We start from the raw sequence: 144179 nt of genomic DNA on the forward strand, positions 1-144179 counted from the left end.
GAAAGACAACTCAACATAAGATTTTTGGTGTCCCTGATGTAGAGAAGGAAATAAATGGAATAGAAATAATGAAGATATAACACAAGAATTTTCCCGGAAATGAAGGAAGAGTCAAATCTGCAGATTGAAAGACCACATTGATTTCATGAAAAACTGACACACAATCTTCAACACCAAGATACGTCCTATTCACTTATTAAACTTTAAGAATTCTCACACAACCTGAAAATGATATGAAATGTGAAATTGATATAACACAAGCATCAAAAATAGCTAAATAGTTCCCGACACTTGGGAAGTCCTTCTAAATAAAAAATCCAGGCATAAAAAAACAGTTCACCTCTAAGGAGGAAAAGTTGAGCTGACCTCAGACTTCTGAGAGCAGTGTTTAACACCAGAAAATAGTGGCTCAATATTTACAATGTTTTGAGGAAAAAAAATTGTTCCCAAAATTATAACCACCAAGAAGTCACTTCACATAAAGGCCAAAACTCATAATTTCTCCAACCTGAAAGAATTTAAGAAGACAGCACCCAAGAACTCCACTTCGGGTGGGGGGTGACTATTTTAATACAATTTTATATATAAATATTAATCAAAATAAAAATTCAGGAAAGGAGAAACAGCTGGAAAAGTATTGATGGTAAGCACTGAAACGGTTAGATACTGAACAGACTATAAACAATTGTAGAAATTATGATTACACAAAAATTTTGACATTGTAAACTTTGATACGCTTTTGATAAATTTTGACAATTTAACAATACACTTAACAAAATTAGGGAGTGGTAAGGAGAGAGAGGACACATGAGAAATACTAATTATTTTCTTATTATTTAATTTTTTTCTTATTTCTTATTTTTCTTATTTTTCATAGCATTTACCCAATCAAAATTGTCTAATTTAAATCAGTTCCCCCAAAATATTTAGGCAATAATTATAATAACCACTTAATGTTTTTCATATTTTCATAATCTATTTTCTTAAATGTGGAAGGATTTTTTTTTTAATTTTTTTATTTTTTAATATATGAAATTTACTGTCAAATTGGTTTCCATACAACACCCAGTGCTCATCCCAAAAGGTGCCCTCCTCAATACCCATCACCCACCCTGCCCTCCCTCCCACCCTGCCCTCCCTCCCACCCCCCATCAACCCTCAGTTTGTTCTCAGTTTTTAACAGTCTCTTATGCTTTGGCTCTCTCCCACTCTAACCTCTTTTTTTTTTTTTTTTTTCTTCCCCTCCCCCATGGGTTTCTGTTATGTTTCTCAGGATCCACATAAGAGTGAAACCATATGGTATCTGTCTTTCTCTGTATGGCTTATTTCACTTAGCATCACACTCTCCAGTTCCATCCACGTTGCTACAAAAGGCCATATTTCATTTTTTCTCATTGCCACGTAGTATAAATGTGGAAGGATTTTATCAAAACAACATCTTTTGTGCAAATGATACATTTAACTGAAGTTTACCAATATCTTCACCAGTTTCACCTCCATCTCTTCTTCTGTTAAATCCAAGGAATATCTAATTAAAACACTTTTGCTTAAAACACAAAATATATGGGCATGCCTGGGTGGCTCAGTCAGTTAAGCATCCAACTCTTGATTTTGGCTCAAGTTATAATCTCGTGGTTCATGAGATCAAGTCCCACATTGGGCTCTGCACTGACTGTGAGGAGCCTGCTTGGGATTCATTCCCTCTCTCTCTCTTTCTCTCTCTCTTCCTCTCTCCATCTCCCCTGCTCACACGGGCTCTCTCAAAATAAATAAATAAACTTAAAAAATAGAATATATGGAATGATCCCATTTTTATAAAAGTTCTTGTGCTAACATTTCTACCTACTCTTCTGTCCATAAAGATTCTTACAGATATGTCTGGAATAATGCTCACTGAAGGATGGATATTTATAGGTGGTGGGTTTTCTTTTACTTTGTTCTTTTGACTTTATTTTCTTAAATATTTATGAGTAACTTGTTTTCACAAAACAAAACAAAAAAATTATTTAACAAAGAAAAATCAGAAGAAAGTACACCAAGCTGTAATTATTTACATTCAGAGAGACTGTGGATATTTTTTAACTCTATACTTTGCTATAGTTTCCAAAGTTGCTCATCTTCCAGATCACAGTATAGTCATCGTCACTTCCTCCTGGTTATTCACTGACCCCCGTGCCTGGATGGGACCCACTGCCACTCCTTCTCATGGGTCTGTGCTCTATGCCTATTGTAACATTATCCCACTTTGATGATACTGTACTAATAAAATTATCTTTCTTCCCTGCTAACACTAACCATTTGAGAGCAGAAGCCACGTCTTCACTTTTTTACTGTTAATGTGTCACACATAGCCACTCCAATAAATATTACATAAATTCACATGCTGAAGTTGTATCACAGAGCAAATACCACAGCCTCACACAGCAACAGCTTTTTTATATTCTAAATTGACTCCTTTGCTTTTGCCAAACTTATCAAGCTGTAAGGTACGTGGACATTTTAATGAGGAAATCACTATTTTAAAAACTTTCTCTTCTTTAGAGCAGTGTTAGGTTCACACCAAAATTGAAAGGAAGGCACAGAGCTAGTCCATATGTTGTTTGCATAGACTTTCCCATGATTACTCTCTCCCACCAGACTGGAACATTTGTTAGAACTGACGACTCTACACTGACACATCATAATCACCCAAAGTCCATAGTTTACATTAGGGTTCACTCTTGGTGTTGTTATAGATGCCGTGGATTTGGACAAATGTATCAAATGACCTATATCCATCATTACAGTATCATACAGAGTATTTTCACTGCCCTAAAAATTCTCTGTGCTCTGCCTACTCATTCCTCTTCCCACCTTCCACCCCAACCTTGACAATCACTGATCTTTTTACCGTCTCCACAATTTTGCCTTTTCTAGAATATCATACAGTATGCAGCTTTCAGATTGGCTTCTTTCACTTACTAATATATATTTAAAAGTTCCTCTATGTCTTTTCAAGCCTTGATAGGACATTTATTTTTAGCATTGGATAATAGCCCATTGTCTAGATATACTACAGTTTATACTACAGTTGCTTCCAGGTTTTGGCAATTATAAATAAAGCTGCTATAAACATCCATGTGCAGGTTTTTGTGTGGACATATGCTTTCAACTCTTTGGGATAAATACTAAGGAGCATGATTTCAGGATCATATGGTAAGAGCATGTTTAGTTCCATAAGAAACTGCCAAACTGTCTTCCAAAGTGGCTGTGCCATGTTGCATCTCCACCAGCATAAAATGAGAATTCCTGTTGCATCACATTCTCACCAGCACTGGGTGTTATCAGTATTCTGAACTTTGGGCATGCTAAGAGGTGTGTAGTGGCATCTCTGTTGTTTTAATTTGTATTTCCCTGATGATAGAAGATCTGGAGCATCTTTTTTTAAATTGAGGTATAATTGATATATATATATATATATGCACATATACATGTATACATATATATACATATACATACATACATACATGTATACATGTATGTATGTATGTATATGTATATATATGTATGTATGTGTATATATGTATGTATATATATGTATATATATCTATAATTAGGTTAGTTTCAGGTATACAGCATACTGATTTGATATTTGTATGTAATACAAAATTATCACCACAATAATTCTAGTTAACATCCATCACTGTACATTGTTACAAAAATTTTTTTTCTTAGGGTACCTGAATGGCTAAGTCAGTTAAACATCCAATTCTTTATCTCAACTCAGGTCTTGATCTCAGGTTGTGAGTTTGAGCCCCATGTGGGCATGGAGACTAGTTAAAACAAACAAAAAAAAATTTTCTTGTGATGAGATCTTTTATGGAACACCTTTTTGAATGTTATTTGCCATCATCTTTGGTGATATGTATGTTCAGGTTTTATGCCCATTTTTAAAATTGTTTATTTTTTTATTAAAGAGTTTTAAGAGCTCTTTGTATATTTTGCACAACAGTTCTTTATCAGATGTGTCTTTGGCAAATATTTTCTCCCAGTTTGTCACTTGTCCTTGTCTTTCTCAGAGCAGAAGTTTTCATTTTAATGAAGTACAGCTTATCAATTATTTCTTTTATGGATCGTGCCTCTGGTGCTGTATCTAAAAAGTCATTGCATACCCAAGGTCATCTAAATTTTCTCCTATGTTGTCTTCTAGGAATTGTATAGTTTTGCAGAGGAAATAATTTTTTTTAAATTTTTGAGTATAAAAGACACACAATGCTCCATTAGTTTCAGTGTACAACATAATGATTCAACTTCTCTATACATTATGCTGTGGTCACTACAAGCATAGCCACCATATGTCACTATACACCATTATAATATCCCTGACTATATTCCCTATGCTGTGCCTTTTAATTCCATGACGTATTTATTCCATGCCTGGAAGTCTGTATCTCCCACTCCCCTTCACCCATTTTGCCCATCCCTCTACCCACCTCCTTCCTAGAAACCATCACTTTATTCTCTGTATTTATAGGTCTTATTTTGCTTTTTGTTTATTTCATTTTTTTTCAGACTCCATATATGAGTGAAATCATATTATCATATGATTTGTCAGTCTGACTTATTTCACTTTAGACCCATCCACATTGTCACAAATGGCATAATCTCATTTTTAAGGCTGTGTAATATATATATATATATATATATATATGTGTGTGTGTGTGTGTGTGTGTACATATATATATATGTGTGTGTGTGTGTGTGTGTGTGTGTATACCACATCTTCCTTGTCCATTTGTCTATTGATGGACATTTAAGTTGCTTCAGGCAACAATTTTCAAATTGAAAATGTAGCCCCTGATTTCCCATTTTTCCGATTGGACAAGACAGTTACACATTAACCATATAAGTCTTCCTAAAGCTGAAAGCCTTATGATTGGAGCAAATGAGGATTGATGATGATATTCCTTCAAAATTTTTCTCTTTGTTACCTGATAAACACATCATTTTCCTTTTGAGTTTCTTAACTAATTAGCCAGGAACAGCACCCTACGTCCATTCCTATTATTGTCTTTCTGAACTTTAAAAATATCCACATTCTCTATTTTCATTTCCTATTCCTTGTACTATCCTTATGACACATAGTCTAGTCTCCAATCCTACTCCTTTGAAACAGCTCTTTGCAAAATCATGAATGAAAAGTGGCAAATTCTCATCTCTTAGCTTATGTCTCCTTTCTGCAGCATTGGACATGTCCTCTTTCTGGAAATCTTGCTTCCTTTGGCCTCCTTAAGACCCCACTCTCCAATTTTTCTTTCCCTATTCTTAATAATTAGCACACTCTGATCTTGACAGGGAACTTAAGACTTCCTCTTCACTCAACCCTTGGGAATGGAATCTTGGATATAAGTCAATAACAAAATGGACTTCCTTGAGATATCACCTTACACCTGTCAGAATGGTTAGAATCAAAAAGACAAGAAATAACAATATTGGTGAAGATGTGGAGAAAAAGAAACATACTCATACACTGTTGGTGGAGATATAAATTGGTGCAGCTACTGTGGAAAACAGTAAGGAGTTTCCTCAAACAATTAAAAATAAAAATAATCATATGATCCAGTAATTCTACTGTTGAGTATTTACTGCACCAAGGTGAAAACACTAATTTGTAGGGTGCCTGAGTGCCTCAGTCAGCTGAGTGTCCAACTTCGGCTCAGGTTATAATCTCATGGTTCATGGGTCCAAGCCCTGCATCAGGCTCTATGCTGACAGCTGAGAGCCTGGAGCCTTCTTCAGATTCTGTGTCTCCCTCCCTCTCTGCCCCTCCCCTGCTTGTGCTCTGTCTCTCTATCATAAATAAATAAACATTTTAAAAAACACTAATTTGAAAAGATATGTGCATCCCTATGTTTATTACAGCATTATTTATAATAGCCAAGATATGGAAGCAACCCAAGTGTCCATCCATAGATGAATGAATAAAGAAGATATCACACACACACACACACACACACACACACACATACACACACACACACACACACACACACACACAGTGTGTGTGTACACAATGGAACACTACTCAGCCATAAAAAAGAATGAGATCTTGCCATTTGCAACAATATGGATGGACCTAGAGGTTACTATGCTACGTGAAATAAATCATAGAAAGACAAATATCAGGTGATTTCACTTATATGTGGAATCTAAAAGACAAAGCAAACAAAAACAACTTTTCAATACAGAGAACAAACTGGTCATTACTAGAGAGGAGGTGGATGGGGGAATGGGTGAAATAGATAAAGGGGATTAAAAGGTACAAACTTTCAGTTATAAAATGAATAGGTCACATGGTGACTACACTTATCATAGTGAGCACTGAGTAATATATGGAATTATTGAATCAATATATTGTACACCTGAAACTAATATAACATTACATGTTAATTATATTTCAAGTACATACATACGTATATACATACCAAAACAAATGGACTCCTTCCTTTGAGGGAGTCCTGAGAGTACACTGAGTTCCTGAGAGTAGCCCCTGGAACTTTTTAGTAGGGGGATTAAATAAACTACACATGGAAGCAGTAGGGGATAAATCAAACCATACCCACTGCTCAGCCACTAAGATCCCTTTTTTTCCTTCCTTTCTCTCTTGGCTCCTTAGAAACCTAGCAATCTTCAGGGTAGGGCTGGAGGGAGAAGAGACTAGATCAGCTCTGCTCCAGCCTTTTGGAAAGCAGCCATTAATTCTTCCCTTTATTGTAATACTTTTGTCTCCTCCTTTGGGAATTGGAGAGGTAAGGCCCCAAGGATCAAGAGCAGGATGGAGGCTTAGAGGAAAGAGGCCAAGAAAAAGCTGCCTTGTCTGTGTTTGTTCAAAATCTCAAGTTAAAGTTAGTGATGCCCTCAGGACTTATGTACTACCTGGGGAAGCTCACAAAAGTTCTGCCTCAGAATGAAGACAGTGCATTCACATGTCGCATTTTCTGTACATCCTCTGTTCAGAGTCCACTATAACCAAAGCTAGTTTACCCAGGAATTGGGTACTCAGGCTTCTCAGCTAAAACCCTGTGAGTAACATTTCTTGATCTCCTTTGTGGGCTCCTCTTCCTCCACTCTCTTCTCAGTTGTTGATATTCCCCAGATACCCAGGGCCCTCCTTTGTTAGCCCATGTGTTCTCTGGGGATGATCCATCCCTAATATTGTTTCACCTATCACTGTATCAGAACAACTCCCACTTCTCTACTACCACATCTGATCTCTCTCCCTAGGGCCATACATCTCCTGATGTATCCAAACCCAACAAGACCACACTCATCATCTCTCCTACCAAGACTTTGTAGTGTTTTCTTAGTCTGGTGATGATGCCATCAGCTCCTGGAGGCACTCAACTCAGAAAACCTGGGATGATCCTTGGCTCCTTCATTTCTCTGACCCCCAAGTACAATCATTTATTTCTTTCAGTTCTTCTTTCTACATTTTTCATAACCTTATTTTGTCTAGCCCCAAATGGCCTCTGCCTTAGTTCAGCCTGTTATCATTTCTCATCTAGAATATTCTGAAAATTTTCTGACTCCCTACATGTTGAGTTGTTTCCCTCAAATCTATTCATCACACTGCTACCAGAGTGATCATCATGAAACACAGGTTTGACTATGCTGATTCCCTGCCCAAAATTGCCAGAGTGTCACCATAGGCTGAAGTTATGCTCAGAATGCTTTAATGTGTCACAAAAGTCCATTTGTAATCCAACTGTGCCCTCCTTTCGCCTTATTTATCAATACTTCACACCTTCTTTTATGTTGTGGTCATTGCAATTCTCATAGCTACCAAGGATGTTGTGTTCTTTTATGACTCTGTCCTTTCAATGTGATCTCCCCTTTAAAAATAATCTCCTTTGGGGGCAACTGGATGGTTCAGTCGGCTGAGAGTCCAACTTCAGCTCAGGTCATGATCTCACAGTTTGTGGGTTCGAGCGCCGCATCTGTTCAGAGCCTGGAGCCTGCTTCAGATTCTGTGTCTCCCTCTCTCTCTGCCTCTCTCTCTCTCTCTCTCTCTCTCAAAAATAAATAGACATTAAAAATTTTTTTAAATAAAATAAAATAATCTCCCTTCTATCACACCTTGCCCACATGGCTAATTCTTACTCCTTTAAAACTCTGCTCAGCTGTTGCCCCTTCTGTGAAGCCCAACTTGACTTCCCCTGGCCAGTTTTGAGGATCTTCCTCTTGGCTCCCAGAGGTCTTTGAACACACTTCTTTCATGACACAAATCACAGTAGCTTTCTCTCTAGCAGGTGACTGTCTTCACTATACTGTGGGCTTCTTAAAGGCAAGGATAATATCTCTTCACCCATTTATCTCTGAATCTAGCACAATGTCTACATAAGGCATTTACTATATATTCATTGAATAATTGGATAAATATACAGTTCATCTCACCTTGACATATCTTTATGGGGTAGGAACAGAAATATAACATGCACACACTTATCAGAGGCTGTTGGGTACTTTGAGGAAATACAAGGAATTAAAGGGAATGTTGAAAACCAACTGTGGGTCAAGTACTTCACGTATGAGGTAGATAGTATATCCCAATTTTACAGACATGTTAACTAAGCACAGAGAGTCCAAGTTACTTGTCCAAGATGGCAGCCAGTAACAGGGCAGGCAAAGATTGAAAACCTCCTGTCTATAAGACATAAAGTCAGAGCTCTCATGCCACATGGCCCATCAGAAGAACCCCAGTAATACCGCCTTGCTTTCAGGATTCGCCACTGTAATACTAAGAAGACTGAAGAACTGGGTACAACTCATTGGCTGACAATGAGACCTTGAGTCAGTCAATTGTCTTTTTCAGGTCTCAAGTTTCTCATCTATAAAATGAAGGTAATAACCCGTCTCTCCTCCCTCACAAAGCTGAGAGAGCTGAGATGAAGTTAAAGTGAGGTCATATGGCCTTGTTTGAAAGACACCAAGGGAGTGAGCATTACCTCGATGGTTGCCATAAAGTCATAATGAATGAATTCCTCAAAAATATGAGAACAAGCCCAAAGGAAAAGGCTATGTCCTAACCAATGCCTCTCTACAGGGAGCATTGCAGTGCTGTGTGGAAGGAAGCCCTTGAGTGTGGACAAGGCTGGTGGGGATGGCTTCCTCCATGAGGTAAGTCACCCCCGTTCTGAAGGAGGGGAGTCCCAAGTTTTGAAAGACAGAAGGGAAAAGGAAGGGAGAGACTATGGCACAGCTAAGGCAAACCTCAGCTCCAGGAACATGGTAATGTAAAAGGGAGTTGAGTAGAACAAATCTGTCTTCCTGGAGTGGGAAATCTGAAATAACTGGAGACAAAGAGTAATCTGCGTGGAACCGCACAGCCTCTCGCTGCTTCCGATGCCATTTCACACCCTTTGCGCATCTGTCCCAACCTTGGGAAGGAGACTGGGCAGGAGCCATTATTCCCACTGACAATAGGGGACTGGAGGATGTGGGGAATGAGTGTCCAAGCTTAGCTGGTCAGGTCACAATGCTAGCAATGGGCTGCGGCTGGGATTTGAACCCAGGTTTTTTGTTTGTTTGTTTGATTTCTGTTTGCATCCCAAGGTCATTGTCAAGCTGAGGAGGAATTGGTTCCTTCATTCAGTAAAAACTTCTTTTTTTTAATTTTTTTTAAAATTTTTTTTAACGTTTTTTATTTATTTTTGGGACAGAGAGAGACAGAGCATGAACGGGGGAGGGGCAGAGACAGAGGGAGACACAGAATCAGAAACAGGCTCCAGGCTCCGAGCCATCAGCCCAGAGCCTGACGCGGGGCTCGAACTCACAGACCGCGAGATCGTGAGATCGTGACCTGGCTGAAGTCGGTCGCTTAACCGACTGCGCCACCCAGGTGCCCCATCATTCAGTGAAAACTTCTTAAACACCTAAAATATACCAGGCATCAGAAATAGCTCAGAAATAACAGTAACTCCGAAAGTCCCCCGTAGGGAATTCTGATAGCAAGTGAGAGCCACGTAGGAAATACCTGATGCTGTGGCAGGAGGTTGGGGTTTGGAAAAGAAATAATAATGACAGTAAACATTTACCATATTGCCAAGCAGGGCTACATGACCACTTGACATGAGATTATTGCATGTGTCATATGATTAAATCCTGTCAGTGACCTCATGAGGCACGTACAATGATTATCTCCTCTTTCCATATGAGGACACAGAGGCCCAACAAAGTGCAGGAACAACAAAAACCGCAGGCCCGGTGTGGGGCATAGCTGGGCTCCTGACCCCGCCGTCTAACCCAGGGCTTGCATTAGCTCCACACCTCCGCTGTCGACAGGGGACAGGCTGTGGTGGCCAGAGAACAGAGAGCAAGGGCTGGAGGTGTGAGGCTGAGCTCTCGCTCACTCTCCCCTACACACTCAGCTCCTCCCAATCAGGCAGCCAGAGCATCCTGTCTGCCCCCCACCCCCACATCTCAGCAACCATGACCTCCAGCAGGCTGAGGGGATGCCTGCCTCCGGAAGCCCCAACATCCTGCGTTCTGCTGAACCCACAACGTGTCAGGCCACTCGTCCCAGCTGCAGCACACAGACTGGCCTGACAGGCTGGGGCTGAATTACAGCCCCTCGGCTAGAAATAGCCCTCTGAGAAGTGCGTGGTGGCTACGTGTCCACAGGGAGGGAAGGAGGCAGGGCAGGGGAGCCAAGGAGTCCCAGGATCCTGAGATAACACAGGTCCGGATGTGCAAAGTCCCAAACACGGTGGGCTGGCCTGGGTCACAGGCTCAAAAGAGGTGAGTGGGAACCAGGATGTCTGCTCCCCGACGTGGGCTGCGTGACAAGCCCCAGGCATCCTGCGAGGGTGGGCTGGGTTCCGCCGGGCAGCCTTTGAGCACCAATCAAATCAGGCAGACTCTGTGTGTCTATGTGTGTGTGTGTGTGCATGTGGGTGCATGCAACAAATGTGCACACATGCACACACAGACACACACATGCACAGCTCCTCTGCAGTCCAAAGTTTCTATTGTCCCTTCCCTGGACAGAATCCTCGCTTTAGAAGCATCACTGTCTTCTCTCTGGTTTTGATCAAAGGTACAAAGTGGGATGACAGAAGACAGCTACCTGGCAAAGCCCTGCAGGCAGAGTAACCAGGGGCTCTAGACATTGTCCCTTCTTCCCTCATCTAGAAAAGAACAACTGTCTTCTGGTTGAATCCCTTTATTCAACGAGGAACAGAAATGAGGTCCCTAAAAGTTAAGATGAGCTTGCCAGAGGCACACTTCCCTGACGCCTGCCTCCAAGGTCCGCTCTTCCCACCACATGACATGAGTCAGTAAGTATAACACCAGGGCTGGAGACAAAATAGTTGTGCAAGGAATGATTCCAAAGCCTTCACTGTTAACACTAAGAAGAATTAATGTCCCTGAGCTGGAGGAAAGTGAAACTATGGGAAACCACACTCTCCTACCACTGGGCCAGCACCAGCACTATGGAAGGAAGCGTGGATCCGTTTGCAAATGGCTCATCCAGTGACCAAATGCAATTTCCTCTATTTCCACAGCATCTCCCCCTCTGAGGGCACACACAGCCACCACACCTTTCTCCACAGCTCCCTGTGTGGCCAGTGGCATGGACAGGGCATGAAATACCTGTGCAAAGGAGATGAAAAGAATCACCAGCTACTCATAAGGCAGCCTTGGAATCTAGATGGCCTAATCCCCTTCCAATGAATTTATTCCAATGAATAAATGTAGATGTGCTGTGGTGGAAGAGAGTCTTGCTGAGAGAGTCAGAAGCCTGATCTTAACCCTGAGCTCAGGCACTAATGCAGCCATGTGACCTTGGGCAAGTCATCTCCAGGCCTCAGTTTTCCTCATTGTAGAAAAAGGCTACAGTGAGGATCTCCAAGGCTCCCAACATCCATTATGAAGTCCTATGTTTCTATGACTCACATAAAGAGGAAAGTGGGGGAAACTAGTAGGGGAGGGAGGGGAAGAAAATGATGTGGAGAAAGAATAGATTGAGAATTCACAAAACTCTTAGGCTCAGAAAACTCCAGGTGAGCTTCTGATTCAGAAAGACATGAAGAGGAAACATGTGGGGGTGCCTAGGTGGGGAGACCTCATGGGGGAGGGCTCACGGGGAGAGCTCAGTCACTCGGGCAAGAACTTCACTCCATGACATCTGGCCAGCCAAAGAGAGACCTGCTTTCCTACTGACTTGTAGCAATAGACAAAGTAGATGTTTCTAAAAGGGACAAGTCAGATACCCATTATGAAAGTAGTTTTGAAAAGGTTTAAAGTTCTATTTAAACATGAAGCAAAAAAAGAAAAAGAAAAAAGATTTTCTTGGAGGGTAAGGAGTGATAAAGAGAAAGAGAGTCGAGAAGGCCCCTGGAACTGTGAATATATGCAGGATTTGGCAAGGGGGGAGTACAAATGGACAGATTTTATGCCGAGAATCCTTATTTCAAAAGCTGTGTCTCCCACACTTCCCAGCTCCTCTGTCTGACCTAAGTCTTTGGCTTTGCCCGGAGTGGAACAAACATAACCCTGTGCTTATCACTCAAAGTGAACCTTTTTTGAAATCATTTCACACAGTCTGGGCCTCTCCCAACCCAGAACACATGATGTCTTATCTCCCTCAGTGGAGGTGGAGGCCAGGAGAGGGTTTCCAGTAAGAAGAAGGGCGGTAGCGGAAAGGAGGAGGGGTGAGGAGTGGGGAGGGAAGGAAAAGGGTCTGGAAGCTGCAGCTACTGCCCCTCTGTTCCCTGGTCTCAAACTGTTCTCCGACCTCCCGGTCACTGGGGCTCCCCGGGGAAGGCACTTTCACCTCCTCTGACCTGCCGCCTAAGCTTCTTGTTCGGGCACCAGTGGCGAGGTGGCACAGCATGGATTCGGGTCATCTTACAGAAGGCATCTGTATTTCTTTCTGGATGGAGCGTATAATGATTCTATTTATATATTGAGATTTACATTTGAGTACATCTGTTGCGCTGAGACTGCTGTAATAGTGACCCATGCTATAAATTATAAAATATATATCATCATATTATGATATTAAATATTAGATTAAAGCATTTGCCTCCCCTGAGTTTATACCTAATCTGCCACCGACAGAGAATTTAAACCCCTCCCATCCCCATCCGCAGGTAGATGGTCAAGTGTAGCAGGTGACACAGCAGACAATTTGGGGAGGGCTAGGGACTGGAAGACAAGACCCTGTCCTTCCTCCCAGAGAAACCCCCAGACATCCCACATCCCACCTCCCCAGTTTACAGCTAGAGAAACTTAGGTGCAGAGAGAGGAAGTGATGTCCCTAAGGTCATACAGATTTAAAAAGAAATGAGTTCTAGTTCTGATAGGGAAGCTTGCTCCATGTGACAGGGATGGCTGAGAGATTTGCTTGTGTCTTATTTAAATAAATTAAAGTTAACTAACTAGCTGGGCACAGTGAAATACTTGTTGTTTTAGCAAATTTCGTGGATCTGATCCTGGAATGAATTTTTAGTGCATTTCACCGATCTGATCCTGGAATGACTCGTTCCAGGTAGTGACTAAATTTTATCACCTGTGGAGACACCATTGCTGGCCATTTTGAAATTTTTTAACGTTTATTTATTTATTTTGAGGGACAGGGAGAGCAGAGCAAGAGAATCCCAAGCAGGCCCTGTGCTGTCAACACAGAGCCTGAGGCCGGGCTCCATCTCATGAACTATGAGATCATGACCTGAACTGAAATCAGGAGTCAGAGGTTTAACAAACTGAGCCACACAGGCACCCTGGTCATTTTTTAAAATATACTTTATTTTTTAGAGCAGCTATAGGTTAACAAAAAAACTAAGCAAAAAGTACAGGGTTCCCCTATACTTTCTTCTCCTCTCCGCCATCTTGCACACAATTTTCCCTATCATCCACATCTGTCATTAGGGTGCTACATCTGTTACAGTTGATGAACCAATACTGACACATGATTATAAACCCAAGTCTGTAGTTTACATTAGGGTTCCTGCTCTTTATGTTGCACATTCTACCGGTCTTGGCAAATGGTCATATCCTATGTCCACCATTACGGCATCATACAGAGGATTTTCACTACCCTAAAGATCCCCTGTGTTCCAGTTCTTTGTTTTATGTGCCCTCCCAGTGCCCAGCTCCCCTGACCGTGTAGTGGCTCACACAGGGCACCACGTGACTCCTACCCACACAACAGCACAGAGGCCCCGTTGTATGTGGTCAGCTCTGGGCCCTTGCAGCCTACGGAGCCCCACTCACCATGAAAAGCCTTGGCTCCTGAGGGATGCTCCTGGCTGTAATGGTCCTGAGGCTTTCTTGCTTCTTCTCATCCTCAGTGTATCTTCTGTCAGCTGTCACTGAGCTCTGTCTTTCAATTCTTCTCTCTTTAGAATTCTGATACTCAGTATGGTTGTCGTATACTCTTGAAAAGCTTCAAACTTCTAAGTAAACAAGTACCCATATATGCTTAATGGGAGCATATTTTTAATTAGATATATGCTTATGTTTTCATTCAATACTCTCAAGCATTTGCTATTCTTATGAAAGATTTTCATACTGGGGCACCCGTGTGAGTCAGTCGGTTGAGCGTCCAACTTTCGCTCGGGACGTGATCTCACGGTTCATGAGTTCAAGCCCCACATCAGACTCTCTGCTGTTAGTGCAGAGCCCACTTCAGGTCCTCTGTCTCCCTCTCTGTGCCCATCCCCCACTCTTGCTCTCTTTCTCAAAAATAAATAAAAACATTTAAAAACTACTTTAGGTGTAATAAGTTCAAAATAGGTGGTGAAATTTAATGTCATGCATTTGAAAATCGAGGCTTATTTTCAAAAAGATCAAGTAAATAGCACTCAGGTGCCTATACTTCTCATCAACAGTCACTACCGAGCCATCAATGTCAATATTTATAAATTTACAAGGTCACTGGAAGCTTGGGGGTTTCTTTGGCAAGAGTGGCAGGAGAGGAGGCCATTGCCAGCTGAAACTTCTAGAAAAGCACGTCAACATTTTCTATGGTTTTGAACTCCTTTCCAGGCCTTGATGTTTCACTCTTGAGCTCTAGGCACCCTTGGAAAAGGGCCTGCCCTGAAGACACATCCTTCCAGGGGCCTTTGTTCTAGAAATGCTACCATGACAAAAGTAAGCTGGAAATTTTGTCTTGGGGAGGAGAAACTGAAACAAGTCATCTGGAAGGGAAGAAGGGAAGGGGAGGAGATTGGCCCCATGTGGCAAACCAGTTCTGGACTCTCCTGCGGTGACCAGCTGGTCCACCTCACAGGACTGTCGTGACTATCAGATGAGACATTAGATGTGAATGTGCAGGTTGCAGGTTGTCAAGTGCTGGAAAAATACGAACTATATTCTGCTCAGTGCGTTGTAAGCTCCTTGAAGATCAGGACTGTAATTTTTCCATTCTTAGGCTCCCCTAAAGATTTTCTACATAGCACTAGCCATAAAATTGGCTTTCAAACATTTATGTGTTGACTGAATGGATACATTAGAACAAGAGAGAATCTGCACCCTCTAGATGCAAAGACTTATGCAAGGCTCTTTCCTCACCCTCTCAGGCTCCTAAGGAAGCTTCTAAGGAAGAACAAGATGCGGGAATGGTACTTTTATGAAGACTTTTATGTGGCTCCTCCACACACAACTTTGAGAAGAAACAACCATTTGTCCAGGATGACTTGGATATCCATCTGTCCGAACCCACGGAGTGAACAAGAAGAAAATGGTGAAACCATTCCCGCAATGATGGAGACGAAGTCATGAAGAGGCAGGAATGGTGAGGGAGCAGCAGCCTATGGTCCTACCATCTATAGATGGAGTCTTTAGACAGAGTATCAAAAAAAAAAAAAAAAAAAAAGGGAAAACACTGAGTCACCCTGAGATTACTCCTCAGCTCCTGCTCTTCCTTCACCTTGATTCCTCCAACATTTTTTCTTCATAGCCTAGTAAACAGGATAATGTTTTCTGAAAATTTTTGCCGAGTCTTCGCATTGAGAGAGATATGACCTTGGCAAGATACTCCTCTTTAGTGCCTTCTCAGAGGGCTCTGAGAAAAAGAAGTCAGAAGATATGGGAATAGAATGAACTTGTGGGAGTAGAGTCCCCAATTCATATTTAAGCCTTTTCTTTTAAAGTTTAGTTATTTATTTTGAGAAGGGAGTCGGGGAGGGGCAGAGAGAGAGGGAGAAAGAGAATCCCAAGCAGGCTTCACCTTGTCAGTGCACAGCCCAATGCAGGGCAGGGTTTATGATCCCATAAACCTTAGATCCCACAAAATCTTAACCAGAGCCAAAATCAAAAGTCGGACACTTAACCGACTGAGCCACCCAGGCACCCCTGTACTTAGAGCCTAGATCCTATGATTGTGAATGCAGGGACTGGGACAAAAGGCCCCCACAAAGTCCCCAGGGCAAGTTCTACTGAAGGCAGAGCAGGGGCTTCTAGAGTGAGCCAGAGAAGAGCAGGTGTGTCCCTACCTGCTTCTTTCCAGGCAGCTACCTGGGAACCAAGGACAGTGATACTCAAAACCACAAAGTGCTGGCCTCCTCCCTGATCTCCCTGCTCCCATCTGGTATCAGTGTTTCACATTTGGCTCCCAAGGTCACAGTAGCTCCCAGATTCTCTGACCTGAGCTGTGACAGCTGAGTCCCCCTTAGGTGGAAAGAACAGGAACCAACTTACTCTGGACTCACATCTCACCCTCTGAAACTTCTAAGGAGATGTCACACATATCAGGCTCAGGAAAAAGACTGCTCAGGGTCACAGTGTGCTAATGTGGTGTTCGTTACTAAAATTTCCTAGAGAGACCCATTTACATCTTAAACTGCGCAGTTAGGCTGGAAATCCTGAAAGGAAATAAAAACTGAGCAAGCCACTGAAGGGGGGCTTGGTCTCTGTGCACTAATTCCAGTGTATGGCTGGGACTCAAAGCAATGCTTTGGATGTATCAAGTATATCCAGATTTAGTACAGATTTCTGCCATTATTGGACTCAAACTTGGCTTCCCAAATGTTGATTCCTGAATCCTACTACATATCTTTGAGTTCTGGAACCTGCTTGCCATTTGGAGAGAACTTTGGTCCCTCCTCTCAACTCCTGCCACCATCCACTGAACACCTGAAGAGTTGTGCATGACTGGGTTTGCATGTGTATACTTGCTACAGCTTTCAAGACCTTTGATTCCACAAAGCAAGGCCACAGAAAATTATCAATGAATTCATTACAACAATAGGGCAAATCATTATTCCTATAAGAAGTTTCCTTTCATTGAACAGAAACTGTGATTGCTCTGCACTGAATCTGCTTGCATTCTCCTGAATCCTGAGTGTAATTTCCCCATGTTCTCCTAAAATAGACCTTGTCTTTTTCAATATGCATCCCCCCTCCCAGCCCAGCATCCCCTATATAGGTGCACGCAAAGGGACCCTCATTTGAAGCATAACTAATTGATCAACTGTTTGTGGATTGTGATCCACCTTGTCACAAACCTAACCTTTAAGATCATCCCAGTAGCCTCATGTTGCCAAGAAGTTCCCAACTAGCTTGATTGCTACTGAGCAGACCTTTCAGCTCCACAGAGAGGAGTCACCAACTGATACCAAACTGGGTACCTCTGAAGCCCCTAGTAAATATGTTTGGTGCATGGGTGTATGGGTGCATGGATGCATGCATGGATCCATGCATGGATGGTTCATGCACTTGGTCAGACCCACCAAGACAACATACCTGGGCAGTCTGTCTTTAATACATTTTTCTGAGAAGTTTTATAAGGCCAGAATATTAGAAGCTCAGAGTTTGAAAGAGTCTCTGAGTTCATCTATTCCAATCCTCTGTCTGATATAGGAATCTTCTTGACAACCTCTTATTTCTTGAAAAGTCCTTCAGTATCATTAACATCAAGGAGGGTGGCAGGATCTCCCAGGTAGCTTTGGGGAAAAGTTCAATAGTTGGGCTTCACATTCAGTATGTCTAAGGTTAGTGTTGGGGTAGTTATGGTGATTCTAATGGGCAGGCAGTTTTGAAACACACTGGTAGGGAATTCAGCCAGAAGCTGCCATGTGTGCACACAAATGAATAAATCCTCTCCTCCACTCTCAATGTTTCCATATCTCAATGGAAAGGATTATTCTAAGATTCTTGTACCCCCCTTTGCTTTTGCCAAGTGGAGAATGCTTCTTATTCCTGTACCCCACACCCCATTCCCATCAGAAATAAACTTATCATCCTCGGCTGTCTTCTACCTTCAGATCCAGTTGCTAGGCATTCAAGGCTTCTTCTTGGAGGGAAGTATGGAAATGGATTAAGTTGCCCCATCAATTCTCTTTCCTAATAAGACGAATTGAATCAGCCAGGGAGGTGCCCCCTCTGATCACTGCAGGAACAGAGTGAATAACCACGTACTCTTCCTGAGACACCTGCAATTGTCTTCCCACCGTGCTCTGGCAGATGTTGGCAAGTGCCCCTTCCCTGTCATCCTATCAGGCCCCCTCAAGTCTCATTTCCCTCAAAGCCCTCCTTGGCCACAGCATCCACCCACTGTGCTCTCACCCTTTTCTGAAAGTCATTAGCATTTCCTTCACATCCTGGTAATTTAGCTCTTCTCCCACAGTGCTTTGTATTGAGCAAGGTTTTCCTCTACTCAGTTATACTGTAAGCTCTTCGAGGATGTTTGTTCTGTTTTTTATTCCTGGAACTCCTTCCTTTCTTCTCTCTTGCACAGAGAAGATTCCCAGTATCTGCTGATTGTTTCACAGGTACTTCCCTTCTCTACATCTTGCAACCAAGAAAGGAAATATGGGGTTATCAATTAGCAAGTGTTCCTGAATGATCTGTATTTCAATTCTGAAACTTTACTATTCCTTCAATTCGCTAAGATGTGGTACTCTAGTTATGAATCATTCTGTTGCCGTTATTAAAGAAAGCTGTCTTATATGGCCTAGATCATCTACCTAACTTGGGGAGATAGCACGCCGTATCCTGGAGACACATCCTGGGTAAAGGCCTGTATTTACTAGAGAAATTGCTATTTGCACTTTCTTACCCAGTCCTGGTTCTTGTCACCTTTGCTCTAACATGTTGTGTGGGTTTGTACATCTAGCAAAGTCCTTAGGAGGTCTGGGTCTGGGGTCAGACTTCCCAGATTCAAATCCAACCCCTTCCACACACTGGCTGTACATCTTTGGGCACGTTACTCAAACCACATGCATGAGTTTCCTCATGTGTGTAAAAGGAGGTAACAGCATCTCCTCAAAGAGTTATGAAGACGGAATGAGTTGTTACAAGTAAAGCCCTTAGTAAGCTCTCAAGAAGTGTTGGTCATTGCTGGAGAAGCAGTCTAGGGAAACACATGGCCTTATCCTAGCTCTCCCATTTATCTGCTTTGTGACTTTGATTTTTAATTTTTTTAAATGTTTGTTTATTTCTGAGAAAAATAGAGAAGGAGAGAGACAGAGCACAAGCAGGGGAGGGGCAGAGAGGGAGAGAGAGAGGGAGACACAGAATCTGAAGCAGGCTCCAGGCTCTGAGCTGTCAGCACAGAGCCCACTACAAGGCTCAAACTCATGGACCATGAGATCATGACCTGAGCTGAAGTCAGAGACTTAACCAACTGAGCCACCCAGGCTCTCCCTTATCTGCTTTGTGACTTTGGACATATGAACCCATGATTGCCATTTCACCATCTATACAATCAAAATATTGATAATGCCTGGTGGAACTATCTCACAGGGTTGCAGTGAGATTCAAATGAGCTAATACATATCAAAATATCTTATAAACTATCAAAACTTACACAAACGTAGGATAACAAATGGCATCTCTTTTGCCTGCACCTGTATGATTGTACATCCTATTATGCTTTGTGTGATACCTTCTTGTTTCTGCCTCCTCCATTAGCTTGTGAGCTCCCTGAGGCAGAGACCACACCTTGCTCTCTCATCTATCAACCATGAAGTCCAGCCTGACACCAACATGCATTCAGTGAATGGAAAATTGGAAGAGGAGCAGTCTCCTTGTGGGTTTATTTTTCTGATATGTGTTCCAGAAGTTTGCTCCCCATTGGACCGCAGGTGCTGCCACTATCGCCTCACATCAAATGTAGCTTCCCAGAGGGCACACCTGTGAGCAGGGTCTGCAGGGAAGTGTCCAGTGTCCAGTGTCCAGGAGCCAGGCACCCAGGAGACACTAACTGCAAGGACACCCTGTCCACTCTGCTCCTGATACCTTTCTGGGTTCCAATCCCCTGTGCTCAGTCCCCAGTCTTCCCAGCTTCATGAGGTCTCTGATTTAGTCTGTGTATTGTTGGAGGGAACATAATACCAGTTTAGTTGCCCTTAGGCAGTCCAAACCAGGAAAACTGAGAAATCAAACCTCAGAATTTCATAGAGTAGTGGTGACCTCAAGGCCTGGTTTCCTTTCTTCCTATTTTGAAATCTTCCCAAGGTGGCAAGTTTGGTTTTTGCACCTCTGTTCCCAGCTCCCATATCTTCATGAGGAGGGGTCTCAGAGGGTGCCCTCTGACTGATGGTTTCCTGTATTATTTTTGCAACTTCAAAACACCCACCTGGTGCTGTGCAGGGAGAAAGCCCCAGATACATAGCTGCTGATTGGAATTAAAAGGACGGAGAAAACCAAAATGAGTAGACTCAATGGGAGATTAATTGCATAGGAGTCTGTTGACTGCATGACTGAAGCTGGATTTTTTTCGGAACCGCTGACTGCCTTCACATTTCCTGGTGGAAGTGGGGCAGGTCAACAGACAACCCAGAGTCGTAGATAACTTTTGCCCACACATCATTCACTTTTTGGAGCGTTGGCTTGAAATTGAGGGGTGTGTGTGTGTGTGTGTGTGTCTGGAACGACGTGCCTTCCGTGAGCCTCCGAGGTCTCTGCCTTCTCTTCCAATGGGCTGGTTACAACACAGAGGATGTGGACAGTGGAGTTTTTCCTGTTTGATGTCACACATCTACCCTTTAAAAATCCGAGGGAAAAAAGGAGGGAATCCAGCCTAGGATCCTCACGCCAGATACCCACAAAGAAGAGGAGAAAAAGACCAGGGAGTCAGGGAGGCAGTGTCAGGTTTCAAACTCTAGTCAGCCATTCAGAGCTCCGTGATGTCAGGGACCCGCCTTGGGCTCCTGGTCTCTGTCCTGTGCTGGGTAGTCAGAGCCTATCCTAACACCTCCCCGCTGCTGGGCTCCAGCTGGGGTGGCCTGACCCACCTGTACACGGCCACAGCCAGGAACAGCTACCACCTGCAGATACACAAGGACGGCCATGTGGATGGCACACCCCATCAGACCATCTACAGTGAGTAGGGGTTTCATCTGTGCTGGAAAGAAGGGGGAGCTCCTCTGTCCACCCACCTCCAAGGGGCCTGGGGAGGTCTTGGGCTAGACCAGAGGACTAATCCAGCCTCCTAGCTTCTTGCCTAGAATCTACGTGTGTGTGTGTGTGTGTGTGTGTGTGTGTGTGTGTGTGTGTGTGTTTAAACCTGGGGAGAAGATTCTGCCACCTCCCCAATTAGTGTTTACTTGTTTCTCCCAATAATTTACTTTTTTTTGAGAAAGAGAGAGGGTGCAAGTGAGCAAGGGGCAAGGGGGGTGGGGGGAGAGAAAATCCCATAAGGCGCAAAGAGAGAGAGAGAGAGAGAAGAGGGGCTCATGCTCACCCAAAGTGGGACTCGAACTCACAAAACCGTGAGATCATGACCTGAGCCAAAGTCAGATGCATAACCAACTGAGGCACCCAGGCACCCATAAATAATGTCTTAACTATAATCCCTCTTCCCACAAGGGCAGCTACTCTTGCTTTGTCCTACCCAAAGAGTCCAAAAGTGTACAGAAAGAAAGGCAACAAAGTGGAGAGGGAAAAAGCCAGACAGGCCATTGACATCGAGTTTGGCTCATAAACTTTGGACAGGGCTAACAACAGAGGTTGTCAAGAAGATTCTTGTATCAGACCAAGGATTGGAATAGAGGAACCCAGGGGTTCTTTCCAATTCTGAGCTTCTAATAGTCAGGCCTTATAAAACTTCTCAGAAAAATGTATTAAAGACAGACTGCCCAGGTATGTTGTCTTGGTGGGTCTGACCAAGTGCATGAACCATCCATCCATCCATGCACCCATGCACCCATGCACCAAACATATTTACTAGGGGCTTCAGAGGTACCCAGTTTGGTATCAGTTGGTGACTCCTCTCTGTGGAGCTGAAAGGTCTGCTCAGTAGCAATCAAGCTAGTTGGGAACTTCTTGGCAACATGAGGCTACTGGGATGATCTTAAAGGTTAGGTTTGTGACAAGGTGGATCACAATCCACAAACAGTTGATCAATTAGTTATGCTTCAAATGAGGGTCCCTTTGCGTGCACCTATATAGGGGATGCTGGGCTGGGAGGGGGGATGCATATTGAAAAAGACAAGGTCTATTTTAGGAGAACATGGGGAAATTACACTCAGGATTCAGGAGAATGCAAGCAGATTCAGTGCAGAGCAATTACAGTTTCTGTTCAATGAAAGGAAACTTTAAAAAAAATTTTTTTAAACGTTTATTTATTATTGAGAGACAGAGAGAGACAGAGCATGAGCATGGGAGAGGCAGAGAAAGGAGGAGACACAGAATCCGAAGCAGGCTCCAGGCTCTGAGCTGTCAGCACAGAGCCCGACACGGGGCTCGAACTCACAAACCGCGAGATCATGACCTGAGCCGAAGTCGGACGCTCAACCAACCGACTGAGCCACCCAGGCGCCCCAGTGAAAGGAAACTTCTTATAGGAATAATTATTTGCCCTATTGTTGTAATGAATTCATCAATAATTTTGCTCTGGCCTTGCTTTGTGGAATCAAAGGTCTTGAAAGCTGTAGCAAGATACATGCACATGCAAAGCCAGCTGGGCACACCTCTTCAGGTGCTCAGTAGAGATGAAAGGAGGGATCAAAGTTCTCTCCACATAGCAGGCAGGTTCCAGAACTCAAGGATATGTAGTAGGATTCAGGAGTCAACATTTGGGAAGCCAAGTTTGAGTCCAATAATGGCAGAAATCTGAATAAATCTGGATACACTTGATGTGTATTCATTTTTTTTGATGTGTACTCATTTTTTTTGCTCGTTTTTTTTTCAATGGATATTTAACAGAATCTTTCACTGAAGGGAACCCCAAAAACATGTCCTTTGGAGCATGACATGGAGTAGACAGTGTTCACCGGCTGTGGTGAGCCATGTGAGGTACAGTGTGTGTTGCTCAGCCTATGTCATGAAGCAGACAGCCTGAGTTGTAGAACTCAGCCCCAGAGAAGGCACTGATACTAGTTGGGAATGAATTAAAATGACTGGGAAGAAGCAAAATGAATGGAACTGATTTCAGATTTTTTTTAAAAATAGAAATTGGTTTTTGTTTTGCTAGATGTAGATGGTGTCTAAGCATGTGTCTCTAGAAATTGACACAAAGCTGCGTGGGGGCGGGGGGTCAGGGGGGTGGGAGGGAGACTTACTTTTCCCAGTTTATATAACTCTCTGTACTATTCAAATCAGTTACTGTGTGTATTATAAAAATAAATGTAGACACTAAGATCAAAAGTAACTTAAAAAGTTAAGGGGAAACACTGAGACATGCAGATAGGTAGCACAGGTAATTCACAGACTGGTGAAGGATTTGCTTTCACCCTGCTGGAAGGTGTGTGGTGTTTCCCCCTCCTAATTATTACATATTTCTGGTGAAATCTGATTCATTTGATTATTGTGCTTTAGTAAATTCCTGATTAATAGTTGAGTGTCCAACCCATCTTTGAGTTGCTGGTCATCGTGAAATTACCTGCCCTATAAGATTCTATAACTTCCCTTGGGACTCACAGCACTGATGTCAGGGAGACTCTCTGACCTCTATGTCTCCTGTCCCACTAAGAAGAGGGCCACCTTCTCACTCCTCACCAGCCTTGCTTCGTAGAAACAGCAGAAGAGATGCTTAGTACCCCTGGTTAATATCACTCCAGAACTCCTGGTATATTTCCTTCTTCCGTCTTCCCCACTGGCACTTTTCTTTACCCAAAGCTGAATTATCCTCGGGCTCTTTATTTATTTATTATTATTATTATTTTTTAAGTTTATTTATTTTTGAGACAGAGAGAGAGACAGAGCATGAACGGGGGAGGGTCAGAGAGAGAGGGAGACACAGAATCGGAAGCAGGCTCCAGGCTCTGAGCCATCAGCCCAGAGCCCAACGCGGGGCTTGAGCTCACGGACCACAAGATCGTGACCTGAGCCGAAGTCGGACGTTCAACCGACTGAGCCACCCAGGCGCCCCATCCTCGGGCTCTTTAAACTTACAAACTCTTCTCTTTCTTTTGGGGAGCTCGAAGCACTTTGCATCTATCATCTCATTTATCATTTACTGGCTATGAGAATAGAACAGAGCCAATAATTTTCTACTTATAGAGCAGAGTGGAGGCAAGTGGCAGTAGTAAAATTACTAGCATTTAGAAATGTTTTTATTGTGGATAAGAATATTATCTCATGACATCCTCAAGATGACCAAATGAGATAAATGAATTCCCTACATATGAAAAACAAAGGTTAAAGAACTACACTGGCTTAAGTTCACCTTGAGGACACCCTGACCCCAACCCCATGCTTCTTCCACATGCCAGTCCATTGATCCCACCTGGCTGCAACAGGTAGTGGTTCCACTAGCCAGTGATTTGTGCCTTCCTTCTGCCAAATTCTGCTCTAGAATCTGTGCAGCCTGTGAAAACCTGCTTTCTGAATGGGCAAAGGGAAGGCAATCTGTCTCTAACATTTTCTGCACTTTCTCGCTAGCTCATGTTGGTTTGATTCAAGTCTGTGCATCCTTTGTGGTGGTTGCTTGCTGTTCCCCTGCAGGCGGTTTCCTACTAGGACCAGCCCTGGAGCTCAGGAGCACAGGTGGCATGCACACTGCCCCCACTGCCCCCAGCATGAAGCCCTCGTGGCTGCCAGAGCTCCCGAGTGTCATAAATGGTAGACCAGCACATGCCACGTAATGCCTGCCATTTCCCAACGCTTTTTGAAGAAAGTCCCTTTTCCAACCATGATAGCATTTGATTCTGACTGGAACCCCACAAAGTAGGCAGGACCACTACTATTATTCTCTTTACCCAACTGAGCAACCCAAGGCTAGAGCAATGACTTGTCCAAGACTACCAAGTCAGTAAGTAGCATAGGTGGGACCAGAATCCAGGTACCCCCGTTCCTGGGTCAGCGACCCTGCCCGGACACACTCAGGGGCAGCGTGACTTGGGGTTCCCATGGGTCACAGCATGTGTCTGGCACTTGGTTTCATCTTCTCAGGCTTGTGATGATTCCTGTTGGAGGCAAGCTGCAGGGTCATGGAAAGAGGATGTTAGAGTCACCATCCTGTGCTTGAATCCTGCCCTTAGTTCCCTTTTCACATAAATTGGGATGCTGCTACAAACCATGTTAATGCTAACATCAACAACATCATAGTTGTTCTGAGAATTTAAAATATGTAGAGTACCTAAAAAGTGCAACACTAAGTCTATTTTTTTCCCAAAGTGGGTGGGGCAAAAGCTTATATTTTACACATTCCTTTTGTTTCCCTCAGGGCTTGCCATAGAGTTAGCCATATATTTGAGACACATAGGCAGTCCTTGTTATGGAGCAATTTAAATACCCCTGGCACTTCCCATACCCCACCCCGCTTCCAGAAACTTCCCTCAAGGCTAACCCTTAGCAAAGCTTGAAAACAAATTAACATTTCTCCTCAACCATCTTGCTTTCTCTTTTTTCTGGGCTTGCTCCTGCCCTCTTTCCTTCTGTCCCACATCATTCTAATTTCTGTCCACATGAGGCTCTATACTCAGCTAGTGTCTAAGTATTGTTTGCTACTCTCCTCAGAAGTCTCTGTATTGAGCCGACACAGGGTAAGAGGGGGAGACATAGGTGTAAGTCATCCCATGAGGCTCCACCACTTACTGGGCACAGGTGCTGGACATTTACAATATCTCCACATGACATTTCTGAAAAAGAAACTTGAATACCTGCCTGGGGGCTGTGAGGCCAAAGGAGAACCATATGGGAATTCTGCAGTAGGCAAATGCAAGTGACCCCAAAGACTTAAAGAAATGATTTCTAAGCAGAAGATGTCAGGTAATTAAAAAGCATTTGGGGTGGAAGTCTTGTTGAATTGTACTCTTGCCACAAAACAGAAAGCTTTAGATCATACTTAATCAGTCCTTGCTACAATGCATCGCAAATGGTTAAAATTGCAAGTCCCAATGAGGGCAGGGCGTCATCAGTTATTGAAAACATAGGTAGTACATGTGGATGTCAAGCTCTTGTTGGAGCCTGGTTGTTGAGTGGGGGCATGGAAAGACCATGAAGGACAGCACTGGAGGGGACACCACCAAATAAGAAAAGGACACAGAACAGCAATGAAGATCCAAGAAGAAATCACATTCATCCGTGGTATCTATTCGACATAGAAAGATAAACCCTCGGCTCCTAAACAGCTCACTCATAGGGAAGCACTTAGTAAACATGGCTAAGGCAAGGTGAATGAAATGCATGCTGTAATAAAGGTGTGGGCATTAGTTCTGATTAGGGAGACTAGGAAAGTCTTCATAGAAAGTGACATCTGAGCTTGGCCTTGAAAGATGAATGACTTCAATAAGCAGAGAAGGGAGGGACAGATCGGTTCTAATACAGTTCTTGACACATAATGGGTGCTGGGTGATGTGTCACTGACTACTGTATACTTTCCTGGGTGGAGCTCAGGCTCTACATGCAAGCCAGATCCTTGAAAGACATCGCAGCATAGACTTAAAAATTACAAAAGCCCAGAAGGCATGGGAGAATGTGATGACCACCACAAACATTAAGAGGTATTAACCAGGCAATGGGGAAAATAAAGAAACATGTGTCCAGCACAGGAGTTTGGAGTGCTCTGTACAGACAAGAGGAGAAAGTAGGAAGCAAAGAGTGGGGGCGGGTAGTTTGGAGGGGAGAATCCAAAGAAACGAAGGTGAACAAGTAAGTGCAAGAGGAGTGAAGTGAAAGGAAATCATCACCACCCTTAAAATCAATCAAGGGAGGGGCACCTGGGTGGTTCAGTTGGTTGAGCATCTGGCTGTTGGTTTTGACTCAGATCATGACCTCATGGTTCATGGGTTTGAGCTGCATTGAGCTCTATGCTGACAGTGTACAGCCTGCTTGGGATTCTCTCTCACTCGCTTCCTCTCACACACATGTGCATGTCTTCTCTCTCTCTCTCTCTCTCTCTCTCAAAATAAATTTTTAAAAAATTAAAGTCAATCAAGGGAGATTTCATGGAGGTGGGTTTTCAAGAAGTGCCTGGAGATAGGAATTGGATGTGCAGCCAGGTTTCGACCTGGATGGTTTTCTCCACAGGTGCCCTGATGATCAGATCGGAGGATGCCGGCTTTGTGGTGATAACAGGTGTGATGAGTCAGAGGTACCTCTGTATGGACTTCAGAGGCAATATCTTTGGATCGGTGAGTTTCTTTTTGTGCTGGTCGCCATTTAGAGATAATTCATTTCTTCACCAGAACATAAAATCTTACAGCTTAAAGATTCCATTTTTAGTGCTTGGTGATATTGCCACCGAGTGATGTAGTCAATCTAAGTAGGAGGTGCTCAGGTTTATACACGGGGGTTTGAACCCAGATAGTCTGGTTCTGGAGCCCGGGCTCTTGGCCTCTAGAGTGACTGCCTGTTGGCACCCACTTTTGTACCTTCACAGCACCTTGTGCGTAGTGAGAAGCCTACTCTAGTGAGAAGCCATTGGCGTCTTCCCGATTCTTTCACTAGACCTTCTTGACCTTAGGCCGGTCCCCTCTCTTCTCTGAATGTCAGTTTCCTCACCTGGAAAAAGTGAAGTGGGATCTCTCTGCAGTTAAAGATCTCTCATTAAGGATCTCTGTCTTCCCCAACTGTGGTTGCTGGTGGGTCAGATCGGCAAGCAAAGGATTTCCCAAACTACCGGTTGCAGGCATATTCCAAAGGGTTTTGATATCATACAATGGTAGGACCGCTCATCTCCGGAGCCTCTTACCACCAGACAGACCCGCCAGAAATACCATGATGGCAATGACTTTCTGTTGTGCTCGCTGCTATGTCCCAGCACCTACAACACTATCTGACCCGGAGTAGACAACTCTCTGTGGGACAAATAGAGGCACCGACTTAAAATATCTGCTGACCACATTTAGACCTACTGATAGTCCTCATCTGCTAAAACACTCCATGGAGTTAGGGGATTCAATGAAATCGTGTGTGAACGCCCTAGCAGGCATTCGGTGAAGGCCTGTACTAAGTTAGTGGCAGAGCCGGGGCTCAAACCTAGGTCATCGGTGGCCAGAGTTCACCCAATCTCGGATAGGAGTGCCCTCCCTTATGTTTGGCCCTACAAACTCCAGCCCCCTCCTTTCTCCAGGTAAGGAGGCAGACCCAAGCCAACTTTCAGCCGAAAGAGGGTTGAGAGGCAGAGGCCCAAGTGGCCTCCAAGTTGGCCCTGCCTCCAGAAACGGGCCCAAAGTGCTGCCCGCTGTGGCCAGCCCAGCCCCAGGGACCCCGTGCAGGCCCCGCAGACCAGGGCCACCGCTTCCCCCGCCCAAGGGAACGAGGGGTTCAAGACGCCTCCCAGACCGAGCCCCCGGAGGCCGGGCGGGCCTCACCGCTCTCGCTTTGCCCCTCCAGCACCTCTTCAGCCCCGAGAGCTGCAGGTTCCGACAGCGGACGCTGGAAAACGGCTACGACGTGTACCACTCCCCGCAGCACCGCTTCCTCGTCAGCCTGGGCCCGGCCAAGAGGGCCTTCCTGCCGGGCACCAACCCGCCGCCTTACTCCCAGTTCCTGTCGCGGAGGAACGAGATCCCCCTCGTCCACTTCAACACCCCGCGGCCGCGGCGCCACACCCGCAGCGCCGAGGACGCCGAGCGCGACCCGCTGAACGTGCTGAAGCCCAGGCCCCGCATGACCCCCGCGCCGGCCTCCTGCTCCCAGGAGCTCCCAAGCGCCGAGGACAGCGGCGTGGTGGCCAGCGACCCTTTAGGGGTGCTCAGGGGCAACAGGGTGAACGCGCACGCCGGGGGGATGGGCGTGGAGAGGTGCCGCCCCTTCCCCAAGTTCAGCTAGGGAGACCAGGAGCGGAAGCCGTGGCCGAGCCGTCCTTGCGAAAGCCGCACGGCCTCCGGCCTCCGGTGGGACCTGGGCCCTCTGCGGTCCCGGAGCGGGAGGGTGGGGTGAGGTGTGCGGGAGCCTGTTTCTCTCTCCGACCACCAGGAGGGCCCCGGGAATGCGCCTTTGAGGCCCGAGTGGTGGCGGTTTCACTGCCTTCCCCACCCCACCCACACCACCTTTCTGAACTTAGAAGCCCAGAAAGAGAAACTAGAAGTTTCGCCCTCATTAAGGAGGGAGGGATTCATTCATTCCCACCACCCTGCCCCAACCAGGCTGGGCAGTTTCTCTCCCCTGTGCCTCTCTTCCTCGTCAGTCTAGCATTAAAAACCAAGCAATGGCTTCCTGAGCTCACTGCTGCCAAGGTGACAGGAAGAGCGAGTACCAGTTAGCTTCTCCACTGCTCCTTACATTCAGGTTACCTGCCTGGGCCCTGCTGGCATTTGAGTTTGCAACGCTGACCTAGGGCACTAACGGAGGAACTGGGCAAACGGCTAACAATCCTAATCTCAGGCCTTCGCCCTTCCTTAGAGCATCTCTGGAAAAGAGCTGTCAAAAAGGTTGGTAGCAGGCTGGTGGAAATGGAACTAGAATGCTCGGAGAACTGAGGCAAGAAATCAGGCTAGGAAATTCAACCTCCCTACGGGGCAGGGACCCCTTGCCACATTCTTTCCCCTTCTATGCAGCCAGAGCCTGGGGGCCCTGCCTGTTCCCAAGCGGTCTGTGATACAGCCCTATGGACCCCATCTTTGGCATTAGTGAATGTGGCCTGAGGAAGCGCTTTGGCATGGGCTCCTGAAAATCTCCCCTGCTAGGAAATAAAAATAAATATTTTAAATGGAAATAAACTGAAACTCCCCTAAGAGGCATGCGATGAAGCCTACTTCCAGGTCGAGTAGTACCGCATTTGGGATGACTTACAAAACTGTAGTAACACGAGGGGGCCTTGGGACAACGGGACCGCTCTGGGTTGGGCTTTCTGTGGACTGGCAGGCTGTGTCCTTATGTCTAAGGGAAGGGGTATCAAGGGCTCAGGGGGAAAGAAGTCCAGTAATCAGGGGACTCATGTGTAGGCATTCCACAAAGACCAAGCTGCCAGCTCTTCACTATACTCTCTTCACAGCTCTGCAGCAGTGGCTAGAGTTAGCTAAAACTGCCGGGCTGGCAGGAGTCCACTCGGAGTCTTTGTCCACTTGCAAATCCTGGGGGCATTACCTGAAGATGGTTCTCAGTCCTGGGAAAACCAAACCTCACTTACCAAACAGCCGAGGCGCCAGACAGGTGGCCCTGACGGCTCAGCCTCCCCCTACACGGCCTTACCACCTGCTTCACAAGGGGGCCCCAAGTTCCTACCTCTGTTCCTCTCAACCTACAGAGCAGGATGCTAACAAGCAGAGGAGATTTAAACAAGTTTCTTCCCACTTTGTTTTCTTTCCACTGCCATCATGCACCCAGCCTTAGAAATTGATCCGTTATTTTACTTATGAAACATTGGACCACTGTTTTCACCTGAACTTGAAGGACTAGTGCCCATTCTGAAACACTAAAACTATATATACTACTATATAGCAGTGCATGGCAAATATTTTCTCGATAGTTTTCATTTCCTTTCATTCATATTATACTATATAAAAGCTATTGGAAGCTCCCCAATACTGACTAGATGTAAAATCTCAAAAGGACTTTGGTAGAAAATTGGTTGTGATCTTATAAACCCAATACCATTTATTAGGGGTTTTTCCTTTGGTAGGAGCCAAGGCAGTCCCCATAAATTTCTATGTTCCTTAGCATGTGGCAATATTTATTTATTTATTTGGAAATTTTGCCTATCGCTCGATATTTATAGATATTTATAAAAGTGTAACCCCACCTCTTTTCTTTCTTCTGTTTAAAAGAAAAATAAAATTTATCTCAGCTTCTCTTAGCTTTTCCTTTCTGTATTACTACATGAAAGCATGTCGGAATATGATAACGAAAGGGATTATGGGAGGGCAGCATTGTGAAAATCCAGATACAGCAATATTGAATTGGAAAAGAGTATCAGAGTTTTAAAATATTCAGTCCTTGCTATTCATAAATGGACTCAGCAGTTTTGGTTAATTCAGACAGAATTACTGAAAACAAGGAAACTTTCCTATCAATATTGAATTTCTGATCACTCTAGCTCTAAAGTGTTTTCTTTAAGGAGAGAATTTTTCACTTGGAAAATACCAACAGACGTAACCACATCAATATCCCAGTGAACCAGCTAGTATGTACTTGACACAGACACAGTGTTCCTGCCCTGAGAGTCCAAGCCATGGACTCTATGTCTTCTCTTTTTGACACTGGTGTCCCCAGAATTTCTTCTTTAGTCTCTATCTGACCAACTACCAAAACAGGAAGCAAAGATGACAATTACACATTTATATCACAATTATATACAAATACACATTTGCATTCTAATTTACCTCAGCTCAAAACTAGTTTTTCCACTGCCTGATGTTAGCCTCTCCCTTGTAACAATTAACACAGAACTTAGTATTTCTGAAATAAAAGGCAGAAGGGGTAAGAGATTCTGTTTCATTTCTGGCCTGAAGGGCTTTAAAATCTGATAACCCAATAAAATGGAACAGTACCAATATAACCATTTTGCAATAAATAGGCCTTCATTCCATTATAGGAGAATTGAACACTGTAGAGAAAAGTTAACATGTGGACATATCCCCTGCACAAACTTGGAAGAGTTCTTTTCTGTGTCCATGAAAGCTCTCCCTAAGGAAAAGGAAATTTAAAGCTTTTAACACAACATAATTAGCGGAGTAAGGATGGGAGAAGGCAAGTGAAGAAATCTGTACATATCACTTTCGTGATACATTATATAATCTGGCTGCTAGAAGCTTCAGAGATCTAAACATAGGCAGGATGCCCAGTATTTAAAGCCCAATCTTTATCTTGTCCACAGAATTATAAATCCTTGCAGGATAAAGATAGCATCATAACCCTCATACGTATTTGTACAGATACTTAATGTTTATACAGAACTTGTATACATCTTAACTAATTAAGATGTAACCACATCTTAACTAATTTAACATGTAACCACATAGCTGCCACTTCCAGCCATCACAGGGTAACTGGTAATGGATGTGCTGTCATGCCAAAACAACTATAAAACAAAATATATGGGGCAATTGTTTCCACATATGGAGTGGCACAAGACTCTGATCTTTGGGAGAAAAGAAACAAGTCCCATGATCATCCCCCTTCTCTGTCCTCGGAACACATGACAGGGAGATGGAACCCAGGCAGGGTGGCACCCGCACTGATCTGAAAAAGCAGCTGGACGCTGGGGGGCAGGGTAGCTGACAAGAGAGAGGTCTGCATGAGCGCTCACTGCAGGTCTCTGGCCAAGGACGGGGCTGCACCTGCGGCAGGGCCAAATTCAGCAAGACCCTACAAAGACCACCTGCCACAGAACTGGGAGATAAGCAGTGAATGATACCAAAGGCCATAAAATGCTGAGAAGTATCAGAAATCCAGCTAGGCCAGGGCACAGGGGATCACTGAGCGCATCACCATTTAACTGAGATGTAGAAAGGCCACATCTTAGAAGGAGTGAGCCCCAGAGAAAAGGACGCACCCTAAAACTAAATTTAAAATGGAATGAAATAGGCCTGCTGTAACAGAGAATTACACCATGCCTGACAAGGCCACAATGGTCTGCTGCTAATTTAAGTGTCTTCCTGTACAAATGAGATGCCATTTAAAGGAAGATGACATAAACCAGACTCCATGCATGGTCTCATCCACACTCTGTGAGAAATAAGGGAAAATGGCCCACAGTCAAGAGAAAATGCAATCACTAGAAAGCACCCCAGATCTTGGAATTAGCAGGTAAGAGCTATTATAAATATGTTTAAGGGTTTTCAAGGAAAGTATATCAAGGAATACATAGATCAGGAATCTCAGGAAATTTTTCAAAAATCTAGAATTGAGGGTGTCTGGGTGGCTCAGTCACTCAAGGCATCCGACGCTTGATTTGGGCTCAGGTCGTGATCTCATGGTTCATGAGTTTAAGCCCTACATTGGGCTCTGTGCTGACAGCATAAAGTCTGCTTAGAATTCTTTCTCTCTCTCAAAATAAATAAACATTAAAAAGATTTTAATATCTAGAATTGAAAAATAATAACAGAAGAGAAAAATGTATTAAATGGGCTTAATAGATTGGAGATCTAAGAATAAATATCCATTTAATATAAACAATTAATATAAATTATCTAATCTGAACAAGAGAAAAAAAGTTTTAACAAATGTCCAGAGTCTCAGCAATCTGTGGGATAGTATCAAACTGCCCAAAACATGTGTAAGTGGAGTCCCAGAAGGACAGTAGCAGAAAAAGTTTAAGAAATATTTGAAGATATAGTAGCCGAAATTTCCCCAAACTGGTGAAAAGTGAATGTACTAATACAAGCTCAGAAAACCTCAAGCAAAATAAACACGAAACCACACTTCCGTGTATCAGTCAGACTGCTGAAAAACAAAGATAAAATCTTGAAAGCTGTTGCAGATTTTACATACAGGTAAACAGCTAGAAGTATGTATATGTACATGTATATATGGTATACTTCTTTCCCTTGGTTTCTTTACCACTTAAAGCAAAAATTACAATGTGGTACTATGGGGTTTATGATATAGGAAGATGGGTACATAAGGCAAAATTATCCCAAAATGGGAAGGGTAAACAAAATGGTTGCAGGATGATAGCACTCTATGTGAAATCATCACACAGTATGACCTGTATGGGGTAAGTTATGAATATTGCATACTGTAATTCCCAAAGGAACCACAATAATAATAACGCAAACAAGTATTGGCAAAAAGCCAACGGATATATTAAAAGGGATTACTAAAAAAATATTCAATAATTTCAAAAGGCAGAAAAGGAAGTAGAACAAAAATCATATGGAACCAAAAGAAAAATGACAGTATAAATAAATCCACTCATATCAATAATTACAGCATATAAATAAATAAAAATACCCAACTATGTGTTGTCTATAAAGATGGATGGAAAGGTACTGTATTAGTTTGCTAGGGCCAACATAACAAAATACCATAGACTGGGTGGCTTTAAACAACAGAAATTTATGTTCTCAGAGTTCTGGAGGCCAGAAGTCTGAAATCAAGTCTGGCAGGGCCTCTCACTTTGGCTTAGAAATGGCGGTCTTCTTGCTTGTTGTCCTCACACGGTCCTCTCTCTGTGCACAGCCAACACTTAGTGTCTCTCATTGTCCTCTTCATTTAAGGACACAAGTCAGATTGGCTTAGGGCCCACTCTAAGCCAGTTGGCCTCATTTTAACTTAATCACCTCTTTTACAGGCCCTATGTCTAAATACAGTCACATTCTGAATTATGTGGGACTAGGACTTCAACTTATGAACTTGGGGAGGAGGGAAAGGGGCACAATTCTCTCAGTGAGTAAGCAAGGAGGCAAAGAAATCAGCAAGGATAGAAATATCTGAGCAACACTATTGATGAATCTCATATAATTTACATTCAAAGGCATTAAACCCAACAACTACAGAATACATACTCTTTCCAAGTACATATGAAATGTCCATCAAGATATATGCATGAAATGTCCATCAAGATATATACGCTGAGTCAATAAACAAGTCTCAACTCAAAAATTCAAAATCTTACAGAAAAAGTAAAATGATTGAATAAATAAAAAAAATGAAGAAAAGTCCAGTCTCTCAGGCAAAATTCCAAAAAATTTATGTAAATACTCTGTCCTCAAGGAGGGGGGCATAAACCCCCACTGTGCACACTGACTTTCTCCCAAAGGGTACAGTATGGAAAAGGGGGAAAAAAGCACAACTTCACCATGGAGAAACCTCACAAGCACTATCTCAGCCAGGTGATAAAGGTCAACATCAAAATCAACATCAATAATCAAATGAAGTAAGTAATGTTCATAGTATGTACTCTTGATATGTGATAAAAATAATACTTTGCCTCTGTGTTCTTCTCTCAAAAAACTATAACCCAACTCTAATCATGAGAAAAAAATCAAATTCCTATAGAGTTCTGACAAAACATCCAACTAGTGCTCCTCAAAACTTCCAAGGTGATCAAAAAACCAAGTCTGGGCACCTGGGTGGCTCAGTGGGTAAAGCATCCGACTCTTGGTTTTGGCTCAGGTCACAATCTCTTGGCTTCATGGGTTCAAGCTCCACATTTGGCTTTGCGCTGGCAGCTTGGGATTCTCTCTCCCTCTCTCTCTGCCCTTCCCCCACTCAGGCTGTCTCTCTCTCTCAAAATGAATAAACTTAAAAAAAAAATCACTATTTAAAACAAACAAAAAAAGTTTAATAAACTGTCACAGCTAAGAGGGGCCCCTAAGGAGACATGACAACTAAATGTAACATAGTATGAAATGGGATTGGGAATTCTGGAACAGAAAAAGATACCAGGTAAAAACTAAGGAAATCGATAATGCATCAATAGTGATTCATTAATCGCAACAAGTGTACTATATTAATGTATGATATCAATAATAGAGGAAACTGGGGCGCCTGGGTGGCTTGGTCGGTTAAGCGTCTGACTTCAGCTCAGGTCCCGATCTCACGGTCCGTGAGTTTGAGCCCCGCATCGGGCTCTGTGCTGACAGCTCAGAGCCTGCAGCCTGTTTCAGATTCTGTCTCCCTCTCTCTCTGCCCCTCCCCTGTTCATGCTCTGTCTCTGTCTCAAAAATAAATAAACGTTAAAAAAAAATTAAAAAAAAAATAATAGAGGAAACTGAGCATAACATACATGGAAACTCTTGATATTACTTTTAAATTCTTCTGTAAATCTAGGGGCACCTGGGTGGCTCAGTCGTTTAAGCATCTGACTTTGGCTCAGGTCATGATCCCACAGTTCGTGTGTTCGAGCCTGTGTCGGGCTTTATGTTGACAGCTCAGAGCCTGGAGCCTACTTCGGATTCTGTGTCTCTCTCTCTCTCTCTGTCCCTCCCCTGCTTGTGCTCTGTCTCTCTTTCCCAAAAATAAACATTAAAAAAATAAAAAATAAACTTTTCTGTAAATCTAAAAGTTATTTTAAAAACAAAGTCTATTCACGGGCACCTGGGTGGCTCAGTAGGTTGAGCATCCGACTTCAGCTCAGGTCATGATCTTGCGGTCAGTGAGTTCCAGCCCTGCATCGGGCTCTGTGCTGACAGCTCGGAGCCTGGAGCCTGCTTCAGATTCTGTGTCGCCCATCCTCTCTGCCCCTCCCCTGCTCCCCTTCTGTCAAAAATGAATAAACACTAAAAAAAATTTTTTTTAAAGTCTATTCAAAACATAAGAGACCCTTAAATATGGAGAACAAACAGAGGGTTAGTGGAGGGGTTGTGGGAGGGGGGATGGGCTAAATGGGTAAGGGGCATTAAGAAATCTACTCCTGAAATCATTGTTGCACTATATGCTAACTTGGATGTAAATTTTAAAAAAATAATAAATTAAATGAATACTTCAAAAAAAAAAAAAAACCCAATGTCTATTTAAAAATGTGTATGGAAATACAAAGGACATGAAACAGCAAAAGAAAAGGAAAATAAAGAATCCAAAAATAGACCCACATTTACACGGTCAATTGATTTTTTAACAAACGAGAGCCAAAGCGATTCAGGGAGAAAGGAAAGTCTTCTCCAATGCTGATGGAATAACTGAATATTCGTGTCAAAAACCATCAACCTTAACCCCTTATACAAAAACTAATTCCAGATAGATCAAAGACCTAAACATAAAACAATCTCCACAAGCCAGGGTTAGGCAGAGATTTCTTAGAAAATAGGAAGCCATAACCATAAAACAAACACAATGGTAAATCAGTCTTATGAAAATTCATAACTTCTCATTAAAAATACTACTTAGAAAAAAAATATTATGTGACAAATATAAAAAAGAGTATTATGGATACACAAAAGTATATGCTCACGCACGCACACATATAGCTGACAAAGAACTTGTATCTCTACAATATATAAAGAGCTCAATATCAAAAACACAATTTTAAAAAAACAGACATTTTGCAAAGGAAGCTAGCTATACATATAGGTAATGAGTATGTGACAAAATGCTCCATATCATTAGTGAACAAGAAAATGAAAAATTACCACCTCTGCAAGGTATTACTACATATCCATCATCATGGCTAAAATTGAAGACTGAGGATATCAATGTTGGTGATAATGGAAAGCACCCAGAACTCTCATTACTTCACTGGTGAGCATTAAATGATACAACCACCCTGGAGAAAGGTCAAATTTTTTGTATATTAAGCATACACCCACAACTACCCTCCTAAATGGTTACCCAAAAGGAATGAAGTCATATGTTCAGAAAAGACATGGTTAAAAAAAAAAAAAGTATTCTTAGCAGCTTTCTTATAATGGCCCACAAAGTAGAAGTAATCCAAGTGCTCAACAACAGAATAGACTGTGTATATACGCTGGAATTTAATGTAACAATAACAAGGAAGACAAGATTAGCAATGAGCACACCTGGCATCCAGATTTTGGTTTCTAAATGCCATTTCCGCTAAAAGGAACGAGGCTCTTTGGAGAAGTGGATTCCCAGGACTGGGGCTGGGAAAGAATAATCTGAGTAGAGAGCACCTTGTTATGCCGGAAAGTAAAGACGTGCTTAAAGAATGATGGGAACAGATTAACAGAACACAAGAAGCATCCTGAAAGGATTCCCACAGGACACATCTGGGACAATCTTGAGCACAAAATAACAACAGGACTGGATTCTGAGTCACTGAATATCCCTGAGTTTATAGTGATATAAATAAATAGGTAGGGAAGATGGGAAAGTTCTTTCTTTACTTAAAATACCAACTAATAAATACAGAATCAAAAATGGAGTTAGAAAATAATCAGGTGGAGGGGCACCTGGGTGACTCAGTTAAGCATCCGACTCTTGATTTCAGCTCAGATCATGATCTCAGTTTGTAAACTGAGCCCCATATCCGGCTCTGTGCTGACAGCACAGAGCCTCCTTGGGATTCTCTCTCCCTCTCTCTCTCTGCCCCTCCCCTGCTGGTATATGTGTGTACACATTTTCTCTCTCCCTCTGTCTCTCAAAATAAATAAATAAAGATTTAAAAAAATAATCAGTGGAGACTAACAGAGAGGGTAGAAACTCACGAGGAATCACATAAATAGCAACTTTATGGTGGACAGACTTGGTGATACATCACATATGTCCTGATGAGACTCATCAAGGACACATCCTCTCTAGGGTAATTCCAACAAAAAGCACAACCTGAATCTAATAATGAGAAGTATCAGGAAAAAACAATTTTTTGTGTACACACACACACACATTTTTTTTTTTTTTAATAACAAAGTCAAGAAAGACAAAGAAAGACAAAGAAATGGCTCCAGACCAGAGAGGAATGAAGAGACCTGACAGCTAAATGCAGTACATGGTCCTGGACTGGATGCTGAACTGGGGAAAAATTAGCCATAAGGAACATCAATGGAATAATTAGAAAACTTTAGATATGGTCTATGGATTAGATAATAGACTGTATCCATATCAAATCTCTGTGGCTTTATATGAGAACATCCTTGATCCAGGGAAAACACAAGAGCCTGAGGTCCCACCTTACTCTCAGGTGTCAGGGGGGAACACACACACACACACACACACACACACACAGTGAATGACAAAGCAAATGTGGCAAAATGTAAGCAAGTGGGGAATCTTGGTAAAGGGTATACAGGAATTCCTTGTATTATTCTTGCTACTTTTCTGTAGGTTTGACATATCAAAACCAAAAGGCTACCAAAGCAGATACACATGGACATACATTACTACAATTATTCTCCATTTAGTATAAGGAAACAGCAGCTCAGGCTATTAAGAGACTTGTTCAGCCACAAAACTACTATGAGCCAGGACTAGAACTTGCACACAGGTCTTCTGACCACATACCTTTCCTGTGTCACTGACTGCTCCCATCAGATATTAATCAATCAACAAATGCTCTCCATAATCCTGAGCATAGGCCACAGGGTCACACCACCTCCCCATCCCCTTAGTCCTCCTCTGCCACCACTCTCCCAACTCCCCCTGCAGGTCAAACACGCAAAGCAAGATCCCTCCTCAGGGTCTCTGCACTCTCAACTCCCTGCCTAGGGTGCTCTTCTCCTGGAGACCAGCAGAGCTCACTCACGCCCTTCACAACTCTTGAAAACACCTTAGAAAGCCCCCTCGTACTTACCCTTAATAAAGCAGCATCCTCCCTCCCATCTTGATCCCCTTACCTTGCTCCATTTCTCTCTCCCATTGACCACACTCTGACATGTTACATATTTATCTGTCTTCCCTGAAAGACTATACACTCCTCAAGGATGGAGTCTACTTTTTGTCCATTTCTAGATATTTGCAGCTCTTGTAACAGTTCTAATAGTTCTTATAACACCTGGCATGTGTGTGCCATGCTTGAAAAATATGTATTGAGGGACCAGATAAATGAACAAATGCATGGGATTCCAAATAAATGTGCAACTGAATTTTTCTGGAAATTGATTCTTAAATGTATATGGAAGAATATAGGTGCACAAATAGCTAGGACAACTATAAAAATGAAACAAGAAAAATGGCACAAAAATAGCCACATATAGCAACACAACAGGAAAGAGTCCAGAAATCAACCCATACATATATGGTCAATTAACCTATGACAAAGGAGTCAAGAACACGAATGGGGAAAAGATGGTCTCTTCGGCAAACAGTGACAGGAAAACAGCACAGCTACGTGCAAAAGAATGAAACTGGACCAGTTTCTTACACCATACACAAAAATAAACCCCAAATGGATTGAAGAACTCAAAGTGAGACCTGAAGCCATAGAATTCCTACAAGAAAATATAGGCAGTAGTTTCTCTGACATAAGCCATAGAAACATTTTTCTATGTGTTTCCTCAAGCGAGAGAAACAAAAGCAAAATATAGTATCTTGCTGGACTACAGCAAAATGAAAGGTTTTTGCACAGCAAAGAAACCACCAACAAAATGACAAGGCATCCTCTCCCGAGTGGGAGAGGATATCTGCAAAAGATAATCTGATCGGAGTTTAATATCCAAAATATATAAAGAATATATACGACCCAACACTAAAATAATGAATAATCCAATTAAAAATTGGGCAGAAAACCTGAAGAGACATTTTTTCCAAGAAAACATACAAATGGCCAACGGATACATGAAAAGATGTCCAACATCACTCATCATCAGGTAAATACAAATCAAAACTACAATGATGGGAAATGCAAGCTGGTGCAGCCACTCTGGAAAACAGTATGGAGGTTCCTCAAAAAACTAAAAATAGAACTACCCTACGATACAGCAATTGCACTACTAGGCATTTATCCAAGGGATACAGGTGGGCTGTTTCGAAGGGACACCCCCATGTTTATAGCAGCACTATCAACAATAGCCAAAGTATGGAAAGAGCCCAAATGTCCATTGATGGATGAATGGATAAAGAAGATGTGATATGTATACACACACACACACACACACACACTGGAGTATTACTCGGCAATCGAAAAGAATGAAATCTTGCCATTTGCAACTACACAGATGGAACTGGAGGGTATTATGCTAAGTGAAATTAGTCACTGCAAGACAAATATATGATTTCACTCATATGAGGACTTTAAGAGACAAAACATGACAATAAGGGAAGGGAAACAAAAATAATATAAAAACAGGGAGGGGGACAAAACAGAAGAGACCCATAAATATGGAGAACAAACTGAGGGTTACAGGAGGGGTTGTGGGAGGGGGGATGGGCTAAATGGGTAAGGGGCACTAAGGAATCTACTCCTGAAATCATTGTTGCACTATATGCTAATTTGGATGTAAATTTAAAAAAAATTAAAATTAAAATTAAAAAAAAAAAACACATGGCTGGGATTAAAAAAAAACAAAAAAACCCAGTAGGTCCTTCTAAATATTTAAGAAATGTTGAATACATGAATTATATAGTAAGCTCTTTTATAAAGAGAACTACTTTTTTTGTTCATATTAAATTCTCAAGATGTAAAAAAAAAAAAAGAATTACAATGAGATACCACCTCACACCTATCAGAATGGCTAAAATAAAAAGCACAAGAAACAAGTGTTGGCAAGGATGTGGAGGAAAAGGAACCATTATGCACTGCTGGTGGGACTGCAAACTGGCACAGCCACTGTGGAAGACATTATGGAGGTTCCTCAAAAAATTAAAAATGTAATTACCATGTGATCCAGTAATTCCACTACTGGGTATTTACTCAAAGAATATGAAAACACTAACTCAAAAAGATATCTGCACCCCCATGTTCATTGCAGCATTATTTACAATAGCCAAGACATGGAAGCAACCCAAGTGTCCATCAACAGATGACTGGATGAAGATGTGGTGTATATATGCAATGGAGTATTACTCAGCCATAAAAAAAGAGATCTGGTCATTTGCAACAACATGGATGGAACTAGAGTGTATTATGCTAAGTGAAATAAGTCAGAGAAAGACAAATACCATATGATTTCACTCATGTAAAAATTAAGAAACAAATGAACGAAGGGAAAAAGAGACAAACAAAAAAGCCAATACTTAAATACAGAGAACTGGTGGTTACCAGAGTGGGGGGAGGGGATAGGTGAAACAGGTGAAGGGGATTAAGGGTACACTTATCATGATGAGCACTGAGTAATGTATAGCATTGTTGAGTCACTATATGGTACATCTGAAACTAATAAAACACTGTATTACACTTTAATTAAAAAAAAAAAAAAAGAAAAAGGAAAAAGAAACCAGAGGAGTTATTCACCCTACAAGAGATCCAGTTGCAAAGCTACAGTAACTATGATACTGTTATGGGAATACATAGCTCACTAAGAACCAAGTCCACAGACTCCAGCAAATATGGGCCCATGGGGGTATGAACAGAGTAGAACCACAAATCATTTGGAAAGTAGAGACACCTAATAATGATGATGGGGTAACTTTTTCACCACCCGGAAAAATAATACAAAATTGAATTCTTACCTTATGCCATACAAAAATAACCTCCAGATAATCTAAAGATTTAGCATTCAAATAATCATCTAAAGCTGTAAGAAAGCAGGAGGCCTACCTTTAAGAAGTAGGAAAGGCTTCTTAAAGACAAACCATAACAAAACAGGATACAGGGATCTGGCTTAATAACGCAAAAACACTGACATGAAAAAAAGCTTGATAAACATATGTAAAAGGCAAGTAAATTGTAAGATGTTACAATGTTACCTCTGCAACTCACTAAGAAAAAGCCAAATTGTCCAACAAAGAAACCAAGCAAAGAACATATATATACCAGTGATTCATTAGTGTGGGGATCCTGTCAATACACACAAGAAAAAACACCCAGAGTCATCAGCAATCACACAAAGGCTCATTAAAACAGTGACATTATACTCTTCACTCATCAGAGTCACAGGATTTCACTAGACAGTATCAAGTGCTAACAGAAATGAGGAAAATAGGAACTTTCGAGTATTGCCAGTAAGACTGAAAATCAGGACAGCCATTGTGAAAACCCATTTGACTCTTGTCAAATTGGAGACGCACCATTTTTTATGACACAGTGCAAAGAGAGATGCAGAAGGCTGTTTCTAGAAGGACATAATGAACACACCCAAATGTCCACTCGTAGGAGGCAAAATGAGCATGTGCCACATTTATTTAATAGAATACAGTGATAATAAGTGGATCCATACATACCAACATAGATAGAACCCCATGATATAGTAAGTGAAAATACAGAATACAGACTGGTGACATTTATGTACATTTTAAAAAACTCTGAGGCAACACCATTTCCTTACGATTGTGGGTAAAAACATAAAGAATGGATGCACATACACAGTCGCGTTGCGGTGGTGGCCTCTGCAAGGTACAAGGGGGCACTGAGGGAACTGGTTAAAGAATTTCACTTACATCTCAGTGTGTTACTTCTTTAAAAAAAACGGAAGAAGAGGGTAGTTATTACTTCTGGATGGTGAGAATGTGGACATTTACTATTGCTCGTCCTTTTTAATTCCCTTCCCAAGTTTTCCCTTGTGGAGTACTCCCTCTAGTGCTCAACCACATGCTCTCTGCAGGCAAGGGGCAGGGGTGGGCATGCTGAGAACACTGTAACACTGGATCTTGACGAGAGACTTAAGTGCTGTCCAAGGTGAATTTTGACTGTATGTGATTTTAGCCTTAACTGACAAACTTGACTATTAATACTCTTGTAAGTTTAGACTCACAGCATTCATGAGCATGATAACTTAAAAAAAAAAAAGTGTAAAACACTTCAATTTAGGTAAGGACTTTTGAGCGGCCAATCTTATGTACAAAATTTAGTTAACTAAACTCCCGCTTCTCCAGTGCCATCTGGTGGAAAAAAGAGGCAACTGTACCTTCCACAAAAACCCACAATTGTGGTTATCAGAGCAAGAGCAACATTCTTTCCAAGGAAGAGTCTTTTCCTTCTGAGGTTACTGTGTACTACACTAGTAACCATGTATGTTCTTCAGAGCCTTCCTCAAACTAAATTGTTCAGCCTGTAAGTTAGATAAGAAAAGGCTGTTCTTCTATCTTCTTTTGCTCAGATTCCTTCTTTAATGTGTCTTAGTCAAATGATGTTTTAAATTCTTCCTCACCAGACCAATCTGCAATCATAATCTCTATTCATCCGTGTTTCATACCCTCCGGGGTAAAAAATTCCAACAGCTGATTTCTAGATTAAAAATTTTAGTGTCATTCTGCTTTATATAAACTGAGGGTGGTTAAGAATTTTTAATTTAAAGACTTAAAATACAGTGTGTTCTCACTATAAATATGCAGTGGGAATTATAAATAGTTCCTTCTTTCAAGCACTGAACGAGATAGTAAAAAACATACAGTATCTTACCAAGAGCCAACAAAACAGGCTAGATTTTTTCAGATATTAAAAAAATCAACATAAAACAAAAACAAAAAACCATAGTAACAAGGTCATTAATACCTCAATTTGCAATACCGAATTGGTTGATCCATAAACAATCCAGAGATGTAACTGAACAGGGTGGTAAAATTACTTTGGAAACTGACGACTGTACTCAGGACAAAATAAGTCAGTCCTAAATGGTTTCTTCCCTTAGTGTTCTCTGTGGCCACGATTCCAGTCAAACTTCATAACCTGCTGTCATAGCTTTTTAACGGTTTCCAAATCAGCACTAGCAGAGGATGGAAATAAAGCCAAAGGCACTCCCTCAGAGGTTCAAAACTGCTAGATTTTGATGTAGACTTAAATTTAGCAAGTTTCAGTCATTCCACTTAGATGATCCTGTAGATACATGCAAACACACTGAACTGTTGGCTTCCCTTCTTGTCCCTTCTCAAAGTTTATGATAAAGAGACTAATCCCTGTATTGGGACTGACTGACATAAATTCGGATTTGTTCAGAGTTGTGGGTAAGGAACACTTAAGGTCAGTCAGAAAATAATTAAACAGGCTTTTCATGTAAGCGCCATGACTCACAACTAAGACACTGGCGACTAATCCTGGAGCACTGCTGTCTGAATTAGATTCAGAGGGACAGTTTTTTCCTAAGGGAAATATCTCTGCCAGAGAAGTTTCCAGACAGTTGCTTGGAGCTCCTCGGGAAAACTGTTCATTTTCACCTGCCTCCTGCAGAATCAGCTGACAAAGAATATCAAAAAAGTCTTTTCCACGCATTTTTACCTACAAGAAAAGAAAATACAAATTAAAAAAAGTGCCACTAATGATAGTCTAAAACATACACATAAAACATAACTGACTGAATTTTCTAATATGTCAATGTAAGTACTACATAAGCAGATGAGATGCTGTTTCTATGCACTCAATCAGTAGTAAATGCCCAGGTATTTCTGGAACTATGGAAGCACATCTAGGGGCAAAGATGAGTAAAATACCATTTCCAATTCTTTCCTTCAGAGAGAGCACTTACAATCTAATTAGGGAAATTTACAAGTAAAAAGAAGCCCATAAAAGAGTGTGCCTAGGAAAGGGCACCTAGAGCCACCACAACAAGGACAAAAGCTCTTCTTGCCTTTACTAAACAGAAAGTCTTTAGGAGAAAATTATGAAAATAAAAAATGGTGGTGGGGGGGCGGGGATCACCAACAATGCAGTTTAAAAGCAGGACACTTCAAAGAAATTCAAACACAGTGATGATGTCACTTAGGGAGCACTGAAGATTTTGAGACCGCAATTACTTTGCCTGCCGCTCTCACTGAACGGCACTGCACTCACCTCCTTCCTGCTAGTACCACTGCGGGAGTTACTGCTTCATATTCAAAGAGTTTTCTTCAAGTATCACCTTAACACACATCCTTTAAATCCACTATTGGCAATGACTGCCAACTTAATAAATAAGAAAGACAGCTTAAAAAGGAAAAATAAACACACCATATAGAATTGGTTTATGAACCAAACAACTTTCAAACCACTCAGCTGAGATTTAGAGACATCTCATTTATAAAACAAACTCAGTATTAGGTACTCTGACCTTGGCAGGTTCATGCACGTGGCAACCTGCCCCAGGGCTACGTACCTGGTCTAATGTCTCTCCTCCAGGTGGTGTGAACACAGGGCATTCTTCCCCAGCTGCTTTGGCCATCGCCCTTAGCTCACTTAGTGCCCTGCCTTCTGCAACCCCGTATTTCTGCAATGGTCCAACAGACAAAAGTGCCTCAAATCAATTTGCAATACAACAAGTAAATACATGTTTATGACAAACTTGGAATAATCATTCTGGCAAGAAGCCTGGCTTCCTTTCACTGACTTCATTCTATCTTTTAAACCAATAATGAGAATATACTCAATAGAGGGCCGTGAACCCTACAAAATACAGCTGACACCTTGAACTAGACACTGTGTCTAGATGCGTTATATGGAACAACACACTCAACTAGACAGTGTGGCTTTATTGGACAAATAGATCTGCACAGATTCCAGGACCAGAGACTAATGTATGCAGCAACCAAGTCAACCACCTCACATGCCATCTCATCTGGTCCTAATAATAGCACTATGAGATGGGCATTTTCATCACCATATTTATGAATGGGAGAGCAGAATTTCAGAGAGGTTAAGCAACTAGCCTATATTCCTATATCTAATAATCAGCAAATTTGAAATTCAAACCCCGATCTGTGTGATTTCAAAGGTCATTAACTTTTTAGATTCCTAAAGAATGAGCCATAGCAAAGGACACAGAAGTCACAAACGAAATACAAACGGCCAAGAAACTCCTCAGGAATCCATAATGTGAAAATTAAAATGGTACCTTTCGGAAGCTATTAAATTGGAAGACCAAAGAGACTACCAGTAGCTACTGTTTATGTGAGAAAAACTCCCTCATCATTCATGGAAGTACAAACTGGCACAGCTTTTCTGGAAGGAAATTCAGCAGTGTGTGCTATAGGCTTTTCAAAAAGTACACCCTCAACAATTTCGTCTCTAGGAAATCTATTAGGCATGTGTATAAAGAACCAACTACAAAAAGATGTTTATTTTAACATTATTTACATCAGTGGAAAATCGAGTCACAACCTAGGTGTACACCAGTAGTAGCAGCCAAGCAATATCCATTTACTGGAATAATACAGTCACTAATCAGGTGGTCGTATCCACATGCATGTTTGGGCACTGATAGACACAGGGAGAAAATCCGGTTAAAAACCAACATATAGAAGGGGTATACTTAGAAAAATACATACACAACCAGACAGACAGACAGACAGACTGACAAACATGAAAAAAGCCAAGAGCACACATACCAAAATGTTCACCATATTTGGCATGGTAGAAATTTTAGCTGTATTTTTTCCCAAACTATTCTTACTTTTAGTTCCCCACAATGACAACAGATTGCTTACAGAATAAAATATTTAAAGATAAATCATTATTTATGGTTTATACTGATGATGCCTCAAAATTCTACCACCACCAGACAGAAGTCCAACAATTAATTAAATGTTATTTATAGGAACATATGCACATTTGTCAGGTGCTCTTCCAATTCTTAACTTCAAATTCTTTTTCTTTAAGTGTATTTATTTATTTTGAGAGAGAGAGAGTACAAGCAGGGGAGTGGCAGAGAGAGAGGGAGAGAGAATCCCAAGCAGGCTCTGCGGGGCTCGAACTCATGAACCATGAGATCATGACCCGAGCCAAAATCAACAGTCAGACGCTTAACTGACTAAGCCACCCAGGTGCCACTCAAGTTCAATTCTTATATCTTTAATTATAACTGGAACAACCTCTTTTATAAAGGAGAACATTAAAAATCATTAGCTCTATGACCATGGACTGGACCTCTGTGTGCCTTGGTTTCTGCAACTGTAAAAATGAGGTTTTAAATCTTAGGGGTATTGTGAAGATTGTCAAACCTGCAGTTCTGAGACCCTTGCCAGAGTGTGGTGGGCACTGTGCAAATGCTCACTACTACTACTAAGGCTGGGCAGTAAGTACAAGGAAGGAGGGGGCAGATGGAGAAAACAGATCATATCCTACACTATGCTGACAGCCAGGCTGGAGCTTGGATGGGCTCCGAAGGTAAAAGAGAAACAGTGAATTGTTTTATACAGGAACGCAGCAACCAAGTTTTCCAAAGATTACTCTGGCTGCAGTGTGGAGATTAGATCAGAAAGCGAGAGCAAGGCAGAAGGCAGGAGAACCACTGCTCCAGGTGATCCAGGTGACAGGGGACACTGAATACAGTAGGATGGCAGCAGTGGGTTTGCAGAGGGATGAACGATTCAAGAACTATTACACAGTGGCCAAATTGACAAGATGATGGTAGGATGTGCAAGTGGGAAGCAAGGAAGTCAAGAATGCGTAGTTTGAGTGACTGGGTAAAGCAGGAGCTACGTGGAGAAAAGATGCTGTGCTCCACTGAGCTAGAAGTAGATGTGGGGCACACACACAGACATCAAAAGTAGGCAGTTTGATATGTGAGCTCAGGCAAGAGATCTAAGCTAAAAATATATATTTGGAAATCAACTGAAATCACAGGAAAGGATGCAGTGATTCAGGGAGAGAGCACACAGAAGAATGGCCCGGACAAGGAGACCGTCTCTCTACTGTGCGATTGCAGGCCTCGTCCAGTGTTCCACTGAACTTGTAATGCTTGTATTAACACTGCAGCACTAGTTCTCAGGCACAGAGTGAGCCTTTCCAAGCAGCACCTCTGCGGGAACTCTGGTATGTATTTTGGACAAAAACAGAGAACACAGGCAAATTATGAAAAACAATTCTCAAAGATGCCCTAGCCATCGACACATCTATCCAGGTACAAAAGAAATCACAGGGCTGACGGAGACATTAGCCAGCTCATGGGCCCATAGTGAAGAGCAAAATTACTGCTCTGGGAGGACAAGCTCAGATCTGAAATTGAGATGTGGCTTTAGCTAAGTCACTATCTCAGCAAGTTTCATTTCTGGTATATAAAATGGACATAAGCCAGTCTATTCAAGCTTAAAATTGGGAAGTAGGATGGGGAGGCCAAGAAGAGAACTTTGCACTTTACCTCACGCTCTTCTGTACTAGTTCTTATGAGGAGACCTTGCTTTTATAATTTGGGAATTTAATAATTAAATATGATACTATCAGTGAGAGTCTGTAACAGCCACTGACACATAGCAGGTTCTTAACATGTTAGCTGATTCCACATCCCTATCAGGAATGCGTCTGACAAACTGAGCTGGTTTACTGATGACTTATTGTGAAGAACAATATGTAAGTACGTTACTTACTCTTTCTCGAAGCCTTGAATCATACTTTACTGTCATATCTTTGCAAACTTTGCTCTTCTCCAATATCCCATGCACAGTCTGAAAATGGAAAGACAATGGTTTCTTTTCTCACAAAAAGAGTCATTCTAGCCAAAATGTCAAAATACATCATAGTATATAAAAAAAGAACTAGAAATAATTTTCCTTTGTGCAAGTTGCCTCTCTTCACACAGATCTGGGTATTTCCTTGTGACCGATCTTCTAGTTTGCAGGTCAGCAAATCAGAGCCCAAATCTAGACCACGGCTTGTTGTCATAAATGAGGATTTATTAGAACACAGCTATTTATGTATTGTTTGTGGCTGCTTTCACAGTACAACAGCAGAGTTGAACAGTTGTGACAGAGACCATACAGCCCATAAAACTTAAAAAAACTTACTATTTGGCCCTTTACAGAAAAGGTTCTGGTTCATTAATTCTCCATTCAGGTGTTGCTACATTGCTGTGAAACCCATCTATTGAGTCTTAATTTCAGTTATATTTTCAGTTCTAGAATTCACACTTAGCTCTTGTGCATAATTTCCAGTTCTCTGTTGTAATTCCATATGTCATTTTTTAATCTGTGCATTCAATAGTTATTTTAAAGTCCGTGTGTGGTAACCAGCTATCAAATAAATCCTGAGGCTTGTTTCTGTCATCTTTTGTTTGGGCTCATTTTTGTTCATGTTTCCTTCTCTCCTGGTGTGCCTGGTTATTTTTGATTAACAAGAAACACTGTATTTGCAAAACTAGAAATAATTTAAGTCCACAATCTGACTTGTTTTTTAACCCTCTCCCCACAAATTAAACATTATCATCATTATGGTTCTATATTGTCACTATTTGTTTACATTTACCCTTACTTTTACCAATATCTTTGCTCACCCATCTTTTCTGAAACTCAGACTTCCCTTCTGGAATTATTTTCCTTCTTCAATTATCCTTTGAAAGTTCCATTACAGCCTGTTTGTCTGAAATGTGTTCATTTCACCTACACCCTAGAAAATGTTTTCCTGGGTATAAAACTCTAGGTTAGTCTTTATTATCTCTTCAGTGCATTAAAAAAAATTATTACTGATACTGACAAATTTGTTGATAGTCTAATACTGGACATTAGTGGATGACGTTTGTCCTTAATCTTTGGACTTTGCAATTTTGTTATTTAAGTGTAGATATGGGTTTCTTTTTATTTATCTCCACTGGGATTTGTCACACTTTTTAGATCTGATAATGTGTTATCTTTCAAAAGTTCTGTAAAATTATCAACTGTGACTTCTTTGACCCCTTTCTCATTCTAACATCTCCTTCTGAAAGACACCAGACCTCATATCATGTTCTTCATTTCTTTTAAACTCTCAAATGTTTAATCTATTTATCACATTGTGCTACATTTCAGTTATTATTTTACATTTACCTATGAGCTAATGATCATTTCAACTATGTTTAATCTGTAATTTAGTAAATCCACTGATGTTTTCATTTTTGGTTTATCAACTTGTTCTGTGTTTTTAAATCAATTTCATTGAGGTATAATTTACAACAAAAAAACATACCTATTGCTAAGTGTACAGTTCATTGAGTTTCGAAAAATGTATACGACTATCTACATACCACCAAAATCAAGACATGGAAGAATTCTATCACTCTAAAAGATTCCTTTGTGTCCTTTCTAGTCAATCCCTCTCACTCCTGGCCCCTGACAAACATGGACCTGCTCTACCTAACTGAAGATTAAATTTATCCTTTCTGGAGTCTCATATAAATGGAACCATACAATATGTACTCTTTGTGCCTGGCTTCTTTTGTTCAGCATGTTTTTGAGACTCCTCCATGTTTTTGAGACTCCTCCACTCCTCCTCACGTTGTTGCTGAGTTGTATTCCACAGCATGAATGTATCACAGCTCATTTATCCATTCACCTACTGATGAACACGGGTGATTCTGCTCTTTGAACAGAAACTGTTCAAATGAACAAAGCTGTTAATTATGTGTACAAGTCTTTGTGTAAACATATGTTATTTCTCTTGGATAAATTCTTAGGACCGAGATTGCTGGATCATATGATTAGTGTATACTAAAGTTTCACTGTTTTCCAAAGTAGTTGTTCCACTTTACATTCTCACGAGCAATGTAGGAGTCCTAGTTGTTCCACATTCTTGTGCATTTTCAAATGTTCATGTAATAGAATCTCACTATGGTTTTAATTTGCATTTCTGTCAAGATCAATTATGCTACACATCTTTCAATCTGCTTATTGACCTTCCATATTCTCTTCTTTGTGAAGTGCCTGGTCAAATTCAAATCTTTTGCTCATTTTAAAGTGTTATTCTAATTACTAAGCTGGAAAAAATTTATAAATATGGCTATATACGTATTTATCTACATAGATAGATTTGTCAGATACATATATATTATATATAAAATAAGATCTGTATCTTGTTTATGCCTTGCACTAAGAACCTTTATAAAGATTTTTCTCTTGTGTTTTCTTATAGAAGATATATAGATTTAGCTTTTAGATTTGTGCTGAGATCAAGTGTAAGTTAATTTTTGTGTGTTATATGCAGTAAAGGTCAAAGTTCATGTTTTTCTATATGGATAGTCCATTGTTTCAGCAGCTTTTATTGAAAAGAATCCCTGTCAAGTGCTGTATTACCTTGGCACCTCTGTCAAAACCCAATTGACAAAAAAAGATTCTGACTTCCAGGGAAGATGATGGAGTAGGAGGACCCTAAATTCACTTCCTCCCAGGAGTACTACTAGATAACATTCACATCAGTATAAATAACCCAGAAAATGACCCAAAGACTGGCAGAACAAATGCCACAAGTAAAGGTAGATAAGAGGCCACAATGAAGAGGGTAGGAAGGGCAAAGACACAATGGGGAATTAAACAGACCCATGGGCCAGCCATGCGCAGGAGGGAGGGAGCAGAAGGACTGGAAAACGAAGAGAAACACACAACAGTAAGCCCATGTGGGGAAGACAAATCCTCATTACATTTGGCTTTGAAAACTAGAGGGGTTGAATTTTCTGAGTTCTTAGAATCAGCCGGACTTAAAACTTGGAATTTTAAAAACCAGGGGGTGTGGCTCTGGGAGAGCCTGGAGGACAGAGGACATAGAGAGACAGCACAACCAACAGCCCAAGATACAGCATAGAAGCAGCAGTTTGAAAACTGCCTGGGGTATACAGGAGAGAAAGTTATTTACTAATCTCAGAACATGTCCAGAGGCGCAGCAGTCACAGGGACACTCCCCCAGGAAGAAAGAAGCTGGCATGCAACATTTCCCTCCCCTGCCCCACAGAGTACACACATGGCCAGCTGTGAGAACCAGTGTGGCAGACATTCACTATCTAACTTGCTAACACTGCCACCCACCCCCCAGCACCCCCTCAAATTCAGCAGCTTTCACCCCCTCAAATACACTCCTGGCCCGAGCCCATCCAGGGCACTGTCACAAGCCTGGCAGTGTGCAAGTAGCTCCTACAGTGGCCAGCACCACTCCAAAGTGACTCTGGCCCTAGGGAGAGGGAAAATACCACCAGCACCACCCCCCCACCAGACTGTGGCCCTAGCAGTGGGCTGGAGGCAGACAACTAGTCTGACCGCAGGTCCTGTCCACCAATAAAAGCTTCTCAGGGGACAACACAGGGAAAGTGCCCTGCAGTTTGGTGCTACCACACCTCTGGAAAATGCCTGGTCTGACTCAACTCAGGCCCAAGGCAGCCCCAAACTGGCCCACTAGCAACAAAGGGACCAAACCCTGCCCACAACAGACAAAGAGAACCTCTGCAGATGACTGGACTGGCTCAACCATAACAGCCAGGTGCACATAGCACACATAGTAGACACCCCTGCAGTGTCAGGTTCTAGCAAACAGGGGACGCTGCACTGCAGGGCACTACAAGACCTCTTCTTCACAAGGCCACTACCTTCGAGAGCAGGAGACACAGCTGACTTTCCTAATACACAGAAACAGACACGAGTTACACACAAATGAAGAGTCAGAGAAATATGTCCCAAATGAAAGAACAGGACATAATCACAGCAAGAGATAAAAACAAAATGGAGATAAGTAATATGCCTGGTAGAGAATTTAAAATAATGCTCATAAAGATACTCACTGAACTTGAGAAAAGAGTGGAGGACATCAATGAGACCCTTAACACAGAGATAAAAAAGAACCAATCCAAGATGAAGAACACAAGAAATGAAATTTAAAATACACTAGACGGAATAAATAGGCTCGAGGAAGCAGAAGAACGAATCAGTGACCTGAAGACAGAGTAATGGAAAATAATCAACCTGAGTAGGTGAAAGATAAAAAAAATTATGCAAAATGAGAATAGATTTAGGGAACTCAGGGACACCATCAAGCATAATGGTCTCATTAATGGTCATCAAGTATAATGGAGGTCTGACTCCTTTCAGACCTAAAGACACATGCACACTGAAAGTGAGGCAATAGAGAAATATTTATCATGCAAATGCATGTCAAAAGAAAGCTGGGGTTTCAATACTTATATTGGACAAAACAGACTTTGAAACAAAAACTGTAACAAGAGACAAAGAAGGACACTACATAATAAAGGGGATAATCCAACAAGAAGATACAACTATTATAAATATTTATGCACCCAACATGGGAGTAGCCAAATACATAAAGCAGTTTATAACAAACATGAAGTAATCGATAGTAATACAATAATAGTAGGGTACTTCAACACCCCACTTACATCAATGGACAGATCATCTAAAAAAAAAAATTAACAAGGAAACAGTGGCTTTGAATGACACACTGGACCAGGTGGGTGTACCAATACAGAAACAACATTTCATCCTAAAAGAGCAGAATACACATCCTTTTCAAGTGCACATGGAACATTCTCCAGAACAGATCACACATTACATCACTAAACAAGTCTCAAAAATTCAAAAAGATCAAAGTCCTACCAGGCATCTTTTCTGACCATAACAGTACGAAACTAAAAATCAATCACGAGAAAAAATCTGAGAAGAACACAAATATATGGAAGTTGAATTACATGCTATTAAATAATGAATGAGTCAACAACAACAAAAAAAAAATCAAAGAGGAAACTAAAAAATACATGGAGACAAATTAAAATGAAAACACAATGGTCCAACATCTTTGGGATGTAGCAAAAGCTGTTCTAAGAGGGAAGTTTATAGCAATACAAACCTACCTCAAGCAAGAAAAATCTCAAACCACTAAACTTACACCTAAAGGAGCTAGAAAAAGAACCACCAGGAGCTTAAAAACAGCAGAAGGAAGAAAGTTATAATAAAGAGGGGAAATAAATAAAATAGAAACTGAAAAAAAAAAGAGAGAATCAAACAGATCAATAAAACCAAGAGCTGATTCTTTAAAAAAATCAACAAAACTGATAAACCTTTAGCCAAACTCATTTTTAAAAAATAATAATAAAATAAAGAGAGGACTTAATAAGACCAACTGACAAAAAACAATTGAGAGGAAAAAAAACCAAAACCCACAACAACAAAAACAACCTGGCCATGTAGGTGTGGGTCAATTTTAGACCCCTCAATTGAGACTCCTTTTTTCCTTTTTTTAGTCTTCTTTCTTCCTTAATTTTGGAATGCTCTGTTTCTATAACTTCATGTTCACTGCTCTTCTACAGTGTCTAACCTGCTGATAATCCCCTCCTGTGTAATTTTCATTTCAGAATACTGTTATCTTTGATCTCTAGAAGATGAATTTGATTCTTTTTTATTTCTTCTATTTCTTTCCTCATTATGTTCCTCGAGCACAGATGAGCTTCACTGTTTTTTTTTTATGTTTATTAATTTATTTTGAGAGAGACACAGAGAGCGTGAACCAGAGACGGCCAGAGAGAGAATTCTAAGCAGGCTCCACACTCAGCACGGAACCCAATCAGGGTTCAATCCCATGACTATGAGATCATGACCTGAGCCAAAGTCAAGAGTCAGATGTTTAACTGACTGAGCCTCCCAGGCACCCCATTAATTAATTAATTCATTGTTTAAGAAAGCTCAATGCCCAACATGGGGCTTGAACTCACAACCTGGAAATCAAGAGTTGCATGCTCTACTGACTGAGCCAGCCAGGCATCCCAGCTTCACTATTAAGGTGTGATCTTTCTGAAGTGTCCACTGTATGCTTGATGTACTTAACAAAGTCTATCCACTTTGGGTGGAAGGAACACAAATGATTCCCAACCTGTGTGAACACTTGAAATTGGCTTCTGGTTCCCCAGGGATTGTTCTCTCCTGCCCTCATGAGGTTTCACCTACGCATGTGCAGACTGTAATCTACCAAGGATTTAAGGGGCTTCCTATACATACTTCTAGAGTTCTTTCTCTGTGTTGCTCCCTCTTCCAGCACTCTGCCCCACGATCTTTATTTAACCTCCCCAAATTCCAAGCTTTGTCTCCTCAACTCCCTGAGACCACTGGCTCTATCTGGCCTTTCCTGCCAGCATTGGGAAATTACTTCAGGTGGAACACCAGGACAATCCAAGGGTTGATGTTACTTGTCTCACTTCATCTGGGGACCACAGGCCCACACTATCTGAAGTCCAATGTCTATAAACAGTTGTTTCACAAATTTTGCCCTGTTTCTCTAGTTGCTTTTGCAGGAAGACTATATCCTAACTCTGTTATTCCCTCATGGTTGACACAAAGTCCCCTTCCATTGAGTTTTTAGACATTTATTTGGTTCCTTTTTAATTCCCTGGGGTCATTTTTATAGTACTCTGATCCCTAAAGATATTTCAAACGTGTCATTTATTTCTCTACAGTAACATAGTTCTTTTTTAACCATGTCTGGATTCTACTATTTGATGTCTTTGTGAGTTAAATTCTCCTACCTGGTGTTCCTGCTGGCTCTCTCATAAACCTTCTTTGTCTTTTTAAAGATATTTCGTTAGGTATTTTTCCCACGCTACTCTAATTTAAAAATTACCAAGGGGCACCTGGGTGCTCAGTCGGTTAAGCATCCAACTTCAGCTGAGGTCATGATCTCACAGTTCGTGAGCTCGAGCCCCGTATCAGGCTCTATGCTGACAGCTCAGGGCCTGGAGCCTGCTTTAGATTCTGTGTCTCCCCCTCTCTCTTCCCCTCCCCCACTCAGGCTCTGTCTCTCTCTCTCTCTCTCAAAAGTAAATAAAAACATTAAAAAAAATAAAAATAAAATTACTAAATCAAAATAAAGTACAAAAGTAAAATGAAAAGAAACAAGTTCTGTTGGTGGGGGAAGGAGAGGATTGGGGGTGTTATCTGCATGTGATTTAATTTCCTATGATTCTGGTAGCAGTTTTCAAGGTTATGACTGTTGATACTCTTGACTCATCAGCCTAAACCTTGACTGTAGAACTTACCTGCCTTGTCCTTGTGAGGTCACTGGAGAAAACATGAGTAAATTTCACATTATTAAGAAATATGCCAGCAGCAGCTGCTTGTTTAAATCCAGTTTCTGAAAGAGGCTCATCTACTCCTTGTCCTGTAATAGTAAGAGAAGGAACAATAACATTCAAATATATATACATAAGGGATGCAAATAAAATCACATGTAAGAGAATATAATTTATCTACACTTTATTTAAAATATTTCTTTGGAGGGGCAAGTGCATGGCTCAGTCAGTCAGGCCTCAGACACTTGATTTTGGTTCCGGTCATGATCTCATGGTTCGTGACACTGAGCCCTGCGTTGAGATTCTCTCTCTCCCTTTCTCTCTGCCCCTCCCCTGCTTGCACTTGCTCTCTCCCTCTCAAAATAAATAAATAAACATTAAAAAAATATATTTCCTTGGTTATTTTTCTACATAATTTTTTTTTAATTTTTTTTTTTTTAACGTTTATTTATTTTTGAGACAGAGAGAGACAGAGCATGAACAGGGGAGGGGCAGAGAGAGAGGGAGACACGGAATCTGAAACAGGCTCCAGGCTCTGAGCTGTCAGCACAGAGCCCGACGCGGGGCTCGAACTCACGGACCATGAGATCGTGACCTGAGCCGAAGTCGGACGCTCAACTGACCAAGCCACCCAGGCGCCCCTCTACATAACTTTTCAGAGAACTGGAAACAAGTAAATTTAAGCTATAATCCTATAAAGACTCAGGTATTCAAATGTTTCCCAAAAGAATGTCTGCCTAATGGGAATAAGATGATGAGAATTCAGTTGTCTCCAGCTCTCCCCTCTCTTGTGTGTGTCTGCCCACCCCTTCGTTACCTGTATCTTATTAATGCTGGCTCTAATCTTATGTTCTCCATGCAGGTGCTTCATTTGAATGGTAGGATCATAACCTAAAAAGTTTCCTTTCTTAATCTCCATTGCCCAAATGTCCAATATTGTATTATTCCCTCTCTTCCTTCTTCCCTTCCCCCTTCCTTCCTTCTCCTTTAAAAAAAAGGTTGGAACCTCCATTTCCAGGAGAAAGGCTGATTAAACACTCTGAAGGGTCCTCCCATAACAAAAGAACCAAATAGGTGCGCTGTGTGTGTGTGTGTGTGTGCACACGCGCGTGCGCGCGCGCCCTGCTCTCAGGGTATAAGGAAACTCTCCAAGAGGAGATGCAAAGCAACCAAAATACTCTGAGTTGAAAGTTAATATAAACATTAGAAAACAGAGATGACTTGGTAATCAGCACAAGCAAGGGAGTGTTTGGGGGAGGGAGACTGCTACATGGAACAGCGAGGTAGGAGAACTGAAACTCCACATTCCTGGATGCCAGAGATCCTATAAGGAAGCTAGTATAGTTTCAGGTCCGTAGTAAAATCAAATGCAAATTCTCTTCAGAGCAAATCTGACTTAACAAAGGCTAAGAAGTTTTCTACTAATTTATACTTAATAATAATTCAGCCAATGGAGGCGCCTGGGTTAAGCATCTGACTTTGGCTCAAGTCATGATCTCCAGGTCCATGAGTTCAAGTCTCTCATTGGGCTCTGTGCTGACAGTTCTGAGCCTGAATCCTGCTTCGGATTCTGTGTCCCCCCTCTCTCTCTGCCCCTCCCCCACTCGTGATCTGTCTCTCTCAAAAATAAATAAATAAATGTTAAAAAAAATTTTAATAATTCAGCCAATGACTTAACATACAAAAAAACAATCCTCCATGAACAAAAGTCACCAGAAACAACAAATAACAGATTCAGAATAATTAATACTTTAGACATTGAAATCAGCATATAAAGACTATAAACTGTGACTAAAACATAAAGACAGAGTAACAAAAATAAGCAAGTAACAAGAAGCCATCCAAAACAACCAGACCGCTTTCTAAAAGAATCAGACAGATCTTCCAATAACGAAAAATAGAATTGCTGAGGAGGGAAACAATCCTTCAGTGGATGAAAGGAGATTCAGTAACAGAAAGGCTTAATGAACTCAAAGACAGGGCTCAGGTTTTTACCCCAGATGCAGCACAGATAAAGGAGATAAAACACATCTCAGATATATTAGAGACACGAAGGAGAGAATGATATTCCTTAACATATTTCTGACTGGAACTCCAGAAAGAAGAAAATGAAGGAGAAAAAATATGAAGAGATAATGGCTGAGAATTTTCCAGAAATGAGAGAAGATATAAACCTACAGATGAAGAAAACACCAAGCAGGATAAATTAAAAGGGGGAAAAAAAAAATCCCCTCTAGGTATAAGAAACTGCAGAATACCAAAATCAAATAAAAGATTTTAAAAGCAGTTACAGAGAGAGACAGATTGCCTACCATGGAACATGATTTGGCTGAGAGAAGACTTCTTAACAGGAGCAATGGAAGCCAAAAAAAAAAAAACCAGCACACTAATATCTCCCAAGTGCTAGGAGTTCTGTCAGTCTAAATTGTCTAGGCTAAAAAAGGTTGAATAGAATTAAAATAAAATTGTCTGGAATGGAAACAATTAAAACTCTCTTTATCACCAACCAATCTGCACCATGGGACCTTTTAAAGAAGATACTTCAGGAATGCAGGTCTGAGATGCAAAAGAAACTATGAGGAGAGAAACTGGTAAATATATATGTAAATCTAAACAAACATTATCTAAATAACAAATTAAATAATACCTATGTCATGTGGTTAAAAAAGGATAGGACTAAGATACTAAGCGATAATCATACAAGTTCTTTGTATTTGGGAGGGAAAAGAGATATAGATATTATACTTCATTACGTATGAATGGTAAAAATTTAAAGGTAACCATTGAAAGAATAGGTGGGGGTTGAGAGAGGGGAAGGAGGAAGAGGAAGAGGAAAATCAACTATGTAGTTAGTATCTATGAAGTAACACTTAAGGCAGCACAGAAAGGTTAAAAGGAAAGCAATGGAAAATATATACCAGGCAAATTCCAACCCCCAAACAGCTGGAGAAGCTATATTACACTCAGAAATGCAGGACTTTATGACAAAACGATTGTGAGGATTACTATAAATAATCAATGATCTAATTCACTGGAAGACAGAATGATTTTTAAACCTGTATGTACCTAATAAAATAGTCTGTAACTATACAGGAGCAGAACACATAAAGCACAAATTGATAGAATTTCTGGTATTAAAGGATAAATTGGCCATCACAGTGGGATAGTCCACATCTCAACCATAAATTCATATTTAGGTCATGCAGGCAAATCTGTAAATTGACAAAATTAGCAAAGCACACAAGATTTAAACAATAAAACAGAGGTTGCTTATTTGACACCTAACTCCAAACCCAACAATTAGAAAATACAGATTTTTGTCAAGCATAGAATGGTAGATTTATAAACACTGACCATGTTAACTGATTTCAAAGAGATATCAATAAACCATCTTGTCAGAAAGAATACAAAATATAATTGGAAGTCAACCAAAAAAGATGAACCAAAAAAAAAGCTTAGCCATTTGGAAATTTAAAAGATAGTTCTAAATAATTCATGGGTCACCGAAGACAATTTAAGACACCTGGTGCCGATACTTACAAAATTACTACATTATCAAAACTGTAGGTATGCAACAAAAATGGTACTTGGAAATACATGTCTTGAATGCTGTAACTTAAAGAACTAAGCATTTAACTGACAAAGTTAGGAAAAGAACACAAATGTGGAAACAGGTGTGACCACAAACACTTTTATTCCGGCTCCACTGTCAGCGTGGAATGAAATGAGACAAGTACTAAAGAACCAGGTGTTAAATCCAAAGGCTAATTTGGGTGGGGCACGTGTCACCAGAAAACAAAGGGTCATTTAATTATCAGACTAATTTTCAGAAGCGGGAGTCAGGCACACTGGGTATGAAAATCAGTTTCTGCAAACTCCAGATGTCCCTAACCAAAAAAATAAAATGAAATGCTTTTGTAATCACCGCACAGAAATAGTACGTCTGACTGAGAGTTCACCCAAGATATACACGCTAGACTTGCTGGATCACAGGGAGATTAAGATCTGAACCCAAATTAGCAGAACAAGGGAGGAAGAATCTGTTCAGAATAAAGCAACAATCCTATATGAGAACAGGAATTCGTTTTTTAAACCTCTTCTTTGTTACTACTAAAAATAATATAACCACCTTAGCAGAAAAATACCATTAACTAACTAGCCAGCAAACTTCATGTTTCCAAACATGAAATCATTTTAAATCACAGCAGTTACATTTTAAGACCACTAGACCCAACATAACTCTTTAATCAGCTGACTGGGCCACTTTGAAGCTACCCATAAGCAACTTGGAATCCTGTTCTTTACATCCAGTTCCCTTAAGAAACTTATTCCTCTTAGTTACCATCTGCTCTGATCGTATTTCTGTAACCATGATGCTTTAATTCTTTAATACTGCTCACAATACAGAGCTGTCCCCAGGCACCCCTCCCCCACCAACTCTGATTTGCTTACATATCACATTAACACTAGAGGAGACAGCTAAAATAAAGTATACTAACCTTGAATTATTTTCTCCTTGTTAAATCTTGTTTCTCCACTAAAATAGAGAGAGGGGGAAAAAACCTTTATTACCAAATAGGTTATTTTTGAAATCAGAAAAAAAAAAAAAATCATCAATGAAAGGTAATGATATTCACAAAGGGAGCATATGAACCTTGTAGCATACTTCACAATCTAACCTATAAACATAAAATTTGTTCTAAATTGATATTTACAAGCATCTACTCTAATGTACTTAGTTGATTTGGGCTCAGAATTTCATACTGACCCAAATTAAAATGTATAAATCATGAATCAATCATAATTGTAAGTAGAATATTCTATCAATATGTATATATAATTTTCATTAAATAATCTTGTTAAAATAAATGTTAACTAAAACTCCTTTCACAAGCAGCAGGAGGAAACCATGAGAGTTGGTTTATTGCTGGATTGAAGGAGCAAGTGCGAGGGAACCCGATGTGGTGGGAAAGAAGTGGACAACCTTTCAGATGCCCTGGCTTCTTCTGGTTCCTACATCTCCACCTGTTCCTTTTTGTAATGCTGACAACTATCTCGGAGAGGACACTAAAAACTGAGGTTGGGGTACTATGCTTTTAAGAATTAAAAAACCAAACCAATTTCAAAGCAACTGTTAAGAGTGAAGGACTGGAAACTTTGTCATAAAATAACCATCAACTGAGACTGGAGGGAACACAAAGTGGAAGGGGACGGGGATGTGCTATCTGGACGAGACCGGACAACAGTAAAAGCAATCAAATACCTGAAAAGCTATCAAGAACTGAGTTCAAAATTCTTTGAGCTCTTTTTATGTGCTAAGTACAGTGCTAGGCACTGGAAAACAGAGATGGGAAGGACTGGTGGCTGCCCCGGGGGAAAAAGGAGTTGACTTGTTCTGTGTAGACACTGAACACAGAACTGGAAGGGTGGGTAAAAATAGTAAATAGGTTTCTTTGGATCAAGTTGTTTCCTCATTTGGTACCAAATGTCTACAGCTCATATTGATATATTTCTATGTCAAGGGAAGATGAAAATCCTTCGAAGTAAATTTCATTGCCATATAGCAGCCTGAAGAACAAAAACTGCTTTGGCTATATACTTAGGAACTTGGTTAAGCTTGAGTGCCTCTGTTCTTTGTCTGTAAAATGGGGATGATAACAGCCCCCATTTCACAGGGCTCTTGGGGTAACTGAATGAATATAGATAAAGTGTTTAAACACTGTTCAGCTTTTAGTAAGCACTCAATAGTTCTGTTTATAGGTCATTTTTGGACAGAGCTATACAGAAATCAAAGATTCAACTTAATGCATTTAAAATCTTGTAAAAATCGTGAAATAAACAATGTAAACAAATAATATACCATAAAGTCAACACCCTGGTGACCCCACCCAAGTTAACAGATCACCACTGCCAGCCTCCTAGAGTGGGTCTCTTTCCAACCACAATGTCCTCCCACCCCCAGTGGATCCACTACCTGGCATTTATTTAGATGCTCATTTGCTTTGCCTTTCTTCATAGCTTTCCCATGCAAGTACAGCATAGGATTAGCTTGCCTGTTGTTGAACTTTATAATGAGTTGCTTCTTGCTGTATGCAGTCCTGTGTTGCTACCATTCCTCAACATTGTTTGGGAGATACACCACTGTTGTGACCGGTGGCATACTCTTACACTCTCATTACTGTGTAATACTCAAGAATTTCCCAGTGTTATTTATATTGTTGATATATTTACATTGTTTCCAGTTTGGAGCTAAGCTGCTGTGAATAAACATGTTTGTATAGAGCACATCAGATTCTCTAGGGCAGTGGGTGGCAAAGTGGGGCCTCTGAACCAGCATCACTGACACTGCCTGGGGCCTTTTGGAAATGCAAATTCTCAGGCCCCACTTCAGACTCCCGAATCAGAAGCTCAGAGGTTGTGGCCCAGTTCATCTGTTTTAATAAACCCACCAAGTGATTCTGATGTACATTCATGTTTGAGAACTACTCAAAGACCGGCACACGATCTTGGTAGAGTTGTACTGGAATACAATCATACCCATTTGTTTACATGTTGTTTATGACTACTTTCACACTATAATAATGGAACTGAGCGGTCCAGACAGAGTGCATGGCTTGTAAAGCCTAAGCTACTTCCTACCCCTTAATTAAGTTTGCAAAGCCATACCTAGTGATCTAGGCCTAGCCCTAGAATTGCTAAGCCACAGAGTATGCAAACATTTAGATTTATCAGACAATAGCGAAGTGGTCACAGCAATTTACAACCCCCAGCAGTGTTCCACATCCTCTCCAACATTCAGTAATGTCAGAGTTTCCCATTTGTGCCAATTTGGCACAGAACAGTTCATCTCAGTTTTATCTGACTATATTTCCCTGATTACTGTGAAGGCTCAGGCTCATCATCCCTGCTTTGTTTTAAACAAAGCACTAGTTTAAAAAAAAAAAAAAAAAAAGCCTTTACATGGATTGATTTACACAGTCTAGAAAGGAACTCCATCAAATCTTAAGAGTCAGAATCACAAACCCGGGCCTCTGCCTGGAACCTTGTCCCTCATTTACAAAAATAGTTGTCTGCCAACCTCTGCCTAGAACAGCGTTTCTCAAACTTGAGAGTGTATCTGAATCCCCTGGAGAGCTTAATGAAAACAGAGACCACTGGACCTGACCAATATGTTCTCACTCTTCCAGACCCAATACAGACAAACAGCCTGCTCCCTGAGGAAGCATTCCCTCCCAGGCACCATTCCCCACCAACCTATCCCATTTAAACACACCCAGGCTACACTCCCATTTCCCACCCCCCTCCACTCCCCCCCCCCCCCCCCCCGTACTGTCAGTTACCACCCATATGCTAATTAACCTTTTTAGATGTGTGTCTAACCAGGTTCCAGCTCCTTAAAGGCACAGCCAGAGGTTGCCTTGCCCTAACATACTCATTGCCTAGAGAAAACCCAGGGAAATAACAGAACCTCAGTGTACGTACTCTGCCAATGGAAGGTCATCTGGAAATATTAATCAAAATAATAAATCTGTTTGCCCTTTAATACAGCAACCATAATACTGGGAATACTTGCATTCAACCTTATTTAAAACAGTATCTGCCACAATATTTTTTCTAGTAGCAAAAGCTGGTAAATAACCTAAATATCCACTAACAGAGAACTGGTTACATTAACAAATAAATGGTGGCATATATACATAGTGGAATACTAGGTAATTGTGTCCCCTAAAAAAGAGAATGATTTATGGAAAGGTTTGGAAAAATTACCAAAATATATTAAAGAGCAAAAGCAAAGTGCAGAATAATCTAAAAAGAATGCTATCTTTTTAGAAAGGTGGAAAATAAGAATAAACATTTGGACCTGCGTGCACATGTGCACACAAACACCAGAAAGATATATAAGAATTGTTCTGATTTCTAAACATGTGGATGTAACTTTAAAAAAATGTATGACAAATATATGAAGATTTTCATAACTATTTACCACTGATCTGCCATTGTCATCATTGTGGTTGATATTAATAAAATATGTCTTTTACTCCAAAATTCATTCGAAATCATACACAGTGGATGTGAAAGAGGGTATTAATCTCTACCATTCAGACAGATAAAGTATCCACGGTGATGATAGAGAAACTGCCGTTTAAAAAAAATTCTTTTTGTTTATTTTTGAGGGAGAGAGAGAGAGAGGGAGAGAGGGAGAGAGAGAGAGAGGGAGAGAGGGAGAGAGAGAGAGAGAGACAGGGACAGCACACAAGCAGGGGAGGTGCAGAGAAACGGGGAGAGAGAGAGAGGGAGACACAGAATCCGAAGCAGGCAGAGCAGGAATCTAGAAAGAGAATTTTTTCCCAAAAACTTTCATAAATATTTAGTTTTACAGCTATCAGCTTTATCAAGAGGTTTGTATAAATCCTTTAGGCAACTGTTTAAAGTTTGTTTTGGGAGTGGGAAAGAAAATTAGGTGGCTAAAATAGTTTTACTATTAATCTACTTCCCTTAACCAAAGTGTGGCTTGTGATAGTGGCAGAGAAGGTGGAAGGAGCTGAAAGGTCAGAGGAATATATTTTGAAAGAGTCAGGAATAACACTACTCATTTTCAAAATCTCCAGTGTGATCCATTTCCAAAACAGAACACCCGACTCTGCAAGAATCTAAATGCTTATGCCAAGAAGTTAAGTCTTATGACCAGCCATTTATAGGTCCCACAAATATGCATCATTCATTTTGTAGGTTATTACACTATTCTTCACTTTAAAAGATTTTATTTTGTTAGTTCTCGTTTATATTCTATGGCATTTCTTTAGAAGTCATTTAGAAAGCTTAATTTCCCGATCATATTCTTTTAAAGAATTCAAATTCAACAGATGAGTACTGTTTGCCACAAGACCAAGGCAAATCATGGGAAATTAGTACAGATTTGGGGCATGTTTTCAAAATAGATATGCTTCAGTGTACATGGAAATGCAAAGCCTCACCTGATATTTAATCAAGAATACAGCTTTATCTTAATTCCTCTCTACCAATTAATTCACTCGAAAATACAGAAGATTTCGAGGGCTAGTAACATGGAAACCGTCACTAGATGGTCGGAGTGGGGGTGGGGGACATAACACACCCAACTCATGATATATTTTTATTTATATGTCAGTCCTAGTGGTAAATGCTCTCCCAATTGATCAATCCTATTCTCAGAAAACAAGTATCACAGTAACATAACTAACATGTATCTTTATAAAAATTCACAGGTGCCCTAACACTTACTTTGCTTGCTTTATTTATGACCAGAACAATTATTGGCATTCAACAAAAAAGTAACTGCCAATAGAGGTAGCATAAGAAAAGCAAATCAGTTTTGCTATCATTAAATTTACTAATTTATCATCTTTAGGTCATTAAAAGCGAATTAAATGAGGTTTGTAAAATTTTTTGTTTTAAGAGCTAGTTAAAAGTGGAAGTGAAATGGGATGGTTTTCCAGGCAACTAATTGCAAACAGACACAAATAATATTTCAAGGAACTGGGGCCTTCAATGGGTTATGTAGGTGATGGAATTCCCAATCTACATATATTGGGGTTTTCAACAACGCTGGACTAGAAGATCAGAAGTTATAGTTTAATAATACTAAAAGACTTGAAATTTGCAATCTTGGATATTCTATTCCAAAATGATACTTGTGAGCACAAGTATGTCGAAGATAAACGCACAGGTAGTTACAGCATAAGATTCATAAATGATTTGGTTGAACTTACAGAACTTGCATTTTAAAAGCTTTCTGGAATTATCTGAAGAGGCACTGTTCACTAAAATTATTCATCTCTTTAAAAATACCGATCATACTATCAGTTTCAAAGCACTGGACTATCTTAGTTATACAGAATCAGATAATAGAAAAGTCAAGTGCTATTCCCAATATTATGCTAAATGACCCAACCCTGTGGATTCATTATATTTAACTATGGTGATTATTAATCAAGTTTGCAATCGTTTCGTTTCCTGAAAGCGTCATTAATTCTTAGCTTGGAGAATTTGGAAGAGGAAAGAGGGATGATTCAGGCAGGAAAGGCAGCTCACCATAACCCTATCAATTATTTCAACACTTTAACTCCACTTTCCCATGAATAAAACAGAACAAAGCAAACTAGTCTTAACACTCTTCACAATTATATTAGCAGAAATAAAAAGTAGCCACTAAAATGGCTGGTGATATTCAAGCAATCTACAAACACTAGGTTTTAACTCAATAAAAAAGGAGGCAGAGAGGACAGTGATTAAGAGGATGGGATGGGCTGTAGAGTCAAGCTCCTTTGCTTCAATTCCACCACCCCACCAGCCATGTGACTTCAAGCAAGTTACAGGACTTCTGCACCTGTTTCCTCACCTGCAAACTGAGAAGCAGTCCTCACCTCACTGCACTGTCAGAACTTAATTACAACAGTGCCTGGCACATAATAATGTATAAAGACTTACTTTTAAATTGATTCCTCAAAGGATTTCTATAAGGAATCAGTTTTTTAAACCAAGCCCTTTTTTAAGAAGCACGGAGGAGACAAAATCCAAATTCATGTAACTACTGTCCATAAGAATCTAAATAGAAATCACCTTACTATCAAGGGATGGTTCAATCCAGATTTCCTGCGACTTGTGAACTTCAATTATATGTCAGACACAGTACTGGCTGAGTTCAGGCATCCATAAGGTGCTCAAACACTGGGAAAAGAAGGGCTCTACTTCCTGCTCTGCTACCAATGAGCTATACATGACCTTAAGTAGGTCATCAAATGATCATAAAGCAGTCTATAAAATGGAAGGGTGGGGAAGAGACAGAGAGGAACTCAATTTCTAGTTTAGTCATCAAAATCCTGTGAGTCTTACAGGGATAATTCTGATGATTCCTAAGATTATCCTCCCATAAAGGAAGAACAGGACAAAAAAAAAAAAAAAAAAAGATACCAATTAAAGTCAGCTCGACAAGGTTAAGTCCTATTACTGTTCCTTGTGAACTCTGGAAGTCAAAAACCGTATCTTATTTACCTGTATAATCCAGCCCACGGGCACCTAGCACATATTCAAAATGCGGGTCTGATAAAATTATACATACATCCTGAGGACTGACTACATTTTTATTACAGATGCTCTTACAGAATTAGAAGTTATTTAGTTCTTGAGACACATTTCTTCCCCTCCGTTGCACTACGCACTCTGCCTCACACTAGTGAGGCAGGTATTTTCACTACCCCCATTTTATGTATTAGCAAACTGACGTCGTAAAGATTACGTTAACGGAAGCCGCGGTTACAAGGTTCCTCCTAACCAGAGCCCGGATTCTAACCCAGGTCTATCCTGCTTGAAAAATCTGTGGTCTTAACCACCCTGCACTGCACTTCCATTAACAGTCGGCAAATAAGCGTTACGAAGGAAAAAGATAAGAGACATGAAGACGTAGCAGCTTTCAGCTCCACCGTGGAATGTTATGATAAAAATATTTGTTCGGAGTGATGCAGGTTGCAGAAACGAGGGTGGAGGCCCTCCGCCGCCGCCAGCAGTGTGATCTCGGGAGGGAAGAACTAAATCTCAGGTCCACGCCTGCGGCTGCCCTGGCAAGCGAGGGGCGGGGGTGCAGCACAGATGGAGAGAGACAGCGGCGGAAGGCAGCCAGCACACAAATACGGGCCTGGGACGAGCTATCCCGCAAACTCTTTAGGATCCGTTGGGGGGGGGGGGGGCGGGGAGGGGGAGCAACCAGCCGCGCACGAAGTCCGGAGCCAAGGCTGGCTTTTTTCAGCTTTAACTCCGCCAAGTGGCTGCGAACCTCGGCCGTTTACTCCTCCGGACCTCAGCGTGCTCATCTGTAACGCCGGACTCCAGATATTTACGACCCGCCTTCCCGGCTCAGGGGCGCCGGGGGAAGAGGGGTCCAACCCTCCGAAGGGCGAGCAAGCAGGGAAGAGGAGGGGTGACAGGTCAACGGTCTCTTCACCCACTCCTCAACAACTCCCTGACGAGAAGGCGACAAGGACACCCTGCGACGGCAATACTCACTGCCGCACAACGGTCAGCGCGAAGCGGGTCATCTTCCGGGCGCCCGGAGGGAGGGGAAGTGATGGCCCCAGCGCAGCTCGCGTGCCCAGCACCCTCCGGCGCGAGGCTTCTCCGCACTGCGGGACACCTCGCCCACACCACTTCCGCCAAACCGGCCGGCCGGCCGGCTCCGCCACCATAGGCCGAGGCGGCCGTCTACGTCATTCCAGGAGCGCCAATCAGGGCGGCGAGAGGCCGACAGGGCGGCGGAGAATGGTAAGCAACGAGGCCCCGCCCAGGGCCGTGGCGCTTGCGCCCCTGCGCGCAGGCCTGTGATTGGCGCGCGGCAGGTGCTTGCGGGGCCAGCCCTGGAGTCCGCAGTGGCGGCGGTTCTTGCCCGGGCAAGTTTGGATCCTGGAGACTCCGGATAGATGGGTGAGCTGGGGCACGGATGTGGAGTTGATTTCATTTGAAGCAGGAATGCAGCTAGTAGTCTTACTTCCGGAGTGTACAGCGCCAGACACATTGGGTCGTATGAGGTTTTACTGTTAACCCGTAATACTGGGGATGTAGGGTCAGCAAGTTCTGTGGATTTAGATCCACCTAGTTCCTCTCCCCGCCTCGACAGGCACAGTCCTGCAGCAAACTGAAATCAGATTTTTTTTTTTTTGAGCGCTCTTCCAGACTGGGCCTCATTCTTGGCCTGCTGAGCCCGGTTTTACCAAAGACTTCTGCGAAGCCAGTTTATCAAGAATCCCCTTACCTTTAGTATCTAATCAAGCTCCTCTTCCTCCACCCTTGGTATTTAATGGAGCTCCTCTTCCCCCTCAACCTTGATATCTAACCAACTTCCTGTTAATAAGTTTCCATTCCCTCCCTCGCCCTGACCCCTGGCAATAAACCCTATTGGTGCCTGTTGTACTTGGAGTTGAATTCAGTCTCTCTGACACATTGCAATAGTCTTGACCCCAGTTGCAATGGTCTTAAGGTTCCCCTGTCATTTTTGAAGAGCATCTGGTGAATAACGTTTCTTTTACAGCTTTCAGGGTCTTGAGAGAGCTACTTAACCTCTCTCTCAGTTATATGATAAGTAAAATGGGATAACAGGTAAAGCTTACTCGTATTAGCTTTACAATGACAAAGTTTAATGATGTTAACTTTTACATTGTTTTCCATGCATTTTTACTTAACTTCTCATATATGATAATGCATTTCTCCCCAATTATATATGAAAAGTTGGGTTTAAAGAACTTAAGTGATGCATGGGATTTATAGGCACACATTTCAAATGTTTTACATGTGTGATCACATTTGTCTCTCAGAACAACTCTGAGGTAAACAGGGTATCTTCACTTAAGATACAAGGAATCTGGCCTAGAGAGAAACTAAGCAATTATTCTAGGCTTACAGTTGGTCAGTGGTGACACAGGACTGATTCGGAGATTTTCAAACCTGCCTACACATTGGAATCATCTAGCACCTTTTGAGTGCCGCACCCCAGAAAATTAAATCTGAACTTCTGCAGGAAGGATCCAGGCATCGGTATTTTTTTTTTTAATCCCCAAATGTTTCCACTGTACAGCCAGCTTTGAGAACTAGAACTTTAAAACAGTGCTTCTCGAACTTGAATGGGCATACAAATAACCTGGGGATCATCTTAAAATAAGATTCTGATTTAGTAGATTGGGAATGGAGGCCAAATTCAGCATCCCTAGCAAGATCCCAGGGAACAGTCAGTTTTGGAATGAGAGAGGAGGGATAATTCAGAGTTCTAAAAGGGGGCCCAAATTACCATAGGGATACATTGCCTACACATAGTAGGTAGTTCATATAAATGTTCTGAATGCCTGAATGAATGAAGCAGTCCAACAGATTCTCCTGGAAGTTTGAACTAGAAAAAGGAAATTAATTAGGTAGAGAAACCATAAGATTTAACTATAAGGGAGCATGCAGATTGAAGCTATGAAGAAACAAACCACAAATAATACAAGCTTGAGAACAGATTTACAGAGTAGGGAGTAAGAACAGGCAAAGGTAATGGAAGAAATCAGAAAGAGAAAAAAAAAAAAAAGACAGAAGTAGACATAAGTGTGTAACACGGAGACTACCTGGCCCCTAGTCCCGCAGGCTGCCATAATACCAGATACTTTGAAGGTTCTATTTTTACAATAAAATCTCTTTCTCTTTAAGGTAGTCTGAGTACATTTCTTTTTTTTTTTTTTTTTTTTAACATTTATTTTTGAGAGACAGAGAGACAGAGCACGAGCAGGGAAGGGGCAGAGAAAGAGAGAGAGACAGAATCTGAAGCAGGCTCCAGGCTCTGAGCTGTCAGCACAGAGCCGGACACGGAGCTCAAACCCACAAACTGTGAGATCATGACATAAAGTAAGTACTGACCATGTTTCATTCTCTCCCTGGCTCCTATCAAAATGTTTAAAAGACAATGAGACTAAATTAAAATTTATTAAATGAATGAATGAGGTATATTTGTTATGATCAATTTGTCAAATGAATCATACATCTAAAAAATTAGCTGATGAATGGGAGAGTATTAATCTAGGAGAAATTTAGAAAATTATAAAGCACCAATATTAACATAAAGAATTTTCCAAGAAATGTGCATAAAAAGAATGTTTCATAAACTTTAAGAATCAGAAAAAGAAAATAGGTGAGAGATGAGGATCCTGGAAAGAATGGACATAATCTTGCATTATTCACTCAACAGTTCTGGAATTGCTCTTCAGCTTCTAAAATGAACAAGGAATTTGTTTAAATTTTGTTTTGCTAGAAGTTTTAAATAACCACTGATATACTTTTGTTGGCAACCTATCAAATCACATATGCTCCCCCCCTTTTTTTAATGAAAAATAGTGCTTTGTTATGGTATGGCATATGACGGAATTCTGAATTAGGATCAGCCAAGGTATGCTGAGGTAACAAATTAACCCTGAAGTTTGCCATGGCTTAACACATAATAATAGTTTCTCTGTCATGTAACATGTCTAACATGGATCAGAAAGGGGCTTTGTTCCACGTAGTTACTCAGAGATTATGGCTGACAGACATCAGTTGCAACACATAGATTCATGATTCCTGGGGCAGGAGAGGAGAACAACTGAAGGTCTTGAACCAGTTCTTAGATGCTTCCTCCATGCATTGTCCAGAGCTATTGACATGGCCCTATTTAACTGCAAATGTGACAGGAAATGTGGGGAACACATAAAGGCCTGCAAGTGGACAATGCCATAAATACTGTGCATGTTGGCGTATCCCAGGATTCTGCCCTTAGCTCTCTTTTTCTCCTTAACTATGCAGTCTCCTAGGTGATCCTATCCAGTGTATAGATGTTATTTATTTCTCTAGTCTGCAAGTTCCCCCAATCTCCACCTACATTTGTCCAGTTACCCACCCAGCATCTTCACTTGGAGCTCCAACAGGCCTCTGGGGCTAACTTTTCCCACACAAAATCTTTAATGTTTACCTCCTAAGACCACTCACTCCTCAAGTTTTTCTCATCTCATGGCAGTACCCAGTTGCCCATGTAATCCTTGATTCTATACCTTAACCTAACACTCCCCATCAAATTCACCACAAATTCCTGTAGCCTCTGTAATGCAGGGAGTGCTGGACTTTTAGTCATGTTTTCAAATAAAGATTTAATTATAGTCTTCACTGAAGATGCGCCAAGTGTGAAAGGGCTTGATCTACTCAGAATGTAAGATCAGGGAGGAAAGAGAGCATGGGTTTCCCAGGCACTTAAATACTTTCAACAATAGCATTAAGGGTGAAATTAATTATACTGGTACCAAATGCTGGCCTGTTGGTTAATAGGAGTCATGAAATTTCTATTCTTCTTGTTTATAAGTTTTTTAACTAAAGGGTTTTTCTTTTCTTATTCTGAGATTAACACTAAAAGTAATAGACTTATATCTACAGTACTTCAAAGATCTTTGAAGATGCACATCTTTGAAACTTTAGAGACTCATTTTTGTCATCTAGTCCGTGGTCGTTTTGTGTAAATGTCTCATGTGTGCTCATGAAGAATATGGGTTCACTCGTCATTGGATGCAAAGCTCTTTGCATGTCTAATTAAGTTTATTTATTGTGTTGTTCAAATCTTCATAAGTCAATACATAAATCTAAAACTTAAAAAAAATTTCTTTGGGGTTTATCACCAAGTTATGTGTTGAGTCCATCACTCTTCCCTCTTCCTTGTGACCTTACTACATCCTGTCCTGAGCTTCGTTGTCTCTTGCCTGGATGATTGTGAGAGCTTGTTAACACAGCTCTGCTGCCTGTGCTCTTGTATACCATACACCATCTCCTACTCAGCTGCCAAAGTGATGTCTTTATAATCACATCGTGCCAGCCCCTTGCTGGAAAATTCTCTAATGGAGTCTTATCGCCACTAGAATAAAGTCCCACCTCCTTATCCAACCTCCCACAAGGCCAAGGTGACTTGGGTCCCCTCTAGATCTCTAAACTCATTTCCCTATTCACTCCCCCTCCCCACCAAGCTCCAGCTATAATGCTTCTCTCTGTTCCTAGACCATGACATGCTCACTCATGTCTCAGGGTCCTTGCATTTTTTGTTACTTCTGCTTACAAAGTTCTTTCCCAAGACATTGAGTGCTTTTCTCCTTCTCAGCTTCCCAATCCTAACTCAAGTCACCTCATCAAGAGGGCTTCCCTCAAGCAAAGTAGCCTGCCAGTCACCATCTATCATCGTATTTTATCTGGAACTATATCACTTATTCACTGTTTTTACAGGTTTATCACCTGTCTCTGCTAGAATATAAATTCCTTGAGGCTAGGGACTATCATGTTCTTTTTCATGTCTTCAGTGCCTAGAACAGTGCCAGACACAATTTACGAACTCAATCAATATTTGCCATCATTGGAAATCATGTTCCTAAAGAATATCTAATAATATGGTAACATTCCCCTGATAGGTGAATAAATGGAAGGTGGGGGCGGTGGCGGGAAGGGTAAGATAGAAAACTATTCACTGAGACTGATTTTATAAGAAAAAAATTCAGGCATTTAAAAAAAGACAAGAAGAAACATGTTATTTGTGTCAAAGATTTCTCTAGGCAATATTTATAATGTTAAAAATTCTTGTGCTCTTTTATTACTAAAGGATTTTTTTCCATAAACATATGTGAGAGGTCTTTCACAAAGAAAATTATTCAGAGGGCGGATGAGAGAGAATGTATATATTGTTCTTTGTATGTAGCCACTCACATGCTAAGGCAAGCCAATTTAGTATTATTACCATTTAATAGAGTAGAGCTGAATATTCAAAAAGAAATCTGAGTTGATGGGTATGTGTATTCTTGATTTATTCTGTTTACTTTTACAGACTTTGGCTCTGATTATGTTACTTTATGATTCTAAGATAAAGTTCTTTAAGACCAGAATAGAGACAAGAAAATTTTAAGACTAAAACTGGACAGACAAAACTGACATCAGATATCAGTACAAACTGAGAGACTCCAGGACCAACTGAGAATTGTGGTTTTGCAATTACCCAAGTTATTTCTAACAACACTACTTTGCTTTGTCCCACTATTGCTTTCAAGTTGGAAATTATAGTGGTTTATGCAAATTTAATAAAAGAGAAAGTCTTCAACTTTTACTGGCAGGGATTTTCTTGCACCACCCACTGTCATAATTGATTACATGCTGTACCCTGATGGAAACACAGAATTTCTAGGCCAACACAAAATCACAAATACATGGTAAACCATCTGCTTTGTCCAGTGACTGAGAAATAATAATGTGACCGATGATCCGAGTGAGAAGGGGCTGCCAGTCCAACTGTGCCCAGTCCTCCATCAGCTTGATGTCTGAAGGTGGAGGGAGATTTGTTTTGGCAGCCGCTCTGCCAGCATCTGACATCTGTCACCCATAGTTCTCCATTATTGCTCGTTCCAAAAAATCATATCTGTCAGTCAAATAGCTTTTCTACTGATGGACAGTCGAAGGATGCCTTCTCAGCCTGACGTGCTTCTGGGGAACTCCCCTTTATTTGAATACATGTATCCACTAATCCTTTTTCATGCCTTGCCTTTGAGCCTGTCACTTAGTGGGGAAAAGAAGTCTCCCCAAGCCCAAGTTCATTGCTATTTGGAAGAATGGCAGCAGCACGGAGGGGATACAATGAAGGTTATAAATGCTTACAGTTTCACTGCTATGGTATCAAGAGTACTCTCCTCTAGCAGGATCCACAGAAAAACAACATTTCCCCCTCCACCGCTGACCTTCTGAAAAATTAACATATGCATATATAACACCTTTAAAAACAATTCACACAGTATTGATGTGTTTGCATGTATCGGACTAGCCCATTCTTGTTCTTGCTGTGTAGTACACTTTACATAGACTGCCTCACTTAATCCTCTTAATCCAGCGAGGTCTCCTGTTTTATAAAAGAACAGTCTCAGAGCTCATACAGTGGCAGCCTTGGGATCCAAAGGCAGATCTTCTTGCTTAAGTGAGACTCTTTCCACTATGGCACCCTGACTCTCCCCATCACAATACACATGACAGTCTGTATGAAACATACAAATGTATGGTACAGTCAGTAGTACTCCAGGCAAATAGGAAGTACTAGGGAGGTGGCGAGTGAGAAGGTCAAGGCTCTTGCTTTTGCCACAGCCTGGACAAAATGCTAAGAAAAAGAGAAGACTTAGGACCCTAAAATCTTGGTCTCTTGGTCCTAGTATCTAGAAAGATGTAGAGTGTGAAGCAAGTAAGGCAGTAGAAAATGCCATAGCAAAGCAAATTTTCCATAGTGTCTTCATTTTGATTTTACAGAGACATATGGAAAATGTAAGTTATGATTGCTTTTTCTTTTCCTTTATTATTATTATTTTTTTTTTTTTAGTAATCTCCACGCCCAACATGGGGCTCAAACTCATGACCCCAAGATCAAGAGTCACACACTCTTCCAGCTGAACAAGCCAGGTGCCCCTGAATGATTGCTTATACGATATCTAAGGCATCAAGACCTTCCAGGAAAGTATTGACCAAAATGCCCAGAGGCTCATTGAACTGAGCCATGAATATAAAGTTGCAGAAGCCCAAGTTCTCGGACCACTTCAATGCCTCCCCTGCTGGGCAACCCTAACCTAAGAGTGTCATGGACCCATGAGGGTCCCCAACTCCTGCATCCCTGGTAGGATGGTATTTTTTGAAACAGTACTCAGTGTTTTTCCTCCAGTATTTGTCCCCTGCATTTTTTGGTACTTTATCCTGTGTCCCCTTTTTCAGGAAAGGGAAAGTGACAATAAAGAGCCTAGGAAAAGAATCTCTCCCCCAAGGATAATGAAATAATCTTGACAGAAACAAAGGCTTACACAAAGGTGATGAGAAGGCTCCCTTCCCTGAATGAACTAGGATTCTCCATATTGGTGGGTCCCTGAGAAATAGGGACAAACTAGTGACGTGATTTTTTTAATTCATTAATTTTTATTTTTAAGAGAGAGAGCAAGGGGGGAAGGAGGGAGGCGGCGAGGGGCGGGGACAGAAGACCCGAAGCAGGCTCTGCATTCATGTCAACAAGCCCGATGCAGGGCTCAAACTCAAGAGCCGTGGGATCATGACCTGTGTCAAAGTCAGACACTTAACTGACTGAGCCACCCAGGCACTCCATGGTGATGTGATTTGTAAATGACATAAGTTTTGGGGCTTGGGGGGAAAGGATCCCATGCTCCTTTCCCAGGAGGAGCTCCCCAGGTCAGGGGGAGAGACCCCCAGAGAAGCGGTAGCTGTGCAGTGCCCTGGACAGAGCCCACAATAATCTTTTAGTTCCAAGCCCCAGCATCATGTGGGAACAGCAGAGTATTTCTTTTACATCCAAGAGCAGCAAAACATCACCAAGAAAGGCCCATTTGCAATGTCTGCAGTTTTCTTTAAACATTATAGAATATATGGCCTGTATGGGTGATTCAGGTAAGCTATAACCCAGATACCACAAGCATTCTGTCTTGGTTGGCTCCAGCTGCTGTACCAGAACACCACTGACAGGGTGGCTTAAACAGCAGATGTTGTTGATCTCTCACCATTCTGGAAGCTGGACATCCCGGGCTGGGTACTAGTACAGTCAGGTTCTGGAGAGAGCCCTCTTCTGGGCTGCAGACCACCTGTTTCTCTTTGTATCCTCACAAGGTGGAGAGAGAGCTAGCTAGCCCTCTGGCTTCTTCTTTCAAGGGCCCTAATCCCATCCGTGACCCAATCACCTCCCAAAGGCCTCACCTGCAATACCATTACACTGGTGATAAAGAGTCAACATATGAATTTGGGGGTGAGGGGGGACACAAACATTTAGTTCATAACACATCCTAATCAAGGATGTACAATCTAGGGGTGGTCCACAGGTATCCTTTTTTTGTTTAATGTTCATTTATTTATTTTTCAAAAAGAGCAGAGGAGGGGCAGACAGAGAGGGAGACAGACAGTCCCAAGCAGGCTCCAGGCTGTCAGTGCAGAGCCCCATGTGTGGCTCGAACCCACAAACCATGAGATCATGACTTGAGCCAAAATCAAGAGGCAGACACTTAACCGACTGAGCCAACCAGATGCCCCTGGTCCACAGGTATCCTAATCAGAAGAACCATAGTCCACAAGAACTTCAGTTATCTGAGTCTTGATTTATAATGGATACTTTAATTAATATCCTGAATTTCAGAAATGAGATTGTATTGGTGAAAATAGCAGCCTGTCAACTCTAACAGTGCAAGTTAGTTATGGGCCTCACTGAAATCCAAATAGGTATATTAGACACTCCTCACCTCCGAATAAACAGAATGAGGGATCTAGGGGGACTGGCCTAAACCCTCAGGGTGTCATGGAACCTCATACGTTAAATAGCCCTCTGTCCAGCCATAGGATCAGGAGGCCTTCTGGTTCCTTTTGCTGACTCTAAAGGTCAGATAATCCTACCTTTGGAACATTTACCTAGAGGAATGAAACCTTCATGCAAGGTAGTGGTAGAGACAGAACCCTGTGCTGTTACAGCACTGGAGGACAGACGGTGTGAAGCATTTAGGGCCTTCTGTGTGTCTGCTAAATGTCTGCATGGATGTGCTGCAAAATTTAGCCCAAGGTTTGCTTGTAAGTGGATAGCAAGGTTGCAAGGGAGTGGCCAATACTCACACACTTAAAATTTTTTAATGGCTACAAATATCAACCAAGACTTTGAGAATCTACTTACTTCTGTATGCAGTCATTGATCCCGAAGGGGCTCTGCAGGCTTGAACTGGAGGCCTCAGGATCACTTCCACCCCACCCCTCCATCACACCCTGAGTGCTGGGGCTAGGCAAACCCAAACAAGAATGCAAACCTAGGAAGGCAGAAAGCACACTAAGAACGGCCTGAGAGGCAGAGTCTTCCGGTCAAAACTAGTTTTAGGGAAAAACTATTGCATTCCTGCTCCTGTGAGCTCTGGTTGACAATCGCAGTGGCTACACTTGTATAAACCACATGTACTGAGAGGAACCTGAACAGAATCACTGTGAAGAATAACCAAGAAGCAAGGCAAAATGCTGGGAAAGAAAATGCTACTTCCAGGATATAAATCCACCAAAACTTCTCCTTAGACCGTAAGGCCCTTTTCTTTCTTCTTGGACCTTGTCTTCACTGAAGGTGACATTCCACCTGGCGATTTCAACAAGCAGTATCATCCAATCCACCCCACCTCGGCTGAAAGTCTCACTCTCTCAGCTCAATCCTCAGTAAGCAAAATACAAATAAGTCAAGCAGCCCGGCGTGGCAGGAGATATGTGGTATCTAAGTGAGCCACATCCGGGTTCTGGTCCTACTCTGATTCCTTATTGTGAGCTGTGTGACCCTCAAGTCACTTAGCTACAAAACGAAGTATCAGATGCATAGCAAGTTGTGAGGATTACATAGGATGCTCATGAAAAGCTCTTTTAAAATCTCACAAAAAGCACTTAGCTGCTAGTTATCTAAAAGCCTCCCTCATCTCAGTGCCTATGTTGGCTGTGTTGAGTAGCTAAACAATTGGTACCTGTGACATTAATTTTTCAAAAGACCGAATTAGGCGCCTGTCTCATATGCCACTTTAGCCTGGGGACTGCTACCGTTCATCAAGCTCTGGCTGTGTGCCAGGCATGAGGAAGTGCTCCAATGAGTTAACTCACGAGGTACTGTTATTATCTCACCCCATTTCACAGATGAGGGAACAGACTCACTGAGGGGAAAAGTGACATGCCCAAGGCTACAAAGCTAGTGGGTAGACCAATGGGGATTCCAGAGCAGGCAGCCCACGAGACCACCCTCTTCTTTGCCACCACGCTCAAGTAGCAGCCGTTGTGTGACTTCTCTGTTTCTGCCATTAACCACCGAGACCAAGCAGTGCAGGGACGTCGTTCCTGGAAAAGCAGGTACTGAAGAAACATCTGTTGAATGAAGTGTTTGGTGCAGAATGCCTGGCATCTAACCAGCCCCGTGCAGTCTGTTGGAGGAATGAGCAGTGTCCAGGAGCCCCACATGTGAAAGGAGGGGATAAAAAGTCATCATTTTAAGGGACAGGATACTGAAACAGCCATGGTATTTGTGCTTTTCCTTTTTGTAAAAAATTAATTTATTCAAGTAAATTTATTTATGCCCCACACCCAACGTGGGGCTCAAACTCATGACCCTAAGATCAAGAGTCGCATGCTCCTCTGACTGAGCCCCTGTACTATTTCAACAGATTGAAAAATCTTACAGGTGCATCTTCTCATGGGGTCATTGAGGTACCATGAAAATGAAAAGAGCCTACAAAAACAAACAAAGAAAAAGCTGATCTTGAACCCTGTCCACCTGGCCCACCTGCAGACCCCAGTGTGGACTGAGCACAGGGGTCTCAAAGGAATTTCAAAATCTGGCCCAGCCCCTGGTTATCTGATCTAAAAACCCATAAAGAGAGAAAAGCAATTCTGAAGGCTCATGGGGAGTAGAGGTCTTTATTTGGGGCAGAAAAGTGGACTAAGGATCCCAGGCCTGTTCCACCTGGGACTTATAGGGGTCTTACATCATAGCAGAGAGGTTAAGACTGACATATTTTAGGCTGCAGAGTGGCAAACACAGTAGGGGACAGGCAGGTGACATCAATGAGTGAGTCAAGCTCAGTGGATGCTAGGGGGCAGAAAACGGGTCAGACCATCATTGGCTGCAGCCCTTATTGTCCCTTGGGCCTGTCGTTGCCGGGACGTGGATTTAGCAAGAGTAGTTAAAATCCTGACTTTTATGTGGAAGCTCTCATCTTACATTGGCAAGTAAGTCCAAGGCAATTTAAATCATGGTGAGAGTCAAACTAAATGTGTCTGCAGGCTGCCAGTTTGCCAATCACTGAAGAGAGTCAGAAGTCATGAATCACACCAGCCCCTTCCAGATGGAGTCAGAATGTAGTAGTAACAGAGAAGCAGGTGAGGGAATTGCTGGTCCCTCTGGTGGCCGGAAACAGGGGTTCCTTCTGGGCAGTCATCCTACACCTGTTCACACAAGCATTTTTTTCTAAGTTGTTCCTGTCTGTGGTATTAGTGCCACCTTGTGGATTTCCCAGGAAGCACCGCATGTTTAGACCTGTATGTTGACTCCTACAAAGGCGGGAGGGTAGTCAGGGATGGGGGTGACCAGTTGAAGCCAGAGCCAAAGCAAATCACCACACATGAAACGGAAGCCATGTTTTGGATAAGCAGAAACTCAAGGCTCTAGTGGGAATACTGAGGTGGGGCCAGAGGGGCCAGCGGAATTCTGTCTTGCTGTTTTTTCAGGCAACTTAGTTCTGCTGGACTGAGCCTTGGGTCAGAGCTGATAGACTCTGCCCCTCCTCCGTGTTGGGGAGGCCCTCAGAGCCCAGAGCATGAAACCCTCCAGTCCATCATCTTCAAAGTGCCAGCCTTAGTTCTTTAAGCCTAGGAGAAATTGGGTAGGTAGGACTCAAAAATGAGTGTCTGTTGCCATGTTCATCCTGTTTCGTGAGGACAGCGTCTGTTTACGGCATTTCAAATTCACTATATGTGTTCTTAAGCTTTTTGAATATTTTCTCTTCATATTTTAATGTGCGTTACTCATTCTCTTCCCATCCCCTTATTTTTTGGAAAAGGCCAAACTGTTGTTTCTACTGTTTTCCAAACTATGCTGCGTCTTACCAAAACTGTTTTCCTAAGCCTCATTTGTTTGAGGAAACCTGTCCCATCTCAGAAAGTGTCCCCTCCCACACTTGGGGCGCCCTGGCCTTTGCTGTTAGAGCTCCACGCAGTCTTATCGGCTATGTGTTTTGTTTCCCCATTGAAAGCTTCTTAGCCGCAGGGCACGGGTTTTTTCTCTGCTCTTCCTTAAAGACTCAGCATAGGCCTTGCACAAGTGTTGGCTACGGATAGGCTGGACCTTCACATTCATGGTCACCAGTTGTTTTGCTGTCGTTACTGCTGTAAGGGCAGGGGAGAAACAGTCTGGTGCAATATTCAGTTTTGAATACTCGCTTCATGACAGTGTGTTGAGAAGATTACTAAGCCAACTGGAACAGTTTATTCTGGTGTTACCTCTGTGTCCTGCATAAAACTTCCAGATCTTTGGCAAGTCATAAGAAATACAAAAGTAGTCACCAGAGCACAAAAGACCTGAGATTTCTGGTTCTTCACTCCATCACAAACTTCCACTTTCACAAAGGGCACTTGTGTCTCAGGTTAGAGATTTTTCAAGTGTAGGATGAAATGGCTCTGAAAGAACCTGTAAAGGGGACCTTAGATTTATCAATAGCCAGCTGTGTGGAATGTAGCGCCTGCCTTGTCTTCTTCCCACACTTAGACATCCACAGTTCTGGAGAAGCCCTCGGGGTTACTGGAAGGCATTTGGAAGGAGTGGTGTTGTCCTGTAACAGACAGGCACGGCGACACTGCAGGACAAACAGATGGGGGAGGGGTGGGAGGGAGGGACCTGGCTGTACAAACGGTCTTGCAGAAGAGAATTCCAAGGATGGTTAGGAGTGGCAACTGGGGTCCTTGGAAACTCCCAAGAGGCCTTACGGACTCCACTAGGCAGAAACCCAAGAACAAAGTTATCCCTGCTTGTCTCCAAGAATGGTAGTTATCAGTGGGGGAATGGAGACAAAGGGAATTTTCTAGGGTCCTTGTAAGATTAGAAATCCTGTTAAGTGGAGTTGGTGGAGAATAACTGGCAATGTCTTAATCTGGACTTTCCCAAGGACCAATTGCAACTCAGGTCAGAATTAAACGGGAAAACAGCCTCTAGTCACTTTGAAAGAGACAGGGATCTATAGAGAGCATGAGTGTTTATAGCAACATCAAAATGGCCATGAAGCCATTGCCTTTTGCATTACCCTCAGAAGCTGGTCTGAGGAGCTGTGGTCCAGGAGCAGCTAGGAACAGAGCCTGGCAATTCATCAAAGTGTGGACTCTCTCACCCCCTTCCTAGGCTCTGCCGTACCCCACCCCCCCAAAGGGTAGCTATGGCCCAGTCCTCCTGGGAGAGTTATCAGTGGGGCGCCACGAAGAGTAGCAGAATGGAGTCAAGAAAACTACAGAGGTGGAGTTCTTCACATCCCCCCTAGAATAGAATCTGGAGATGGCACTCAGGGCCTCTGGTGCCTCTCAAGGCAGGGATGCTCACTCACAACAGGAGTGAACAGCTGGCAGAAGTCAGGGATAAGCCCAGTCGTGATAGCAGGGACCTACCCACCTTAGGAAAGAAAGGTGGGCTGAGGCATCTAGTGCGTAAGATGGCTACACGGGGGCCCCAAAAGGGAAAAAAAGATTACTTGTCTTGTGATAACACAGACACATGTAGATTTGTGTTTTATGCCACTACCAATTGTTGCCAACAGAGTTCTGACATGAGAAAAGATATGTTCTATTCCGAGGACTGCTGGTCTAGAAATAAGTCGAAGTGGCCAGAGAATTTAGGTCAAGGTGAGTTTATTGTCCAAATAGCATAACCTAATTGCATCCAAAACCATTTGCAAATCCATCTTTAAGCTAGTCAAAATAACAGGCCATTATTTTTAAAAATCACTTAACACTGAACAGACAGGACCTCTTAAAAGGCAGCTGACTATACCATGTCACCATCATAACCAAGAAAACACTTTTGCCACACTTCCTAAAAAACCTTTTGTTTATACTGATCATGCTACTTTAGCACTTGCTAGCATCCTGACCAAATAAGCACCCACACCTCTTATAGAGTACATTGTGAGAGAATAACATTGACTCGATATGGCATCACACTCATTTTAAAGCAAAAAAAAAAAAAAAAAATTATAATAATAATAAAAGAAGTCCAAGACGAGAAACTGTAACTGAGAGAGAAAGAGATCTGAGGTACATGGTACAAGGGTAATGAACATAATGGAAAAAATCCAATGGCCCAGTGATTTGCTGGGGATTTAAGAGTTGGCCAACGGTAAGAACAAAACCCAATTAAAAGAAACAAAAACAAAACAAAACAAAACTTTTTTTTTAAAGGACAGGCACCTGTCAAAATACATTGGATGCTGTAATGTCTACAGTCAGTAAGGCACTTTTTTCCCCAAAGTAGGCTGCAGGCAGAGGAAGGCATGCTGCAGCTACAGTGTGCACGGATACAGTTGCTGATGGCTTCTTGAAACCTGAGCCAAGAATCGGGTCTGATAGTCCAGCCAAGTCTAAAAGCAGAGACACACAAATGTCTGGCTGAAAGGACTGTTCTGGGCTGTTTAGAATCCAGAACCGTGAAAAGCCACGTGGTATGAGAAAGTCATAAACCTCCTCCTGAATCTTCCTGCCCTATTTTGTACAAACGGACGACAGCACAAGTAGCTCTTAAAAACTGCTCCGAGCCCACACCACTAGAAGCCTGCACTCACTCGTTCTATAGCTACAGTTTGTTGGCTTAAGGGGACTTTACCGTCTCAGCACTAATTTCCCTTTTAAAGCTATACTCAGGGTTGGACTGTCTCAAAGATAAACAAAGAGGAATCCTTTTGGCTTAGAAGCCAACTGGCTTACTCAGACTTCCTCCCCATTCCTCCCTCCCATTCCCACACTACCAATATTATCTTCTTGAACTAGAAAATCATTATTTACATGATATAAGGTGCAAGTCTATTTCTTCTCCCAGCCCTGCCCCCTATGGCCCATGGAGAGAAAATTCCCCCCACCTTCTTTGAGAAAGTCATCCAATCCTGCCTAATGCTCTTTAACCTCATCCTCAGAGCCCCTGGGGTAGTGTAGAAGGCCCCAAGGGTGCCAGACTGCAGGAAAGCGACAGTTCCCCATGAAGAGGAGCCCATCCTGCTGGCGAAGGGACGACAGCGTGAGGGTTGCTTTACCTGACCCGCCTCTTGTACAGAGCACATAGACCAAAGGGGATCTGGCTTTAAGACATGGTGAACTCTTCAGTGGGGTCCTGGGGCAGTTCCAGAATAAAGCCTCCCCTAAGACAAGCTCCTTGCTCTGAGGAGCCCTCCTCTCAACACGGGAAGACATTCTACTGAGGGACCTGTCCCCAGCTTCCACCCTGCAGGGCTTCTTGGCTGTTACAAACCTGCATGGAATTGAATTATGCTTAGCATATATTTTTGGCATACTAGGATTTCTCCCCCGCCCCCGGGATTTGGCCAAACTAGGGGAGGGAATAAAATTTGGCAGGCTAGGGGAACAACTTAGCCCCCACTGATGGAGAAAAACAGTAATAGCAATGACCAAAAAAAACCAAAAAACAAAAAAAAAAACCCCAAAAAACAAAAAACCAAAAACTGAAACAGAGAGGAGGAAGAACAGATAGAAAGACAACAAAGTAGAAAAAGACCAATAGGTTTGGAACCCCATTTGTGGGAGGTGAGAAAGAGGAAAAAAAAATCTGTGGGGGAGAGCTGAACTCCGTCACATAAAAACTCCTACCAAGGAAACCAAGATCTAAGGAGAGGGCATCAGCTACTTTAACAAATCTAGGCTTCCTTCTTTTAAGGAGGGAGCAGGCAGAAAAGCCAAACAAACTAGCACCTTCCCCATCAGCCACACCACACCTCCCATCACACCAGGCCCCGAGGGCAAAAAGGAGAAAAAGATCACCCCAGTGGCACCCAGGAAGTTACAGACTGCAGGGAGAGTCTGCAGGCCTGTTCCCTTCCTTATTCATCAGGTTCTCTCATTTGCTGCTTCTGTTTGAGCCAGGGACAGTCACTGTTAAGTGACTTCATACCTCGCTTTCTTTAGGCTCCAATACTCCCAAGGACTTTAGGGACCACGTATCCTTCCATCCCGTGTTACTCCTCACGGCCCCAAAGAGTATCCTGTGCAAAGTGAGCTCTTGACAAAACACTGGCTGCTCAGCTTTCCTCTCCAAAACTTCAGAATTCACAACTCACCGCCCTACCAGAAACTCCCTAGAATTTTAGGGTCATGCTAACTCACCAAATCCTGAACCCTTCCAAACATACTTCAAGAGAGACTGACTCCTCTGGAATGGCATCTCTGTAGAGACACAGCCTCTCCACCTCCCTTCCACTACCAATCCAATACTTATCTGACCTATTTTCCCAATCTTGCCAATTCAATGCAATTTAAAACCTGAAGTCCATGTAGTGCCACTCAGCAGAGGGGCTGGCTGTGCATAGTGCCAGCCTGCCGCAGTCTGAGACAGGTAGGGGAGAAGGAACCCCCACGATACCACATGCTGCAGATTCACATGCCCACAGATTCAGATCTAGAAGAGCCTCTGAGATTATCCTACACTGGGGATGCCCATGTCAGGGAAGGGGAAAGCTAGAGGGGAAGCTTTCAAGATGAAAGGACCCTAAGCAGATGAAAGCCCTGCTTTACGAAAGGGCCACAAGATGAGGGTCTCCAAATAGCCTGCTGGAATTCTTTTCAATCTGTCTCCAGATACCTGGTACCTAAGTGCAAATTATGACTTCCTAGTTCACTGCATAAAGGTTTTGCTGAATGTCTGCCTTGGGGGGGAAGGGGGAAGGGAAATCCCTTGGTTCTATTGTATTTTTTCCATCATGATGAGGATACCGGAGTCAAAATGGAAGCCTGATGACCTTCATGACTGAAAAGGTCCCTGGGTGTGAGACCCAGGACCCAAAACCACCCTACCCTCCGAGAGGGGCTTGAAGCCTCCTCCCCGACTTCTTTCCCCACACTAATGGCTCCCAAGCAGAAACTATGCGGCTGTGAGGTATTATGAAAACAAAAATGTGAATCATTTTCTTTTGTAGCTATTGATTTTGTCCAGTAAACCTGAGGTAAAGAATGTTCTGTCTTTGAAGAATGTGATCAGAGAGAGAGAGAGGGAAAAAAAAAAACAAAAACAAAAAACCCAAATGGAAAAAAAAAAAAAACAAACCAACAACAACAAAAAAAACCAACCATGAATACGCTACCAGAAGAAAATAAACTATGGAAGGGCTTTTCCAGTACGAAGAACTCCTATCTCAACCATCTACTTCAGGACTTGGGATTTAAGCAGTAAAATAATATATTATAAAAATGTTTATAAAATAGCAGCACACTCTGTGAAACATTACAGCTAGGTACTGTTAATGTGAATAAGGATGAATGATCTTAGCTTCTTAGCAGCGCAAAAAAAAAAAAATAATAATAAAAAACTGAACACAATAAAATGAAAAATAAGAGACCCTTAGATTTTTCTCCATCTTCAACCCTCATACTACGAAACAAGGCAGAATCTGTGTATAAAATAATTCTTCAAAGCAGCCCTGTTCTGATTTTTCTTTTTTACTCAAAAAGGCAAATATTTTAATAGCTTCATTACCTGTCAATTATAATTGTGCAAAAAAAAAAAAAAAAGTTGTTGCTCCAACCTCTTTGCTAACTGAATGCCTCCAAGAAGTGGAGAGGAAAAAAAAATTCAAGTACGCTGAATACAACTTTGCAATGAAATTAACAAAAAACGGAAAAGGGAACACAATGCCACACTCTGATATTCATATTCAGCTGTCTGTCTGCACCAGCAATAACTTTTCTTTCCATGTCCAAAGGAGAAGTATATAGGTGGGAATTCAGATCCTTCTGTGCCATCAAAATGTAACAGCTTTTTGTTTGTAGGCTTTATGGAGGAATGTTGTGACAGGGATGTTGGTGGAAAGGGGTGTCTCTTGAGTCCTGGTAGGGATACCAGAACTGTGTACCAAAGAATGTCAGATACCAGAAGTGAATAGTCACCTGACTGAGGGCTGGAGGGGGAGGGGCACAGGACAAGGGAGGAGTCTATCCAGCATGATTTGCATAAACCATCCCATCTATCCCTCAGGAACAATTTTTCAAAGTGCTTTTCGAATGGAATGGTTTATAACAATGCTAAACTGTGGACCAGACATGCCAATCAGCACCAAAAATCAGTTGTTTTTTTTTTTAATAAAGGATGCCAAGGTCACATTACCCTCTTCAATACATTAAGAGAAAAGATTCCATTCCAGATCCCACCCTCGGTCTCCATCTGCCTCCATTTCATAGGAGTTTTGGTTATGGCCCAAAGCGAAATTGCCCCTTTTGATAAAAACACGGTGGTGTCTGCCACGAACCATGTTTGGAAGAAGAAGCATGATGTCAAAAAGACACGTGAAACCCAGGACCCCATCACCTGCGTCCGACTGGCAAAATAAAACCTCCTCTTTTAGGTAGCAGCTACTGTAGACAGCAAGAGTTCGCAACTAGAGATTCAGCTATGCTCCTGACTTAGTGACAAACAGGTGGTCGAGAGCAAAGGTGCTTCCACGTCCAAAATGGTTCGACCGCGTTAACAGATTGTTTTGTCCTCCCTGCCTCCATCATGTCCCTTATTTCTAATTCCTTCTTGAGTTCATTGCTTCGCAATCTAATGACGCCATAAATGGCACACGCAGTTCCTTGAAATTATCCTAAAAGGGGTGTGTACGTGCTAGTTCATAACATGAAAAAAAAAAAAAGCCTCCTCTAATTTGTTCCCATATTTGCAGGCGTACATTTTTCTCTAGCTACTCTGCAGGGTCTCCTGTAAGCATTTTACTATTACTTTTAACATAATCAAACAATAACTGTTCGCATATACAAGGGATTCCCTTCTGTTGTACTTCAAATAGGCACCAAATGCTTTTAGTTATTCCATTTATATAGGACCTTTTTCTCTCACTTCTAAAAGATCTTTCAATATGATCTAGGTGGGGGCAGAATTTTTTTTTTTTTTTTTTTTAAGTTTCATCCTAAAACATAAAGAACAAAACACAACCAGAGAGAAGGAGAGAGCAGATGTGAACGCGTCTCTCCCATTCGGCCCGACTGCATCCTCACAGGTCAATATCCCGCACGTCTGTAGGGGTGCTGGCCTGGTCCAGTTCATCCTCCGACTTGGACCCATCCCCCTGGTCCTGACGGAACTGCTGCAGGCTGTTGAGCAGCACCACCTCAATCTGCTCCTGGCAGGCTTTGAGGCAGTCCTAAAAGGAGAACGGGTCAGACCAGAGCTGTTAGCAAGATCAACAATGTGCAGAGCGTTTCTGAAGAAAATGTACACAATGTAAGCCTTGCATATTGCATGCTAGTTTCCCAGTGGTAAGAAACGTGAAGTAAAGGAGATGTGTGTCCCCGTGGTGCCCTGGGACCACACTGACTCATGGGGCGTCCCCAGCCGGCCGCGTCAGTACCACCTGGGAGGCTTGTTGCAAATGCAGAATCACAGCCCACTCCTGATCAACCTATAACAGAATCCATGTTTTAGCAGAAGGCCAGGAGAGTCGAATGCACATGAGAACCTGGCTAAGGTGACGAGCCACTTATGGACACGCAGCACCTGGTAATCAAGGTGCCAACTGGATGCTTTCTGCTTGTGGACACTGGGAGGTGACGGAGAGAGGAAAGGCCAGCACCACAGACAGCTACAGAACTAGGCAAGGGTAGCACTGGAAGAATGGATACAAAGAGAATGGATTGAACTGTACTCACACAAACCAGGTCTAAGTTCTTAAAAAAAACATTTTTCTGCTTACTTACCACCCTCAATTCTCATAAAAATGCAACACAGAATGTTTACAAAACTCCGGACACTTGAACCATCCAATTTGGAAATAAGTAAGAATTTGCAGCATTGTTTGATATTATAGTCTATATTTGGTAGGGAAAACTCAGAGTGGGTTTGCCCCAGGCAGATGCTTCTGTTAGCCGGGTGCCTTGGAAGGCCAAGGCGACTCCTGGCTGTCACTAGGGAGGGGCTGGTTGCTCCAGCAAGTGGGGTGGGTGTGAGCTAAAGAAATCATTCTTACCAGACATCTTCCCCCACTCCTTTGCAAGGCTGCTTTTCTGCACTCAAGCAGCATATACATATGGAAAATACGTTAACTGGATTCTGCTTGGGTCTTTCCACAGCTTAATCTATGCTTCCCTTCTGTTTGTTTCACTGAGCAAGTTTCACTGCCCAGAAGTTACTGTTTGCCAAGCACAAAAGCATTATCTTTATTTTCCGAAGATCTAAAATAGAGTTGGAACTAACTACTCAGGGACACGGTTTCCATACCCCCCAAATTTTCCATTCGTATCTTGTCCATCCCACATTTCAAACTACAGCTTTTTACGAAAATGAAGGTTAGGAACAACAGCTATCCCCCAAAATGTAAGAAAAATGAAAAGAGGGACGGTAATATTTGCGACCACACACCGCACTTGTAGGCAGCGGCTACGTTTCGTCCACTTGTAAAGTAAGGATCAAAAATGCTCACAGGGTAGGGGCGCCTGGGTGGCTCAGTCGGTTAAGCGTCCGACTTCGGCTCAGGTCATGATCTCACAGTCTGTGAGTTCGAGCCCCGCGTCAGGCTCTGTGCTGACAGCTCAGAGCCTGGAGCCTGTTTCAGATTCTGTGTCTCCCCCTCTCTCTGCCCCTCCCCTGTTCACACTCTGTCTCTCTCTGTCTCAAAAATAAACGTTAAAAAAAAAAAATTAAAAAAAAAATGCTCACAGGGTAAAGATCAACTGAGATCACATATATAGGTTGTTAAACTCAGTAAATGATGACAATTTATTATGGAATGAAGATCATTCCAGGCCTGGAGTCTGGAAGAATTCTTTAGATTTCTTTAAGATGTGGTACAGAGAAGCATGTGCTTCAGACTGGTAAAGGGAGCACCATGCGTCTGCCACAGGAGGTGGATTGTGCCACAAGACATACAGAACCTGGCTGCAGAGGTCTGCGTGCCACCCCAAACAAGCTGAGGACTCAGGGACTGGCAACCAAGCACCCAGCAACCTCTCTCAAACTTCTGTGGCATGGTCACATCCCCCACCCTGTCTGACCCTCTCTACCTTCCCTTTGTTCCTCCTCCAAGACTCAGCCTCCAGGGGCTGTGCTCCCAGGTCACCTACCACTTGCCCAACATGCTTGGGGGTGAAGGCCAAAGGCATAATGTTTCTTAATTTTTTTTAATGTTTATTTATTTTTGTGAGAGAGAAAGAGAGAGAGAGACAGAGACAGAGCGTGAGTGGAGGAAGGGCAGAGGGAGAGGGAGACACAGAATCCGAAGCAGGCTCCTGGCTCTGAGCTGTCAGCACAGAGCCCGATGCGGGGGCTCTAACACACGAACTGTGAGATCATGACCTGAGCAAGCCACCCAGGTGCCCCTAAAGGCATAATGTTTCTAAGGGCACTTATGTTTCAGTGAGGGTTTCTGAACACTGTAAAGCCACACAATCTAAAGAAAACTGATCATAAATAAAGTCAAAGCTAGTGTGGGGATAAACACAGCAAACAAGTGACCATCAGCAAACCATGGTCGACTGTCCCTTGGGAAGGTTCTGTGTCAGAGATGGAGAGCAGGGCCCACTCTGCCAGTCTTCCTTCCAAAGTTGGAATTAGGTTGCTCTGTTCTCCATTTGAGCACCATCTGAAGGAGCTGACTTGTTCTTAAAGGCTGTGTTGGCATAATACCATCTTCACACACCCCGTCTCACATCTCCGGCTCCTTCAGCCCCCTCCTCATTCAGAAATGCAGGGTGGCAGAATTTAAATGAATATTAATTTCCTCTTTCTTTTTCCTTGCAGAGAATAAGAAGTTGAATCTAGCCAGTTCTTATGGGACGCCCCTCCACTACAGAGGTCCTTCAGGAGCTGTTGAAGGTTATTGTACAAAAGTTTCTTTTCTGGGTGGCTCAGTTGGCTGAAGGTCCAACTTTTGATTTCGGCTCAGGTCATGATCCCAGGGCCATGGGATCAAGACCTACATCGGGCTCCACACTGAGCATGGAGCCTGCTTGGGGTTCTCTCTCCCCCTGACCCTCTCCTCTACTCATGCTCTTTCTCTCTCTCTAAATAAAAAAAAAAATAAACAAGTTTTTTTCTAGGAGGCAGGGAGAATGAGTCAGAACCCCTCCACACCATAAGGATGGTAACCATATGTTTGCCTCCATGGAAGACAAATCCTATCCAAAGCATATGGCATAAAGAGCTTTTTTTTTTTTTTTTTTTAAATCTGAAGTATAATTAACATACCGTGTCATTAGTTGCAGGTATAGTGTAAAACAGCTTTTGTTATCCTCACTTCTCAGCCTTTCGGCTAAGATCAAGTGAAGAGCTTTTGTTATCTAAGGAGGACGGCAGGATTCTCAACTGATTGAGAAGGGGGAAGGGGCAGACAATAGCTCTGAGCCATTAAATTAAAAAAGAAATGCCTGTCAGGTGTCAGGAATGAGGCCTCTTTAAAAAGAGGGCTTCCCATGGCACAGCCATTTGCTGAAGATTTCCTGATGTCAAGTTTGTGTAGAAAACCTTGCCCACACCACCACCCCCTCTTCCCCTCCCCAGGAAACCTCATGCCCCCTGGCCAATCCTGTCCAGCATTCCTTCCTGTATTTGGGTGCCATGGGGAGGTAATCAGGATCAGCACACCTTCCACCCCCAAGATACGACCATCTCAGGATTCCATGATCATCACTGCATTGGCCACACCAAGCATCCCTGAGAAAGATCGTCCTCCAAATGAGACAGAGCTCAGGAAAGCTAAAGAACCTGATTTCAGGCCGTACAGAGTCTTCCCTTGTGGGTCACCAATGTTTCTACTGTTTCTGGTATTTAGTCTTCCCCTCCAGCGGCCTGAAACCGGAAAGAAAGTTCTGGAAAAATCCTACAGGGAAGGCTGGGACATTTGGCAGTCACTTCTACTGGACATCAGAGCCAAGGGCCTTCAAGATATGAAGTGTCACATTTATAGAAGTTCCAGCCAAAAGCACGTGTATAGGCTTTCCCGAATAAACTGAAGGAAGTTTTCGTATAAAACACTTCTTCAACCCTGTTTTAATTTTAATCTATACTGTTACTGATGATGGCCAGCTCTTGACCTTTGATACCTCTTACTTGAAGAGTTAAGTAATGACTACAGCAGTTATCCCAGAAATGAGGGACCCTGAACCCCATTCCCTGTTCTCTTCTAGATTCACCTGGGACAGAGCAGGAAGTTAAATGTCTCTGGGGCCACTCATGTCCCCGCTCCTGGAAAGCTTTCTGGGGCCTCTGCCTAACCCTGCTCCAGGTTCCCCTTCTTCACAACTTGGCTGTTACCAGCTTGACTGTTAACTGCAGATACTACCACCCTTATCTAGATGAAAAACTTCAGGGCAAGAGCCTCTCATAGGAACAGTGTTGAACAGTCTGTGATGGTGGGAACAGAGAAATCAGCACCCTCCTGCCCAGACACAGAACTCACTGTCTGTATTTTTAATGCCTGCCTTTAGCATATTGTTAGGAGCCCTTCTTGGGCCTGCAAAGAGCATGAAGACTTCCAGTGAGCTGATGAAGAGGAAAATGTGTGGTGGCACCACTACCTGCGGCCAGACATGCCTACTTCACACACTCCTGTCCAAGGAGCCCCTGCTCTCCCGAGCAGAAGGGCAGGACAGTGCATGGGCCTGGGGTGGGGGAAGTGGTGACCTGAAGGGAGGGGTACCCTGCCACAAATCCAGCGGGGCCTGGAAAGAAAAAGGAGGCAGAGCCGGAGAGGAGCAGAACTAAGGTCATTTCCAAAGGGCAGAACTGTGGGACAACACACACAGGCGATTACAGAATCGGGGAATTTGGGGGTCTGAAGGGCTTTTGGAGCTCAGACAGCCACATGCCCTCATTTTGCCGCTAGAGAACAGAACTAAAGCCTGCTTGTCCCCCAGTTACATCTAGTTAAAAGCTAAGCCTGGCTTTAAATGGGCAAGCCTCCAACTTCAGAACTGCTTCCCCTGACACCCTGTGCTTCTTCCCAGCTCTAAGTAAAGACATATAGGGCAGAGAATCTCCAAGAGAGGGAGTCATAGCCCAAGTGGCTGAGGCGGAGGGGGGCACGAGTCGGGGGGAACCAACAGAGCTTCCAGTGAAAAGATGCTACGTGCATGCAAAGTGCAGCGGCTCCGGGACCTCTGCTTTCCGGCAGCCTCCGAAAGCACCAGTCATTGTGTTAAGATGCCCCAAATTAAGCTGATTAAAAGGAAAGCCATAATGCTCGTCTGTCAGCCCGGACAGGTGGCACTCCACAGTGCTGGAGGTCGGGCAAACCTCCAACTTCGATGATGATAGGCCCCCTCCCTTGGCCCTGCATGCCCCCCCTCCCCCCCCAGCCCCAGAGCCCTGACAGCAGTGTTTGTGATCTCCAGCTCGTTACACGGGCCTCCGACTTCCTCTGCTTGCTGGCTCGGGCTCCGCGCCCTGCACCCTCCTCGGCCTCCATGAATGGGCTGACGGAACTCCTACCATTAGCCCTCAGTGTAACTGCATCACTCCATTGTCACCACACACGCACTGCACTCAACAGGGGGACAAAGGGCTGAATGAACCCCAGACCCGCGGCCAACTCAGGCAGAGACAACTTAGGAAACTATCTCATTCTTCCTTTCTTCACAGGCTGTTTGGCTATTTCCTTGCATACCAAATGAGGCCCGCAGAAAAAATAAGGCAGGAGAGGGAAGCATCAGCCTCCACTTCTATCCCGTCCCCCTCCCCACCCCCAGCCTCCCTTCCAGCCACTCTTCACAGGGTTCCTGACCACAGGCCCTGTGGAGTCTGCAGAGCCCCAGTCCTACAGGAGTCTTTAGGAGAAGGTGCTGTGAAGGTGTCAGTGCCTCTCACTAAGCAGGACAAAGACACGATGCTGGGGACCCTGTGAAGAGCATGTAGCCAAAATCGAGACTTCTTCCACAGCAGAGCTGATGGGTTTTTAATAGCTCTCGGACAACCAAGATCCTAGCATGCCAGGATGACCCTAAGGAAGGGATGTTCTAGAATCTTCTCTGGGTGATATTTAAGAATGCGACAGAGTTTGGCTGTAACCCAGGCAGAAAAGGATGACCTTAACGATCAGGTGACTAGCGTCTAGATCTTCTTCTGTTAAAGATCTCTGGGTAGCTTCACAGCATCGTCATGGCCCGGGAGCCCAAGTTCTGCCCTTTTTATTAGGCGACTTGTAAAACCGTGTCACGTGAAGGTGATGTGATTTGCTCAGGACCCTGACATGTAATTAGTGCTAAGAAATCTCAGGCTTTCCAAAAGACCTGGGGGAGACCAAAGAATTAGAAACCCACTCGAAGCCCATCTGCCTGGTCTTTGTCTGCCGTTCCTTCCTTCCTGCTTCCCTCCCTCTCTTCAGCATCATTCCCAAGACTCTGCCAGGGGCTCTGGATAAAGAGCGCAGTAAAAGTTGGGTCCTGTTCAAGAGGCTCTATAGACAAGCGAACAGAGAGATAAACGCTGGCACAAAGCAGGAGCCGAGCGCGGAGGGGACGGAAGAGGAGCCCCAAGTCTGCCTGGCGAAGCCGGGAAAGGTCCACTGGGGAACCGGGACGCTCGGTCCCTCCTCTCAAACTCACCCCTGGCAACGGAAGGCCCGGTAGAAGTTTCCCCCAAAGCCAGCACTGCCTCGCTGGCTGGCGTCTGTTTTTAGCAACACTTATAACTGGAAGGAAAAAGTACTTAAAATATACCACCCTCTGAGACTTTTATTCCCTGTAAAACTGTCAGGCTTCTCACTCAGCTTTCTCTTTGGAATGAAGCGTTCCGGTTTATTTTGGCAACCAGAGGGAGCAACAAAGACCAACCTTCTCAGAGCTGCATGGGTCCCTCCTGTCAAAGCTATCTGCCTCCAGCCAGTGACCCAGAGGAATCAGGGGGGACTGGCTGTCTCAGAGGAATCGGGGTTGTGGGGGGGATGTGCTCTCAGCAGTTTGACCCCTGACAATGCACAGACAGAAAACACCGTAAGCTTGAAGACATCACAAATAACGAGGTGCACTGGCGAGTGCACCACTGTGGGGACTCCAGCGTGACACGTCAGCTCTTTCTGACTCCTGTCTGTCCTATCTCACCAGAGCCCATGTGCAAAACGTGGTGCTGTGTACTTGACTTCTCCATGGGAGAGCTCAACACAAACCTGTGGGCATTTCACAGTGTGGGTCTGAGAGCATTGTGTGTGTGTGTGTGTGTGTGTGTGTGTGTGTGTGTTTTAATTGTGGCAAAATAAGCTGAATGTAACATTTACCATCTGCATCATTTTTTGGGTGTACAGTGGCATTTAGTGCGTTTACTTTGCTGTGCAACCACCTCCACTCTCCATTTCCAGAACCTTCTCATCATCCCAAAGTGAAACTCCATACCCATTAAATAACTTCCTCTTCCCCCCGCCGCCAGGGCCCTGGTAACCTCTATTTTACTTTCTGTCTCTGTGAACTTGACTACTCTAGGTATGGCACAAAAGTGGAATCATGTATTTTTGTCTTTTTGGGTCTGGTTTATTTCACTTAGCATGTTTTCAATGTTGTAGCCTGTGTTGGCATTACACTTCCTTTGTAAGGTTGACTAATATTCCATTGCACTCACTAAGGAGAACACATCTAAGGAGAATACATACCACATTTTGTTTCTCCATTCCAAGGACATTTTCTATCATCAAGTGGACTCTGCCAGGAGGCCTGCATTTTACAGTAGGCCTAGTAAGCTCCTTCCTCTACATTTAGAGTATATAACACTGTAGCATTCATTTCCTTATGATCTTAATTTGCTAGGATTTTGCACATTTCACTCTCGATTTGTCTTAGGATCGCTAAGTTCCTTCAGGCCAGGAACATCAGGTCTCATCTTCCATGCACTACCCACCTGCCTCCACTTCTACCTCCAAGCCATCCAGGCTTTCCTCATAATGCAAGCCTGCGGCTAGTGAGCCCTTAGTCAACATTCCCAGGAATGAACGGAGAGTCAAGTGCTTCAAACACCCCACCTCTCGACTCATGAAATAGTAAATGAGCTCAGGAAACAAAACTTGCCTCCCTCCAAATGCTAATGCTTTCTAAAGCCACTCCTTTCATTTTCCTTCACTCTCAGCCTCAGCACTTCAGACAGCACAGGCAGACAGATGGGAGGAGACCCAGCAGAACTCACGGAGGGCTCAAGTGGTTATCTGAAAAAGTGCTATGGATTTTACATTCTCCTCTGCTCATGCTTGGTTTTTGTTTTTTGGGGGCTTTTTTTGCTTTTAATTTTTATTTTATTTTTGAGAAAGAGAGAGACAGAGAGACAGTGCTAGTGGGTGAGGTGGGGGGAGGGGGGGGGTGGGGCACGGTGGGCAGAGGATCCAAAGCAGGCTCTGCGCTGAAAGCAGAGAGTCTGATGCGGGGCTCAAACCCACAAGCTGTGAGATCATGATCTGAGCCAAAGTCAGAAGCTTGACCAACCGAGCCACCCAGGTGCCCCTCATGCTTGGTTTTTAAATATTAAGATATGTAACTGAGGGCCCACCGGTAAACATGTAACATGTGCATGCAAGTCCAGTGCAACAGCTGGGATTTCTAAGAGACCTCTGAGCGGGTTTGCATCCATTTAACTCAGTCTGACAGCTAACTTGGATGGACTGGCTACATAGTATCTGAAAGGGGCAAGCACTTTCTCCAGTTTGCCCTGAGAAACTGATTTGCAGTCTTGAAAAGCACCCCAAGAGACTCCCAAGAGACTCCCAAGAGACTCTTGAAAAGCACCCCAAGTGGCACCTCAGGAGTGACCTCTGTCCATCTGAAACCAGTAAGGGGTGATAAAAGGACATGTGGAGAAGGCGGGAGACCCATGGGGCAACCGGCCAATTGGAGCAGATCTATAAATATCTTAAAGAGGTTACAGTGCCTGGGGTCAAACTGTTGTCACTGACATTCTTGTCTCTGGGGGGTGAAGGAAGAGCTGGTCTTAAGCTGGTTGCTGCTCGGGACTCCTTTTTGTAAGGCAGCCTTAATAAGAGATATTCAGAAAAGGAAGGAAGCTTCTCATTTCTATAAATGTTAGGTCCTGTCCACGATTTGTCTCTGGAGGATTAGAAAAGCATTCTGCACGTGAAGCTGCCTGGAGGGGTCTTTTTAATCTCTATTTTGGAAACCATGTTTTTAAAGCCTATGTTTTGGACCTAGAATTTTAAAAGCCTAAGAACTGCTTCACAGCAGGCCCCTAGGTTCCATGAGGCCCTTTAACACCTCCCTGCACTACTTCCTTGAGATGGTGATAAAGGCCAAGGCAAAATACAGATACGTAGGTGAGAAAGCCAGGAAGCTGCAGCCTCACACTCTCTGAGCTTCAGCCTTCTGCTCAGCATCCCTGTGGGGCATCAGCCACAGGCCCACAAACCACATTCTCTCTTAACTCAATATACTCCCACAGCAGGGCATTCGGAATCTCCCTGGAACATCCAGAGGGGGCATCTTCGTGTGGACTCTCCAGGGCCTCTGAGCTGACACACCTCTCGGAGTTGGTTTGGAGCAGAGGCCCTTCCCCAAACAAAAAGCTTTGGGAGCAACCACAAGGGTGGAGCGCAGAGTTCCCAGGCGAGGAGTCTGAGCTTCCTGGGTCCAGTCCCAGCTCTGCTAGTGCCCCACCCCCAGCTGCTTCCCTCAGCCCTCCGCATGGAAAAAGTCCCCACTGGAAGACGCAGGAACTGCCTCGCTGACCTCTCAGAACCACCCCGGCTCGGACCTTCTAAGGACTGCAATTTCCTACCAGCTGAATCAGAGCCTCACTTGACCCTGGTCTCTCAAGACCTTTCTTCTAAAGAGCTTCAAATTCTGGCAAGCAGAACTGCAGCCTCTGGGCAGTCCACGGGGCACAAGAATGGAAAAATCTATAGCTAATAATAGTTCTTTGAATTACTATGGCTCTTTATTCTTTCAGAAGTACTTTTTAATCCATTACCACATTAAACAAAAGGGAAGTGAGAGGCGGGTGGGGTTGAGAGGTGTGTCAAGGCCAGACACCATTCTCGTGGCAGGGCACCTCTTAGATCCCCACCGCCCCCAGTGCAGCAGAGCCAGGCTCTAGTCCCCTCTCCATGCTGTGTCTCCACCTTAGTGGCGGTAAGCAGAGCAGCACACTGTGGGGGAGAGGCAGCCTCAGGACATGTACATAAATGGAAATGAAGCAACGATTCAGACCCATGGGGAAGCCCATACCATGAAGGAAAATTAGTAAACAGCCCTCCTCCCACCTTGTTATCTGCCTGCTAGGCTCTTTTCTCTATTTAATGGCACACAGGCTTTCAAACCCTTAAGAGGAAGCCTCATCTGTTGGATTTTGTACTACCTTGGATGTTGATCTTGGAAAACAGAAACCACCAACAAAGAAAAATATCTCCAACACATCATCGTCAGGCCAACTGTCTCCCTCCCTGGGCTGAGAAAAGAGACATCTGGTTTTAACCAAGATGGCATCCACCTACCACATCCGTGTTGGTGATCTTGGCCAGCAGATCTACCAGGGCATCACCAGTGAGCGAGCTCACGTCCTCATCCTGCTGGAGCCCACAGATGGCGGCTCCCACACTTCCAGTTGCAATCATCGATGGCGGGTACATGGCGAACTTAAAGTCTGTGAGGACAAGAGGCAGAAGGTCAAGGCACAGGAAGAATCTGGATCCGGGAGCTCCCCAGCTTGAAGATACTCAGATACAGGGTGGTGATAGATCAGCTGCACAGGTAACCCCTTACCCCACAGACACAGTCTCTTTTCAGTCTTCCTTCACAAGATGCCCTTTATTTATTTATTTGCCATCCCTGTGGCAGGTCCAGAGCTAAAATGGGAAGACTGAGGCAGGGACGGTAGAAAGCCTATCTGAGTGCACAGTGAATTCTCAGAGGATTCAGGTCCCCCAATCCCTCATTCCACAATCCTGTGAGGGGTTAGCATATGCAAGGGGCAAGAAACATAGTCTCCTCTGGGGGTCATGGCAGGAATAGAGGAGGGAGGTCTGAGACGAGTCCAGACAAGGTAACCTGTGTGCCACAGAAGTGAGACAGACCAGGGGATCTAGACGGTGGAAGGCAGGAAAAGTGTAAGTTGGTAACATTTTATAAACAATAATCCTGATGTGATCTTGCCATATTCTGTGGCAAGTCAACAGGGACTGACATGGCCCATAACAAAACAACAGATGATTTCATTAAAAAAAGAAAAAAGGGAAGTGAGAGAAGCAGTAATGCAGGAGACAGTGCTGAGGGCCAAGTTTTGCACAATCCTCAGCTTCTAACCCAATGCCAAGGGCCCTCAGAATATTAGGAGGGAAAGCAGGCACCCAGTATTAACCACTGCATCACACGGATGACTTGGTTTAGATCTTATGGTTCTTGGGCCCTAAGATCGCATTTTCTTGCTGGAGAAAAAGAGCGGTTTGCTAATGAGATGTACACCAAGATCGATCGGAGGAGCTCAAACCCTCATCCACTTCCAGTTCTCCACAAGCAAAGAGAGGGGAGGCTCCTGTGAGGCCTCAGCATGGGAGACCAAACGCCTCGGTTTCCTCTGAGCACTCCCACAAGCTCTCAGGCTGGGGGATCGAGATCAGCCACTGCCCAGCCATCAAGGAGGAGACAAGGACACCCACACCTTACTCCCGTTGCTGCTGCTACTAACTGCTAACTACCCACATGTACAGTCCCTTCCGGGCTATGTCCCAGTTAATCCACACATCCACCACATACGGTGGGCACGAATGCCCTAACGTTGCGGATAAAAAAGGGCAGACTTCTGAGAACTTAAACTGCCTTTACCAGTGCCTTATGTTGATAGGTTAAAGAGGTTCCTTCCATCACTCACTGTCGTCAGTCCTGGAGTGGGGTAAATCCTCCAGTGTGCTACCTCTGGTTCTAGCATCACTCCAGAGAGTTTACTGTACAGAGCAGTGCAAGAAGTGGGGTGGGAGGGAGGGACAGAGGGAGGACATGTGTCACACTTCAAATTACAGCATAAACATTAGGTCGAAACACAAAGTTCAACCTAACATTTCCCCTTTTACTGTAAATGCCCTATTACAACAGCATATTCCATAAAAGCACTTTTATAGGTGATCCCATTGTCCAGCGTCACGTTGGTGTTGTCAGAAACACTGCTGGAGCACTGAACCACGCACACACCTCCCATGTTGGCCGAATCCCATGAACAGAGCGAGCCTGGCCGCCTGTCAGTCTGTTTCTATCCTTGGCTTTCTTTCCTTCGCTCGCTCACTATTTCTACTTCTTGAGGGATGTATACTACCGTGTTCTGGCCAAAGCCTGCTGTCCACTAACCCCTTCAGTTCCTTCTCTAGCCCCATGGATGGTGCCAAAGTCGGCCTCCCTGCCTCCTGCTCTGCTGTAGGTCTCTTCCACATGGGCTCACAGGAGTGTTTCTCTGCCCAATAACCTCGTTAGCTTCCCCCTGTGACATTCATAATGCAGAGGAGGCAGCCAGCCCATGGCCTTGAGCCCACAAAGGCCCTGGGTGGGAGCATCTGGCAGGGAAGGACAGGAGGATATCCCTGGCCCTCCCTTTCCTCTGTCCCAGGCCTCAGACCGGGAAGCACACCTCATACATGCCTGTCTTTTGTCACGCTGCTGCACGCAAAACTCACTTCCAATTTTAGCAAACTAATTAACTTCTGGAAGCCAGGGGGTATTTACAGGGTGGTCCTGGGGTGCAGCAGGTGCTAAGGTTGCTGTAAGGACTCTACGTCCCTTCTTGTTTTGCTAGGAAAATGCTGAAGGGCATCCTCCTAGGGATACGGTCCCCTGCCTCCTGGAATTGGGGAGCATCATGGACAAGAACACAGCTGCCTCTTGGCAGCTCAGACTGGGGAGTGCTCCCGCAGCAAGGGAAGAGCTGCCGGAAGCTGGGCCAGTCACTGCTCTTCTCCTCTGCCACCCACCACAGTGGCAAACCAGGGTCTCCTACTAGATTCCTGAGCACCTGCCAGGCTCTCCTCTGGGTAAGTCCAAAGGAGGTGACATTAGAACTGAAAACCAGATCCACATTGTGGGACCTTGGGTGAGTCACTTCCTCCTCCAGTCCCTGACACTCCATCTGTCTAATAAAGGGTGGGGTTGGATCGGTGTTTTTCTGACTTCCAGTGTTGCAGCTCATTGTTGGGTCATGAAACCCATTTGTGGGTTGTTTTTGTTGCTGTTTAACGGAACAGAACAAGATAGAAAGTATCAGGAAGTAATCATGTAGTAGAAGTAAATATCCTCTTGAAAAACTTTTGTATCAGTCTGATGTACATTTATGTACATCCTGAGTTATGTTATAAAATGTATTTTCTTTCTTCACGGCTTAGGTCAAAAAGTTGGGAGACAGCAGGCTGGCTCATCTCCCAGGTGCCTTCCAGCTCTACTTTGCTCTTCCTTAAGGATCTAGAAGAGCCACCCCCGAGAAAAGGACAAGCGAGAATCACTAGAACAGAGCATAGCTTCCGTCAGCCAACAAAGTCACGAGGCATCTCTCTCCACAGACAGCAGTGCTAGTTCCTCATGGCATCAGGGGCTGCCCCAGGACTAGGCTCAGGGACAACCCCTCTCTGCTGGTGGGGAAACAGCAGAGGAAGAAAACACCAGAATAAAACATCTGAAGGGTCATGTCCTCGTACTAGCTCTAGTTAGCTAACCTCCACGCTCACCCGTGGAAGGTTTGACCCAGCCCATTCAGCCACTCCTGGAAACCATAAACTTTGGCTTGAAAAGTGTTCACCAGATCCACTTGGGCAGGGGGGCTGGACAGAAAAATCAGATGGCATGCACGCTATGACCAAGAATACAACCTCCCAGAAACATCTAAATAAAAGTACATACATGCACATGCATGTGGTTGAAGCAGGAGGATTCACAGAAAACATTTTAAACTTTCCCGCAGTTAGATGGAAGAAATGGTAAGCAATTTTATAATACTTTCTCTTAATATTATTCTATTTCAGCAAAAAGAAAATACCAAGTAAAAATCTCTTAGAAATCTCTACATGTCTTGGTCAAAAATACCAACAGGTTGTATCTTGGTGCAGAGGCATATTCAGGGGCAAGGGTCTCTCTCTAGCCTCAGTTGCCCACCTGAAAAGGTAAGAGGTGACATCCTGAGCACCCTCCTTCCTCTGCAGCAGAGTGAGAGGCAATGAATTGACCAGTGATCCATTCTGACAAAGCACAAAGGGTTCCTCCCCGTTCCAGGCAGCATGGATTAATCTGCCGCCCCAGTTGAAAAGCATAGTAATATAATACAGCATGGTGCCTTCTAAATGGCTAAGTACATACTACATGGGTAGCTTATAAAAAAACTTCTCAAAGAAAGGGGGTGGTCAAGGGGACAGGAGCATGAAGATACTTAGGAGGACACTCTCCGAGGGCATGAGAAGGATTTGGGCCAAGCAGCTGCAAGAACTGTAAGATGGAGATGTGGAGGCCGATGACCCACCACCTACCAGCCGTGTGAAGATGGACAAGTTACCTGAACACTATGAGCTTCTATTTTCTCACCAGCAAATTAGAAGAATAATTATACCCACCTGGTAGGGTTGTTCTGAGGACTCAAATAAAATGATCCATGTAAAAGCACTGTGCTTGGCTCGTGGTAAGCTATCAAGTGTCATCACCATCACTATTCTGACCACGGGAACCTCCAACGGAACCGTGAAGGGGAATTCTGACTGTTGGAGATTCTGTTTAGCATCGGCAGGGGAGAGGAGGAAGGTGCCCAGCATCCCTGGGCAACAGGCGGATGCTGACAGCAGGCCAAGGGCACCAAGACCGCCAAGAAGAAAGGCTCTGTGCCGCCTGGAGAATCTTTCACTGTCACTTGTGTTGTGGGTCCCAGAAATGACCTCACTGAGTCCCCGAAGCCTCATGCTGGTTTGTCAGGAGTGGGAGAAAATGAGGCCCCCATACGATGAATGGAATACAGAAGTTGGCAATGGTCTCCCCGATGTGCCCCATATCCACACAGCTGCGGTTTGCCCAGAGCCAAAGAGCAATGCCCACATACCGGAAGCCTCTGACATGATGTTCCCCCCTCCCGGGGAGGTGGCGGAGGCAAGGGGCACACCTTGGGGGAACCCCAGCTCTACTGGTTGCTTACTCATCCATGTAGCAGTAGTGGTGAGGTATTAATAAACCGTAAAACTCATCTGTTTCAAAACACTTCCTTTCACAAGTGAATCAATGAATTCTTGAGAGGTTAGGTGACTTGTCCCATGTCCAGTGCTGGGCCTGGGGTTAAGGTCGGGACTTCTGGACTGTAGACCCAGTGCTCTTTATAACTTACCAGAATGTGAACAGCTCCTCAAGGCCACCTCCCACATCCCACTAAGGAACACAGGGTGATTTTCCTATCAGAAGTGGGAGAAAAGCCCCCAAAAGCAAGCCCTAGCTCAGGAGTCAGAGACTCCTAGCCATGGCACCAGTGATCTGTGTGGCCTGTACAACCCACTTAACCTCCCAAGACCACCAGAGGCACTCTGGGGGCCCCACTGGGCTTCTTAATCTGGGCAAGGGCAGAGAGGGCTCCATATTCATCAACTCGCTATCTGCAGGTCTTGGTAAAATTTCGCTGAAGAAAGAGTCTGAGCTAAGCAGGTCTAAAACCACAGATTAGATGGCCCTGCACGTAAGTTTAGTGCAGATTGTTTTGGCTATGATGTGGAGGCCTTGAAGCAGAAGAGTGATGGCCTTGCTTCTGACCACCACTAGGGGGCGGGAGATACTCGGTCTGAGGCTTAAGACCAACAGGGAAGCCCCCCCCTTTCCCATTTCCCCCATCTCTCCCCCTCCTCCCACCTGCAGCAAGGTGGAAGGTTAAAAGGCCAGAATCCCAGATGCTCATTGGCCAGCAGGTGATGGCCGCAGCACACACCTCACCTACCACCCCTGGAATAAGTTCAGCACACCCTGTCCTTGTGGGGAAGGACCACGGTGACATGGAACACTAATATAACTCCAAAGGCCTAGGTGGCAGGAGGAGGGGAGGGAGACGGCTGGAGAACAGCAAGCAGCCTACTCCTCATTCATTGTCCGGCCAGAAGGGAAGTGAGATAGCCCTGCCACACTGCTGGTCCCCACGGGATGCGCCTGCAGAACTGACACTGTCGGCTGCCCACGCCACTTCCCCTCAGCTCCGCGCCCTGTCAGCTGTGGGGGCAACACAGAGACAGGAAGGTGGCTTAAATTCTTCCCACCTGGCAGCCGCCAGGGCAAACCTTTTTGGGGTAAGGGGCCAACCCACCTACCTTCTCCGGGCCCCGGCTATAATTCTATCTTATGATAGAAGGTTATGAAACGCCTTTGGGTAAAGCCAGGAAGGCTGGAAATACAGCAGTTATCATCACTGGGGCTTCACTGGGGCTTCATTGGGGCTCCAGGGCTCAGGCCTCAGGGTGGGGAGCCTTGGGCGGGGCTACTCAAGTGCATGCTGCAAAGAGCTAATAAGCAAAACACCTTGAGGTGGGGCCCGAGGCAAAAAGAGGGAGATGTGGGATACCATGCATAGCTAGGGAGGTTAAGCACCTCCACCCCACCCCCACACCAAGTTCAAACTCAGTATCATTGGCGTTTCTAGACTAACTGGAATCATCTGTTGAGCGTGAGATCCCGCATCAAGAATCCTCCAGTGCCAGAGTGCGATCTTGAGTCGTATTAAACGGTACTTCTTTCCTCATTTGCAGACCTGGGGGACTCTACCATCACACCTACGACCAGGGGGGCACTAAGGCCCAGTCCTGCTTCCCCAGGATCAAAAGCTCCAGGTAAGGGAATGCCAGGGGCTGTCAGTTATGAAGGTCTCCCTCTCCCTCCAGTGCCTTCACTAACCATGACTGGCCCAGAGAGGGACACCAGGCAGGTGGAGGCAGTCTCTCCTGCCAGAAGCCATTTTGAGATGAGTGGTTGGGGGGGGGGGGGGGGATGGGGGGAGAGAAGGGCATCTCTCTGCCTTGCCACCATCTTACCCTCTAGCCCCTAAGGAAAACTGCAGCCTCGCTCCCCTTCTCATGGCCCCTCTCTGCTCTCCTGCTCTCTCTTCCCCTTTCACACACACACATGCACTCCCCGCACAGACTGAGGAACTACTGCCAGCTCTTTCACAACCAACTTATCCCATAAACTAGCCACACAGCCTAGAGGATTGGCTACCATCTCCTCCAGACCCACTGTAAGTCTGCAAGACCCCGGCCACAGGTGCCTCTTGGGCTTCAGGGCAGAATATCCAGGATTGGGGGACAAGGACAGAGGCGTGAGGTGCAAGGAGCAAACTGGACCTCCTCGGTATCACCTACCTTTGGTTCTCAGTTACCTTGTGCCTGCCGCTTGCCAGACAGTCCTAGGCACTCAACCATTTGTCACACCCTGGCCCCAAAAGGAGGCGTTTCATCTAACTGGAAGGTGTTTCCTCCAAGAAAAGTAGATCTGGGCTTTTATACCATCAGGCCATCTGGTATAAAACTCCACAAAGTGAGGATTCTATGTAACTTGGTCATTCATACAGACTCAAGCACAGATCTAGAAAGAAAAGCCTTGTGAGACACAGCCATCCTTCCTAGACTCAGGAAAGTTCTGAGGAGCCCCCTCTGCTCTGACCAGTCCACACCTAAGGCTTAGTACATGGCTGGTGGTCTTCATTTAGTTGGAGTTATTCCCTGTATCCTTTCTTAGCCCTTGCCCAGAGCTAGCTCATGGCTCCCCAAAGGCAGTCTTCGTGACTTCCTGTGCCACTCCTTGGACCTCTGTCCTCAGTGCCTGAGTTCCAGCTCCTTATTCTGGCCCCAAAGTTGGCAGCCACCCCAAGGATCTGGGCAAGAAGGCCAGAAGTGGGGGGATGGGACCCCCCAATTTTAGAGAATGGGCCTTTACAGAAGCTGGGGATCTGCCCATGCCTGGATAATTCCACCTACCATCCCTACCCCAATCAGAGATCAGAATGGGGAATGGGTGGACAGACCCCAAAAGATCTGTCAGTCAAGAGACAAGGTCAAAGCAGAATTCTGGCTAACAGCTGGGCAATGGGGGAGCTTCGGGTCAGAGGGTCGGGGGTCCTAGGGCTAGAGAAAAAAGGACTGGTTGACCCCTCCCCCACAGTGAATCATGACAATGGAGACGAAGGGACAGCAGGGCCTGGGAGACAAAATGACAAGTCAATGAGGGATTGACCTCTAGGGCCCCAGGCCAGACAGCAAGAGAAGCGAGGAAGCAAAAGAATGGCTACTGTCTAAAAGTCAGCAAGGTATCCACGGGGGCTCTGAAGAATGGCCTCCTCAGGGCTGCAGGAAGGACAGCTTACTCTCTCATAAAGGGGCACAGGACACATTAACATGGCCATGGGCCCAGTCTGGATCTGGAAGGGCAGGACTACAGAAAACCGGTGAGAAAAAATCTAAGCCCTAGAATCAAATGTGGGTGGCTGGGAACCCTACATTCACGCCAGGGAAGGCAGAGAGTAAGGGGTCCTGTTGAATTGGATTAAGGCAGTTGCAACACTTAAACATGAAGATGGTGGCATTTTCACAATTAGTACCACAACACATGGTCTACACGTTCCTTGGTTCATAAAGTACCTCTTTGCACATTGTCTCTTTCTGATTTTTGTTTTCCTAACCACCCTGAAAAGGCTGTTAAGATCATGTATCAACAGGTGTGTTTTGCAGATGAAGAAGCTCAAGTTCAGAGAGGTTAAGCAGCCGTCCAAGGTCATCCAGTGATAAGTAGCAAAGCCTGAACTTTTGACTGAGAACACAGAGCATATACACTATTGCATATTGTGTGATCCATTTGTACATACTTACAAATAACATGTAACAAAACATTGGAAAAAGGTAACCCAGGAGTCCCATCTCTAAAATTCAACAACTCTTAGCGAACTTGGGCTGAACCCTCTGGATACCCCCCCACCAACTACCCCCCAACCCCCCCTCCACCACAAAACAAAAGACCTGCCCAGTCAGTTCTTTACCTATGATGTCTTTACCTATGACTAAGGTTTCAGGGTCTCTCCCATGGCCACTACCAAGGAACAAAAATAGTAGAAACTGGCCAAGGCTCAGTTTAATGAGACAGTTGTCAAACCACTGCCTTTAGTTTATTAGGGAAATGCAAAGCAAATGGGCCAGTAAGAACTATGTATCAATTGTGGGATCAACGTGGTGGGTGGAAAGCTTTTAATATGAAAAAGCCACTTGCGCTTGCTGGTAAAGGCTGCAACCAATTCAAAACAGCAGCACTTAAAGGGAGGGCAGCAGAACTTAGTGCTCAGAAGGTGAGTCCTTGATGAGAGCCAGCCAGGTTCACTCCCCCATCCACCAGTTACCCAGCAGTAAGTGCCCTACAGTAAAGAGAACTCCTTCAACCTCCCTTACTGCTTATCAGGGCAGGCAGCGTATTTATCAAGACAGTGTTCCTTTAACCTATATTTGCCCCCACCCCCCACCCCCAAATTTCCTCTTGGCCTTATCTCCAAGCATCCTTTTCCTCAAAAGATTAAAGATTTAAACACAACCAGAGAGCAGTATATATAATCTTCAAAGAGCACTTTAGACATCATAAAGAATATTTTAACAGGCACTTTTTTTTTTCCGCTTACCACACCTGTCCTCATAAACCATTTATGAGTTTAGTAGAAAAAAAGAATACACCAGCTCAGATAAAATAAAGAACACACAGCCTGGGCATGAAAACCTTGTACTCTAGATTACTTGGGACCACCCCTCTCCTGAACCCCTAAGCCCATGCCAGTTAGTACCCCCATCAGTCTCTCCCTGACCACCCCCCCAAAGGGCTCTTCAGCCTGTGTCCCCGCCCCCCACAAGGCCCCCTCCGGCTCCAGCCTGCTCCTACCGGTAGCACACAGAGCAATGAAGGTCTGCGCATGCTTGCGGATCAGAGACAACTTCTCGCTGGGCTGGGGCAGCTTGCGAAGGATGTGCTCGATGAAGTCATGAGGAGTGACAGCCGCCAGGTTCCACTTCAACTTCCCCAACACCACCAGCTCCCACTCCTGATGAGGGAGGGAGGGAGGGAGACAAGAGTATAAAACCCAAAGGCTGACCTGGTGTCAGGGACCAGGGGCTGGGGTCCGGACCAGTTCTAATGATGTTCAGGAGGATGCTGCTGGATCCTGAGGTGGGCCCATTTGTCCAAGCCCCCCACCCACCCCCCAAAGCCTGGAAGTCACTGGCATCTCTTCTTCTGCCTCAAATGTGAGGCTCCACCAAAAATAATGAGAGCCCAGGTAGCTGTTGCCAAGATTCTACTTTTTCCTAGTTCTTTTCCTCTTCGGCTCCCCCCACCCCCCCAGCCAACATGGACTTCCATGCAGTCCTGTTGCCCCCCCCCCCACCCCCCCAGAAAGCTGAACTTACAAGGCACTGCCAAGGTCATTGTGGCCCTTAGATAGTAATTTATTGTACAGGTCTCTATCGCTGGATTAATAGTCTTTTTTAATCCTCAGGGGAAAATGATGCACACAGATAAAGCTCAAAATAAGGTTCCTTGGCTCAACTCCTTGGCAACCAATTTACTTGTAATTGGTGCCAATAAGTGCCACTTTTCTCAGCTTTAAAACTTTCCCCTCGACACATAATGCAGAAGTCTTGGGGAAATGACATTCGGCCAGGAGAGTGCCCTTTCCCTGGCACTCTGGGACATGTTCCCTGGTGACATGTTTCATAGGCCTCTGTCACCGAGACTGGAGGACCCACCAGGATGGTCATTAGCAACCCCATGCTGCAGCTGGAGGTTGAACAGGGCAAAGTGAAGGTGCCTGGGCAAAGTCATGGAACCCCTCAGTCCAAATGCTGAGGGGGGACAATATGACCCCCTCTCTCATGGACTTCTCACCATTGGTCCACCTAGTGAAAATCCTTTTTTCTTCCTTACTGAGATACATTTGGGGAATTGTGTTCAGAGTCCAACAAGCCAGAAAGGAAACTTTAAAACTACGTGCGATCAGAGGGAAAACAGGCCTATCCATTAATCATCTTCAGAAGAGACAGGAAGAGACCACCGTGCCAGTGCACGCTACTCTCCCATTCACCCTAAGAACCCCGGCTCTCTTCCATTTGCTACACCAGCAACCAGAGCCCCAGTCCCCTCCTGTAGCACTAGGTGGCTGTGTGATCTGAGGGGACTCCCTTCCCCTTCCAGAGCCTCAGATTTCTCATAAGTAAATAGGAGGATTCCTGTATCTCCCACCTTCTGGGATCAAGAGACAGGGAAAGGGGGTCAAGGCAGGGTGCTTGTGAAGCAACATGAATTGGCTTGGCTGGTCCTGGAAAAACGGGTGCCAAAGAACACCACGACCCACCATCACGTTGAAACAAATGAGCCAAGTGGAAGATTCATTTTCCTGGTTTCCCGTTGAGAAAAACAAACTGGTGATGAACTCTAACGACTTTTCCTTTACATGCTTTAAAGTCCCCCTTGGCTTTTTACAGAGGATTGGGGTTTAAAAAGAGGAAAAAAAAAAAAAAACTGGTAAAATTACTACACAACCAGTGTCTTCTAAGATGGCTTGAAATTCCAGCCCTTTCTTCTCACAGGGGAGTGTGAAATAAACCACTCGTCTTGTACTATTATTAAAGGAAGCAGATCTCCCAGAAGAAAGCACCTTTCTGGGCCTCCCGGACCAAACCAGAAGCAGCTGAAATCTGGCAGCGGTTCAAAGGTGAAGTCATTCATGCCCCTCTCTACATTCCCCGCAATTCCTCCCCCATCCTTGCACATGTCTGCCACTAGATGGCAGCACAGCCCCAGAAAGGAAGGCCTTTTCACAAAGAGCTCAGTTCTGGGAGCCAGTCCTAGCCCTGTGGACTTTGTGCAGGCCTTCCCAGTAGGAAGGGGGAGGGGCAATCAGAAGGAGGTGGGGGAGGGGGCTCTTCCAAACAGTGCGGAGAAAAGGTGTGCAGACCACAGAAGGTGGGCTTGGGAACCACTCTACCATTCCACACTGCTGCCACATGGACGCCTTGAGTGTGAAGCTGTGGGGAAAATGAGTTAGACTGGGTGGGGAAAAGGTTTGCTGTTAGAAAACCTGAGTCAAGACAGGACCCCTGTCACCATACAGAGGTCATCGCCGGCCTCCCCGGGAACCAGGCCTCAGATTCCTCCAATTAAAGGACAAATTCTGACTTGGCTCAAACGTCAGTGAGCTGATATTTAGTGAACAGCTACTATGTGCAGGTATCTTGAAAATTTATAGATAGATAAGACATTACCTTTGAACTCTGGATTCTTAGGAGACGCACCACAACACCCTTTTACCATGGGAACACATGCCTACCATGTGGGAAGTTGAGCTATTTTCTCAAAATTCAGTGGTTGAAAATTTGGAATTTAATTAAAATGTGATCACCGTGTTCCAAGTCTCCCCTACACACACCCATGCATGCACACACGCGCACACACACAAGTGCAAATGAATTCCCCCAACACAAATGTCGCGGGGATCTTATTTGTGGATGTAGCCTCAGGGCTTAGCATGGTGGCTGGCACACAGTAGGAACACAAAAAAATTCGTATTAAAAGCGGTATCTCCTAAAGTGTGAAAATCCCAACGATGTGGTAATTTGGGATCCTAAGGATTCCTTTGGGGAGCAGTGGGCAGAAGCTTATCAGGACAGGAGAGAGCAAAGAAGGAAGGAAGAGCAGAAAGGGAGAAAAGAAAGGAGGTAGGCATTACCAGCAGCTCCTGAGGCTTGATGGAGTTGTCGGTGTAAATGCACAACTTCTCTGCTGTCAAAGGGATGGTCTCTTTGAGCTTGGAGGCCAGGAACATGCAGACAGCACCCAGGAGCTGCAGATGGGTCTTAGGAGTTGGGACCCCAGCCAAGAAGCGGTCCAGGTAATTCATGGCCAAAGGGAAGACCTCTTCTTCACACTTCTGTTCCTCACATACCTACAATGGGAGTGGGGAAGGGTTGGGGGGTTGAGGGAATAGTGTCAGGAAAAGACAAAAAAAAAAAAAAAAATGAAAGGCACAACCTATGGAAACAAGCAAAAATATTTAATTTTTGAGTGGGGAGGGGGAGGGGAGTAGGCTATGTGATAAGAATAAAGAGAAGGAAAACGGGGTAAATCTAAATAGTCCATCCGTGCTGGGGTATTCCCCAAGAAGGTAAAAAAAAGAGGTGAATTGAACATCCGAAGCCAGGAGGCAAACAAATGCGCAGTAGCCGCCCGGCTCGGCGACGCTCCCTTTGGCTACTGACTTCTTTGCTCACTCTAACTCGCTCACACTCTTTTTTGGATTTCGTCATCTTTTCAAAAAATCAATAAAAATATTCTGGAGGCTCCGGGGGTCTTCTTCTTGGTCTCATTCGGATCCCCGGACCCTGCTCTATCATTCCCGACAATTGGAAAAAATGTCCGGGGGGGTCCCTGCGGCCCAGGCGCCGCTATTGGGGGGGTGGGTGGGGAGAGGTGGGGAAGAGAGGGGGAGGGAGGAGAGGAGGAAGAGCCGCAGCCTCGGCGGCTGGACTCGGGAGCATGGGGAGACGGTTTCAAAAAATAATGAAAAATCGAAGAAATATCCTAGAAAAGCCCTTTTGGCGTGAAAACCCCAAAGAGGATCCAGGCTTCCCGAAACGGAGGTTTCGGGTGCCGGAAAGGTCTGTATCTCGACCCCTGGGGCTTTGGATCCCGAGGGGAAACTTGGAGGGGTGAGCGCCGCGGCAAGAGTGTCCGGCTGCGGCCCACAAGGGCAGAAACTGGGGATCGTGGTGACGAGCTGGGGGAAAGCCGAGGAACGGGGAGCCTCCAGAGAGAGGCACGGGGGACTCTGACCTCTCCTTTAGGGGTGCCCCGACATCTCCCCCCACACACACCTCCTCCCCCCCCTTCCTACCCCACCCAAATCTCCGCAGCGAGGAAACTGGAAAGCCAAACTGTAAGTAACCTTCCTGAGGTGGGGGTTGGGGAAGAGGGCACTATTACAAGTGGGGTGGCCGGAATAATGGGGTGCGAGGAGGGAGCGGGCGACGTTTTCCAGCCTTTCCAACCGGAGTTTGCAAAGCAACATGGCGAAACCACGGCAGGTCCAGAGCTGTGCATACGTGGGCACACGGCTTGCTCGGCAAAGATTTGGAGCAAGGGTAAAGAAGTGGTTCTTTTGGGTTCCCCTAAAACACATGTTTCTTCAATGCGACTTCCGGGGCTCCTGAATTCTCCGGTTCTCTCCTCCTCCCTCCTCCCCCTCCCTCTTTCTCCCCCCCCCCCCCCCTTAAGTGCCAACGCGGAGTCGCGACCACATGCGGGGACCTGAGGCTAGGACGAATTTTCTCTGGCTTTTGGGGGGCTGCTTTTTGGCTTTTTTTACGTTTGGGTCCCGATTTCACGCTCCTACTCCCTTCTTCACTGCACCGAAAGCAGTGGCGGCCTCGCAAAAGACAGGTCGGCTGGGGGTGGGAAGAAGAGGCAGCCACATGCAGGCACACGCGCGCGGGATGCTCCCCCACCCCCGCTCCAGGACAGCCTCGTTTATCCCAGATTTTCCTCCTCCCTTCCCTATCCCCTTCCCCCTCCCCCAGTTAGCCTTGCATCCTGCAAGGAACAGAAATGAAGCCACGCGTCTCGCCAAAGGGCTCGGGGTAACCTCGCGCACAGGAGCGGGGAGGCGAGCGCGGAGCCTGCCCTCTCCAAGTTTTAGGTTCCCTGCGCTGGGGTGGAGTGGGGTGGGGGGAGCGAGTATCCTATCTGCAGACCTACCTCCAGCATCCAGGTGGCCACCATCCTGCGCATGTAGGGCTGGATGTCCTTCTGCACGCATTTGAAGTAGGAGCACTGGGGAAGGTAGCGCTCCTCGATGGTGAGCAAGTTCTGCAAAACGCGGTCATCGTAGAGCAGGTTGGCGTCCGGCACGGCCCTGCGGACCGGGTCCACCTCGCAGCACAGCAGCTCCATGGCCAGCCGGGTGCCCGCTCGCTCCCTGCTTTCTCCGGACTGGAAAATTGGGGGTTTTTGGAGGGGGGAGGGGAGAGGGTTCCCCTTACCTCCTTCCTTTGGCTAGGTAGGGGGTTTTCGGGAGAAAAGTTATGGGGCAGAGAGAGAGAGAGGCTGGGGGAGAAGAGAGGAAAGGGATGGGCGGTGGGAGAGGAGAGCCTCGGGGGCTGCTGACTCTGCCTGCCCTCCCCTTCAAAGTTGTCTCGCTCTCTCCCCTGCTCGCTCTTCTCTGCTCTGAGAGGCAGTGACGCAAACTGGCTGGGCAGTTAGTTCTCCTCCCTCTCGCCTCGCTCCCCTCTCCGGTTCCTCCTCCCCTTCCCTCCCCTCCCGTCCCTCCCCTCCTCCTTTCAATCTCTCCCTCCCTCCCTCCTTTCCCCTCTTGTTATTAAGGAGAACAGCAGCTGGCCCGACCTAACTTCAAACGCGGTCCCCCGCCCCCCCACCCGTCTCCTTAGCTCTCCGAGGCCCTCTCCCTCCATCCAGCCCGGCATGCCAGGGGCCCCGATAGGGGAACCCACAAAAAAACCCACACCGATTCCTCTTTAGTCCCTCTAATTTCGCACATTCTGTAGGTTGTATCATGCCAAAATACGACCAACTTGGGCTTTTTCAAAATTGATCCTTACACTCCTGCCCATGTATGTAAGATCCGAGAATGACGGGTAGATTACTGGAAGATGGGGTAGGCTCGTGCAATTTTGAAACAGACCCCTTAAGTGAAAAATAAGGAGAGCGATTTTAGAAAATAGCAAGCTCGGATATCCAGAGATAAAGGTTATATCCCGGACGTTTAAGTTCCTGATCACTGCAAGGCTGTTTCAAAAGTCCGATTAAAGGGACCAGAACAACGTCCCCCCCCCCCCAGCCCCCACGCCCGCATTTGTGTGTGGAGAGGAAGAGGAGGAAGGGGTGGGTGTTAGGAGGGAGGGGGCAGCTTCTTCGACGTGATAGAATGTGACCCTAGAGCAGAAACCAGCCCATTCTTGGGGGCGCTACAGGCGCCTTGGGGAGCAGCGGAGAGACGCCCAGGGCTGCCGCAGGCCGGCGGGGGGCGGGGGGGCCGGTTTGCAGGGCTACCATTGGTTCCTCCGCGGCCGGCGGCCACGCAGGAAAAACCCGCTTCCTCGCCCCTGCATCTGCTGACAAGCTGCCCGAGGTGTCTGCGCCGAGCGTGGCCACACTGATACAGCTTTCTAGGAAATAGCCCGGGAGGGGGAGGGGAGGGGAGGGGGGCAAGGGAGGGATTAGGTCTGGCTCCCCCTCTCTCCCCCTGCGCAAACAACACCACCCCTTCCTTTCCTCGGAGGCCCAAGACTTCCACCCAGTGTCCTTCGCTTGCATCCTCGCCGACCCCTCGGGGTTCACGCCTCACCCGCCAGCCAGGGCTTTCTCCCCGGGAGCGGGATTGTGGTGGAGATGCTGCCAGCCTAGTCGGCTCAGACATGTGCTCAAATGCATACCGGGGTCAACGCTGCTTTTATAGGGGATATAGTGGCGTTTCCTCATCTCCTTCCTCCCACCACCCCCGCCCCCACGACTTTCAGTGTTATTTCACTTTGGGGGGATGGGGAGGGAGCCCAGAGCCCCCAGCAAGTTGGCCGAACTGGCACGTGCAGCGAGCATGGCGTGGGTCAGGGCCCTGGAAACACCATGGTCAGCTGTGCACCTCCTTCACCGAGAAAGGGGGCCCAAACCGGGGCGTGGAGAGTTAGCAGGGCGGGAGGGGGGGGCGAGCTGGGTGAGCTGTTCACTAGATTCCCTGAAAGAAGGGGCCGAAGTGGAATAGAGAAGGCCGGGAGTGAATAAACCAGAGGTGCAAGCGATTTGCTCAGGCCCTGAAGCGAGCCCCTTTAAACGAGGGTGGGGCGGAAGGGGTGGGGGGGGGACGAAGGGGGGGCATATCTCTTTAAAGTGTGAGTAAGAGTTTGGGGCGCCGTCTCCCCTCCCTCTATTTGCATAGCCAATAGCTCTGGGGCTCCTGCTACTGCGCGCTGATTGTTACCGGGCAGATTACTTTTTTTCTTTTTTTTTCTTTTTTTTTTTCTTTCTTTTTTTTTTTTTTTTTTTTTTTTTTTTTTTTTTTTTTTTTTTAGTAGGACGCGTTCCCCGCTACATCAAAAGGAAGCCAAGGGAGGGCGGAGGGAGAGCGGGGACTGGGGCGGGCGAGGGCTGGGGAGAGGCCGCGGTGCCTCCGACCTTATCAATAGCCGCGGGAATTAGTATCCAATCTACCTTAGGTAAAGAAAGGGGAGGGAAGGGGGCGGGCGAGGAAAATGTCTAATTGCTGTGGAAGCCATTAGCTTTCGGGAAGAAAAAAGCTCAATGAGAAACCCAAGTTGCAACTCAAAATGAAACAGCCCTGCACAGCGGATGACACTCTGGCTAAGTACAGTGTTCCTCGGAATAGAGTCGGTCCCTAACAATTACCTATTGATTTTAGTCAACTTGGACTTCCCGACTCCAGCTTGAGTCACTCCGGATAAATATATTAACTTACATTTTAAGACCCCATAAAGGAATTACTCAAACTTCACCTCAGCCACCAATGAGCGGTTCAAAGAAAGCTGCTGGGGAGGGGGGGGGGCAGTGGGGGTGAGAGAGGTATTTTTAAAGTATAAATCTAGCCCGACAGGCAAGGACAGAAGTCGGCGAAGGCTTCCAGCCTCTTGACATCACTTGATAACTAACCAAGCACGGTCTTCTCTCCACCTCCCGGCAGGGAAAGCATCCCCAGCCCTGGGGCTCCTGAAATGGGGAGGAGGGGGGAGGGGAAGAGGCGGGTGGTCGTCCTCCCGGCCTGGCCCACCCTGGGGGGGGGGGGGGTGGGGAGAGCCTGGGTGGCGACGTCTAGAGTCTCAAAAGCAAGCCGAGGGCCCCTCTAGCCCCTTCCCTCCCCCCGCACCCCTACCCCTACCCCTGTCTGTCTTCTCGGAGAAATTCCGGCGGGGCGCGGGGCTGGGGGAGCGGCGGCTGGGAGGGGAGGGGCGCAGAGGGGCGCGGGCGGTTGCCCCCTCTCCCGCCGGCCTTTGCATTCACTCAGCCCCACGCGGGCGGACGCTTCCCGCGTGGCAGGCTTGCTTCTTCGAGTTCCCCCATTCACTTCCACTTCCTATTACGGACTGTTCCCGAACATTAACCTCGCTTCGAATCCGTCCCCCAGTTGGGTTTCAGTCTCCAACGCACGGGGTGGGGCGTGAGAGGGTGCGGAGGTTGGCAGGAATGTCTCCGGGAGGCTTGGACTGGAAACTGAGTTTTCCCTTTCGGTCGCCACTCCGACCATGTGTTTAAAACCTTAATTTTGCTTGTTAAAAAGCACAGCACCTAGCACGCGGGAAAAGGCACGTTGCCTTCTGGGCAAATGTGCGAATTTTCTTTGAGTATAGACTCGGGTTTGCGGGGGGGGGGGGGGGAACCCAAGCGCCTGTGCTCTGCCTTTTAAGTCAAAACTGGTCCCTGTGGAAAAAGGGGGGAGGGGAATAATGTTGGTTTTTCCTTATCCCCTTTTCACCCTCAAGGAAGAAAAAATCCTGTCCTTCATAGGATCAGTGATAAACTCTGGTGAACATAAGTTTTATTGGACTTTTATTCCCTCCCGTGCAGGCTCCCCACCCCCTTGTTCCTCGCGTTTTGGAGTTTCGGTTGGAAAGTGTACAAAACCCTGTAGGTGTAGGGTGCAGCAGGGTGTTGGGTGTTTATAGGCACATTTCTGCAGGAACCTGCAAACACTAAGCACACACACTCCCAAGCTCACCTGGCAGATGCCCGCAGGCCAGGTGATCACGCCGTCGGCTCACAGCTTCCGAGCCGCGCGCTAGTTCGAGCCCCGCTGCTGCGTCGCAGGGGCGATCTAGCCGGGTGGGGGGAGGGGAGTGAGTTCAGGCTCCGGAATGGGTACCATCGCCCTCCCCCGAAGTCCCTGAAAGAGCAGGGCTGTGTCTGTGTTTCTCCATTGAAGGATGGTTAGACAATGAAAACCAAAAACCCGACGGTTACTTCAAAGTAGGTGGCAAGTGACCTAGTCTCAGTTCCCGGCTCCTGGGACACAGGAAAGAGCTAGAGAAGGGAGAGAAAGAGGAATTGGGGAGGGGGGCGGTCACAGGAAAAGAGTGAAAGCAAACTGAAAAAACGTGTGAAAGGAAAAGGACAGGTCGGGAACTGGAGGGCGCAGAGCGAGGAAAGTGGGAGGGGACGAGCCGGAGGAGGGCTTCCCAACCTGGGCCCTGGGACTCCAGGTGTGAATACGCTTCCGGGACCCTGCTGCCGCGGCCCCCACGCCCCCCGCCCCGCCGGTCGCCTCTCTGGGGCGCCCGGGGTCCAGCGTGGGGGGGGGGGGCAGCGTCGGGCCCGGCCCGTGTGTTCAGACTGCCCTTTCGGTGTTTCAGCTCGGACCGGGGCTGTGTGCCTGATGCAGCAGATGCGATAGGCGTGGGTCCCGACGGCTCGCGCCTGCCGTCTGTTCACCCACCTAGCATCTCACTCCCCTCCCTTGGAAAAAAAATAAAAAATAAAAAGACCCGAACTTCCCCCTCTTCCTGTCTGATTCAGCCGCAAGACACGCCTCGAGAGGCCGAAAATAGATCTGGAAATGCATTAGCTTTATAAAAGTGAATTTTCCAATAAGATTTGGGGCGGGGGGCGCCTGGCTCGCGGCGTCGGCGGCGCCCTGCCTCCCCGGAGGAAAAGGAACCGGCCGTCTCGGTGCTTCGCCCTCCTCCCCCCTCCCCTCCCCGGCGCGCCCGGGAGGGGGCCGCTGGGCGGCGGAATCGCGCCTCCGCTCGGGGAGCCACCACGCGGCTTTTTCGCGGAATTTTGACGTCACCCACACGTGGGGGGAAGGGGCTGGGAGAGCTAGAGGAAGCGGCGGGGGAGGGGGCCCGCCGGCAGGGGAGCGGCGCGGGGTGGCTGCGGCGTGTCCGGCACAGCGCGGTGGGCGCACGAGCGGCGGGGCAGGTCCGCGGCCCCCGGCCGGCCGGCGGGGTGGGAGAGGCGGTGCGGGCCTCCCCGCGAGCCGGGGCGGCGACCCTTCTTCCGCACCCTCCCCTCCCCGCCGCCGCCTGCCACCCCCTCCGACTTTATTTTTGCACTTGGAGGTCGGGAGCAGCTCTTGGCTGCAGAAAAAGCTCATTGCTTTGGGTCGTGGTCCGGTTCCGCTCCGTATCGACACCAGACTGAATATCACGACTCCTAAGTCGCGACGCCCCGCCACTCGGCTATTTTCTACCCTCTTTCCTGTGAGGGAGACGGGACAGTGTTTTTCTGTTCTTCGGGGCATGAGTTCTGCGTTTGCTTTTACGCCAGGAGTTTTTCACGCGCGGCATATTCGTTCCTGCCCCCCGCCCCCTTCACCATTTAAACACCAGCTGGGTTGGTCGATGCTCTGCCTCCCGAAAATGGACATGAGCGATATTAGATGAATTTTACTGCACGAGGAGCGAATCCGTCCAGAAATATGCTTGTCAAAGAGTTCCACAAATAGACCGGCAAAAGTGCAGGGCGACTCCCCTCCCACTCTCTGGGTACCCATGTGGTGTCCGTACTCATGAAGAACCTTCTAGACTGCAGGGGCTGGAAACTCCAACTGCAGGCAGAGCCCAAGCACCTTCAATTTCCCCTAAATTTGGGCAAAGCCTTTTTAATCTTTGAGTCCGGGGAGGGGGGGTGAGATCTAAAATATGTCATTTTCTAAACCCACAGTGATAATCCTGATTTTATGCTGAAATTTACAAGGAACTGTAGTGGGATGTGTTTGGGGGGGTGGCGGAAATAGTAAATGTGAACTTGCTTTTACCTCAATGAGGTAGAGACTGTTGAAAGAGCCAGATGCAGAAAGCTAGGGGCTTCTTTGAAAATGTGAATTTGAGGTGCAATTATTTGTCTCAAATGTAAAGGAAAAGCTTTCTGTCCCAATCAGATATGAAGTGTGGAAGTGTTTCTTTTTTAAGATGACAGAGTTTGGTTGTGAGTATTACTTTCTTCACTCGTTTTAATACATTCCCTCTATTTTTAACTTATTATTTATTTCTTTTTCGTTTAATGGTTGCTGATCTGACCCAAGACACTTTGTTTTGTTTCTTTTGAAAAAAAGAGAAGAGTTAAAATTAGTGATAATATCAATACTTGCTGTTGAAGTTCAGTCTGAGTGAACTGTATGTGAGAGGGCTTGCTTCTGGGTGCCTGATTTTATGGACACTTGGTTTGTTTATACAAAGGTAAAAAAATAGAATAAATTATTGGGGGGAAAAAAAAAAAAAGGAAAGACCCAGAGGAAGTGCTTAAAAAACTTAAGAGATAACTGCCCTTTAAATTTTGCTCCTGCTTAATTTCAGACACCTAAGTTGTGGAAGGTCAAGTTAAGCACTTTGTAGATCTAAATTCTTGGTAAAATGTCAAGACTACCCCTACCAGAAATTTTTTTCGAACAATAGTGATTTTTGTTTTCTAAACACTTCAGTTTTGTCCAAGTTCATTCATTCCCCTTTAAAAATCCACTTTCTGAATGTGATTGAATATTCTTTTGATTTCATGGTTTTATTCAGCTGTACATTGGTTACAACCAATTTGGAGCAATATAAAATATTTCTAATAAATATTCCTTATTTCATATTTTATTTGGCAATCATTAAACACAAGGATTGCCAGCATCTGCTAGTTCAGTGTATAACATAATTCTACAACATGCTGAATTCATATTCTCCAAATTTTTAAAAACTAATAAAAACTGGAGAAATAGTTTTCTTGTTGAGGCTTTTGGGATTTATTTGTTTGTTTGTTTGTTTGTTTGTTTTTTGCTGGTGGCAAATTTCAGGGGGCAGATTAAAAATTTTTCTAAAATTATTTTCTTGGTGGTCTTTTAGTGGCATTAAAAGGAATGAGTTTTGAAATGTGAAAACAGGTTGTTTTAAAATTTTTATAATTTTCAAAATGTGCACCTCTGGAGAGATATATTCTTTCTATTTTAGGACTGACCTGAAAGCAAGCAGTTTGTATAAGTGTGCTTGACAATCCAAGTGAGGTTGGATTTAGGCTCTTAGGAGGAATGCACTTCCTCTTTGCTCAGCCTTACTTAAGTAAGGGCATCTGCTCTTACATGAACTTGAAACAAAATCTGTGCCTGTGCATTGTGTAAACAACTTAGGAAAGCACAAATCCAAAGCAGAGGGGTTTATGTGGAAGGTGAAATTAGAGCAAAAAGTCCTAATTTATTTCTGCTGTTAGCCATCTCATATCACACTTTCATTGTGGTCCCTTTAAGTATAAACCAAATACTTCTTTCTTTGTGATGTACAGAGGTGAGTTCCTTCAAGCTCTATTTAGTGATGATGATGTTGATGATGATAAGAATTCCCCTGTCTCCTTCTTTCAATGAGTGTATGTGTGAGCCTTCACATTATTTTTCTCTAAAAATTGTCATCAAATTGTCAGAAAAAAGTTATGAATACTAAGTGAAGTTTTTGTCCTGGGAAATAACACCAAAAGCATTCAGTTTTGCACTTTTGAAAATAAAAAGTCACCAAAATTTCGTAGACCTATTGCTTAGGGGGAGAGAAAAACATACAAGATTAAAAAGGAGCAAGAAAATTCCTTTGCCTAACTTCCAAATCCTTTCCTTCATCGTGCCCACATATGTTTCCATTTTTGAGAGCAGCCAGCCAGTCCGTCAGGCAAATGCAGACCCAGGACCAAAACTTTTTCCTGGTGTCAAGGAAGATGTCCTGAAGAAAATGGTTTAGGTTAGTTTACATAAGATTTCAGATGAAATGTCTTACATCTGGCCACCAATTATTTCAGGATCATGAAACATTATTTTAAAAAAATATTTTGAGAGAAGGGAGTCTAGACCTGTACAGGCCATTCTGTGTGGGGATCTTCCTGAAATCACTTAAACTCAGGAAATTTAGCTGTATCAAGTAACAGTGCACGAGATCGCTACTGTGTGATTCCAATAAACTGGGCTAATCGTAAGTTTTTCTGCCCCCCCCCCCCATTTCTGAATATGTTTTTCTAGTGCTTCTCTTTTTAAATAAAGTGGTGTATCTAATTAAAAATTTCCCTAACAAAATACTGAAGAAGGCTCAAATTTACTTGCCTTTGTACGAGAAAAGTTCATATAAATACTCTTTGTAGTGTAATTGCCAGCAATTTTTTGTCATCTAGCAGATGATGTAAGTCAGTCAGTAATGGAACTCTGGTGAAATTGGCTACACTTGGGATGAAAATCATACTTACCCCAAGAAATCAAAATCTCACCTTCTATTTAGACACTTAAGACTCTACCTAGGCTGCCTGTATGTTTCACTGAACGGAAATCTTTCAGATTGAGGAAAGCCTTGTTCTCTACTGTAGATTAGATGCAGTCTTGCTTAGAAACGGGAATGTACTGTAGGACCTCATGACATTTTGTCCAGTCACAGAATATGCCTCTGTGTCTAGGAGCCTGCAGTTGAAATTCTATATTGTATTCATGCTGAGCAATCACATATGTGTTAAACTGGTAACATCACAGGTCTGTGCACAGATATATCAGAGCATGTCGGGGGCATGCTTCAGATTTGTGAGGTAGAATTTTAATGGTTTAAATGGAGGAGTCAAACATGTAGAAGTTTCTGTGCTTTGGAGAATGTCTTTAGCTTTTGTGATTTATTCATTCATATTTTTAAATAAAAACTGAGTCCTTACCACGTGCCAAACAGTGTGCTAGGCATTGGGAACGTAGTGGGCATACAGTTAGACACTCAGTGAATGTTTTGGAAGGCAGGCAGGAGAGAAAAAAGAGTTGAAGAATACAGTCCCTAACTCTGAAAAGTACATTTTCTAGTGGGTAAGCATGAGAAATGAGTGCTTTAAAAATAATAAATTATAGAGCAAAAGACATAGAATAAGATACTGTGTTTTACCCATCTTACACAACCCACCTTAAGCCAGGGACATGGAAATTTATCTTCCCTTTAAAACTCGGTCTAATCAAGTAGTTATTACTTGAATTACATAGTGTTTTTTACAGTGTTCTTAAATTATTCTTAAATTATGCTCTTAATTTGTCTATACTGGAGCTAGTTGGTTGGATGTCTGGGTTACATGTTTGGGGTCTGGTTAGTCCTATTAAAGTTGCCAGAGATAGAGCTGCTTTCTTGGTCCATCATTCTGAGAGCATTCCTTTCTTGGAGTAGCTGTATTTCCCAGAGCATCTGTTTCTCGTCTGAATGAATCCTCGTTGAATCCGACAGGGTATTGATTAGTGTTTCACTCCTTTGGTTAAGAAGTTGAGGTCAGAGTAGTTCATTTACTTGTCCCTAGTCACCCAGACGTTGATAGAGCAAAATATAGACCTCTAATTAGTAGCCTGGATGTCTTCTAAAATTGATGCATAAAATAGTGTCCTCATGGCATCACGTTGGTGAAATGGCACTAGGCTAGAATTCAGAATATTTGCATTCTGGTTCCTACTTTGCTACCAAGCAGTACTGTGACGTTCAGGTACCTTAAATATTTCTATTTTCACAGCTCCCCATCTACAAACTTAGCTAGCTATAGTAAATGATCATTAAGATCCCTTTCAGCTTAAAGTTTTTGTTATGTTCCCATGGCTTTATCATCACCATCGTCATCATCATCATCATCATCATCATCATCATCATCAAAATAGGAATTATATCTTATAGCATCTTTTATATATTTTATGTTTTACATAACAATTCTTAAATTGTGAATTTAGGCATAGTCTCCCTCCCTAAGTATTCGGGAGTTGTTAACTCATCACAGATTGGAACCTTTAAAATTCAGTTCCCCTTATAGGCAGGCACTCTGATGCATGTTGTCAGCTAATAGAGAATACCGTTTTCCTAATCCTAAATTAATAGAATAGGATGGCAGTCTTCAAAAAATATATGGAATGTAAAAATATATAGAGGATGTAAAAATACATGAAACATATATCTGTTCCAGAGTGCTTAAGGAAATCCTAACACATGGGTTAAACTAACCAAATGCTTTATTACTACAACTCAAACACAGTCCCCATTAGAGCACATATAAACATATAGTTTTGAATGGACCCTAACTTTCAGGTCCTTCTTTAGGTAACTAAGAGATGGCTCAGAGCCTTATGGGAATCTTTAAATGAGATTTATTCTGAGCTATGCATCAGATCTCATGTGCATCAGGTGGCTTCTTTGGTGGAAAAGGAGTACAGCAAATTTCAAGAGTTGCCATCTTTACACAAGATACCCATCCCTGCTTTCTGGAATGTCCTAATAACTAAGAATGAGCAAATAAGGCTTTCTGCTGGGTCCTACTTTTCTTCCTCACTTTTCAAAGCTTTGAACATGTGAGAAACTTCATTCTTTGGGATTATTTGTACTCCAGTGAAATCTACTTAGATTTAAACTATCGGGGCGCTTGGGTAGCTCAGTCAGTTAAGCATCTGACTTTGGTTCAGGTCAAGATCTCACAGTTCGTGAGTTCGAGCCCTGCGTCGGGCTCTGTCCTGACAGCTCAGAGCCTGGAGCATGCTTCCAAGTGTGTGTGTCTCTCTCTCTGCCCCTACTCAGCTTGCACTCTCTCTCTCTCAAAAATAAATAAACATTAAAATATTGGTTAATAAAATGATTTAAATTATCTGCTTTATAAAATTATGTGTTTGTAGACATGTTTCCTTCTTAAAATGTGGCTACTGAGAAAGAGAAACTTGTAATGAATAAACAGATACACTTGGAATAGTTTCTAGACAGTGTTCTATATAATTTTTTTAATGTGTGATATGTGGGCTGGTGAAGAGAGCACTGGGCTTGGAGATGGAAGGGGCGGGTTCTGTCCCCATTGTGCCACAAACTATGTAAATTAGGGCAAGACTTATATGGGATGACAACATTTTAGGGTTGGAAGAGACCTCCATGGGTCTCCCAGTCCATACCCTATCTGTCATAGAGGAACCTCTTTAGAGTGTCCCTGAAAGATAAAGATGATGCCTTTGCTCAAACATTTCTGCTGATGAGAACCTCATGTCCTCTAAGGTATCTTCATTGTCTATTCTATGTTTATACAGTGCTTTCATAGGTTGGACAAGACACTTCAGAGGCTAAACTCAGTAGCATTGGTGTCTACTTACTATCAGTGGGTCTTGAACTAGGTCCTTTGCCTTATAGGATATTCCCAAGAACCATGTGCCATTATGATCCCAAAGGATAACAGATTAAATGACTTGTTGAAGATCACAAAGCTAGTCAGGTGCCCAGAATTTTCTGCTTCCTGGCAATTTCTGCCCACAAATGGTGTCTTTGACCTCTGACACAAGGCAGATTGGCCATCTTCCTCATTTATGCTGACAGTTGGTCAGATACTTGAAAATGCCATCCCTTCATCCATTCTCCCCTAGGCTAGGTTACTCTTTCCCTTCAGCTCTTCAGTAGGATGCTAGTCCCTTATTAGCAGGCTGTCCTCCTCTGGATCCTGACTAGGTCACTGATATCCATCTTACAGTATGGTGTATTTCTTAGCATGTGACTAATGAGAAGAGCAAAGTGGAGCAAGTCCAGAAACCGGCAGACCATTAGAGTGGTTACGATGAAACACACTAGGGCCATGAGCCACATTTGCCTTCCCTCACCCACTTTTCTGGTACCACTTTTCTGGCATCCCCAGTACTATTGAGGCATACTAGTCTAGACAGGAAGTAGAAAATGCTTATCTCATCTTCTGGAGGCTGGTTTTGTAATGAAACCCACAATTGCACTCCATTTTCTCATCTATAAATTGGGTGAATTAAACTACAGATGATCTTATGTTTTGTGGCCCCAGGGAACAAAACTAATGTCTCTGATAAAACATCAAAAGGAGGAAGATTTCTGCTCATATAATGAGCTTTCCCTACAATACATTCCAACACAGCAAGGGTTACCTCCCAGGATTCATTAAAGGACCTATAGGAACTCATTAGGGTGTTACAAGAGTATTGATGAGTCATTTATTTGCTCTGAGCTTGGGTTTCCTCATCTGTAAGATGGGGATAATAACATCTAATGAGGAGACTGATTGTAAAGAGTAAAGGTTGTGTGCTTAGCACAGTGCCCTGGCATACAGTAAGTGCTGAGATCAAGCTAAGTCAAACTCTACTGCGTCATGTTCTTTTAGAATCAGTTCAGCTCTGGTAGATGGTATTATTAATGTCTTTCATCTACTCTATGAAATCATGAACCTTTCTGTCCCAGATGTCAGCTCTGGGGTATCTCCACCCACTTTTTACCACCACCATGGGTCAGTGACTCAGTGGCTGCTGCCAACATGGCTTGGTCACACATGTAATCGTGTAGTCACATGTAGTCCATAGTAGACTCCAAATTACCTTGTCCTCAGAGAGACACATACTGAGAGGTAACCTTCCAAAGTGAATAGGAAGGATAGGGGAAAACCCATCCACACAATCATAGATGTGGAAAGAACCTTACACATCAAACCCAGTGTTTATTAAAGTGAGGTAGTTGAGATGAATGGATAAAAAAGATGTGGTTTCGGGGGCCTGGGTGGCTCAGTCGGTTAACCGTCCGACTTCGGCTCTGGTCATGACCTCACGGTTTGTGGGTTCGAGCCCTGCGTTGGGCTCTGTGCTGACAGCTCGGAGCCTGGAGCCCGCTTCAGATTCTGTATCTCCCTCTCTCTCTCTGCTCCTCCCCCACTCATGTTCTGTCTCTCTCTCTCTCTGTCTCAAAAATAAATAAACATTAAAAAAAAATTTTTTTAAAGATGTGGTTTATATGTACAATGGAATACTACTTGCCAATGAGAAAGAATTAAATCTGGCCATTTGTAGCAACGTGGATGGAACTGGAGGGTATTATGCTAAGTGAAATAAGTCAGGCAGAGAAAGACAGATACTGTATATTTTCACTCATATGTGGAATCTGAGAAACTTAACAGAAGACCATGGGGGAGGGGAAGGGAAAAAAAAGTTACAAGAGAGGGAGGGAGGCAAACCATAAAAGACTCTTAAATACTGAGAACAAACTGAGGGTTGATGGGGGGTGGGGGAGAGGAGAAAGTGGGTGATGGCCATTGAGGAGGGCACCTGTTGGGATGAGCACTGGGTGTTGTATGGAAACCAATTTGACAATAAATTATATTTAATATGTATAAAAAAAACCAAAGTGAAGTAGTTGGTACATGGAGGACCATTGTGTATTTTAATGGTTTGATATTTATTTTAATGAGTATTAGAAGAAAATGTAACATATCAAACTGATGATTTGGCAAATACTATATTAGTGTCGAGAAAAGGAATCAGTTTTTGTATTATTTATTTATTTATTTATTTATTTATTTATTTATTTATTTATGTATTTATAGTTTTAATGTTTACTTTTGAGAGAGAGAGAAAGAGAGAGAGAATGCAAGTGGGGGAAGGGCAGAGAGAGAGAGAGAGGGAGACATAGAATCTGAAGCAGGCTCCAGGCTCTCAGCTGTCAGAGTAGAACCCCACACCGGGTTCAAATTCATTAATGGTGAGATCATGACCTGAGCTGAAGTCAGAAGCTTAACCAACTGAGTCACCCAGGTGCCCTGGAATCAATTTTTTTAAAAGTTAAACTTACAGGGGCCCCTGGGTGGCTCAGTCAGTTGAGTGTCTGACTTCAGCTCAGGTCACAATCTCATGGTTTGTGAGTTCAAGCCCTGCATCAGGCTCGCTGCTGTCAGCATAGAGCCTGCTTCATATCCTCTGCCCCCCTCTCTCTCTGCCCCTGCCCTGCTCTCACACTCTCTCAACAATGAATAAACATTTTAAAAAAACTATAAATAAAAATTAAATTGACAAAGTGGGATATAGATATGGGGAGTTTAAAATCAGGAAGGTTGTATACAAATAAAGTTTGGGAGACAAACTCCAAACTCCGGTTCTTCCATGGAAAACTAAGGGATAGCATCTCACTTACACCCACAATCATGTGGCATGTTAGTGACAGTGCTGGGATTAAAGTAGCACTCTTCACTTTAAAAACTAAAGAGGTTAAGGGGTGCCTGGGTGGCCTAGTCTGTCAAGTGTCAGACCCTTTGTTTCAGTTCAGGTCATGATCTCACAGTTCATGAGTTTGAGCCCCATGTCAGTCTCTGTGCTGACAGCATGGAGCCTGCTTGGGGTTTCTCTTCCCCTCTCTCTCTTCCCCTCCCTGGATCGCTCTCTCTCTCTCTCTCTCTCTCTTTCTTTCTCTCTCTCTCTCTCAAAAAATAAATAAACATTAAAAAAGTAAATAAAACTAAAGTTAATACTTTGCATGGATCTTTTCATTTAAACTATATCGTTACAATTTCCCTATTTTTGTTTCTTCTGTCAGTATTTTATTGTGTTTCACAAACTTATTCTGTTCTCTGAATGGCCTTAGATACTTATTGCTCATTTTAATTTTAATGATTTTCCCGACTTTGAAGTTTTGCACTGGGTACCTTGCTTTTTACCAGATCATAACTGCCTGTGACTTTTGTCTGTCCAAGTAGGTTTTCCTTTTGTCCTGTCACCCGTCCAAAATTCTCTGCCTTTAAAAAGGCAGAGAAATGTCATTATTTGACTTATTTGGCAGTTCTCTGGAAAAGCTGCAATCTCAGGGTTTGTCATTATCTGACCTGAGTCAGAGCTTGCTTTCTGTGAACAGCCTTATCGCCAGCATGTTCGTCCAAAACAATCAATTGCAGTCGTTTAACATTCCAACCACCTGAGGTGGCAATACCCATTGGGTTTAATAAGAGGCTGGCTAAAAAAAATTAAGGAACACTGGAACATGTGCTGTCCACAGGGGCTTTGAAAAGCTCTGATATGTTCTTGGGAATCTAAAAGGCTACATTCATGTGCATGGCTTTGCATGTGCCCAGGAAAGACCTGAGAAAGCCCTAATTACTTGCCACCAGCTGATCTTGAGCATCTGTGCAAACAGAAAGTGATAGCTAAGGTAGAGTGTTAAACTGCCTACCAGATTGTTGAAGGTATGCCCACACATACACTAGAGTCCCTTGGCAAAGGCTAAGAGACATATTGGTTCAAGGCATTTAAGGAAGTCCCCGTCCAATCATTATTTGACCATGAAGCAAGCTAAACAGACTTCCATGGTTGGGCATGACCAGGAATACAGATTTTACAGAATTAGTCAGGAAAATCACTAGGCAAACAAACAGCAACAAAAGCAATAAACCTGGCACCATGTGTGTGTGAGTGGGGGTGGGAGGATCTGATTTGCAGAGTTGCTACCTTATATTATTTCAGATGTCTAGTTTTCAATAAAAAGTTATAAGACACACAGAAAAACAGGACAATGCGACCAATACACAGGATAAAAAACAATCCATAGAAGCCATTCCCAAGGCATCCCAGATATTGCATTTATTAGACAAAGATATTAAATCAGTTATTTAAAGTATAAATAGGTTCAAAGCACTAAACTATCTCTAAAGAATTAGAGTATAAAAATAGAAAATATCAATAAAGATAAAAATTATTAAAAATATCCAAATATGAATTCTGAAGTTGAAAACTATAACTAAATGAAAAATTAACTAAGTGGCTTCAACAGCATATTTGAACTAACAGAAGAAAGAGTCAGCTAACTTGAAGATAAGTCAATTGAGATTACCCAGGCTGAGAAACAGAAAGAGGGATGAAGAAAAATGAGCATCTCAAAGACCTGTGGGGTATCACTAAGTATACAAACATACACATAGTGGGAGTTCCAGAAAGAGAAGAGAAAAAGGGGCAGAAAAAATATTTGAAGAAATAATAGCTGAACACTTCCCAAATTTATTTTAAAACATTAACCTATGCATTCAAGAAGCTCAAAAAACTCTAAATAGACTAAACTTAAGGGCAGTCACACCTACACACTTCATTGTCAAGTTTTCAAAAGACAAAGAAGGAATTTTGAAAACAGCAAGAAAAAAGCAACTCATCCTATACAAAGGATCCTCAATAAATTTAACAGTTGACTACTTATCAGAAACCATGAAGGCCAGAAGCAGTGGGATAACATTTTCAGATAAACAAAAACTGAGAGAGTTTGCTGCTAGCAGACCTTCTTTGCAAGAAATACTAAAGGGTCACCTGGGTATTAAGCATTTGACTCTTGGTTTTGGCTCAGGTCATGGTCTCATGGTTTGTGAGTCCTCAAAAACCCTGTGGGGCTCCATGCTGACGGTACAGAGCCTGCTTGGGATTCTCTCTCTCCCTCTCACTCTGCCCCTTCCCTGCTGTGCTCTCTCATTCTCTCTCTCTCTCTCTGAAAATAAATAAACTTAAAAAAATACTAAAGGGAGTTCCTATGGTTTATTTTATGTATGTATGTATTTATAGAGAGAATGAGCAGGGGAGTGGAGCCAAGGGAGAGACAGAGAGAGAGAGAGAGAGAGAGAGAGAGAGAGAGAGAGAGAGAGAGAGAATCGTAAGCAGGCTCTGCACTCAGTGTGGAGCTCCATATGGGACTCGATCCCACAAACCTTGGACCATAACCTGAGCGAAAATCAACACTTGGACACTCAACCAACTGAGCCACGAGGCACCCCTAAAAGGAGTTCTTGTGGTTTAAATGAAAGGACACTAGATAGTAACTCAAATCCACCCAAATAAATAAAAAACACTGGTAAATGTAAACACAAAGGTAAATACAGAGATAATATAGATGTCAGTTTTTTTCTTTTTGATAATAATTTTCTTCTACCTAATTGAAAAACCAATTGCATAAAGCAATAATTATAATACTGTGCTAATAGGTTTATAATGTATAAAGATGTAATTTGTATGACAATAATAGCAAAAAGAAGTGAAAAAAACAGTACTAAAATTTTGTGTACTATTGACATTTAGTTGATATTAATCAAAACCATATTGTTTTAAGGTAAAATGTTAATTGTAATCCCCAAGACACCCACTAAGAAAAAAATTTTTTTTAAAAAGGAAATGAGGGGCACCTGGGTGGCTCAATCGGTTGAGCGTCCAACTCTTGATTTCAGCTCAGGTCATGATCTCACAGTTTCATATGTTCAAACCCCACATCAGGCTCTGCACTGACAGCATGGAGCCTGCTTGGGATCCTCCCTCTCTCTCTGCCCCTCCCCCACTCATGCTCTCTCTGTCTCTCTCAAAAAAATAAACTTAAAAAAATTTTTTTTTAATAAAAAGGAGAAGTGCCTGGGTGGCTCAGTTGGTTAAGTGTCTGACTTCAGCTCAGGTCAAGATCTCACAGCTCTTGAGTTTGAGTGCTGTGACCTAACAATTATAAACATATATGCACCCAATATAAGAGCATGCAAAATTCATAGAAAAAAAATCTGTTTTGTATTGAGCAAAACCTACCCCCATTGCTTTTACTTGTTGGTCTTATTTCTGCCATCTAGAGCCTCACACAAAGTAGATCTAATCCCTATGTGACTTGAGAGCTGTTCAGATATTTGAAGACAACTCTCATGTCTTTTCTCACTTAATTTTTTTAATATGACCCTCATCCTTTCTTCCTTCCTTCCTTCCTTCCTTCCTTCCTTCCTTCCTTCCTTCCTTCTTTTCTTTCTTTCTTTCTTTCTTTCTTTCTTTCTTTCTTTCTTTCTTTCCAATTTGGTTATGTCCTATAATAAAGAAAGTTACTGCAGTGTTAAGAGTGGAACCTACTTTCATAGACTTGCAGAGTTGGAAGGAAACTAAAATTATTTTTTTCACAAACCTCTAATTTTATAGATGAGTGAATGGGAGCCCAAGCTGGTTAGATCCAATTGAACTGATTAATGGCAGACCAACATCCATAATCTAGACTTCCAAACTCTCTTCTAATGCTTGTTGTAACATTTTCATTGTATGATCCTTTCCCCCACTTTGGGTACTAAGAAGGGTTTCTGGCTTTGGATGAGTAAGCAGCTTTATAACTTTTCTTTCTCCCACTTTCTTCAGTAGAATTTGGCATCCTTCATCTCAAATTTGCCATAGAAGAAAAAAAGCTAAAAGTAATGGAAGGAACTACACTGAGCACTAAGAAACATAGGTGCTCATGTTTTTTTGGTCACTAACCAACTTCTGAGATCTTGGTTAAGTCACTTCAAAAGTAATAAGGATTACTATCTGGGTGCCTGGGTGGCTCAGTCCGTTGGTCATCTGACTCTTGATTTCAACTCAGGTCATGATCTCACTGTTGGTGGGATCAAGCCCCCTGTCAGACTCTGCACTGACACAGCCCCAATCCTGCTTGAGATTCTCTCTCTCCCTCCCTCTCTACCCCTACCCTGCTGGCACACAGGCTTTTTCTCCCTCTCTCTCAAAAATAAATAAATAAACATTAAAAAAAATTCTTATCTATTCAGTAACTACTGTTTACCAGGCACTGTGTTAGAAACTTTACCCACAAGCCTCTATATTTGTGTTCAAATGTGTCTCCTTTCTTGTCTATAAAATAAACAGGATGTATTACATGTTGCCCACTGACTCATCCAGTTCCAGAATTGAGTGATTGTGAGGGGCTATCTTTATTAGGATATTCTTATAGTTCCTGAGGCTCCACCTTATTTCCCTCTTTCCTATTTCTTAGCTGGCAGTGTGAGCTTGCTGTTGAATAATTGCTCCAGACATATCACTATAGTGAGTCCATGGGCTGTGGCTTCTCACCCTCTACCTTCCCAAAGGGCTTTCCATTTTCTGTAGGAATTGACGTTACTCTTACTGGCCCATTTCAGCGTTTCCAGGGTTGTATTCTCTGCCCTTTTCTCTCTTTAGATTCTCCTCATAGGCCTTTGTTTCACTCTGATGACTTCTTACTTCACCTGAGGGCTCAGAGAAGTCAACTTGGAAAAGGTCACTCAACTTATATCAAAGTCGCTGACTTGGCAGCTGCTGACATCATTGCCTTTGTTATTTCTATGATTCCTGTCTCTAAAAGTTCACTTGTTCTAAGTTTTTCACACTTGTTTAAGACCTACCTCAAGCCCTGCCTTTTCTATCATCACCTCACTCTGGCCAAGTGCTCTTCCCTCTCAATTTACCCTGCATGTGTTGTCTGCACTACCCACACAGCAGGTGCCGCCTTGGGACTTCTGCCTTGGGAGCATCTATGGTCTAGTGGTTATGAATGTGGGGTCTGGAGTCAGTGAGCCAAAGGATGAATCTCAGCGCTACTACTTATTAGCTGTAAAACCTCGGGAAAATGATTTAACCTCTCTGGGCCTCAGTTTCCTCAACTGCAAACTGGAGATGTTAATAGCACATACCTCATAGGGTTTTTGTGAGGATATATGTGTAAAGACAAGTAGAGTGGTGCCTAACCCAGGAGAGAAGTACCCAATAAATTGATTCCATCTCCAGATCTGGGGATGAACCCTCATTGGCTTAAGCTGATCAACAGAATCCCATCTGCCTTGCCAAAGTGGTTGAGTTAGGGATGGGTACATGAACTTGACTGGTCCAGAGGAACTTTCAGGACTGTAGTTTGATGATGTGGTCTCAAAATTGAGAGCAGAACAGCTGGAGTCATTTTTTTTCTGCTAGCAGGAAGCTAGCCCAAGAACAAAGCTGACACCTACAATACGGCAGAGCTAAGAAAGCCAAAGAGAACTGGAACCACAGTTCTGATCTCCTGAGGTGCCTCAACCTCTTGAATTTTCCATTGCTCCAGGCAATTAAAAAAGTTACTATTCAGGGGCGCCTAGGTGGCTCAGTCGGTTGAGTGTTCGACTTTGGCTCAGATCATGATCTCGCCCTTTGTGGGTTTGAGCCCCACATCAAGTTCTGTGCTGACAGCTCAGAGCCTGGAGCCTGCTTTGGATTCTGTGTCTCCCCCTCTCTCTGCCCCTCCCCTGCTTGTCCTCGGTCTCTCTCTCTCTCAAAAATAAAATAAACATTAAAAAATTTAGTATTCAAGATACTTTATTAGTTTCTTTAAAAAATCATTTGCAACTAAAAATATCTTAATTGATACTCCATATTATTATTATTACCTTCCCATGTGTATTCAACCCTTTGTCATGAGATTATAATGTCATTTGGAACAGAAACTAACTTACTAAGCACCATGTTGCCGTGCCACTGGGCACGGTGCTGTCACATCACAGGTTCTCATTCACTTAGGATTTATGCCATGATATTTGCTCCCCCTGGTATTTCTGGACTTTGAGCATCTATGAGGCAGAAAGAGACAGTGGCCAGAGTCCCCAGCAGAATGATTCCCTGTTGCTTCTTCATCTTCTTACTGCACCATAATAATAAGAAAGTAAAATACTTCATAGATTAGCTAAAGCTAATCTTACTACACTCTAGGCATTATATACACAGAATGATCTTTTTTCCTCTCAGTCACCCATGGCTGCTTTTACTGATGCTTGGCGAGGTTATTTAAGCATGTAGTTCACACATTTTCTACATATCATCATTTGGGATCCTGCATTCAAATGACTGTATCCACGTCTTTAAGTTCCCATTCCACTTCACAGAAAACAAAACTGGAAATCAGAGACAATACATAATGGGTGTGGCTTACATGTGAAAAATGATGTAGAGCTCTGTGTCAGATGCACGCTGAAAAATGCTTACGACTGGGGAACCTGGCTGGCTCAGTCAGTAGAGCATGCAACTCTTGATCTCAAGGTCGGGAGTTCAAGCCGCATGCTGGGCGTGGAACCTACTTCAAAAAAACATGAGCTTGGGGTGCCTGGGTGGCTCAGTCAGTTAAGCATCTGACTTCGGCTCAGGTCATGATCTTACTGTTTGTGAGTTTGAGCCCTGTGTCGGGCTCTGTGCTGACAGCTCAGAGCCTGGAGCCTGCTTTGGATTCTGTGTCTCCTCTCTTTGCCCCTCCCCCATTTGTGCTCGCGGCTCTCTCTCTCTCTCTCTCTCAAAAATAAATAAATGTAAAAAATATTTTTTAAAAAAACATGAACTTGGGACTGATATCAAGAGATGGATAAATAAATGCATATTAACTTCAAAGAAATATCCAAGGTACATATGATTCATTTTTTAAAAATAATTTCTTCCAACATTTTCAGATAACCCATCACCTGCTCAATTGCATCAGAGATCTTTACTTTTGGGTATATTTTTCTTTTTTTTTTTTTTTTTTTTAATTTTTTTTAACATTTATTTATTTTTGAGACAGAGAGAGACAGAGCATGAACGGGGGAGGAGCAGAGAGAGAGGGAGACACAGAATCGGAAGCAGGCTCCAGGCTCTGGGCCATCAGCCCAGAGCCCGACGCGGGGCTCGAACTCACGGACCGTGAGATAGTGACCTGAGCTGAAGTCGGACACTCAACCGACTGAGCCACCCAGGCGCCCCGGGTATATTTTTCTTTTGAATAAGAGTTTAAAAATCTAAATAGGACCATGCCAAACATACTATTTTGTAACTTGATTTTTTTTTTTTTTTTTGTAATTAACAATAATCTCAGGAGTCTTTCTATGCCAGTACATACAGATGTACTTCATTCATTATAAATGGTTTTCAATATCAAGAATGTATCAGAATATAACCACTTCTTACAATTAATAAGCATTTGAGAACTCCCTCACCAATTTTTTGCTTTTATAAAAAATGTTCCATCCAGCATCATTGTACTTTGCTTCTTTATTCGTTCAGGTATCCATGGGAGGAGAAAAATCTTGGGGTCTTGATGTTATAAATTAAGTGGTCTGAGATAGAAAATGAACATCTTGGGGTAACTGGGTGGCTCCATTGGTTCAGCACCCAACTCTTGATTTTGGCTTAGGTCATGATCTCATGGTTCCTGACATCGATCCCCATCTGACTCTGTGCTGAGAGCTCTGAGCCTGCTTGGGATTCTCTCCTCTCCCTCTCTCTCCCTGCCCCTCCCTCTCTTGTGCTTTCTGTCACTCTCTCTCTCTCTCTCTGTCAAAATAAATAAATAAATAAACATTAAAAAAAAAGAAAATGAACATCTTGAGGTTCCTATCTTCAGCAACCTTATAGTCTATAGGGGACCAGACACATGCATACATAATTTTCACATTAATATAAGGGAGAGGGAGATGGGGTCACCTCAATGTTATGGGAGTGCAGGAAAACAGAAAATAAAAGGTTTGGTCAGGTGGATGAATGACAAGGCGGCATGGAGGAGGTGGCCCTGAAGTCTGGGTTTGGAGGATAGGAAGGTTCTGAGGTTCGGTCTGCTTGTCTTCCTATCATCCCCTGGCAATGTGCCTGTTATTTGTCTGGACTCTTTGTTCGACCGTCTGGTTGGATGAACAGTGACAGAGATGGAAGGGAAAGGTGCTCTGGAGAAAGGAGACAAAGCTCAGGAACAAAAGTGGGAACATGCATGGTGTGCTCAGAGGGCAAAGAACAGGCTGCCGTGGCTGGAGCACCTAGAGTTTCAATTGCCTCAGGGGAGCGAGGGGCTGGACAGAAGTCAGGAGTTATCAAGGGCATGGACTAAAAAGCAGCTAGGAAAGGGGCGCCTGGGTGGCTCAGTCAGCTGAGCATCAGACTTTGGCTTAGGTCATGATCTTGTGGTCCATGAGTTCAAGCCCCGCATCAGGCTCTATGCTGATAGCTCAGTTCCTGGAGCCTGCTTCAGATTCTGTGTCTCCCTCTCTGTCCCTCTGCCCCTCCCCTGCACATGCTCTGTCTCTCACTGTCTCAAAAATAAATATAAACATTAAAAAAATTATTTTTTAAAAAAAAGCACCCAGGAAGAACTTAGGTTTGCCTGGAAGAAATTTTTCTTCAGCGTGTGGGATGAAGGTTGGATAGAGAATTTCAGGACAGAGGAGACAGCTCTCTGATCGGGATGATAGGAGCCAGAGAGACAGATCGCTGTCATTAAAAGTAGCCCTGCAGCTCCAGGTTTTACTGAGTCTGTTACTATGACTATGCTTCACTTTCGGGGGGTTGTTTCTGTTCTGAATTTAAATGAAATAGCTCTGTGGAAGAAAAACTGCAAACTTCTAGAAAAGAAAAAAACCTACCTACTTTCAGCTGCCACTGTGTCCACATCCATAAAAATCCCCTCCACTCCCCATGGATTTCAACACGCAGTTTATCTCATTCGTTCCATAAAACATCAGATGCAACGTTAATGGCCTCACCCCAAAAAGATAACTGGACAGCCCTCAAACATTCAGCAGCATTCCAAATAACCTTTTGCTGGAGCCGGCCTTCTACGGGGCCGTGTGGATGTCAGACACACACAACGTGAGTCACGCTGACATAGCTGAGATGCCTGGGTTGCGATGGCATCTCAGGGGTACCAATCACAGGCCAGAGAGAAGCCATTGGCTGGAGGAAACAATGCCAGAGTGTTCACATCAATGCAGAAGGAGAACTGGCAATAATGACTGCAGCCAGAGGAAGACGAGGACCCCGAAGCAGGGTGGGCACATGTTGGGGATGCTGGCCCCACTGGGCAGATGCATTCCAGAGGCTCAGGCCATGGTCACACGCCCTCCTTATTCTGGACTCGCACCCAGAAAAATGAAGAAGGCACAGATTTTCCCCCAAACGACTTCCTGAACAGAATGCCTTCCCATCTTCTGGGGTTCAGAACCCCAGGGTTGATACCAATAGCCCAAATCTAGTAAGCCCTTACATCTATCAGGCACGGTGTTAAGGCATCTGGCAGGTAACCCATTTAATTAACTCACAACTCCGGAGTGAGATGATTTTCACAACTCCCGTTTTATGAAGGAGGGAACCGAGGCTAAGAAGGATTAAAAATTTACCCAAATCCCACAGTCAGTATCTGGCAGAGCCGCCATTCGAACCACAGTCTTTCAAAAGCCAAGGCCTGGGCTTCTGACCGCTGCGCTCGCAGCCACGTGGCCAGTGCGTGGCATCTGCACCACCCACAGCAGCTGCCCTCCCAGATGGCGGAGCTCTGAGCATTGGGCAAGCAAGACAAATTTTAAGAGGGATTCTTTTTACACTCCTGGTCTCCTGGGGGTCCAGCAGGCACGTTTAAGGGTGCCGTTCACTCTGCACTGCTTTATTTCAGTACCGAGCTGTTAGAGTGGCCAGGGGAGGCAGGGCGGGAGCAGGGGGAGGGGGTGAGGGCGTGCAGGGTGGACCTGGGTGTGGCAGCTCTCAGGAGGAGCTGCAGACTGCAGACAGTGTGGCCGGCTCCCGGATTTGCAAGGCCAACTTGCGAGATTCTTCCATCTCCAGCAAGTGCTCATTACTTTTCTGGCCTGGGTCTGTCTTCATTTGTTTTCCTTCTTTTTTTTGTTTTCTTAATTTTTTTGATGTTTTTATTTATTTTTGAGACAGAGGGAAAGCACAAACCAGGGAGGGGCAGAGAGAGGGAGACAGGGGCTCCGTGCTAACAACAGAGAGCCCGATTTGGGGCTCGAACTCACAAACTGTGAGATCCTGACCTGAGCTGAAGTCAGATGCTTAGCCAACTGAGCCACCCAGATGCCCTGTTTTCTTTCTTTCTTTAAATATTTTTTTTCCCTTTATGGTGTAAACCTTTTTCTGGCATTATGTATGCCAAGTACTGGTGCTAAATCATTCACATTAAACCCTCCGTAGGCAGCATCTCGTTTGGTCCTGTAACAGTAGAATGAAGTAGGTACTGTTATTATTCCCATTTTCAAATGATGAAGAAACTGACCCTCAGAGAGGTTAAGTGATATCTCCAATGTCTGCCTGATTCCATGCCCTGCACCCTTAACCTTGATGACGATGTGCTGACGATGAGTTGTGCCCTCACACCGTACAAGGCACCGTTTCAAGTACTTGTCTCGTGGTAACTCATTCAGCCCTCACATCACTGTGATAAGGACCACTATCATCTCTGTCCAATAAATGGGGAAACTGGGCACAGAAATTTGCCTACCCTCACCCAGCCTAGAAGTGGCAGAGCTGGCTGGCAATTTGACTGCTTATATTCTGTGATAAAATAGGAAGACATCCCCTGGTTTTTGTTTGGCTTTCCACTTGAAATCTCTGGTGATAGCTTGGACGGAGAAGCCAAGGTATTGAGAACAGAGTCTCTAGGCTGGACTGGAAGAGGGTGCCAGTGACGCTGCATCCCTGCAGCCCCAGGATGGGGGCGGCAGAGACAGCAGCCACAAGCTGGGGGCCCTGCCAGGAAAGGCCACAAAGCCCACTGGTGGGTTGGCACCCCTGTGCTGGGTGGTGCACAGGGACGAGTCGTGGCTTCTAGAAGGCCAGCAGAACATGGTCTTTGGGAGAGGAGAGAACCCAAGGGAAGGGCTGGTGTGACCTCAGCATTCAGATCTGAGAAGGGCTGCCCTGTGGGATAGGGGATGTAGGTAGCGGCCCTCCCAAGAGCCAGGCGAGAAGAAGTAGGTTTCTGTTTAGACGACAGTGAAGACGTTTCGGGAAGAAAGCAGGATACATCCCCAACGGGCCACAGAGCCTGTGCCCAGAGGAGGGACTTGTAAGAGAGAGGAGATGGTCCACCCTGAAGCTAATCTCTTCATTATCTCTGCCCCTAACCTTCTGAAACCCTATCCATTTTTGGAGTTTTGACTCCACTGTCATTTCCTCCACACAGCCCACCCTGACCACTCCCCACACACTTGTAGAACTCAGTTTCATTCAGGGGACAGAAAGACTAAGTATTCTGAGGTCTAGGCTAGTCCACATTCATTCAGAGCAGGGGTCCCTCCCCAGAGGGCTGGGACCAGTCATTCAGGTGACTGATGCCTCAGATACTCTGGAATCCAGCCCAGTCACTCCTGGGACCTCTTCTCCCAATAAGCCCATTCTAATGGCAAATATGCCTTCTCTGCTGTTCATTTGGGCTTGGACGTTGGATGCCTGTCACCTCTCTGGGATGGTGTCTCCTGGTGTTAGCAGCTTCTTGCATACATATGTGCATTTCTCAGGTGCTCCTGCCACACTTATTGAGCACGTACCATATGCTGAGCACTATTGTAATGGCTTTCCAGGGGTTATCTCATTTAACCCTCCCAACAACCCTGGGAGTTGATGTTATGATCACAGCAAGTCACAGAGAAGGAGATAGACACCCAAATCCTCAGCAGCTAAGGAGCAAGCCCTGGCCCAAACACAACGTCAAAACCTTGGGCATCAACATCTGGGATTTGTTTCTGACTTGTCCTCAGTAAAAAGAAGTCAGAGACCTTTGTATCTCTCCTAGCAAGTGTCTGTGCATAACAGTTATTCCATAAGTGTTAGCTTATTGACTGTGCAAAGACATTTATCATCTGCTTTTTCCATGTTCAGTGAGTGAAAGTGCTTTTGAGAGGGCAAGAGAGTGTCGAATCCTTGCTAGACAAACTCAGGTACTTCTTGAAGAAGTGAGAGATTTGTAGGCAGTGTCCTAGAAAATTGTGTTCGAAGTCATTATAGGAGCTGTGATATAATATAAAATTGATATTTGGTTTTTGTCCCTGGATCCTGACACAGAGTTCCTAACTCCCTTGGAATTTCCTCGGTGAGGGGAGTGATTGGAGCATTCTTTGTTCTAGGAAGACCACTCTTGGTGGCCCCTACATAGCTTCAGGATGGAGGCCTGTCACCAAAAAGACACAGGCATGATTAGAATGTTGGAACTTTGAGCTCCTTCCCCCAGCCTCCTGAGAAGGGAAAGGGGCTGGAGATTCAGTCAGTCACCAACGGCCAGTGATTTAATCTGTCATGCCTAGGAGTGGGGAACACCCCAACTCCCTGGAGACAGAAGCTCCCGTGCTCTGGATTCTTCCAGACCTCACCCTATGTACCTCATCATCTGGCTGTTCATTTGTGTCCTTTATAGTACCCTTTATAATCAACTGGTAATAGTAAGTCAACTGTTCTTGAGTTCTGTGAGCCATTCTACCAAATGATCAAGCCTGGGGAAGGGTCTTATGGGAACCCCTGAATTTATAGCTGGTCAGTCAGTAGTGCAGTTGGCAACCTGGAACTTGTGACTGGCGTTGGACATAGGGCAGTCCTGTGGGGCTGAGCCCTTAAACCATGGGGTCTGTGCTAACTCTGGGGAGTTAGCATCAGAACTGAATGAATCCTAGGGCACCCAGTCAGTGGGAGAATTTGTTGGTTTTGGGGAAAAGCCCCCACATTTTGTGCCAGAAGGGTTGTGAGTAAACACAGTTCATAGAAGCAAACAGAAAGGGGAAAAGCAGGGGCGCCTGGGTGGCTCAGTCGGTTAAGCGGCCGACTTCAACTCAGGTCACGATCTCACGGTCTGTGAGTTCGAGCCCCGCATCAGGCTCTGGGCTGATGGCTCAGAGCCTGGAGCCTGCTTCGATTCTGTGTCTCCCTCTCTCTCTGCCCCTCCCCCGTTCATGCTCTGTCTCTCTCTGTCTCAAAAATAAATAAAATGTTAAAAAAAAAAATTAAAAAAAAAAAAAGAAAGGGGAAAAGCAGTTGGGAATGAAGGGTACAGGGAGACAACCCCATATCAGCATAACCTTGATTAATTGACTCAGCCCATCAAAACCACTTTATTAACTGCCCTTCCCTCTCTGTCTGCCGCTTTTAGGAGAAAACTGGCTCATACCAGGATTGATGTTGAAAATGCACCTTCCAGGGGTGTCTGGGTGGCTCAGTCGGTTAAGTGTCCAACTCCTGATTTCGGCGCAGGTCATGATCTCATGGTCATGAGTTCAAGCCTTGAGTTGGGCTCTGAACTGATGGCAGGGAGCCTGCTTGGGATTCTCCATCTCCTTCCCTCTCTCTCTTCCCCTCCAACTCACACACACACACACACACTCTCTCTCTCAAAATAAATAAAATAAACATTAAAAAGAAAGAAAGAAAGAAAGAAAGAAAGAAAGAAAGAAAGAAAGAAAGAAAATGCACTTTCCAGAAAATGCCAAGGCATCAGTGTAGACTTGAATTGATCTCTGCCCAGTCTGTCTACATCTCCAGACCTGGACAGTTAAGATCTAGTGCCCAGTGGTGACATCAAGTCAGAAGAAGTCTCTGGGGCACCAGGGTGGCTCAGTCAGTTAAGTGTCCGACTTTGACTCAGGTCATGATATCACGGTTCATAAGTTTGATCCCCGAGTCAGACTCTGTGCTGATGGCTCAGAGCCTGGAGCCTGCTTTGGATTCGGTGTCTCCCTCTCTTTCTGCCCCTCCCTGTTCACGCTTTCTCTCTCTCTCTCTCTCTCTCTCTCTCTCTCAAAAGTAAATAAACATTTTAAAAAATTAAAAAGAAGAAGAAAAAGCCCCTGAGATCACCATGAAGGTTGCATTCATTTCTCTTGCTAAGATAGGAAAGTAGCCTCTTGGTTGTGAGACTTTTTTTTGTAAGAAGAATTGAAACATAAAAAGGGTTTTTTTTTGGTGAAGTTCACATCTAGCTCATAAAAATGATGTTTGAAGAACTTCTCCAAACTCTGTATGCTTTGGTCAATTGACCTGTTACTGTAACGAGCAAATCGGAAGCCACAAATAAATTGAGGAAGAAGGTATACTCTTCACCACAAGATTCGTTGCTTATCTAGACACTTTATCATGGTACTTCTTTGTTTCTTTTTAATTGTTTTTTAATGTTTATTTTTGAGAGAGAGAGAGAGACAGAGAGACAGAGTGTGACTAGGGGAGGGGCAGAGAGAGAGGGAGACACAGAATCCAAAGCAGGCTCCAGGCTCTGAGCCATCAGCACAGAGCCTGATGTGGAGCTTGAACTCACAAACCATGAGGTCATGACCTGAGTCAAAGTCGGATGCTTAATCCACTGAGCTACCCAGGCACCCCTCGTGGTACTTCTTTAAATTGAGAGCACTTCTGGTACATTTTAAATGCTTTCACTCATTTACAAGTGAGATTTATATATTCTATCCAGAAAATCTGGTGAAGTGTCCTCAATTTTGAAATCCTTAAAAATCTTATCATGTTAAAGCCAAAAGGGGCATTTGTGTCTCTTTTCCTCACTTCAAAGATGAGGAAACAGCAGCCTGGAAAAAATTACATGGCGTGGTCACATCGAAAGGCTTTGTCTGTGACAGGCTGTCCAATTTCAAGTTTTTCCCCATTACTGTGCATCTCCCTTGTATCCAACATATCTGTTAGTCCCTGTTTAGGATCCTCTGTTTGGTCCTCAGCTGCTGTCATAGATGCTTAATCATTCCCTGATTCCCCTTTTGTATTTTTTCCCATTTGTTATTGAAAAATTTCAAACATAAAATAGAGAATATAATATAAATAACTCCCATGTGCCCCTCACTCAGCTTCTACAATTATTAACATATGACCAATCTTCTTTTATCTGTACCTTTCCCCAGCTTCCCTTCCTGCACAGATGATTTTAAAGCAAATCTGAACAATCACATAATCTCATCTATAAATACTCCATGTGCAACTGTGTAAGAACCCTCTCATACAAATACCTATATCTGTATCTACAATACAATTATCACAACAAAAATTAACAATAATTCCCTAATAGCATCAAAATTCCACAATTGTCGGTTCACCTCTCTGTCTGCATATGTGTGTCTCTCCTTCTCTTTTGCAATTGATTTGTTAGAATCAGGCTCCAAACAAAGTTGGAAATCAGATTTCAGGTAGCAGGTGGAATGATCAGCTGACCATCCAAAGTTCTTTCATTAGAATGTTTGGAAACCAGGGGAAATAAATTGCATACTAAGAATACTTGATAATAACCATGGATCACATTTATGTATGCCTTTACACTTCATAAGCTACTTGAGCCATGGAATTTGTGTCAGATAAGGTACACAGGTATCATTTGCCTCAGAGAGAGGAAACTGAGGCCTGGGGGGTTTTACGGGACCTAATTAAAGGTCAACTGAGACCACCCAAATTTCCTGCCTGGGCTCTTCTGACTGCAACAAAATAACATTATAACCATAGAAGCTCATTAACCTTTACAGCAACCTAGGAAGTAAGTGCCTTTATTCTCATTACACAGATGAAGAATCCCAGGCACAGAGGGGCTGAAACACTTTCTCAAGGTCACCCAGCACCAGCATTTAAACCCAGATCTTTCTTATTCCTGACCTCAAGCTTGTAACTCCTGTTATATACCAGTATTGCATTGCAAGGCAGCTGTAATCATCAGTGTTGAAAGTTACCTATTGACTTTATCTGTTTTCCCTTTCAGAATTTGGCTTTGATTATGGACTCAAATTCTGTTAAAAACAATGTGTACTTTTCAGACATTGCATAAACGTGGATGTGATTTTCCTTTATCTGAAGTTCTACATGACTCCCCGCTAAATAATTAAGAGCTGAAAATAAATCCTAGGCTTTGGACCTGTCTGCCCCAACCCCACACAGCCAATGGCTAGCGACACACAGTCCCCGCCTTGGCCTGGCTGGGCTTAGTCTGTCTTGTGCTTTCAGGAGCAATCAAAGCCCTTTTTAGAAAATATTTCCTGGGCTTCTGTGGCCTTGGGTGGACAGAGTTTTCCACTAGGCTTTTTTTTTTTTTTTTTCCAGCCACACTGGCCCTTAAGAAGATGTTACTCAAGGCTCCACACCTACTTCAAACATTTTTAGGGGCCCTGGCTGGGGCCTCGTGCACGATTGCCAGGAACCCTCCAGAGAGGAGGAGCCCAGCGTTGGGCCTTGCCTTGGTCACAGTGTTTACTGAGAGTTCCAGAGGCCCGCTGTCAGTGTGGCGATTCTTTTTTTCTCACACTTCCCCAAACAGCATACTCTTGTTAGGCAGCTGCTGCTCCCAAGGCCGTCTTTCTGCCCCGGTTGCTTTTCCCATGTTTGTATCCCTGGTGGGATTTTCTCCCCTTCTTTTTTTAAGGGCTTTCTCCCTAAGTCTCTCTGTCGCGGAACAGCTGTGCTCTGATATTAGATAGAATGTTTTCTGTGCTCACCACAAGCTTATGAACAAAAGGGTTTTAAGAACCCTGATAAATGAACAAGGTCTCTGGGAAGATGAAATGTTACCAACATTTCAAACAATCACAATCCTTGTGCATCTCTAAAGCTTTGCCCTTTCAAAGCAGTGCTGGGTGGGTATTTGGTTGTGGAGTCTTGTAGACTGGGATTTTTTTTTTCCAGTCTCCCCATCGACCTGACATGGGAAAGTCTGTCAGAAGATGGCCCTTCACCGGCATCAAAGCCCCACGCTTGCTTTCCCATCGGCTGATTGTCTCAGAGTGAGGCCCCTCTGGAGAGTTTCGGGGAGTTTGGTCAGCAAGGGGAGCAAGGCAGAGCTTTCTGGCTTCTGTTACCTTCCTGGTGCTGTTGAGGCTCTATCCTCATCTGAGGGTACAGACCGTCCCCGACTTACTATGGTTCAACCTACAGTTTTCCAATTTTATGATGGTTTGAAAGCCATACCCATTCAGTAGAAACCATACTTTGGATTTTGAATTGCGATCTTCTCCTGGGCTACAGATACGCAGCGTGATGCTCTCTTACAATGCTCAGGGGCAGCTGTGAGCAGGAGCTCCGGGTCACCCACGCTATCACAGGTCAACAACCATTCTGTACCCAGACAGCAATTCTGATTGTCACTTTCACGACAGTATTCAATCAATTACATGAGCTATTCAACACTTTATTTTTAAAGGGGGATTTGTGTTAGATGATCTTGCCCAACTGTAGGCTAAATGTCA

The 144179-nt window shown here is 44.0% G+C and overlaps 3 protein-coding genes across 3 annotated transcripts; 1 reads left to right on the forward strand and 2 right to left on the reverse strand.

The window, feature by feature from the left end:
* The first annotated feature begins 21020 nt into the window (after positions 1-21020).
* FGF23 (fibroblast growth factor 23) lies at positions 21021-31097 on the forward strand. Its single transcript, XM_019464807.2, has 3 exons — positions 21021-21309; positions 27400-27503; positions 28708-31097. The coding sequence occupies exons 1-3, from the start codon at positions 21114-21116 to the stop codon at positions 29143-29145; spliced, it is 738 nt and encodes a 245-aa protein (XP_019320352.2). The 5' UTR covers positions 21021-21113; the 3' UTR covers positions 29146-31097.
* Positions 31098-42901: 11804 nt separating this feature from the next.
* Positions 42902-68719, reverse strand: TIGAR (TP53 induced glycolysis regulatory phosphatase). The gene is made up of 6 exons (XM_019464809.2): positions 68496-68719; positions 60956-60993; positions 56424-56545; positions 49021-49098; positions 45816-45926; positions 42902-44962 (listed from the first exon to the last, which is right to left on the reverse strand). The coding sequence occupies exons 1-6, from the start codon at positions 68672-68674 to the stop codon at positions 44531-44533; spliced, it is 960 nt and encodes a 319-aa protein (XP_019320354.2). The 5' UTR covers positions 68675-68719; the 3' UTR covers positions 42902-44530.
* Positions 68720-82404: 13685 nt separating this feature from the next.
* CCND2 (cyclin D2) lies at positions 82405-112948 on the reverse strand. Its single transcript, XM_019464808.2, has 5 exons — positions 112452-112948; positions 110428-110643; positions 107586-107745; positions 98192-98340; positions 82405-87925 (listed from the first exon to the last, which is right to left on the reverse strand). The coding sequence occupies exons 1-5, from the start codon at positions 112644-112646 to the stop codon at positions 87776-87778; spliced, it is 870 nt and encodes a 289-aa protein (XP_019320353.1). The 5' UTR covers positions 112647-112948; the 3' UTR covers positions 82405-87775.
* Positions 112949-144179: the final 31231 nt, after the last annotated feature.

The sequence above is a fragment of the Panthera pardus genome, unplaced genomic scaffold (genome assembly GCF_024362965.1).
Source record: "Panthera pardus isolate Hobbes unplaced genomic scaffold, ASM2436296v1 HiC_scaffold_6, whole genome shotgun sequence".
NCBI classification, from domain to species: domain Eukaryota; kingdom Metazoa; phylum Chordata; class Mammalia; order Carnivora; family Felidae; genus Panthera; species Panthera pardus.

Bases quoted from the DNA above. Each gene is read 5' to 3' on its own strand.
- FGF23 (XM_019464807.2), top strand. From the start codon at position 21,114: ATGTCAGGGACCCGCCTTGGGCTCCTGGTCTCTGTCCTGTGCTGGGTA. The intron at 21,310-27,399 runs GTGAGTAGGGGT...TTTTCTCCACAG, and splicing joins ACCCCATCAGACCATCTACA to GTGCCCTGATGATCAGATCG. The intron at 27,504-28,707 runs GTGAGTTTCTTT...TTGCCCCTCCAG, and splicing joins GAGGCAATATCTTTGGATCG to CACCTCTTCAGCCCCGAGAG.
- TIGAR (XM_019464809.2), bottom strand. From the start codon at position 68,674: ATGGTGGCGGAGCCGGCCGGCCGGCCGGTTTGGCGGAAGTGGTGTGGG. The intron at 60,994-68,495 runs GTGAGTATTGCC...TCTCTATTTTAG, and splicing joins GCGCTGACCGTTGTGCGGCA to TGGAGAAACAAGATTTAACA. The intron at 44,963-45,815 runs GTACGTAGCCCT...CTTTTCTTGTAG, and splicing joins GAGGAGAGACATTAGACCAG to GTAAAAATGCGTGGAAAAGA.
- CCND2 (XM_019464808.2), bottom strand. From the start codon at position 112,646: ATGGAGCTGCTGTGCTGCGAGGTGGACCCGGTCCGCAGGGCCGTGCCG. The intron at 110,644-112,451 runs GTAGGTCTGCAG...CTCCCATTGTAG, and splicing joins TGGCCACCTGGATGCTGGAG to GTATGTGAGGAACAGAAGTG. The intron at 98,341-107,585 runs GTAGGAGCAGGC...TTGTCCTCACAG, and splicing joins CATTGCTCTGTGTGCTACCG to ACTTTAAGTTCGCCATGTAC.